General features: G+C 44.5%; 3 long non-coding RNA genes and 2 pseudogenes across 12 annotated transcripts, besides 3 other annotated features; 1 reads left to right on the top strand and 4 right to left on the bottom strand.

The window, feature by feature from the left end:
• Positions 6,616 to 6,785: an enhancer, noted in NCBI's record as "experimental_24844 CRE fragment used in MPRA reporter constructs". NCBI's record gives its function as "activates a minimal promoter by MPRAs in K562 erythroleukemia cells, with activity observed for the introgressed 12:114585772 variant allele {active_cell/tissue: K562}" and the evidence as "EXISTENCE:reporter gene assay evidence [ECO:0000049][PMID:34662402]".
• On the bottom strand, positions 41,177 to 77,549 carry LOC105369995 (uncharacterized). Of its 4 annotated transcripts, NR_188422.1 has the most exons (5): positions 77,310 to 77,549; positions 74,217 to 75,098; positions 47,268 to 47,357; positions 44,143 to 44,246; positions 41,177 to 41,326 (listed from the first exon to the last, which is right to left on the bottom strand). It is a non-coding gene; the product is annotated as an uncharacterized LOC105369995 (long non-coding RNA). The 4 variants fall into 4 exon arrangements; NR_188424.1 differs by lacking the exon at positions 44,143 to 44,246; NR_188423.1 differs by lacking the exon at positions 47,268 to 47,357.
• GLULP5 (glutamate-ammonia ligase pseudogene 5) lies at positions 48,745 to 49,733 on the bottom strand (annotated as a pseudogene).
• HAUS8P1 (HAUS augmin like complex subunit 8 pseudogene 1) lies at positions 56,444 to 57,015 on the bottom strand (annotated as a pseudogene).
• Positions 77,550 to 77,640: 91 nt separating the features above from the next.
• LOC105369994 (uncharacterized) lies at positions 77,641 to 81,466 on the top strand. 2 transcript variants are annotated; one of them, XR_945359.2, is made up of 3 exons: positions 77,641 to 79,270; positions 80,326 to 80,424; positions 80,992 to 81,466. It is a non-coding gene; the product is annotated as an uncharacterized LOC105369994 (long non-coding RNA). The 2 variants fall into 2 exon arrangements; XR_945358.2 differs by having other exon boundaries at positions 80,858 to 81,466.
• Positions 89,965 to 90,553: an enhancer, noted in NCBI's record as "H3K27ac-H3K4me1 hESC enhancer chr12:114501919-114502507 (GRCh37/hg19 assembly coordinates)". NCBI's record gives its function as "activates a minimal SCP1, AML or CMV promoter by ChIP-STARR-seq in primed H9 embryonic stem cells {active_cell/tissue: H9 hESC(primed)}" and the evidence as "EXISTENCE:reporter gene assay evidence [ECO:0000049][PMID:30033119]".
• On the bottom strand, positions 123,615 to 143,602 carry LOC105369993 (uncharacterized). Of its 6 annotated transcripts, none has more exons than XR_945352.2 (6): positions 142,322 to 143,599; positions 134,552 to 134,748; positions 134,086 to 134,310; positions 129,867 to 129,958; positions 127,225 to 127,692; positions 123,615 to 125,443 (listed from the first exon to the last, which is right to left on the bottom strand). It is a non-coding gene; the product is annotated as an uncharacterized LOC105369993 (long non-coding RNA). The 6 variants fall into 6 exon arrangements; XR_945353.2 differs by having other exon boundaries at positions 134,595 to 134,748; XR_945351.2 differs by having other exon boundaries at positions 134,086 to 134,748; positions 142,322 to 143,602.
• Positions 128,392 to 128,760: an enhancer, noted in NCBI's record as "CRE2". NCBI's record gives its function as "enhancer in the ventricles, atria" and the evidence as "EXISTENCE:transgenic organism evidence [ECO:0001131][PMID:22543974]".
• Positions 143,603 to 144,179: the final 577 nt, after the last annotated feature.

Raw genomic sequence — 144,179 nt, 5'->3', positions numbered from 1 at the left:
AATCCAGATTCTTAGACTCCTTTTTATCATTGGCATCCTTATTCAGGTCTCTGAAAGTCCTTATGCAGGCCAACCCAGACACTACTCCTGCAGGCTGGGTGTGTGCCACGGGTGCACAACCTGATTGTTTGGCTCCTAGTGCTGGCCGGAGGATGAGACTGAGCCCTGTCCAGCCTGTGCTGTGAGAAACACACACATCCTTGTACACACACCATACTTCACCCTGACATAAGACCTCTAAGAAATACTAAACGCTTAAAGTAGGCATGAAACACTAGGCATGAAACACCAGGTTTCAACGTTCTGTTTATACTCCGGCCAGAATCTGTAACTTCTGTCTCCAGTGGTGGCAAGTTTCTCAGTGTGCTACTTCCCTTGTATTTAAGAAAAATTGCCCAGCAAGGCTAGAGCTGACAGCTGGGACTCTCCTGAGAGCCCACTTCTAGGAGCTACTCTAAGGACCTTCAAAGGTAACCTATCTACCTGGGACTGTAGCCTTGTAACCAATATGAGCAGAAGGCAATGGATTTGGTAGGTGGATTTCCTGGCCTATACCTCCTGCTGTACAAAGACGTATCTAAAGTTATGGAACAGAATTTATGTAGGCTCACTTTGGAGCAACACCAGGTTCTCCCTGGCTCTTGCTCCCTAAGAAAGTGTAAGGAGTGGCTGTACCCAGATTAGATTATAATCCTGTTATCAAAGGATGGGTAAGGATGTCGTGCCCTTAGTTCTCTCTACTTAACTTGCTTTTTTGCTCTGAGAAGATGCCCTGTGTACCGACTGACAGTTTTCACAAGAGACGTTTGGTACAAAGCTGGACCTATGGGTGAAACTGTCCACTTCACCAGGAATTGGACAGTAGGCTGTCCCTTCATGAGCACTGACGGCTGTAAGAAACAAAAGCTTATATCAACTCTCGGGATACTTATCCCACTGAGCTTTTGGGCCTTCAGTAGGAATCTGACAAACATGGTTTTAAATTTATTTGGAGAGCAATCGTTCCCTTATGTAACATCCCCCATTCTCTGCTCTGCGGTCACCTTTGCCTGACACTAACACAGCTACTCCAGCTCTCTCCTGATCAGTGTCAGGAGTCCTCCCATTCCTGGACTTATCTGTGACTTTAAAGTGGGTTCCTTGTAGACGACATACCTGGGTGGATTTTCTAATGTCTGGGTGGGCAGGGGTGCAAATCTTAAGTGGATGAACTTAAGCTCAGTCACTCCAATGGTGTGTCATGGTCTAAAGTAACATGCCCATTCCCTGACCTAAACTTTCTTGGGGGTTTTAGTCCCTAACCATTGAATAAACCTCACTACACAAATCCTTGAACGGATATCTATATGGGGTAGACTTTCAGGAGTGGGGTGCTGATTTTAAGAGTGCCAGGTATAGTTCTTACTAGCTGTTAAATTGCTTTCCAAAAAACATACCTTCACACCAATGGTTCCCCTCTCATTAACTCTAAGAGGCAGAATGTTACCAGGGAGAATCGCCCAGGGAATTGGAATCTTGACAAGATATGAAGCACTCAAACCTCAATGTTGTCTTGTTGGCAGGCATTTTAAACTTAATTGTCCTTACACAATCCCTTCTGCCTACCGATGCGTCATGAACTATTAAATTCCTAAATCAAACACAAATGTCAAGTCTACTTCCAACCATTGTTCCTTGCAGAATGTCTAGATAAGCACTGTTTTCTAATAGAAGGCAGAAAAACCTAAATGTAACATTTATACGGTCCTACCTTTATATTTCTCTAGCCATCATCTGAACTATGAATTGAACTGAACTCATAGTTCAAATGATGGCTGAATTCTTATTCTTTGATCTTCCAGCTCCAGGGGTTTAACATCCTAAGATCATGCCCAGAAAATGGTTAAGCCTTGTTCCCTAGCCCTTCTGTCTTCCCTTCAATAGACATGTATTTAGAAACTGCAACCTTCTAACAGGGAGGTTATTTGAATAGGATATAACTGGGGTGTTAAACAAAATTGCTTGTGGCTTTGGAATGTGGGGTAGGCTTCTACACAACGGCTTTATCTCTATCCCCACTTGCCACTAATAGGTCATTAACTTATCTGGGCTATGAATATGTTCCTGTTGCATGTGTACCAAAACCATAAACCCACAGCCACCCTGGCAGATCACACATGCGATGCTATAGAGGTCTGTCTTGGAGCCAAGTGCTTTATATAATGCCACAGTGGTGGCCCCAACCTGCTTGCTTTTCAACAGCTCCATGTGACACCTTTGCCTGTCTCTCAGTGACAAGCCAGGACCTTCTTCAGGCATTTTCCCAGCCAGCTAATCAAATGGCATCAGTGGGAATGTTTACAGCTTGCTGCCACTTAAGGAGTGTTATCAGAGCCCTTCCAATATCAGCCCCCAACCCGAGGCTGATAACAGAACAGGAGGGGGATGGAGGATGGACAGCCTTGGGAGAACTGGTGAAGACCAGAAAACAAGATGTCAATCTAATCTGAGAGACCTCCCATAGGGCCCCTACCATGGGGTAGCAGCTTGGTCTGAAATTCCTTTGAGGATGACACATCTGTGTGCCTCTAGTGTCACACAGATGCTTGGTATCCAGTGCTATTGGTCCATTCAACACTAAAGCACCTACCATGTACGGGACTGTCATTTCTATGGTGATGAGATGCTGTTTTCCACCTGGTCAAAAATGTGGACAAAGACTGAAACCCAGTTGATCTCTGCCTTTGTGTGACCTTGACTTCTTAGGCCATTGTATTAGTCTGTTTTCATACTGATAATTACCCAGTTTCAGGTGTGTCTTTTATAAAGAGGTTTAATGGACTCAGTTCCACATGGCTGGGAAGGCAGCACAATCATGGTGGAAGGCAAAAGGCACTTCTTATATGGTGGCAGCAAGAGAATTGAGAGGCAAGCAAAAGGGGCTTCCCCTTTTAAAACCATTGGATCTCAAGTCTTATTCACTACCACCAAAACAATATGGGGGAAAACTGCCCCTGTGATTCAATTATCTCCCACCAGGTCCCTCCCACAATATGTAGGAATTATGGGAGCCTACAATTCAAGATGAGATTGGGATGGGGACACAACCAAACCATATCAGCCATTTTTTTTTTTTTACCAAATTTTCTTTCATTTTTAGAAGTAGACAGTGAAGATTCAAACTTCTATTTCTTCTTTCAAGTAAATTTAGATTTCCAGGTATCCTGACTGTATATAGCTGTATTTTCTTTAAGTTCTGGGGTATACGTGCAGAATATGCAGGTTTGTTACATAAGTATACATGTACCATAGTTTGCACCCATCAACCCTTCATCTACGTTAGGTATTTCTCCTAATGCTACCCTCCCCCAACCCCCCATCCCCCAATAGGCCCCGGTATGTGATGTTCCCCTCTGTGTCCATGTGTTCTCATTGTTTAACCCCCACTTATGAGTGAGAACATACAGATATGAAAAATGCCCATCACTGGTCATCAGAGAAATGCAAATCAAAACCACAATGAGATGCCATCTCACGCCAGTTAGAATGGTGACCATTAAAAAGTCAGGAAACAAGAGATGCTGGAGAGGATGTGGAGAAATAAGAATGCTTTTACTCTGTTGGTGGGAGTGTAAATTAGTTCAACCATTGTGGAAGACAGTGTGGTGATTCCTCAAGGATCTAGAACTAGAAATACCATTTGATCCAGCAATCCCATTATTGGGTATATACCCAAAGAATTATAAGTCATTCTATGAAGACACATACACACATTTGTTATGGCACTGTTCACAATAGCAAAGACTTGGAACCAACCCAAATGCCCATCAATGATAGACTGGATAAAGAAAATGTGGCACATATACACCATGGAATACTATGCAGCCATGAAAAAGGATGAGCTCATGTTCTTTGCAGGGACATGGATGAAGCTGGAAACCATTCTCAGCAAACTAACACAAGAATAGAAAACCATATCAGCCATTCTTATACTCTAAAGTGGGGATGTCTTCTGAGCATCAGTTGTACTTAGAATGCAATGAGGTATGAAAAGTTGAAGATCAGCTTTGAACCTATCACAATTCTGATATGAACTTGGCATCTGAGCTCTACCAGATGCCTTTGGGGAGAATGGGATAAAGGTATTAAGGCAAGAAACCTAAAGGCAGAGGTACCTTGAAAGGGCTCCAGTGAGTCTCCTACTCCTACTTCCTGGACGTTCAAACTGCTTTTGCTGGAAAACATACCATCTATATCATAATTACTCGGTAACCCTATCAGCCTAATACTGATACTCAATATTAAGGGACCCTTGTGCTAAAGCAGGCAACATGCGACTGTCTGACTGGGTTAATCACAACTTAATACCAGGCAGAGTTGCTGGCCTTGTATTTGGACTTTCAATGCAACCGTGGGCACCCCAGTAACCAAAGGTAGACTTGGCACCTAAGCAAACTTGAATATGGTTGCATTCGGCACCTTAGAGTTGTACAATATGTCTATATTCAGACATCTAGGGTCTATGCATGACCCCTGTCCACAGTCAGTGACCACAGGTCGGAACACAGAATGGTGAAACACAGCACCTTAGACAGCTGTAAGTCAGCAGTCCTCACCCCAGGCACTTAGGTACTCTTTTTGAAGTGAGGTCTCACCCTCTACGGCTGGAGGACTTTCAAATAACTATGCCATCAACTAATCTGCCTTAACTGAGGTAGAATTCTTCTTCTACAAGCAGTTTATAAGGTCATCTAGTGGGGAAGAGATTCAAACTTTTTCTAAAACTGCTCCTCCTACGTGCAACCTACCTCCAACTCCCACAAGCAGCATCTATGCAGTCAAAACACAGTGAGCTGTTGGTAACTGCACGGATTGTAGAAAGTTTGTTCAGACTACAGCATGAATTTGGCTGGTGGGCTCTTGTAGCAGGGAGATGGTGAGAGTTCCCGTGGTTTTGCACACTCAGTTTAATGTTGATCTACCTCCCACTGTCTTGAACTCCAGCATCTGGCCAAACATCTAGAGAACAGACTTCAGTGGAGTAGGGGTCTGAGCGTGGGGAGGGGAAGCAAGATTTCAAGGGCTGAGGGTGAAACTGCTGTCACGTGCTCAGCCATCCTGCCTCACACACCTTCCCAGGAACCGAGGCTGCAGGTTCCATTGGGTGGGTTCGTCTACTTTTGTGTCCTTCCTGCAGAAATAGTTCTGGCTTTCTGAGCTCCTTTCAGGCATGCATGCCACCTCATCTGGAAATTCCTGATTCTGTTAACTTCGGTTTGTCCTTACAAATTAATAACTCTTAATTTCTTTGAGCAAAACTTGGAGAAATGTGATCTGTCATGTTTACCTAGAATTTCCAATAGCATTACATTTAGGATTTAAGTTTTGGAAACCCTCTACCATGTGCCCACAAACAATAGTACTCAATATAAATACAACTAAAGGATATAAACCTGAAGTAATGCTCTAACTCAAAGATAACATCCTTAAACCATCCAGTAAAGTGTCCTTCCACAACTTTGGTCCTCCTTGTCTGCTTACCCCTATCACTTCATCAACAGACTTAGGTGGATGAGTTTGAGGCTGTGGAGGTATAACAGCCCCCCAGATCATAAAGTTAAACAGGGTGAATCAGTTATCACCCTATTCCTGGCTTATCTTGAATTCTAACTGAAGTCACTCAAGACAAACACCAGAGTGGGTTTTGCCAGCTTACATCTCATGGCTCAAAGGCATTTGTCAGTTTCAACTGAGTTTACCCAAGTGTACCACAGCAAGCTTTCTACCAAGGAACTGCTGTAAACATTATGCTTCTGAAATGCCAGTGCCACCTGCTTGGAATTTCTACGTGGTCACAGAGGAAACAGACTTATGTCCAGTGGAGATTTGCTTACGAGCTGGAGAGTTACTCATCTGTACATGCCTCACTGGCACTCATTGAGGATAAGTCAGTGAATGCATTCTAGGTGACATGTTTTGAAAATAGCTTGACTTCCTAGTCCATGGCAAGTGTTAGAGTTAAGAGTGAATCTAAAACATGCAGTGAGATTCATAGTTACATGTTGTAATAAATCTTAAGTATGCTACTTCAGATGTAACTTAGTAAGGCTGGCTTGTCACTTAAATTTTACTAAGTGCTTATACTTTAAAGAAGCTTCTTGCTACTGACCTTAAGCGCTGATTGTGAAACGCTATTTCAGTGAAACCTAAGTATGTAGGTAGGTGTCTGTAGACTCACCTTAGCAAGCCTAAGCTAGTGTAAATAACACTCCTAACATCCCAGAGAATTGGTCAACCTATTTGGTGACTTCTGATGTGCTCAGTATCTCCCATGGCAGTTCCCCTCACAAAATCTGCCTGTGACTTGTGTTGGACGGTCCTCGTTTTGACTGAAAACTATCTTCTAGAAAACCCAACCAGCACTGGAAGCAAACAGATGCTGAGATGGAGTTAGGAGTGCAAAAGGCTTGTTGGAATTATACCTGTGCTAGGTAGGCATCACAGCCCAGTGATTCTCCCCATTCAATTCTACTTCCTCACTTTTCCCTTCAAGTCTGACAGCTCTGTGGGGGCTCTGGAATAGAGACTGCACAGAGCATTGCATAGTGCTGGCTCTCCTACTCCCATGTATCTATCTGCTGCACCTCCCTTTTTGCCTGGACAAATTACTACGTTCCAGTCCATAAAGTGTCTGCTCCAATCCCACTGTCTCTCAAAATACCCACGACTGAACATCCACTCCTCAGATGTGGCCTCCAACTGGGGTTGCTAGACTTAGCAAATTAGATGTTTTCTACTAGAATATCCCAAATACCTCATGGGATGTTATGTTGTATCTGACAACACAGTTAGTATGAAGTGAATGCTACTTCAGTTCTAACCATTATGGCAATGTTTATTATGAGATAGCCCTTGTGAATTAGATTTTTTTTCTGGCAATAACACTAGAATTCTGAAAGGTTAGGCTGTAAGTCTCTTCACCTAAATGATTTGAGACAAGCCTCATTTTCTTGGCAGATCTAAGTTTTGACTTAGCCTTGTTTCTAAGACTTATGGATAAGACTGGAAGAAGCCCCTGACTGCCCTTGGGAATAATCCTAGCTCTAAGGATGTTGTTATTGACCAGACCTGCCACTACTCAAATCACTGGCCAAATATTGAACAGAGTGAGTCAGTTCTATTGTGCTCCAATAAGAACATGACTCCATTAACCTATGTTGTCCAACTATACAACCCTCCAATCAACAAATACTCCCTGTATAACGTTTCCAGGAGCTAACAGGGTTGCCTAAGGTGTTCTGCATCAGGGTTTATTCTAGAATCTTCAGGACACTATAAAGCATCTTGATAACTTGCCTTGAGACGTCTTTCCCTTTCACACCACCTGATGTGAAGAGCCCTTTTTAGTGTATCCTTTCTGTAATACCTCTCCCCAAAATGTGTAACCTCAATCATGAGGACACCTGCCAAGCCTGAAGGAACACTTAGCAAAACTGACCAGAACCCTTTAAAAGGGTCAGTCAGGCTGAGCTGTGATGACTAAATGCAACATAGTATTCTAGACTGGATTCTGGAACCAAAACATTAGTGAAAACTAAAGTCTGAAATTCCATAGCTTAGTTGACATTTTATCAAGGCTAACTTCTTAATTCTGATAGCTGTATATGGATATATTAGATGCCAAGGGGAAGTTGGGTAAAGGAATATAAAGGAAATATTCTTTTGACTTAGTGTTAGCTATCTAGAAGTTTAATATGTGTCAAGGACTCAAGCTTCCTTAAGTTGGTTTTGTGCTCAGGTGAGTGCCCTTCCTGGAAGGCGATCCTGCTATAATCTCCAACACAACAGGATTTTTACAGCAAGATGCCTATCCTGGTCAGTCCATTCTGGTTCAGGTTAAAGCCAGCAAATGCTCATAAGGGAAAAGCACCTTAGTAGCCTGGACATCTCGGTGACAATGCAGACCTCCCTGGATCTAAGGAACAGGTGAGTGTGGAGGGTTGAATATAACTGACCATTCCCTTCCTTCACTACACCTGCCCATGAAGGGCTGCTAGCCATGTGCAGAACCCAGTGAGTGAATCTCAGTTGGAGACCTGTGGAAGACTTCAAGGCCGTGTTATAACTAAGATCACAGAAGTGACACCTAGGAGGCACCTAGAGAGACACTGGTCAGCCAGGTCCTGGTTCTTCCAAAGGCTGAGACACTGAGGACTACTGCCACTGGTTTGAGCCTTGTGTATGTTCTTAGGGGTAGATGAGTCTCAACTGCAGCAGCAAGTGACTTCTGCACTGTTTGGGGGTGTGTGGGGCAAGTCTTTCTGCCTTAAGGACAGAAGCTAAACTGATTCCAAAGACAGACTCGGAAGCCAAAGCAGGAAGAGGGATCCAGAGGGTGCGTGAACCCAGAACAGGATGACTTGGAGGGAATGACGCAGACCACATGTGGGCTGGGGGGTGATGGTCAAGTCACAACCATGCTAATGTGATGCCCGTGTATGTTCTCATTATCCTAGTTGGCTATGTACAACACAAATGTTCTTAACGGTAGCTACAAGGCTCAACAGTTAAGTGTAGTGTTCTTTTAGGTGTTAAGAACTTGAGAGGAAAATGGGTTCTTGTCTCAAGTATAAGGACCATGAAAGATGACTGACAGAACTGAAATGAGCTCAGGGGTGGGACAGGGCACTGTGAGGGAGCCATCTCAGACATGAAGCATCATGATTGTAGACCATGAGTCAGCTTGTTGAGAACAAGTGAGATATACTCATGCTTAGAACATCCATGCTTTCCTGGATTAGGAAAAGCTTTGAGGATATGTATAACCTTTTTTATGCAGCCTAAACTAGGATGCCTCAAAGCAACTTCACATCCTGAATCCTACAGCTGGGGGGAAAAAAAAAAGATCCAGGGACTGGACCAGTTCAGATAAACCCCTTCCTGAAGTCTTCCTTCCAAGGACATAACTCCTTTTCTTCTTGCTCTACCGTCCCTTGGTCTTCATCCTACTGTTCTTAAAGCTCTAAAGCTCTACCTTCTTTCAAAATGTCGTTCTTGAGAGCAGGCTTGTTCTCAACTCACAGGTTCCTCTGCAGATGTTCACCTACTTCTAGGATCTTGGGCCTCCTTGGTAGATGGAGCTTTGTGGAATATCAATCTCCCTGAAATGATCTTGGGTTCAGTCTTTCCCAGTGCAAGAAGTCCACATTAGCACGTTTGTTTTCAAAATGGGGACAAGGTCCCTGGAGCTAAGATCAGTAGCTGCCATGGTCTGAAGCTAGTTTCAGAAAAATGTCAGTTGGTGCTTAGCTCGTTGGATTTGGTATACTAAAGCCTTTGACTAATGGACCACCTTGTATTTTGCTAAAACAGCACCTGTTTTGGGTACCTAGCTTTCTTAGGACCCATCTGGGAGAAGGTAAGGCAGATGACAGTACTTATCTCAGTCCCTGATCTGATGTGATGAATGGCATACTGACTTCACTTTAAACTCAGGGGTAGGAAAGAAAGGGAGGTCTACATGCCTGGAACCCCTCACAGTTGTGTAACTGTTAAGGGCCTCAACTGTCACCCTGCAGGGATTTTCCTAGTATACTTGTTAATGTGTTGGTTTGAGAGCTTTTGTCTCCTTGTGATGGTCATGCATTTGATTAACTCACATTCCTATACTCCATGGGTCATAGATACCTGTTCTCTTGACCCATTTGTATTAGAAACACATCTGTCTCAGCCAAATCCCAAACCATAACTAAGTCCTATGAAGGATAAAAATGTAGTACCAAGGGCTTGATGAGCAGATTTGATCTTGAAAATCCAGAGATCTCTGGGGATGCCCACCCTTCTAGAGACAGAAGGATAATGGGTAAAGCTTCCCCAGCTAGGTGTAAAGAGCATTCTAGACTAAGGACTGGGACAGAGACTCACATGGCTAAAGTGTGGAAGCTGGGTGGTCCAACAGGACAAGGCCAGGAAGAGATGAGGGGTGGTGGTGGTAGATCACAGGCAGCTGACAACACCTGGGGGTGAGTTACCAGAACTGGTTCAAAGATCTCAAACTAGCAGTTCAAGTAGGAGGCTTAATGGGAAACTTGAGAAGCCAGAATTTTAAGGCTGGGAACCTAGACACTGACCACTCCACCCCAAGCTCCAACTCAATCTGTCTCTAAGAGTTTGCTCCAGCTCTAATTCCCCTTGGGAATGGCTAGGAACTCCAATGACAGGTGAAGAAAGTCTCTTCATGGGATCTCAGCTCTTGGTCAATCAGACTAGTGGTCTGAACACAAATCCTAGGTTCTACTGTGAGCTTTAGAGCAGAACAGGAGTTGGAAAAAGCTGACTGGGTTACTTGACTCCCATTTTCCAGAGTCCAGTGAAAAACCTTCAGTGTCCCTTGGGCTGCTTGTTCTAAAACAATTCCAATGGTGTAGCTTCTCTCCCATAGGACTACTGCTTAGTCTAACACCTGTCAGATGTCTCCAGCTTAAGCTTTCTCATGGTAAGCTGTTCAGTTGAGTAGACCTGTTGTTTCCCAACCTTTCTCCACTTGTGCTGTCAGCTGGGAACTTGGACAAAATTGGGGGTCTTCTTGTTCTGCTCTTGGTACGACTACACTGTTCTGGCTTCTAAAGTGATCTCCTGAGATTCATGATAACCTTAGGCTGGGGTCAAGTATATGCTACTGATCTTACAGATGGGAAGCTGCTCAGAAGTGAAACAATTCATCCAGAGCTGTGTCAGAATTGGACCTCAGATCTCTGAATTTCCAGTTGGGTTTGTCATCTGCATATGTCCCTAAACTTGGCAGTGTCAATTTCAGCCTGCAGAGTTTTCTAATGACAAACTGCTCTAGAACACTCTCTAAGCCTTGAGGCTTCCAAACACATATTATGTCTTAAAGCCAGCCTCAGACACGTTCTTTTTGCCTTAGAGCTCTGGGAGAAGACATCGAGCTGATACTCTTGGCCAAACCTTCGGGAGTCTAGAAATGGAGAAGTATAGGTAACTACACTACCTTGCGTTGACCTCAAGTGCTTGCCACTCTCAGAATGGGGAATCTAAAATGTTTGGAGTAGAACTAAAAGCCAGGGTAAGCATATTGCACACAAACCCATAGAGTCATTCAGTAAGGGATACAAACTTGGCTCTAAGCTTCCTTTTGGCCTGAAACATGGTTCATGGTGACTAATTCGTCTAAATTCAAGCCTGCTCAGATGCAACAAGATCATCTTGATGCCAAGAGCTGAAATCCATAGGATATACTAATGTTAACTAGTATTATGTGCCAGGCCTCAAGACAGTGTTTTGGTGTCTTAATCCATGAGGCATAAGATTCTGTCCTTTCAGGGTAAAGAGAACCAGCTCAAGCTTTTCTTCCTGTGAGCTTTGCAGCAAGGAAGTGGTAGAATTTACGCTCAATTCTAGGTCTAGACTCTAACCCAGGCTCTTATTCAGTGCTGCCTCTTGGGTGTTGAGTTGGTCTTATAAAGTGATGGTAAACAGTTCTGCGAGTACAAGCCAGGGCCAAGAATTTCTGGGACGATTGTCCTCCCAGGAACAAACAATCTAAGTACATATCTCACAAGTCTAAATTAGCGAAGTTCAACTTCTAAGAAAGTAGGTGAAACCTTACCCTTCAGGCAGTCCTTAGTCACCTGTGCACAGGCCCTTGATAAGGCAGAACCTGAGGCTGTGATCTCAGGTCTGAGCCGTGAGTTTTGTGGCCAGTACCTTTAAAGAGCAGCGTTAGGCATGTGTTTCCTCTTTCAAAATAATCCTTCCTATTTAACCTGTAAACTCCATACAATTCAGCAATCATAACATGGAAGGTTAGTCTGTCATTCAGTTGACCATTGTTAATCTGAGGTTGTGTAATGGTTGTCTATTCAGTGTGCCTATTGCCATACAGTGAAATAGGATTCTATTAAATAACTTACACCCAGATCATTTAACTCCTGATGCACTTAAGACTCAGAATATTCACTAGTTGTAATGTAGCCTCACCTTGATTCACCAACTGTCTACATCTTGCCCCATCTTTCTGAGCAATGCCCTGCCCACTTAGAGATTAATACACCCCTCCCAGAGCTGTCAGGAGTAAAGTATGGAAGAAGCCAGAATTGCTGCCTGTACAAGTAGTACCTATCCTGGCCAAAGTACATGAACCCTCTCCCTAGGACCTCTGGGACTCAGTAAGCTTGTCTGTTGATAAGCAACAGGTCTCCATCTTCAGGAGCTTAATTGGCTGAGGGCTAGAGCTGGACCAATCCCAGGCAGCCTTACTGATGGAGAACAGAAGCAGCTGGCTCCAGGCTTGGGAGGGAGGGGAGTGCTTGTGCAGCAAGGAAGCACGGGTGGGGGCAGGGTGCTTACAGCTGTGTACCATTACCTACAGAGGTTCTGAGTAAGAAAAATTCTAACACTGGCCACTTGTCCATTTAGTTTTATTGCTTTAATCCCTCCATTCTGGCCGAGGCCAGGCCGTGATAATATATTTAAGTAATAAGGCATGACAGCCAGGGCCTGCCACAGTGATTAGAACACACCTAGCAGGATGTGATCAGGTCCAAAGGTGAGGATTGTAATCCCTTGGAAATGCCTGCAGCGGTGAAACTGCAAATGAACACAATGCTCAGACCCAGCATGGAGCTGATAGCCAGTTGGAAGCCCCCATTTGGCTTACATGTGCTTCCAAGAAGCATGAGAATGAAGGACTCTCCTGGGGCCAGGGAGACAACTGGGTGACAGTAAACTCTGGGCAGTATTAGACACTCAGCAATTATGTACTAGGATTTAGGCAGTTCAGCCTGTGAATATTTCCTAGCATCTGCTAGAAAAGCTAATTCCTTAAACTTGCTATAAGACAACATACACAAGTGATAAAGCATCAGGCTACACAACTTTTCTCAGCTTAGACTAGGATCATTAGAAGCATATTTCACACATAGGATCATATCATAAATTCCTGCCACATCTTAGTTTATCTGCTTAAGTATTCTGTGGCAATCATTCCACACTGGTTCCTGTAGATCTAGCTTGATTTCTTAGCTGAATCTTGTTTGGACACCCCCCACCCTGCTCCACCTTAAATGGGTTAAATGGTCACCCAGGCTGTGACTTTTAATAGACAAAATATATTCTTTGCATATCTTCCTGGAACACTGGAAGGGGCTGGGAGGCTAAGTTTGAACTAGAAAGACTTGGTATAGATGGTCCAAGTTTCAGGGTTAAACTAGTTAACAGATCCAAAGTTACATCTATGGCCTTGAAAAAGCTAGGTAGAGGTAGGAGGCTGAGGTAGACACTTTCTTCTTGCACTAATAACAGTGAAGGTAGATGTATACTGAAGGCCACTAAAGAGTCCTAAGACTTAAAGTACATGCCTCACAGGCAGGTCCACTTATCCACACACCTGGGAATCCAGAAGTGGAGAAGCACCTCCTGTAGGAGACTCCTTCAGATCATCACTCTGCAAAACAAGTTGACTCTCTAGCTTCTCAATGCCCAGAAGACTGAGCACTCCCATCAGTTACAGAAAGTTCAACCTGGACTCGTGATTTGGAGCCAAGTCAGAATTGCTTTGCTTAGAGCAATTGAAATTAGGTTCCAGACTCTGAATTTGGGTTTGACTATTGCTATGTGGCATTAGGCAAAGGCTTAACCTCTGAGCCTTAGTCTTCAAACTGGATGCTGTACTCCTGCATTAATCTAGGTCCTGAGAAGCTAAAGCAGGATTAGACATGCAAGAGAATTGTAAAGGAAAATAGATAAGGGAGCTGGAGGACACAGAGATTTAGATCTTGATGCAAGCTTGGCCTCTGTGAAGAGGCTAAATAGAAGCATACTAAATGAGGCAGTCCAAGAAAGTTTGGCAAGGCCAATGGACTCATCAGCTGGGAGTCACTCATGGAGAGAATGGCCTTTGCAGATTTTCTGCAGACCTCAGCAGCTGGGGCCACCTGTCAGCTATTTTCCCAGACTTGATGTAGTTCCACAGTTGCCACAACAGTCAACTGAGATGTGAGGACTTGATAAATAGTATAAGATGCTTAGCTCAGATCAGCACAGATAAGTGCTTTTCTGAGAACACTGTCTGAAATTGTTTGTCACTTATACTGTCTGTGTACACTTAGGCATGTCACTTTCTTGCCCCATACCTGTCTATCTGGAAAGTGAGACTATTCATTTAAGATGAACTTGGAATGCATGTAAAATGCTCAGCCAAGCAAAAGCTCATATCTTGAACTATTGTTAGCTTAGTGTCTTTACCATCAGTGAATCTGAAATCTCCCTGCTATAGAAGCACATAGCTGGACACCTCCCTTATCCTCATTCTCAAACTCTCTGGACCAAGGTGAATGGACTACTGGTCTCCATATTTTGTTCTCATACCTGGGGAAAATGGCAGACTTTGTCCCCTCTTAGGGAATCCCAACTGCATGTCCAGTGGATAGTCTTGCCAAAAAGCCACAACACTGGTAGAGCACTTAACCATCCCTTACCTGTAGCCCTGTGTGATTGGCCTTGGCCTGGATGAATGAAAAAACATTGCTTACGTGGATGCAGGGCCAGATTCATGGGTGTACAATCTACAACCACAAAGGGCTTTGTGCTTAGTGGGGCCCTGTGCTTGTTAATACCTTGATGCCACAGCCTTAGCCTTATAAACAAGGTATCCACATTCTCGCTTTGTACCAGGTCCAGTTAACTATATATCTAGTGCTGAGCCAGGGCCCTGGTGAGGAGCAGCTGGTGCCTTCAAAGGGATTTAGCTGACGATGAGGAATAGGCTTCATAGGGATGTGAGCAGAGCTAAGGGAGTGAACAATGGGAAAGCACTCACAAGTTAGCAACAGGGGGAGCTGCCACACCTGGGTGTCAACTCCAGTAAAAGCCATAGGACAAGGGGCTGCCTGACAGAGGTTGGGACCTCAGAACACCCAACAAGACTCTAGACAGGTGGGTAGACAACACTATTGAAATGGATGCATGAATGGACATTAATTCAGCCCTAAGTATGTTCCTGGAGGTAAGGACATAGGCCATAGTTTAAGGCTTGTCAATGTTCTCACATTCTCTTATTAGGATGACTTAGGACCTTGGGATGGTACTTCCACTGCAAAAAACTGCCATAATAGATGGAAATAAGCCTTGACATTGGCTGTCCTATAGGAAATTCTTATAACATTTCTAACATCACTGAAGAAGCTGCCTTGGGACAGTCTTCTAGGTGTTAGGTTCTTTGCAAATACAGGATTTCACAGAGCTGAGTTCACTCTAAACACTAGTGTCTGACTCTTAATGATCAATGTTTGACCTTGGACTACATCTATTTCCTTTCTGCCTCTTATTATTGACATGCTCTGGGTGAATATTACCTTCTGAGCTAGTTTTATCTGTAAAATGGGAATAACTTCTCAAAACTGCATGTGTCAGGTAAGGGCCTTAACACTCTTCCTGGTGCACCAGTACTCGTGTAAGTGACTAAATACCACTATGTCCTTGCCCCCACAGTCTAGCCTACTGGGAGACAGGTCAGTGTATTACAGCCTGATAAATGGCCTTGGGTCAAGAGAATGCTATAGAACTCTCAGAAGTGCTCGCTGGTCCCTGAAGCTTGATGGAAAACCAGCAAAAGCTGCTTGGAATAACTGGTATCTAAGCAAGACCTTCAAAAGGTAAGATTTGGAAAATGCTCTCTAAGCTCACTGGAAGCTGACTGGGTCACTTTGCTCCAAGTGACTCCATTGTTGCATAAACCACTGGACATATCATTATTCAAAAAATATGAATTCAGGACAAACTCTCTCCCTTCCATACCCTACCCATACAGAAGGAGTTGTACAGCAAACAGAAGCAGTCTTAAGCACAGGAAGCCATAGCTGGAAAGTGTACCACTATCCTAGCTCTCTGCACACCCTCAGAGTAGAAGGAATGCCACGAGTCAGGCATTCCTCTTCCCTTCCCCAGTGCAAGCACGTGGGGTCATAGCACTTCCTGCCATGGCTTATGAGGGGCTCCAGCAGGGGTCAATCAGACTTCCCTGTTCATCAGAAACCCTAGATGAACAGATGGCAGACAATGCCTAGCACGTCAGCCCTGGGACTGTGTTCCCCCATGCTTGCCGGCACCCAGTAGAAGACCTGGTGCCTGAATGCAAGAAGGTGAACATGCACATGTGTCCTCCCTGACAGCCATCCACAGGAAATACATTCATTTTCAACCTGCTGGCAAGGCACTGACAGTGCAGAGAGTCACAGCTGTGAGTGTAGAAAGATTGCAGGGGAGAAACAATTTCCCAGCCCCAAACTGCTGCGGAAGGAGAAATTGAACACTTGCTTGTAATTTCCCCCTGAGATCTGCTGGGGACTAATCTAAGTAGGCACTTGGGCTGAAGGGCAAGCACAGTGGGAGCCGGGACCCTTTCCAATCACCACAATCAATCCCATCCCCTGAGCCAGCACTACTTTAGTTCTATTTTCAAGGACACCAAAGCCTTACTAATGCCCTCTTAAAGCTGATTTCTTTTGTAGAGGTGCCGTCTTAAAAACGGACTTAAACCTGGGTTTAAAGCTGTGACTATGAACATGGTATTACTATAAACTCCAGTCTCCTCTAAAATGAGTATTGCAAAGACTAAGACAACGTACATGCAGGTTGTGAACCAGGCCCAATGTATGTCACCTGATCTGTAACTGTCTATGCCTCAGTTACTTAGGGCTCATACTGTCCCTTTCTGGGAACCCCTAGGGATAGTAGGGAAGATAGTCCATGAGAGCTGGTTGCTCAGAAGACTGACACAGACCAAGGTGTGTTCTAGTTTAGGGGGAGCGAGTCTGGGTGTTAACAGCTAAGGAGTAAGAAGTTAGACAAGTGCTGGTGGATGGCTTGAGGGTCTCACAGTGACTCTAGAGTATCGCTGATCTCTCGACACAAGCCCTCAGTGTGGTGTTTGATACACCCATGACCTGAGCTATCATAAACTCTGGTCTGCCCTAGGGTTCTGACCAGAGACTTGAAACCAAAAACTTCAGTAGCTCAACTCCTAACTTGACCCTGTTCCCTGGAAAGCACTACTCTACCCTGAGTCTTCCTAAGTCTAGTCTTGAAGCCAAGAAAACTGACATTCTCTTTCCCCAAACTTTGCTTTTTTTGGAAGAGGCCCTCAAAATCTCCAGGCTTGTCACTCTGTGCAAGGCATTCATTCCCAAGGTTGCATTATATTCCAAGATTTCTGTTAGAGCTTCAGCTACTGTCTGGATTCTAACCAATGGGAAGATTTTAAAAAAGGGATAAATGAGGTACCACTGCTCTAAGGATAGTGCCTGGGACCTGAATTCACAAGTTCTACTTATGTTCCATTTGCTGTCTCTTTAGTGAGACGACCACACATAGCTACCAGAAAAACTGCCTATTCTGGGCAATCTGGTTTACCTAACTAAAAAGAGAAGTTCTGTTACTGGGAAGAGGTAAGGACTGATATTTAGGGCTAACTTGTAATCTTTGTTGAATGGCTTTAGTGTTCAAAAACTGGTACTGTGTCTTGCTGCATGTCTTGGTGCATTAGCTACTTTCATATCTGTAAAATGGGCATACTGTCAACCTCATAGGCTTGAGGGTTGGATTAGACTATGGAGGTGTCTTGCCTGTTCCTAGCACCTAACTACTATATGAATCCTGCCTTCTGGGGTTGTGCATGCTAGATTGTGCATTCTGCATATACCTTAGTAAAAACCGACTTCTCTAGAAAGAGGAATCTTCAGAGAAATGCGAGTTGTATGTAAACATCTGGGCCTGATTTAGAAAGTCTTTGAGAGATGGATGCTTTGCAAAGAACAATGCCTTTGTCAGAGGCCGCCTGCATTGCAGGGACACTTAACTGCTAAGTACAAACAGCTGTCCCACATCTGCAGGATCCATTCTCAACTGTACACAGTAGATACTGCTGATTATGAGCTGTGCTTTGCCAGACCTAAGTTCATTTGGTATACAGACTGAAGGGTGCTGCTAGGGTTCCAAGGTGCAAATGATGATTCCAGAAAACAAGGAAGTCCTGGGAGGCTGTTTTGCCTTCAGACATGGTTTTTGAGTAAAGTGAGATAGGCCGTTTTCTGTAGAACTTGGTATATAAAACTGGGCAGAACTGCATTATTGCTGCCCAATGAATTTGAAAGCAGTCTCCCTCCCTTACCCCAAAGAACCAATATGAAGATCAGTATCTTGAAAGACTAGGACAAGGAGAATCCATAAAAACCAGCCGACCCACTTCCTTGTCTGGGTAGGAAGATATACTTCAGGATATATCAATTTCATGGAACAGCCCATTTTACTTGAGTATCTGTCCTATTTGTGACTCCAGTAATAGAAAGTGTTGCTTAAGTCTGTGACTACAGGCACTCAGGGTGAGATACTGGGTTGCCTCAAGGTTGAACTTGGGATTACTGTGACAATGCCCTATGGCTTTTGCAGTATGATCTAGTAATGACTGTGGACTGGCACCCAACAGCCCGAGTGAGACTCCTGCCTGGCCACTGACTCAGTTGTGAGACTTCTGTGGCACAGGCATGTCAACTCATCTAGCTTCCTCAGCTGAGACACACAACTGACTTAATTCTCAACACTATTAAACGGGCTTAAAATTGCCTGGCATGTAGTAAGCTGAGTACTGAATTTCTGCTTTTAAGACACAGGTGCTCTGAACTAGGTACCCTACTTGGCCTCCTAGGGTGTTGCAATGAGGAGTGCTCTGAAAGCTACCTGTGCAGATAACAGTGACTACACAAGCACAGTCCATCATGCTCTTACATGCACTGGAACAACTTGCAACCCAGCGTTTAACTGCGTTGTAAGAAACATGTTTAGAAAAATGTTCAAATGCTTCATTCGCTAGGTCAATCTGAAACACTCAACGTGTTGAGTGAACTTATGTAACATTCCTGGATTTATCCCTTGAACTTGGGTCTACGGACAGGAACAGGAGTCTTCCCTGCAGTCCTCCTTGCAGCTTTTCAGCTGACCTGGCCTCCAGGGCTCTAGAGTGATTGTGACAACTGTACTGGCCACGGGGATTCTGGGAACCCCTTGAGCTTGGCTGTCGCTGGAGGATCCTTTGCCATCTTAACCAGAGCTGACTTTAAGTGTTATCTTAGACTCCCCTATGGCTAAATCTACAGAAGTAGGTAAATCTTTGTAGAGATGTACAGACCTCCATTTTAGGGGCCATGTGATCCTACTGGAATGTCTCATGGAACTTGTGTGCCTCTCCTCCCCCACTATGTCTTTCATAACCTGGAGACAAATGAGAGGCACTGGTGCTGCTTAGATAATAAATGCTAAGACTTACTGATTTGACTTAACTATAGCTGCACAGCTTTATGGGCGTGGTGGTAAATCTGGTTCCTGAATCTCCTTTCTGGAGTCTTCTACCCTTAGGAAAGGGTGTCTGTCTTGGCTGCTGTGCCACACTGGGCCACTGGTGCTAGGAACACGAGATGTCTGCAATGTGTATAGCTGGAAACTACGCCTTCAAGCTCCAGCTTATTCTCTAACCTTCTTCAATGCTTCTGGTTTAGAATGGGCTATTTATAACCCAAACTATGAAGCTAACCAGACACTCAAACTTTTCCAAGCTTGCTGTAACAAGACTGACCAGGCTGACTTCCTCCTAATGGAATAAGCCCTCAATGAGTCTTAGGAGAGAGCTTTGTGGCAAATGCTGAGACTTGTTTCCTATTCTCTTTTCCTATGGTGTCTGTGTATTCACCAAGATGGAGCCTCTGTGCCCTGGATCAATTAGTTCCCAGGCCATAAAAGACCAGAACAAAGCTAGTCACGACTGCTCAGTGCAAGGGGACAAGTAACATCCGTCCTTAATATCATTAAGGATCTGGCCTTAATGAGCCTGAATACTTGGTCCAGGGTGCCTGCCCCCACCTCAACTCTGTGTAGAGGTGATTATCCAGAGCCTGACATCTTAAAAATGAAGCAAAGACACTCAGACCCTCTAATGAGTCCTGACAGTGGCTCCAGCCTTTGGCTTTGGGACTGAGAGGGGCAGGCAGGGGCTTGGGAGTGGGCCACCTCCAGAGTGTCTCCTCCCTGACCCCAGAGAACAAAAGTCTGTTTCCCTGCTGCTAGGGGTGGGAGCACCAATGGGATCCCTATCCCTAAAAAAGAAAGGGAGCATGGTGTTTGTTTTGCATTCACTTAAAAAGGAAGGATTAAACTCAAATGCCAAAGCACTCGGACACAGGAGGTACAAAGATCAGGGTAGCGACTCCCCCCCAAGGCTGATCTGAAAGGACAAGTTGTCTTTGATTCCAAACCTGACTGGATACCTGAGGAATGGATGCTGATAGGAGTCAGATACAGAAGGCTCTCCCAGCCCCTTGGTTTTTAACATTCTTCCTCAGCGTGGGTACCCAGGGCTATTGGAATGCCTGGCCTGAGGATCAGCACCTAGTCTTCCAGGCATTTCTTCCATTTCTTCCTTCCTGCATTCTCCCAACATCTGCTTTTGGATATGGGTAGAGACTTGAGCTATTTCTCAACCCTGAGAGAAACAGTCTATTTCTCATTTCCGGGAAGTCGTCATCTTGCATCTGGCTGCTTACCTTGTGACTTACCTCTAGATGCCTATTTCAGGAGGCGAAACCAAGCTTCATCTATAGACCGACTTTTCTCCCAGACTTATATTTAAATCTAAAGCTCTTTATCTCCATCTTATTTCTTCACATGCAGTTCCATGCATCTGTTCAGGAATATGTAATCAGCTCTTCTGTACCTCTGTCCTAATAATCTTGCTGACCAACAGATGCCTAGAACTGCAGGTTAACGTCTTAACTTCATTCAGTAAACCCATCCCTTCCATCTTAAGGCTCCTGTATGCTAGACCCATGGGGTCCTCTGTTCTTTCCTCAGCTGGAAGTGTAAGAAGATGGAAATGGCCAGGTGCGGTGGTTCACACCTGTAATCTCAGCCCTTTAGGAGGCTGAGGCAGGTGAACACTTGAGGTCAGGGGTTCAAGACCAGCCTGGCCAACATGGTAAAACCCCATCTCTGCTAAATACAAAAATTAGCTGGGCTTGGTGGCACATGCCTGTAGTTCCAGCTACTTAGGAGGTTGAGGCAGGAGAACTGCTTGAACCTGGGAGGTAAAGGCTGCAGTGAGCTGAGATAGCACCACTGCACTCCAGCTGGGAAACATAGCAAGACTCCATCTCCAAAAAGATGGGGAAACAGCCTGCTTTCTCACCTCACTCCAGGGCCAGGTCTTTGAGGCCAAAGATCTTGAATCTGTGTGGTCAAAGAATTCATGTGTTGGGAAGGTGCTGATATTTTCCACTTGTGCCTCCTGCCAGACTCATTCTTCATTCTTTACCCTGTTCTCTGAGTTACCAGGAGTATATTCCCTTGCTCAGTAGTTTATAGGCTGCTTTGTCTACCAGTGGGATTTTTTTTCCCAGCCTGCCACCTTGTATGGAGGCCTATAGTTCATGTCAGATGGCCCCCTCCTATGGCCAGAGCATTAGCCAGGTGCTAACAGCTATGGTCTATCTTCCTGGGGTAAGCTTAACTCCAGAGTCACCCTGAGGTTTGAGTGCACTTGAGCCTTGCTGGTATAAACCTGGGTAGATTAAAAGGTATTATCTATGCCAGCAAGTATTTGTGCAATATATATATATATATATATATATATATATATATATATATATATATATATATATATATATATATATATAGTACTTGTGCTGATCTTGGCTGAAGCCAGTAGTAATCTTTCCTCTCTGTATCCTATTCCCAAAAACCTATGCCACAAATGAAATGTGAAGTCAGTTTCATATACCAGGAAGCCAAAGTCTTCACTGGTCTTGACTGCAAACTAGAACAGAAGAGCCCCTGAGTTTGGGCAGGTTGAAAGCAATGAAGAGAATACTCTATGTTCTGAACAATTTCACTGAAATAATAGAACAAAAATAAAGTGACTTCATTTGAGCAGGGTTTCTTAAAAGGGGCAACTTGGAAGCAGAAAGCACCACTTGGCAAAAGAGCCTCCAAAATGACTGGATCTCACCTGCTGTTGCTCACAGAACCTATTTCTTTCTCTGAAGTAACCCTTCTGAATGGACTACATAACTTGGGTGAAAAAGAGACCATGGTGAAGGGAGGTCATGGTGCACTAGAATGTATGGAAATACAACTAGACGTCATCTTTAGATTCAAAGCTTTGAAAAAGATTGGAGATGGAATACAGTAGCAATGGAGGGTCCTTGACCAACTATGGTACTGAGGGGTGTGGGAATGAATGGGACCCTCACTGTCACTGAGGTCAGAAGGAAGAAACAGGACATGTACACTAGGTACTTACCCCATAGACCCCAAAGCAGGGTGCACTGTGCAAACAGCACGTGATCAGTGGATAGTCCAGAGGCCTTCCCAGTGCATTTTCTGGTTTGAAAGGGCCACTGCTTCTGCTTTTCCGTTCTGCTCTTCAGAGACTTGTTGACCTCACAAGCTTCTCTTGAGCTCTACTTGTAGCTAAGCTCCATACCTGGTCGAACTTGACTTTTTTCTGGGGTATGTGCTCCTGGGAGGGAGCTCCCTTCTAAGAAAAGCTCAAGTTTGATACATGCCAAAGCTCAGACCACTTGCCTCTTCCCCCAATGGCCTCTAGATGGCTGAGCTCTTCCAACTTATTCTCAGGGCATGGGATCCTATGAGAGGGATTCCCTCACAGGGAGTCAACTCCCTTTCTGAAAACTACTCATGAAGACTTCAGGAGTTTGAAGCATTGTCAGCCACCTCTCCTCATGGGTGGTTATTCTAAGGAATAGGATCTACTTGTATCTTAAACATCTGCATAGCTAGGACTCTCTTCAGATGAAACTCTTTCTCATGCCTTCAGGGTCAACCTCCAGGGTCTTTTGCTCAGTAACCAGCTAGAAAGTAGGATTGGTTTTTCCTCTAGATTGGCAGCTAGGGCTGGCAGCTCATAAACACCAGTCAGGAACGGATGGTACTTCCAACACTGCTTTGGTTCACATAAGTGATTGGGTGTTACCTTACAATTAATCCTTTGTGGTATAATATGGTAACAGACACAGCTGTCTAATGACTTCTGAATGAATGATAACTCACATTGAAGGGCTGCTGTGACTTCAAGTTCTTCCAGCATGTCCTCAGGCAAACCAAACCCGATGGTGCTATGTTCATGGATGCCTTTTTTTGTTGTCAGTCGGGCTGATACCACGTAGGGCTATACATTTGGGAAGGAAGCTCACAGGGAAGTAACCCTTCTGAATGGACTACATAACTTGGGTGAAAAAGAGACCATGGTGAGGGAGGTCGTGGTGAACTAGAATGTATGGAAATACAACTAGATGTCATCTTTAGATTCAAAGCTTTGAAAAAGATGGGAGATGGCCAGGCTGGTCTTGAACTCCTGACCTCAAGTGTTCCACCTGCCTTGGCCTCCTAGAGTGCTGAGATTACAGGTGTGAGCCACCCCTCCTGGCCATTTCCATTTTCTTAACAGTTCCAGCTGAGGAAAGAACAGAGGACCCTAAGGGTCTAGATGCTATTGCTATTTGTTTTCCTCAAAGCTATTATACCCTCATAAGGAAGAGTGGAGACGGATGTATTCAACTGCACATCTACCTGCTGTAATACCAGCAATGCAACTTGGCGTTCTGATGGATACATTCTACTTGAAATTAACCTGTATCCACCTACATGTCCAATGGGGTATTTCACATGATCCCAGCTTTTGTCAGCTCCACTGGTGTTAAGAGCATGTTTGCCCAATGTGGAAATGACCTCAGAAGACCAAGGAGGCTGGGGTGAGAGCCAGGAGGACAGTGAGACAGGCATCCCTCAACTTGTAGGCTCAGACTTAGAAGCTCTATCTGAGATACCAGTATACAAGTATCGATGGCCCCAGAAGCCTTTGGCAAAGTTACTGAGAATTTCTTCCCAGTTCCTTTGGGGAAGTGGCTTAAATGCTCTGGACAGGTAGGTGGTGGCAACGTCAGCACACTTGTGGAATATTGGCTTCTCCGGTATCTCAGCAGGCTGCTGAGCAGTTTAAGTAGCTGTCTTTGAGATAGCAGGATGCAAGCTTCTGGAAGTAGACTAGCCAACTGAAGAAGGAAAATGGCAGGTAGATCCATGGGGCTGTTTCAAACTTAGAAGCTGTTTGGGTTGTCCCTCTGCTACAGCTGTGTGTACATCCTGATCTGGTCTGAATGATCCAGACACACCCCCAGATGCACTGCAGTTGACTTTCTAAGATATCCCGAGGTAGTTGATGGGTGCTTCCAGGGATTGAAGTCTCTCCCAGAGTGGTAAAAATACCCTTGGTTCTGGTACTCCAGATACAAGATTCCACTTGGTCTCTTACTTTCTCAAACCCTCTCAAAGGGAGGCCCTGATGCTGTCTACCCTCTTGTCTGCTACTGTCTTGCTGTCCAGAAGGTTCTGGGGCTTGATACCTCTGGAAACAGAGAGAAGGAAGCAGGGTTGGGCAGATGGGTGAGCTGTTCATATAGACTTGATGAAAGCCTTGGCCAACCCAACAAGGTGTCCTGAAGATAGAATGACCTAAGCTGTCCTGAGTAGAGGTAAGAACACTGGACCTCTGTCCTGTTGATTAGTCTCTGGCTGGAACAGTGTCAGGAAATGGGGTAACCTAGGAGGCAGCTCTTTTCAGGGGCTGACCAATGAGGGCTGTCTGCTAGTAAGTGAAGACATCAGAATGAAGGGGATAGGAGGGGTCTGAGTGAGTCACTGCATCTATTGCAGTTGACAAGCATAGAGTTTCCCTGAGTTTGGGATGTCTTCCTCATTCAAGTTGCTTGAATCCCAGATTCCTGTGTTACGATTTGATTGGATCAAATCCTCTTCTACTTCCCATCTCCTTTAGCAAGCAGAAGTGAAGCTTACTGCAAGTTACAGTATTGTTGGTTTATCTTTACACTGAATCTTAGTGATGCACATTTGAGGTAGACACCAGTCTTGACCTAAATGTTCTTAAAGTATAAACCAATTCTGTCACTTCCAGGAAGTACTTCTGCTTCATACCTTATTTCTGGTCAAAATGGCACCTACCATATGTCATAAACACCCTACCAAGATGAGCACTACCACTCATGGCTCATATAATACCCTTTTCCCATGAGTTATACTTGAGTACCTCTGTATAGTCCTAAACCAAGAAAAGTGATCCAACTGGTATTCCTTATAATTTAGTAATCAGACCAGGCTGGCTTTCTGAAAAGTAACCCAGCCTCATCTAGAATCCCTATTTAGCTCTATTTACACCTCTACTTTCCTGAAATTAGGTGAGGCTGTTGAACAAAGCCATATAAGATTAGGTTGTATATGAATCGTGAAGGTATGCACACTATCCCTTCCCAGTTCCAGGGATGGTTAGTCATTCTAGCTTGAGTCTGGAACCAAAGTGGTCTTCATCCTCCCACACTCCAAACTTGAGGCTCCTCTGAGCAGAGGCATGTAAGTAAAGCCAGAATATGACTATCAAATTGTAGCAACCACAATACTGCTTCCTAATACGGCTGAGGGGGACATTTCCAGTTAAATGGCTTGTTACTCTTTTAATAAATGCTGCATGAGTTGAGGTTAGAGCTTGGGAGGTGGGAGATCATGGTGAAGGAAGGACAGGAGAACAGAAAGGCCAGCAATTGGGCCATTGGGTGGGTGGAAGCAGCTATGGGCCACATGGTCTAAATTTTAAACAGTAATTGCTCTGGTCATGCTAGTTCTGCAGTGGGGGCTGGATAAGCTCTGGAAAGGGAAACTACCCTGGGCCCTCATGTAGGAGGGAGGGAGGGCCATGATAGGTACGTGAGTGGCTGTGGTCATAGTGCTAGAATGGCCATGCCTGAATGTCCATCTCTACCTGTGCCCCTGAAGCAGTCCCCAGTATATGTGGAGCTCTGCATCTATACTTGCTATACTCCAAAAGGGTGGTGTCTGCTCAACCTGGTGCCCAGGTTGTCTGAGAGAATTGACTACGTCTACCTTTTTTCTCCTACTTCAATTAACAACTTGGCACTGAACTTCCACTTCTTTAGTGTAGATTAGTCTGTCTCAAAGACTAACATCCCCATGACAGTCTGGTATCCCAAAGCCTTTATCCAGATGCCTTCAGAGAACCAGGACAGAGATGACGTACCTTTCCCATCTCTTCCGCATATTTGCTGTTCCCTTCCTTGGGATGCTGTCTGGCCTGAGCTGGCCACATTTTCAGGGTTTTACTGACTCTTTTAACCCATATGTTCAAGTACTATGTTGGGTAGAATACCCCCATTCGGGGTGGCCACTTTGGATCCCTATTACGTCAATCTAGTGCATGTAGCCAAGAAACAAGTGAAAATGTTTGAGTTCATCTAGAAACGAAGCTCCTCCACCATGGGGTCCTCAGCGCTATGGTGGCTCCTCCATCTTTAGAACCATCTTCAGAACCCTCATTGTACTTCTGTCTTAGACAAGATACTTGCTCCATGCTGTTCCCTTCTGTGGCCCTTCATCACAACTGTTCACAGGAATGCTCTGGGGAACTATGCTATGTGCTATCACAGGCCTTGGCACTAGAAGCCCCATTGGCTGTGGCTACCGTGGTTGTCACTGCCTCTGTTTCTGTCCTTGCAATTGCCAAACTGGCTAGCCGTGGAGGGGTACTCTAGGGGGGACATTCCAAGATGCCTTGGTTTTTCTCATTTTAATCTGTCCCAGACAGGGATCACTGCCTTTTACATTCATGAGAAAGATAGAGCAAGATGTCCTGGAAGAAGAAGAAAAAAAAAAACCCTCTAAGATCAGTCATAGAAAACTTCAGAAATTGTGCTGGGAGCTAAAATGGCCTTTAATATGGTACATGGAGATCTCGTAACCATGCGTGTTAGTGACAAAGTCAAAGTCTTTGCTTTGAGAAAAGAACATGACTTCCAGCAGCCTGTATCCTACTTCATGCATCCCTTCTTGCCTTAAGGGAGTGTTCTTAACCCAGGTTATAGTTGGGCTTATTTCTGTGCACAGAGCAGTTGGAGTACAGTGTGACCTGATCGTCTCCACCTGGCAGAAAGAAACTCACTTTCCCTCTCCCCAGCTCATCTGAGGGGTATCTGGATAATAAATATACCCCTACCTGCCCTGACAGAAGCCCTGCATCCAACATTGTTCTAGTGCCTTCATTTGTTAAAGGGTCTATGCATCACCTGTGAAATTGTGCCCTTTCATACCACCTCCCATGTGGATCTGATGCTCAATGTGTGGAAAAAGGCAATGTCTGACTCCTAATGGAGGGGTGATCAAGACGAAGACCACGAGGTATACCTCAGGCACAGACTAGGAAGGGCCTTAAAGGGCCACCCCATCCCTGTGCTTTCTCTAAGTTTTCGTGAGTCTAACTCCAGAATACAGAATCTTCTGCAAGAAAACCAAACTAGACAGATAATCTTTGATTCCTCCTAATCCCATGTAGCTGATGAGGACCTTCTATGATATAATACTTAGAGGCACATGCTGGAAGTGGGGCTCTCTGTTGCTGTGGCAGAAGTTGATCTCCTAGCTGAGGTGAACACCCGTCCACTGGGAAGTTTACCTCTGACTAATCCTGTGGGATGAATATTTGAAAACCTCAGATGGGTTACCTATTGCTTTACCCAAGGCCCTTAACTCCTCCTGAATTGAATGGCAACACTTCTATCATTAAATGTACACTTACTAAATGACAATCTAGAGTTTCTTCTCTCCTTCTAAACATCACTGTAGGTAGGGATTATTTTAATGATTTGATAGTCTTGTTCAGAGAATTGTCCCACGGGAGCTCCTTCAAGCTGGCTGTGTCCTAGACTACCCAACACCGTTTGTGTACTGCCTAGTCTTATGGCACAACATTGTCCATGCTCACCTGGGACTCTTGCTGTTCCAGATCTGTTATTGGCCTCTTATCTAAATGGTTTTGGCTTACAGAAGGAAATGACTTGGAAATCACATGGGTACTAGGTGAGTTTAGTGCCCCAGGACCTATGCTTTAATGGAACTATTAGTGATGAGTTAACACTAACCTGGTTTAAATCAAATAATTCTTAATGAGCAGGAACTCAACCCAGAAACATTTTGCCCTTCCTAGGGAAGCTTAGTTATTGGTCAGTGAAGAATGTCACTTATCAATGCCATAGTAACCTGGTCAACAGATGGCATCTATTAGTCCTACGCAGACCAAGATAGGAGACGTCTAAGCATCAGTTATTCTCCTAGCCACCTCGTTGCATAAGCCAGGGATGTGATCAATTAGATCTCCCAAACTTGAGCCACTTAGTCAAGATCTCTGGCATTGTTTGATCACTAATCCTAGATTCTAGTGTCTAACTTGTATGATTAGGTGAGCTGACAACCAAGCTGAAAAGTTGCAATATGTCTATACTAAAAGTACATGCTAAGCAATTGTCAAATCTTGGGTGAACTATCTTCACTATAGCTAGAGCTGTCATGTAAAATAGCTTTTTAATCTGAGATCATGGTGTCATTCTGAGATCAGGTGCTTATGTGGGTATGACCAAGTTTCAAACAGGCAAAAACCACTTCTGCAGTGATGCTTCCTCCTTAATTGGGTACTTAAACTTCCTCCTTAAACCCTTAAGACTATCATGGCTTTCCTTGGTGACAGAAGCCAGATAGTATGGCCTTGCCACTTGCAGCAACCAAATGTAAATCTGAATCTCCCTTGACAAACTTAGGGCTATGTAGACAATTAACTACTCGAGTCAGGCTTCCCTCATTCTGCATGTTCTGATCTTAAAGCTTTGGTCTACATAAGCTCATAAACCCGAGGGCTAGCTCACAAACGTTTCATAAACCTTTCCTCAAATATGACCCTAGATTTGGAGAAGATGTAACAAATACCTATTAGGTATGAAACTGTCATCTGGGTCTCCTAGGCACCTGGACCATTGTTGGGCTCTTCTCCTGAACGTTGGGAGAAATGTCTCAAGGGAAGACTTGGGATAGGGCTAAGAATACCACCAGGGCTTTGTCTTCACTGGGTTTGAACTGTCCTCCATCATCCCTGGAAACCTTGGCAGCTTGTGAGCTTAAGCCTTGTGTGCACCTAAAAAATCGGACATGTGGAAAAAGCTCTTGAACAGGAAGTCCATGAAACAGTTAATTCTATGATGGACAACTCTAAGGTTAAAAAAAAAAACATCTCCTCAAATACTGAGTATCTGGAGCGGAAACTTCTCCATTTTTCTTAATATTGTGGCATCTCCAATGTTGCAAGCAGCCTTGTGGCCTTTCCTAGGTTTGGATTTTAACTTCATGAGCAAGTAATCACACTTGAGAGATACATGAGTTTCAATTCCTTCCAAGATAAACTCAGCTACCACCCTTGAGTATTCAGGTGGCATCTTTTACCTGGTGAGGGGGCTTAGACAATATACTAAGGACTCTCAATGTAAGAGTTCACTTCAGGTGGAAGGAACTGCATCTTTATCAGTTATTACTTGAAAAAGCTGTTTAAGCTACTGTCCGTTTGGTCTAGCCTCTTTCTCTGGACATCCTAGCTCCATGGAGAAGCCTGGGAGATCATGGGAAAGGCCAATATGATCTGCTTCAGGCTGGTTCATGCTGAACCATGTTAGAGGGGATCATGATTTGAGTATTTCAAGAATAAGAAACTTCTTGGTCTTACCTAATTCCCTTCATTGCTTTCGCACAACTCATGACCATCTTGTTAGAGAAATGTAGCTGTTCTTAATGGGGAGCCTGATTGCAGTTGGCATCTGAGCACAGGGAGGCTGAGGCTCAGAAGGGCAGATGGTAGCATCTGCCTGAGACTTTAGTATGGGAAACTGAACTTCAACTCCTATGGTACAGAGGGAAGGAAACTGGTTCAGGCCCACCGGACCAGTCACTTCCTAATCTGAAATCCTGAACTGGGCCCTCGGGGAAGCATTACTTGATAACTAAGGGCATGAATGTGGAAGTCTGTCTTGGAAGGAGAACAGGATGTCCATCTGTACTTCCTTAGGCATCGCTCTGGGTTCCACTGTTCTTGGTTCTTTCTTATTTGCTGTAGGATTGCCCCGGTATGCAGACTTGGGAGCCTCCTGTCTGCAGGGCAGGCTTCCTGATGGTGTCAGCACTGTTCTAGGTTGCAGATTCTACCTCCTTGTGGCTAGGGGAACATCCTATCATGACAACTGGGTCTCATCAGATGAACCTGATGTTCATGAAGTGACTCCTTGGTTAGCTGTTTGTTTAGGGCAAACATGTCATAAGTAACTTCCAGGTGGCTCTTAGAAGACTTTAGTGTTTCCTAATACAGAAGTATCCAGAGGCCTATCCAAGGTCCATGCAGGATGTCAGCATGAAATTCTTGCAATACCCAAGAGACTTTCCTCTAAGTGACATAAGACTACTCTGGACAGTAAGAAAAAATATATCTCTAGAGGCTTGTGCAAAACTGCAGCCCACAACATGTACTGGTCTCCTGGGTGACTTGGGAAAGGTAGTTGGTTTTAACCTTTTTAAAGCCTGTTACAGAAAACACTTACCCAGATAGAACAGTGGCCTTTGTCCTTGAAAGTATAACGCATATCCACCTGTGACCCATGGCAAGTCGTCTTGTTTGCCTCTACCTACTCCTATTCCTGCAGCATTTTGTAGCAAATATCCAACCCCACATTTCTTAGAAACATTGTAGTATGTATGATCAGAAAATTTAGAGATACAATACCTTAACCGTACTTACTTAAACTGGCTCCTTTATCACTAAATAACCATAAGTAGTCAAACTTCAAATTCAGGTGTCACAATCTTGCAAACTATCTAAACTAGGATCAAAATTCTACCCATACTTGTTGCTGGTTGATGTGACAAGTGTCCCCTAAATTGTAAGGTTTTTCACCCTGGCTACTTCTGTCTATGAAGGATGGCCCATATCCTGCAGATGTCCAAAGCTCAGGCTTCCTGTTGCTCTGTTCACATGCCTCAAATACTGATACTTCTCCCAGTTCCTAGAGAATAATGATCTCAGTCACTAATGCCTCTGCAGTTAGTCTGCCAGGTAAAAGCAAGAAATGTAGCTGACATGTTAAGGATAAACACTTAGCCGGGTGTGGTGGCGTGCACCTGTAGTCCCAGCTACTCGGGAGGCTAAAGAAGGAAGATCACTTGAGCCTGGGCTTGAGGCCGTCCTAAGCTATGATCATGCCATTGCACTCCAGCCTGGACAACAGCAAGACCCTGTCTGAAACTTGGAGTAACACAGGGACTCCATCTAGAACGCAGACAATGCTTTCCTATGTATCTGTGGCACTGAGTACTGAGATTAACATAGGATGAGTCACCAGTCATCACCTTTGCAAAACAATGAGTTAGTTGCAGGCTCTTCAGTTGTAGCTGTGAACTTGGCTGTAACCTCAGTGCCCTTCTGACTATCTCTCTTCCTTCCCTAGATCCTCAATACAGGAGGCTTACCATTAAATCTGACTCTTAATATTGAACACTTACTGGCTTTAGGTTAAGGGTGAGGAAAGTGCATGTGGAAACAGGAAAGCTCAGTCTCCCTTGACACTGACCTGATCAGGTACCTGATACCTCTCAGGTGAGCCCCTCTTCCAGCTGTGACCCCTGGGAGACACTTGTAGTATCACATACTATCTTGATCCAAATATTTCTGGAATCAAAAGACAAATAACAGCTGAGGATGCTCATGTAGGGTTTCTAATTTGTTTTCCTTCTTGAAGGTAATGTCTGAGTGGCCCTCAGAATGAAGTCCCTTCCACCTGGGGTCAGGTAGGCAGCCATTAGATTAGACTTCTTAGCCATCATAAGCTTTTCCAGAGGCATTGCTGAATTGCTCACCACTAGGGCTCTCCCTGAATGACCATCTCTGGATAATGGGGTGTTGCTTTAAAATATGAGTACTTAAATGCAATTACAACCAAATCTTTCCAGCATGGGTGGTAGTCACAAGTCTGAGCACCTCCATAAAGATCTCCATGTAGCTCATCAGAACCAGTTAGCAAAGGGTATTTTGCAATTAATTCAACCTTGCATCAAGTATACCATCTTATTTCTGTATCTACCATGGCTCTTCTTCATTTGCAACTTCTCAGAAATAATGAAAGGAACTCTTCTGTTCACAGCAGTCAAGATTCAAATACTAAACCTATATTCCAACTGCAGATCCCTGAAGACCTTTGGAGAGGTGGGAATCTGTAGAAGAGACAAGTAATTGAATGCTGGAATGTCCACCCCTCCCAATCATGCAGGACGAAGATCTCAAAGAATGGATGCTACATCAGACACTGCCTCTCCTCCTTGGTGGGGGGAGTACATTAGCTCAGGTACTAAAGTCCTTGTTAGCTTGTCAAGGCAAGGCAAACATAGGTGACACATCAGATGACTTTGACCTCAACGTGAGGCTGAGGATCTTTCAGTGAAATGAGAAGCACTTACAGGTTTTATTGCTTGCTTCTCTAACAATCACATAAAGAAGCCTCAAAGGCCAAACCGTGATAGAAGGCCTTGTCTCATTGCAGCCTCAGTTCAAAGGGAGAACCTTTCTCATTAAAGGCAAGGTCCACCTGGGCTTGTTTGAGCCCAGAGCAGGCTGTGAGGTGAGGCCTTTGCCCAAGGTGCCAACCCTGGCACTGCCAGAGTCTGATCTTGGCTCATCGTGATTATGTGCTCTGAGAATCAGATGATGGGGCCTTGAAATGCCACAGCTGCCCCACAGAGCCCCATGTATTCAAAATGCTTGGTCAATAAAAGGTCTGTCTTTTATTGTATTATCCATATGAAGGTGGTATAAACAAGGCACAGTGACTTCAATCGGGTGGGGTCTTCACCTCTAACTTGCAAGCACTTATGCCACCTACTAGAAAAGTAGGATCTTAGAAGGTCCATACCAGTTATTCCCACCTTGTGTCTCTTCCTGACCAGCTAATTATAAATACAGAATAACCTGTAAGACACAACCTGGAAGACACCCAGGATCCTTCTAAGAGGTGGATAGAACCCTTCTTGGCAGGAATCCCATGGAGGTCACGGGTAGCTCCTGGCATCCTGCCTAGAGGTGCATGCCAGGGTGTCCCACAGCTGAGGATGCTAAAATAGCCATATCATGAAGCTGAACAATGTCCCTTTGTCATGGTTGCTTCCCCTGCTTTATGGCTACTACATAAGTGAGATCCTTGATTCTTTTTCCTATTTTGCTAGATTCTGATATTGATGGGGCTTACAACCTAGAAATTTAATTCCAGAATCCAGTTCATACTTACAAAAGGCTGTCTAAAGATTTCCTTCCTGTACTCTTGATAAGCATCGTGGGCTCGGTGGCTCAGGTTCTGATGGCTAAAGAAGAATCTATGACTTGGCACTGGAGAGAATTCCTGGCCAAAGAACAGCAGCTATTAAATGTGTTCAAGATCAGAGCTAGATAAAGGCATCTAGTGAAATGCTACTCTCATAGCTCATATGGATGAGCTGGGTGTTTGGCCAGCTTCGATTTCCAAAACTGAGCCAGCCTTAATCGGGCTTCGGCATTGTCTGATCTTCTGTCTAGGCTCTCCCTTTGCCCTGTGGCATCAGGTATGGTGGCAACCACATCACAGTTGTACTAAGTGTCCATCCTGAGACTGGTTACGGAGAAACTGACTCTAAAAACCTAGTCAAACTCCTGTTGACCCTACAGGCCTAGATCTGAAAGGGCCATGGCTTTCTCTCCCCAGTCTGTACCTGGGCTTTGATTCTATGATCTGGCGTTCATATGCAGGAAAACTTGCTTTGCACTAGCAAGAACAAGTCTCGGTGACCTCAGCACTATTCCTCAGTAACATCAGGGAATTTCTCCATAGGAATAAGCTTCCCTCACATATGAAGCCATATAGGGTGAGGCTTCATATGGGTGTCCCTTTTCTGACTCAGCCTCAACCAATCGGTGACATCAGACACTATGTCATTCCTCAACTGCTATTCTTCAAAACCTTTATCTGGGTGAACTATGATGTATGAGCCAGAAATAATACCATCTTCTGTCTCTAGGGATCATATTACAGACAAGTACCTGTTTGCTATAGACAGCCTGGCATGTGTCCAGGTCCACTGGTTTCTTGGGTCACTTGGGCTCTTTTCTTGAACACCAGAACAACCTGCTCCTTAAGGAGAGAATTGGGATAGTGTGAAGACACCTGGGTTTCCACGTGGCTGGTACAGATGTGAACTCACAAGTCTTGACTACCCCCTTCAGTCCTCCTTGTTCATCCTTGGTGTCAGCTCCTGAAGCTGTATGTATTAGGTTGGTACAAAAGTAATTGCGAGTTTTGTGTCATTACTTTCAATGGCAAAACCCACAATTGCTTTTGTACCAACTTAATACCTAAACAACCAAGAGACTCAGTCCAGACATGTAATGGGATAGGAAGAGGTCCATGGGACACAGATCATCTTTCCACATTGAATTCCCAATACAGGAAGCCTGGGAACCTCTGTCTAAGTGTAGAGTTTCCTCTTCACATTGAAAGAGACTATGCCTTCTGTGTCTCTATAGTCAGACCTCCAAGGACACAAGCAGTCCTGTGGCTTTACCCACGTTTGGAGGTGGAACTGCTGAACTAATAGGTAATGACACAGCAGACACAGGTCTTCCATTCCCTGCAGGCCAGTGAATTCTCATCTGCTACCTTGGCCACTGAGACAGCCAAGAGTTCTCTAAAGAACGGGAACTGGGAGACAAAGTTGAGGGACTTGGAAAAAGAACTTGCCTCAGGGGAACAGAACTGCCTGTACTATGACCTAGGTTTTGACTTAACTGTAAAACTATTTTACATCCCAGGCTTCTCTCTTCCTTGATTCTTCCTGGCTCCTGGAGGAAGCCTTGGAAGCCTGATGGGAGGCTAAGAAGGAACTTCTAGGCCAATCAAAACTGGATCGTGAGTGGGAGTTTATGGCTCATGACAGTCGGCCTAAAGTGTAGGGAATGAAGCATCTTACATTCCTCTCCCTGCTTGTCAACTCCTGACCATCTTGTCAAAAACACAGCTGTGTGCTCAGTAAAGAGGCCAATGAGGAACTGCACTTGGCATCTGAGTGCAAGCAGAGGTAGTGTCTGCCTGAGACCCCAGCAGGGGAAACTCAGCCTCAGGCCCTGGAGTCCAAAAAAATGCTGCAGACTCATCCGACTGGTTCAGGAGGATCTCTTTGCAGCTCCCTCAGAGAAAATCTGAACTCCTTCCATAGGTAAGAGTTAGCAACTAGGGGAGTGAATGTAGAAATCTGTCACAGGAGTGCAGGGCTCCAGTGTACACTTCCTAGGGTGTCCTTGTGGGTGCTGTTGCTTCTTGGTTCTTCACCTGGACTCTGGAGTCTCACTGGGTGGTAAGTAGCCTTCAAGGAAACTTTCCAGTTTTATCAGGCAAGCAGCTTCTTTGTGTCAGCACTGTCCTGGATTAGATTCCCTACCCCTGTTGGATGGGTGAATACCTCTTCACAGCCACTGTTGCTTGTGTCAATGGACCTGGTGCTGAATGTCAGTGAAGCACTCATCCTAGGTTTGACACTGCTGCTCCCAATGTAAATGCAGACTTTTTGTAATGAGTGGGAACCTCTAGCTGGCCCTTTGGGTACTGATTAGCAAAACCTTCAGAATAATGGAATATATTCATGTAGAAAATATTCTACGTGAAATTCTTTTTACATCCAAGATTTTCCTTCCCTTGAACCAAGTGACATGATGGACTAGTCAGCACCATAAGACAGTAAGACATCCCTGGGGACTTGATAAAACTGCGTGGGCTACAGGGCACACTGGTCTTTTGAGTGGCTTGGAAGGGGTCTCTAGTTAGCTCTTAACCTGTTACAGAAAAAGCCAGAACAATAGCTTTAGCCTTCAAGCATGACCCATGTTCTACAACTGACTCAGGCAAGTCTTACATGCATCCACCCACTCCCATTCCGGCGGCATTTTTGCAAACTCCTGACCTCAAATTTCTTAGGAACACATCATATGCATGTGTGATGTTTCGAGTTACTGAAAGACAGCACATTGATGAAAATAACTGAGAACCCCATTATCACTAAACCTATGGGTCCTCAAACTTCCAATTCTCAAGCATCAGAACTCTTGACTACACAAATGAGGATCCAAGTGTCATAACATTTGTGGCTAGTCAGTATCACAAGTGTCCTTTAAATCATAGGGGTTTTCGTTTATCCCAGTCCTATTCCTTCTATGAAGGGTGGTTAACAGCGTGCAGATATGCACAGCTCAGAGGCTTCCTGCTCCTCTGTTGACATGTCCTTCTAAAAGTTCTGTCTCCCAGCCATGAATAATGGAGGATGAATACTGCCTCATACTATTTCCTCCAACCTCCTGAGAAGTATGTGATCTTAATTACCACTTAATGCTTCTGTGGCTATTCTACCAAGGCAAAGTGAGAGAAGTAGCTGACATGTAAAATATGAACTAAAGATTGGAAGCCTTGCAATGAAACAAAGTTCTCAATAGGCTTTTCTAGTCTGTCCTTAGCTTTTCTAAGAATTCTAGAAGGTAAAGCCAGGTGAGAGCAAAAAGTCTGCTGTCCTGATGTGGGTTCAGCTCAGAGGAGGGCCTCACTCTTCAAGGGCCATCTAGGCTGGCTTCTGAGCCCAGAGCAGGCAGGCAGAGGAGGCCTATGGCAGTGCTAGGGTTTGTGTATTGGCCAGAGGCGTCTGGTTTCTGTCACTTTGTGGTCTGAGTCAGTGGATAATGGAGCCTTGGGACACATATCCCAATTGCCCCATGGGCCCCCTGTTTGACTTTATTGGTCAGTAAAGTGTCTCTGTTCCCATTGTTCTGTACACATAAGATGTTGTAAATGGGGGACACTGATTTCAGGTAGAGTCTTGATCTTCATGACCCCTAAGCATTTCTGCCACCTACCAGGAAGGTAGGATCTTAGAGGTGGTCTGTACTAGCTCTCCCAACCATGTCTTTACATTTTTATGACCAGTTAACCCAGAATGGTGGATAACCTTCAGGACTCTGACCCTGGACTCCTCAGTGGTTCCTTGAGTGCAGGCCCTGGTAGAATGCTTTTTGGCAAGAAGTCAGTGAAGATGAGGAGCTCTCGGGTGTCCTCTCTGGAGGTGCATATGGGGGTGTCGGCACTGCTGGGGATGCTGCCTGGTGATCACCTTTCCTCTATCATGGTTCTTCTCCCTGTTTTGTGTCTACTGAGGGGGATAAATGTATGAGATCCTTGGTTTCCTATCTACTTCACTGACGTATGGAATCTAAAATCATCCACCTACAAACCCCATCCATAGATGTTAGAAAAACTTAATCTCCACTTACAAAGAAAATTTTTAGGTTTCTTCTATTCCTGGAAAGCACTATAGACTTGTAAATCGTTTTCAGTGTGTTGTGATTTTTGACTTCTAAATTAGCCTATATTTGGCAGATGTTCCCTTAACTGGAACTTGGTGACCTTGATCTGAAACCCTATACATTTCATTGCTTTAGGGTGAAACATCCATGCTTATCTAGCATTTTTCCTTCCCTGGAGGATAAATTAGCCCCTTGCCTAAAAGACATTTTATTACACTTAATGGAGCATTCAAAGAATACATAAATGCTAGCTGAGTTCACTGTTCCAGACAGTAAGTTTGCCCTTTTATTGTAATATTTTATATTTTTACTAAAACTTTGTTTCCCTAAGAAGTAAATATTCTTATCCAAGAGTGAAAGTTCTGAGCAACACTTGTCATGTTCCTGCAGAACCAATGGTTCTGTCACTTCCCAGGAAGCTTGAGGACTGAAGCCCAAGAGGGAAGACTCTTACTGTCCTGACCTCAGATTGTGGTATTGGCAGTTGTTATACTTAAGGGCAGATGCTGAATGTGTTCATGACAAAATGAGGGCATCTAGTGAAACAATCATTCCTACCATTTCCATGGATGAGCCTGGGAATTGCCCAGCCAGGGTTTCCTAAACTGTATCAGCCTTAGGTAAGGCTCTAGCACCAATGCTTGACCCCTTAGTTCAGGTTCTAGTGTTAACCTGTAACCTCAGGTGAGGTGACCGTACCAGAGCATCCATCCTGAGTGTGGTCTCTTGGACGGACATTCACATTCCAGCCAAAATCTCTAGTAATGGACTCTGTAGGTATAGATCTGAAAGGGACATGGCCTTCTCAGACTGAGATGATTCTAAAACCTGGTACTGATATCTTCCCAGCTGGAATCTGCTCCTGTAGGCATGTCAGTGACCTTAACTCTAACTCTAGGTAAAACTTATGGAATTTCTCCCTGAAAGTGTTACAGTTCTCAAGTACAAGCCCATATGTAGGGGGGAAATCTTGAGGGTTCCTTACCTGAGTTGAGCTCATGATTTCTTCAACTGTTCATAATATTCCACCACTTATGTCTCTTCCTCACCTTCTCATCTTAACCTCATTTGGGTGAGCTCACAGCAACTTCAGAGCTGGAAACAAGATGCTTAACATGCCCCTGGCAACTGATCCAGGTATAGACCTGTGCTTGTGTATTGCTCAAGTGAGTATGACATCTTCTATGTCTGGTATCTGGGGCTGCCATCTCCTGAATGTTGGGAGAACCTGCTTGTGGAGACCACGGGATGGAATAGAGGATACCCGAGGCTTTGATTCTCCAGCTGCTCACATGTGTGCTTGCTGGGCTTGACTGGCCCTACACTATCCTTGATGCACATCCTTGGGGACTCAGATTCTGGTGTAGTTCAAGCTCTGTGTGCACCCAAGGAATCAGTTGTTCCAGAAAAGGAATGGAACAGGAGGTCTAAGACCACTGGAACTATCCTTCCACATGGAATCCCTGTTTGGGAAGAGAACCTAGGAACATGGATGCCCACAGGTTGAGGGTTCCTATCCCACTGACCGAACTCTGCCTACCTTTCTTGAGTCATCTTGTGACCTCTCCAAGGTATAAGCCATCTCATAGCCTTTCCTAGACTTGGAGTGAAAGCTCCTGACTGACGTCTGAGGTACATGCAGGTTCCGACTTATTGCCAGACAGATCAAGCTAAGCTACCACTCTTGGACACTGACATGTTATTTCCTTTCTCATGTAACTGGGAAGGAGGCTCTGGGAGACACAATACTGGGGCTTAGAAGGACTTGGACAACAAGGGTTCATCTTGGGTAGAAGGAAGTATACACCTATTATGTTCTAGGCTTTGACTCAGAACAGCTGTTAAAGCTACTTTTACACACTTCTCCAGGTTCTTGCTCATTATTGGTCCTCTTAGCTCTGTCAGAAGCCTGGGAAAGGCCAAAAAAAGCTTGCTTAGGAGGAACCATGCTGCTCCAGGTTGGAGGAAGTCATGACTTATGGTTCTTGGTATACTACTAGAAGGGTAAGCAGTGAACACTTACTGCATTTACACAAATTCCCGCATCTAGTTTCTCCCTGCAGACTAAAATCCTGAACATGTCTTCAGAGAAATGCAGATCTATCAATGCCGAACCTGGCAAAGAAACTGCCCTTGGCATCTGGGGACAAGAAGGCTGAGGCTCATGGCAGGGAGTAGCATCTGAGACTCCAACATGGTAAACTGAACCTCAGGACCCCAACGGTGTGGAGGGAAAGATGCAGCCACAGGCTCATTTAACTTGTCCCCCGCCCCTTACAGTTTTGTGAGAATCTCAACATGTTTCTCAGATGAAGTACTTTGACAACTGGGGGTATGATGGAAATCTGTTTTGGCAGGATACGTTTTCCTTTATAGGTTAACAGCAGATTTAATCAGCAGAAATCTCACAAGCCAGAAGGAATTGGGGCCCCATCTTTAACCTCCTGAAACAAAATAATTGTCAGCCAAGAATTTTGTATCCAGCAAAACTAAGCTTCATAAAAGAATGAGTCGTCTTCAGACAAATGCTGAGAGAATTCACCACTATCAAGCCAGCACTACCAAAAGAAAAAAAAATCCTACCCTATACCTAGGAAAGGCCACAAAGCTGCTTCTGATCTTGGAGATGCCACAAGAAGATTCCAGAGAAAAGCGAGGCAGAGTTCTGCCAATAGAGTAGTATCACTCAACCTTGGAACTAAGGGGATCCCTAGAGGACTAGACACTCCCAGGCTCTTACCAAATGAGAATGATGCTTGTGGCAAGTATAGGTTTTTTGTTCCCTCTAAGGCCAGAGAAGTCTCAGCCATTACCTTGGCTATCAGGCAGGTAAGGGTTTTCTGTTCCTGAAGATGGGGAGCTGGGAGACAATATTTAAGTTGACAGGGACTTGTAGCAAGAGTTTACTTAGCTGGAACAAGCATGTATTATCTAGGTTTTGACTTAATCTGGTAAAGCTGCTATTATATGCTTTTTCTGGCTTATCCCTTTCTTGGTCTTCCTGGCTCCATGGTGGGAGGCTGGGAGCCTCAGAGAAGAAACCAGTAAGCTTTCTCAGGTAAGACAGAAGCTATACAGGTTAGAGGGGGTCATGATTTCTCAGTCTAGTTATTAGAAGTGTAAGTGATAGAACTTTACATCCTCAAATCCCTGCTTACTAAATCCTGACTGTAGTTTGAGCAAATTGCAGCTATGCTCCAAATGAAGAGGCTAGGGAGGAACTATGCTTGGCATCTTTGCATAGGGAGGCTGAGGCTTAGAAGGGCAGAGGGAAGTAAGCATCTCCCTGAGATCCCAACCGGGGAAACTGAACCCTAGATCCCACGGTACAGAGAAGAGCAGTTGCAGGGTCACCTGACCAGTCGCCTGGGGTTCCTCTTCCAGTTCCTCAGAAATTCTGAACTCTCTTCTTGGGTAAAGATCTGACAACTGGGAGCATAAACATGGAAATCTGTCTTGGAATGCAGAGCTCTTGGAATGGGTGCCATTGTTCCTTGGTGAGTTCTCCCTGACCTTAACTCTCACATCTACCTGCAGGTACAGACTTGGTAGGAGCCTCCTGCCATGTGGGACAGGCCTATTTCTGGTGTCTGCACTGGTGCTGAGTTGTAAGTTCCCCCCTGGTTAGGGGAACACTGTCATTGTCACTGGGTTACATCAATTAGAAAATGACCCAATGGTGAATGTTACTGAAGTCACCATTCTTGGTTTATGTCAACTACCCTATGCATATACAGACCCCCTCATGATTAGCAGGGACCTTGTGTTGATATAATGGAAACTTTCTATTAAAAAACACATAAGACATTTAGAATTCTGATCAATATAATCTTTTCATATAGAAAGGAAACTTAGTTGTGACAACAAATAATTATGGCTGGACCACATGGCATGTGCCTCTAGAGATGTACTAGTCCGTTTTCACATTGCTGATACACATACCCGAGACTGAGTAATCTGCAAAGAAAAAGAGATTTAATTGACTCACAGTTCCACATGGCTGGGGAGGCCTCACAATCATGGTGGGAGGCAAGGAGGAATAAAGGCATGTCTTACACGAAAGCAGGCAAGAGGAGAATGAGAGCCAAATGAAGCAGGGGAAACCCCTTATAAAACCAGCAGATCTTATGAGAACTCACTGTCATGAGAACGGTATAGGGGAAACTGACCCCATGATTCAAATATCTCTACCTGGTTCCACTCGACACGTGGGGTTATTACAATTCAAGGTGAGGTTTGTGTGGGGACACAGACAAACCATATCAAATGCCTTTACAAAAGTACCCAACGCTATCTGGAAGTATGAAGACAGACCCAGGCAAGTGTTCCACATTGTACTGTATAAGCCCCCTGACCTAAGTATCCTCGCAAAGTCTCAATCTTTCATTGGTTTATTCAAGGAAATTCCCCATCATGCATTACTCTGAAGTAAACAATTTGTATGCATGCTCATGAACAGAGTCATGCTGAGTTCTACTTTCCCAAGGCAATGAAAATCTTGATAGTGAACCTTATCCCATGAAACTGTCAAAAATTGCTTAAATCCACTTGGTCTCTGAAATGGCCCTAAGGTCATACAGTAAGAATTAATCTAAAACTTAAGAACTTGGTTCAAATACCACAAACTCAAGATCTACACCTGCTTTTCAGCTCAGCTCAGTGTGAGAAAATACACTCCAACATGAGACAGCCAAGAGCAAGGGACTCCCCTGCACCCACCCAGCTCCCATTTGGAGGGCTACTTTTCATGGAGGGGCAGAACATAAGGATTTCTTGTCCTGCCTCTAGCCTACCTGTTGCTGAGGCTAATCCCATGTGTGCTTGGCTGGAAGGTAGGGCTCTTGTCTTCTATCCAGCTCCCATTTATGGGATAGAGGCTCTATCTTGGGCTAGGTGTTAAGAATACTAGGGCTCACAATGCAGGGGTTTCACACAGAGGCAAGCTGAGGAAACCTGGAGTTGCTCTTCACCTTTCATCAAGGTCTCCTAAAAAGGGGTGTCTAGGCTTCCCATTGTTATCCCTAGCACTAGTCACAGCTTGCATTTTTCCTTAGTGTGGAGAGAAATAGAACAGAGCTCCAAATCCCTCCTCAAAAGAACTGACTTCATATGCAGTGGTGTGGAGAAGTTCAGGCCAAAGGGCACTCGCAAGCACTACAGAGGCTATGGGAAAAGGGGCATTAAACACTAATAGCTTCATTGAAGATAGAGGCTAACCTGGAGGGCTATCTCTGAGAAAACCAGAAGACAGCTGATAGAAGCCCTCTTGGGGTGGGAACTTGTTTCAAACACTGCATGTAGATAACTAGAAGACAGATCAATCATGCTTTGAAGCAAGGTGGGTTTAGGTACTTGATCAAGTTTTGAATAAACCCAACCAGTTGCATCTCCAAGGAGATGTCTACTACCAACTGACCATCTTGATTCACATTAAGTCAAGAACTCAGAAGAGGTAGAAAAACTGAGGTTGCTGCTATAGGATTTCTGGTCTTGTCCCCTTGCTTACACCTATGCTTATCAAGCCTTTGGAGTAAAGGTTTTGGCTCAACCCCTAGAAGCCAATAGGTAGAGGCCATAAGTTCTTGTTACTGTTGTAAGCTTTCCAGAGGCATTGTTAATCTGTTTACCATTCCAGCTTTCCTGAATGTCTCTTGCCCATCTCTTACAAGGGTTACAAAGGGAAGACTTTGGAAAAACATTTGTCTTCATAGTCTTCACCAAATCTATTTCTATTGGCTCTCAAATAAGCTGACATAAACTTCTTAAATGCCTGTGCTTCATGATGGGGAAGCAGACTGGTTGGCCATGGAAGCTTTGGGATTAGAGAAACTTGACACTAAGGAAGAACAACTTTGTTTTCTGATGGTCTTGGTGCCTCCTGGAAAAGGAGATCAAGGACTCTTTATCCGGTTTACATTTCTTAGCCCTATTATCCTGATGTACCAGCTTATGGATTCTTGGAGATCAGTAAGTGGATTACTCTGGAATGAAAGAAGCAGGGAAATGCTGGAATGTCCCCTTCTCTGAAGATGAAGAAACTTCTCTTGTGGGACCTCTAAGAACAGCTAGCATGAGCCCCGATTCTTCTAGTCCTTCCAAATTTATGGTAGTGCAGTTGCTATCTAATGCTTTTGTGATTACCAGGCCAAAGAATAATGTGAACTAGAGCTGACTTCACATGAAATGGACTAGCTTCATGATCTGAGTTTAGGAGCATTACAGCAAAACTAGAAGCACTCAATAGGCTTCTTTAGTTATCTCTCCAGAAATAAATGAAGTAGCAGCTTGGAAGGTAAGATGTTAATAGAAAGCAGCTTTCTTAATGGACCACTATTTCAACTGGGTACCCTTCACGTTTATTAAACTAAGTGTACCTGGACTTGTTTCTGAGCCCAGAAGAAAGTCTGAAGCTTGTGGCCAGTGCCAGATTTTCAGCAATTGATGGGAAGTGTCCAGTTTCTCACTTCATGGTCATCACTAACTCCATCTGCATGACAGCTTGGGCTGCCTTGTAAATCTCTCCCATCAAAACGTCCCCATCACTAAAGGTGCTGAATACCACCTGTGAACTTGCCTTTCTCCATATGTTCTGACAATCAGTCCCACAGGGAGAGTGTAGTATAGATAGCATTTTCTTTTGAGTGGTGTCATGTCCAAGCACTTCTACAGGTCTAGAAGGTAGGACCTTAATATTTACACTAGCCCCTTCCATGCTTCTGTCACATTCTTATGACCGACTAATCCAGAATGTGCATTAACTAAAGATGACTAACCTGGACTTTTCAAAGTTACTGGTGGTTCTTGACTTCTTGGTAACATCCCTCACGGGGAGTGGGTGTTTCTTAAGGCATCATCTAGAGACACAGCAGAAGCCCCACTATTGATGAAACAGAGGTTGATAACATAGTTGAACTCCTATCCTTTGGAAAGCTGGCTTTTTCCTTTGGTTATGTCTGGGATGAATCTTGATCCTATGGTTTACCTAGTATTTTACCTATTTTCTATAATATCGAAGCTACTTTTAAGTAAAATTTACTTAACCAGACTTAGATATTGTCATCTTCAAGAAGGCTGGAAGTCCTTAATCCTAGCCAAACATGGCTTCAGGAAAGACTAATGCCAAAGTATATGCTTGGCATGAATATGGATATCTGTCTTAAGGAGGGCAGGGCTCCAATCTACATTTCCTTGGGCATCCTTTGCATGCTATTCCTCAGCAAGTCATCCCTCACATTGACTCCAGAATCTATCTGCATGTGCAGACTTGGTATAAGCTTCCATCCAGGCTTCATTGGGCAGGCCCCTTGATGGTATCAGCACTGTCCTGGGTTGCAGCTTTCCCCTCCCATTGAGTTAGGGGAATGCTCTGTCACTGCCATGGGGTCACTTGTACTAGAATTCTAATAGTGAATGTCAAAGTGAACAAATTTGGTGTCAACTTCCCTGATATTGACTCAGTGTCAAGCACAAGGGCCTCCAATTGGCCTATGGATATCCTTTTAGCCAAAATGAAAACAAAAGCATTCAGATCTTCTCAAGGTGAGATTTCAGTAGAATAAGTTCTGCAACTCCCTAGAAATTCTTCTCCTTGAACCAAGGAATGAAACAGCTGTCTGCAGTCCCCTAGAATGTTTACCTTTCCTGTAGTCCCTGAATCTATGTAAACCAAAACTGTCCTGGCCTTTCAGGTGGCCTGGAAGCTTTGTTTAAACTTAAGTCCTCAGACATGTCAAACTAGACAGTAGCTCTAACTTTCAAATGCCCACAGCCAGCAATTACCATTCGTGGCTAGTCTTGTTTCATATGTGCCCCCATCTACTTTCCCTGAGTCATTTGAAGCCAATGTTAGCCCTCAACCTACTCAGATATCTCTAAAGGGTTTTTAGCCATCATGTAATACTTCAATACCTAAAAAGAAGCTTAACCAGTTTATCACTAGATATAACCCATCAGTTTCCAAACTTCAGATTCCAAGTGTCATACATGTCTTGACTTTTTATTTGAATCCTGATTCAAATCAAGTCAAATCCTGATTCAAATAACCTTAAAACATAGTTGGTTGTTACCTGTTTTTCCTCATGCTACCTTATCTAGTAAGTTGCTATGTCTTAAACTGCAGGTTTCTTTTTCTTCCCATCACATACTTCTCAAAAAGGTGGCTGGCTGTTCCACAGATTTGTCCCACTTTGTATATCTTATTGCATGCCCATGCTATCATTTACGTTTATTCTACTTAACCTTTCATTTACACTTGCAGAATAAACAGGTATATCTTTTCTCTAACTTTCCTTCTGAGAGTGCCTTTATCCTGGGTCCTGGAGCAGGAGCCACTATGGGGGGTATCAAGTCAGAACCCAGAGAAGGTAAAGTTGCTTATTCTCCCATGTCTGTGTGGCACTGAGCATCAGGCTTAGGATAAGGACCCATCAGTCACTGGGGCCAACTCTGAACAGATTTGACCTTGTTGAAGATGCTGCAGTGGCAACTGAATCTGGTTGTAGCCTCACCTGAGTGCCCTCGTGGCTACTTCTATGAGGTTCCTTCTCTATGGACTCTTATCACTAAATCGGATTTCTGGACGTTGACAGCATAAATGTTGTCCTTAGTTTGGGGAGTGAGGGACTGCATGTGGGTAACTTCTACAGAAATCTCTTTCCCTTGTTGCTGGGTTGGTCTGGTTACCTGAAAGGTTTTAGGTGAACCAATAACTATCTCCGTGGAGACCTATATCATGTAACGCAGGCCATCTTGAGCCACATACTGACTTAACCTCTCGGGCCACTACTGTAGGACTTCAGAACTTTTGCCTTTTCTTGAAGGCAATGTCTTGCAGACCTTTGGACTGAAGGGTTCACAAGAAACTTGGTGAAGGATTAAACCAAGAATTCTTGCTGTGTCTTAAGCCTTTCTAGAGGCATTGCTGAACTACTCTTAAGTTTCTTCCTGAATGACTTTCTTACCCATCTCTAACATGGCGAGGGATTACTTTGAGGACATACATTGGCAATCTCTACATCTGCCTGTCTGTTGGTCTCAACGAACATAGCTGACGCCATCTCTCCAAACACCTTGTTGACTCATGGGGAGGCAGACTAGTTGGCTATGGGGATTATAGAACTAGAAACCTAACACTTCAAGCAGTCTTGTCTTATGGTCCTAGAGCTACATGAAGGGAGACAGAATTATTCTTTTAGCTTAAGTATCATAAAGGCCCAGTTTTCCTAAAGTGCTCAGTGTAATTTCCTAAACACGAATTAGGGTTGGTCTTATAGAAGGATCCAAGGAAACTTTGGAAGGTCCACTTGGCCCAGTGATGGAGGAAGGCAAAAGTCTAAAACAACTGCATGAGCCACATTTTGATTTCTTCTGTCCTTTGAAATACTTTGAACTCCAGTCTTCTTACAGGATGCGTCTGGGGATACACTTTCTATCATAATGAGAATGTAGCTCACATATTGGATAAAGTAGTATTCCCTGATGTGGTTAGAAATCTTGCAATGAAATTAAAAGCATGTTTTCCTAAATTAAGAAACTCAAGTAGCATCCTAGAAAGCAATATGCCAATAGAAGGGTTGCTATCACTTACTTTTTTCAGGTCTGCTTTAATAACCAGTGCCATCAGAAAATAACCAGTCTTTACTCCCTTGTCAGTAACATGTTCAAGTCGAACATTTCTAAACTTTTTTTGTATACAAGTACAGGTGTCTTTTACACTACAGCCATGGGGCTCAGGTGGCTGCTATAGATATGACCAGTGTCTACCTCTCCAGAATAAGCAGGGCACAGGAAACCCTTAAGTGGTAATGAGGGAATAGCAGACCCAAATAGCCAACTTTTAAGGACCACCTTCCGGATCCTCACTCAAAAGGAGATCCTTATGTCTAACCAGATTACTCACCTCAATCCTGGCTCTCGGTGAGTAGGATGGTTTTCTCTAGAAAAGCACATTGCTATGTGTGGATGACCTGTTTTTATACTTAATAAAAACCTAAACGAAAAACCAACCAATAAGATTTTTTTAGGATAGAGATCAACCAGCTTATACTCTGAACTTTGCCTTCAGGCAAGGACATTGATAGGACTTTTTAGACCTCAGAAGCATTTTAGACCTTAGAAGCAGGCCTCAAAACAATCTCATTCTCCTACTGCCTTTTCATTGCCTTTCTCTCCCCACGGCAGGAATCTTCCCCTGCCTTCCTGTCTTGGAGCTAGCGATAAAAGGAATTATCAGACCTTATTGTCTGATTTCTAGGCCACAAGACCCCATCTGAGAAAAGGGGTCCTGCCCCACACTTTGGAGGGAAGGAATGCTACAGAGATGTTGGGAAGAATTGGAAGAGTTAGGCCTTGCTGAGTTTCCCTGTTCAGATAATCTTTATCCAATCACATTTCTACATGGTTGTCAGTCACAGCCATCTCATGTCTCCATGAAAGGTCCAAGAGGACCAGATCTGGGGAGCTTTTAGACAGCTGAACATGTGGAGTTCCCTGGAAGGTGGCCCAGGGAAGGCATGGCAGCTTCATACCTCTTCTGCCATATTTAGCCTATGTGTGTCTGTTTCCTTTGTAATCTTTATAAAACAAACATAAGTTTTGCTGAGTTCCCCAAGCTGCTCTACCAAATTCACTGAATCCAATTCATGGTAGATCCCAATTGAATGCTAATCAGGAGTTCTGAAGGCCCAGACTTCTGCCTGGTGGGGAGAGGGGGGCAGTCCTGTGGGATTGAGCTTTCAATCTGGATGGGATGCTAACTCCAGGTGGATAGTGTCAATTTAAATTGGATCCTCAGCTGATATCCACTGCAGGACTGACTACTTGTTGGAGAAACCCCTACACTCTTGGTTACAGAAGTCTTCTGGGATAAGTATTGAATAGAAGTGTTTTCCCCAACAGAGGCACTTAGACTCAAGCATGGGAAACAGTAAGAGACCAAGGACATTTTCTTCAATCTCTAGTTCTCCTTTTCCTTTAACCAACTTTCTACTTTAACCAACTTTCCAAGATAAATCCTAACCTAACCATCAGACCTTCCCCTTTCATCAATCTTAAAGAAAAATCCTCCAGATATACTTCTCTGGATAGCTACATCTGTTGGGCAAACATACCTGATTCCATGGAATCAGGGGTCACTTTTTTTCACCCCCATCACTAAAAATCACTAGAAAGCTTCAGTGATTAGAGGAAAAAGTGAACATTACATTAAAACATGTTCTCTCCATCCTGGCCAGCTAAAGCAGGAGTTAATAACTGGGTATGAAAAACAGACCTTGACGTTCTACCTTTTACCTAACAGCTACTAGGACAATGGGAGAGTTGAGAGTAGGATGAAGTGGGAAGACTTTGAAAGGTAAGGTGTGGTCCACTCAGCTTCCGTATTGGAAGAGTTCAATGCTGGCATCATTGATGTGTAAATGAGGGCTTCTGTCACTGAAGAGCTCACAGATGTGACCACAGATGGTCTTCAGTTAACATTCTCCTGGTCAATGGCCCAGGGAAGGGGGACGCAGGCCCCATGGGTGACCATGCCAGCAGGGAAGTTAATGGCTGCGGGTTTTGTGAATCTGGCTAGGCATTTGGTATTGTCCAGGACCACCTTGGGATCATAAACCTGAATCTGGCCACTGATATCAGTGGCTTAGTCTTTCAATGGCTGCCTCAATGTACTTCAACCTTCTCTTGCATGGCCTTGGTGCTGAAGTTGGGATGACCTCCTGCACTATTCTAGTTACCAAGAATAACCACCTTTGATCCTAATCTATTGCTCCAAAGTCTTCACACAATGCAAGATGAAATGGACTACCCTGAGAGGATCTCACTATGTAATTGTTCCACATTTCTCTATCAAATTCCCACTGGGCTTTCATGACCTTGGCATGCATCCTCATGCCCATATATAAATAGACTTGGTAGTGAGCCTCCTTGATATTCTTGTGGTAGTACGTCTACTTTTGCACTGCAGCAATATGAACCTTGGGACCCAGGGAATTCATTGGAAGGCAAACTGAAGGGATGCCCATCTGCTATAAGAAATATATTCCTGTTGCATTCCAAATCAGGGATGCTGGTTGTTCACCATGTCTTTACCTATTTACAGGCGTGTCTTAAACTGACCTTTCATAGGTTTTGGGGTATACTTAGACTTCACAGAACACCAGCTGGCTAGGGTCCTTGTAGGAAGAGTCCCAAAATGGCAGCAGGGATGAGATGTCACTGTTACAGGCTTCAGATTGAAAAGCACTAGAGCCATCAACTCCACTCACTGTACACACTTGGGCCTGCTGTCCTGGGGGTGGACCTCATAGCATGATCCTCTTCTGATGCCATCAATCCAAACATACATGGCTTGGACTTTCCCACTGTCTTAGTCCATTTTGGCTGCTATAACAGGATGTTTCAGACCGGGTGACTTAGGACAACTTCTCATACAGTTCTGAAGGCTAGGAAATCCGATGCTAAGGAATCAGATTCAATTGTATAAGGGCTGCTCTGATTCCAAGATGGTGCCTTGTTGCTGTGTCCTCACTCAGTGGACAGAGCAAAAGAGCCAAATCTTCTATGAAGCCCCACTCATGAGGGCCTGAGCCCCCACTGCCAAATTGCCTGTTAAAGTCTTCACCCTTAATACTATCACACACTGTCTTTAAGTTTCAATACCCAAATCTTAAAGGGGACACAAACCACAGCACCCACCCTGAATCAGGAACTTGTTTCTTGTTTGACCCCTCTGTTCAAGTGGGAACTTGAGGTGGCCATGGTGGAAGGTGTTCTAGATGGCAAAAGTGAGAAGCAGCCTGGTATGCTCCTCAGTACTCTACTTCCCTCCCATCTTTAGCTCTAGAAGGGCCACTATCTAATGAAGCTGCCTTCTACCATGTCTCATCTAAGTGCCTTTCTCAAAAGCAAGGTTCATTTGGGAGTATTCCTGTGTCTAGAGCAGACAGGTAAAGTCTAGGGCAGTACCTACTTTTCACTGATTGGCAGGAAGGGTCTGGTCTTGTTACTACTTGATCACCAGCTCTGAGACAGCTGTTCTTTAGGGCACCTATATTGAGGAGTGTCATGCTCATTAGGAGACACAATAGACTCATGGGGAAAGGTAACCTTCAGGTTGTATGAGGTTTATGAGGGGGTGTTAGGTCAACTGTGGCATCTGCTTGCAGGTGGGGGTCTCCACCTTGGTCCCTTCTAAGGCTTGAGGCTACATGTATGGATTGGAAAGCAGGATCTTAAAGGAGACTGATAAAATACTCCCCCTACACGGTTTTTTCTAAGACTTAAGTTTTTGAAGAATCCAAAGGCATATCAACTTGACTTACTGAAATTGTCTCCTTGTTTTGTTTGAGTTTATCCAACACCTATATAGTACTCCTATCAGAGGGCCTTTCTAGAAGCAATGCATCAGGTTATCTTGTCATAAGTTATACCAAATTTTGTTAGGGAGGAACACTTTCAAGCCGGCTGTGCTCTCAATGTTTCTCTTCAAGCACTTTTCTCATAATTTTATTCACCTTAGACTACCATTTTTTGAAGCTGTCCTGGTTCCTTTATATAAGAGAATAACTTTTGGAAATGAGGACCTTAATGCTAAATATAATAGAAAGCTCTATAATTCTGTTCAAAATGCACATTGTCAATAGCAGAAAACCAGAAATACATGAAAAAGGTAGTTCTTAGCTATGGTGAAGGAAACCTGCATCAAGTCTTTCCAATCTTTGTAATCTTCAGTTCCAAGTATCACATCAAATATTGTTGGCTGATGGAAAGGGATCTGGCTGTCATTAGGCTGACAGAAGTCTTAGGACCTGGAGAAGATGCCAGCTCCAAGATACGTTTGTGGTAATCATGACAAGGTGACAAATTCCAGGAATATGATCAGGTATTCCTTCTGCAGCCTCCTGGAATGGTCCAGGAATTTTCCCAGCATTCATTTAAGCTGAGTAATCCTGAGCAGAGAACTCCATCCTGCAGTGTTTTGGCTTCCAATTCCAGCCTCAAATGTCACCTAAAGTGATAAGGCAAAAGACCAAGCCATACTAGCTCTGGCTATTACAAATCTGGAAGTTATGAACACAGAACAATTGTTCATTCCCAGCTAAACCCTCTTATGTCATGGTCTCTGTAGCCCAGGTCTGGAACTAGGTCTTTGCTACCCAAACTTCATGGTTTATCCTGAGAAGAACCATTCCTGTCAAAAGGATCAGGCTGAGAATGAGTAAGAATGCTTTGTAATTCTGCAATGCCTCAAATCCACTGCCCAGTATGGTGAGAAGTACTTCCCTATGTTTCTTTTCCCCTAGAGGGATAGGCTAAATGAAGCACATGACATTATCAGTCCTCTCTTCCAAAATACAGCTGTAGGTTCCTTGACTTAGGATCCAGTGTCTTCTTTGGGAGGGTCAATCCATCTAAAGTCTTAAACTTGCCCAATTATTTCTCTACTTTCTACTCTTGTTCACTTTGACCACCTGTGGTTTTGCTTAAACTTAGGTCTAGAAACTATCTTGATTTTGGGTCAGAGTTACGGAATCAAATACTAGTTCATTCAAAATGTGTGTGGCTCATTGCATCTGTTGCTTCAGTATTGGCCACTGGGCATCTGATACCCCAATTGGACCTCAGGGAAAATCTGTGAACTGGGCTGAGGGAGCAGTCCTTGACTGTCAAGTCTACCAAAATCTAAGACTGACTTAAACCCAAAGCAGTGGTCAGTCTCTTGGTGAGCCTGTAAAGTTCTTCGAAGGTCTATAGACAACAGGGATATGTGAGGAAGGTGCCTATGAGAACAGATTGTCTCCAACATTGCCAGTGGGAAACACATGCCCTTTACCTGCCTAGGCACTTGTCCTTTTCACTGGGGACAGATTGTAAAACCTGGGAACTTCAATTCTGGAAACTTCTCAGAGGTCTTCAGTGTGACCTCTTGAGACAGTTACCAATAACTTTTTATTAAAGTCGGTGTTGGCTCCATTCTGGAACAATTCAACTTATTATGTCATTGTCCTTAGAATTTTGCTGTCTGCTTTTGACTAGATTATCATAAAAGCAAAGAATGACAGTCTTACCTGCAAAACAAACAAAAAAACTAGTCTCACAGTTTCCAATTGGTGGAAGACAGTACCTATAAGGAGGGTTATTGGCCATGTGGACAGGGAGTCTGATCATATGGAGCTTTGAGCAAGTCAGGATGTTATCTGAGAACCCTTTGGAAGCCACTGGAAACCAGGAACTTGTTTGGTGTTGAAAGTCTGACTTGTGGAAACTCACGTTGTTTTTTTTTTTCTTTATTATACTTTAAGTTCTGGGATACATGTGCAGAAAGCGCAGGTTTGTTACATAGGTATACACATGCCATGGTGGTTTGCTGCACCCAAAAACCCATTACCTACATTAGGTATTTCTCCTAATGCTATCCCTTCCCTAGTCCCCCACCCTCCCCAACAGGCCCTGGTGTGTGATGTTCCCCTCCCTGTGTCCATGTATTTTCATTGTTCAATTCCCACTTATGCGTGAGAACATGTGGTGCTTGGCTTTCTGTTCCTGTGTTAGTTTGCTGAGAATGATGGCTTCCAGATTCATCCATGTCCCTGCAAAGGACATGAACTCGTCATTTTTATGGCTATATAGTATTCCATGGTGTACATGTGCCACATTTTCTTTATCCAGTCTATCATTGATGGGCATTTGGGTTGGTTCCAAGTCTTTGCTATTGTGAACAGTGCTGCAATAAACATACATGTGCATGTGTTTTTATAGAATAATTTATAATCCTTTGGGTATATACCAAGTAATGGGGTTGCTGGGTCAAATGGTATTTCTGGTTCTAGATCCTTGAGGAATCGCCACACTGTCTTCCACAATGGTTGAACTAACTTACAGTCCCACCAACAGTGTAAAAGCATTCCTATTTCTCCACATCCTCTCCAGCATCTGTTTCCTGACTTTTAAATGATTGCCATTCTAACTGGTGTGAGATGGAATATCCTTGTGGTTTTGATTGGCATTTCTCTAATGACCAATGATGAGCTTTTTTTCATGTTTGACCACATAAATGTCATCTTTAGAGAAGTATCTGTTCATATCCTTTGCCCTGTTTTTGATGGGGTTGTTTTTCCTGTAAATTTGAGTTCCTTGTAGGTTCTGGATATTAGCCCTTTGTCAGATTAAAGACTTAAACATAAGACCTAAAAACCATAAAAACTCTAGAAGAAAACCTAGGCAATACTATTCAGGACATAGGCATGGGCAAAGACTTCATGACTAAAATGCCAAAAGCAATGGCAACGAAAGCCAAAATTGACAAATGGGATCTAATTAAACAGCTTCTGCACAGCAAAATAAACTATCATCAGAGTGAACAGGCAACCTACAGAATGGGAGAACATTTTTGCAATCTATCCATCTGACAAAGGAACTCATGTTTAACAGCTCAGCTCTAAGAACACTCAGGCTTATATAAAAACCATATGCTAGAGGTTTTTGCCCTTAATAGTCACTAGTAGCTGAGACCCAGCAAGAGATTAGGGCTCTCAGGCTGGTTTCAGAAGAGGGTTTTTTTCAGAGAGCTGGACTTTGAATACAGACTTTGTTGATAGCAGGTAAATTTTCAGGGCATCCTCCATTTACCTAATAAATGACTTTCTGGCACTTAAAGCCAGGAAATTCACAGAAGGGTATTAACGGGCAAAGCCAGCTGGCACCTATATGTTGTTCCCAACTGGGGTAAGGACTTGAAAAGGCCACATCTTAGCCCAAATTAATCCGGGCTCCATGCTGGGACTGCTGCTTCCCAAGAAGGGGAAAAAGATCAAGTTTTCAGGAGATGTCAACCTAGACTATCTGCCTGGTCTTCACAATATTAAAGGTATTCTGAAAGACTAGAAAGGACTGCTAATACTATAACTGGATCCAAATCAAGACTTATTCATATTCTCACTGCAAATAATCTGATAGAATCATGGAAGAACTTTCTATTACTCAAAAAATAAATGCTTACTATAGATCTGTTCTAGATGCTTCCCGTGCTCTTAAGCTATAAACTGGCTGGTATGAAAATCCCCCTTCCTGCTTCTAGAAACTTAAGCTTAGGGCTTAGAATCTAGTAAGTGTCACATGACACATGTGAAAGAACCAGGATTTGCATGCACCTGAGTTCAGCTTCCAAGGCCTGTTCACTACTCTTGACTGAGATTTCCCTGACTAATAGGAATCTTGAAACCAGAAAGAAGTTTTTATACTGAAATCATGTTCTAGTGGCTATAGGCTTATGCCTACTTATTTCAGCAGCTGCAGAAAACAATTTTCATGATTCTGGGATTTTGTTTGTGGTATCTCCAAACACAAACTCTCTTGGAGAGACCCTCCTAATGATAGGGATGGGGGCAGAGAAATTCTGGGCAGAAAAGGGGTAGGTCCACAACAAAACTCCACCTGCAAGCTGAAAGGCCTGAAACTATGGCCCAAAGTGAGAAATTTTATCTTTGTTTTCCAGCTTGAATGTTGCCTTTTCCTAAACTACCCATGACCTGCCCTGCCCTCATCCTGTGCCTATAAAGATCCCAGACTCAGCTGGCAGAGAGAAGTAGCTGGACATCAGGGACTATGGCCAGACATCAGAAGTGGCTTGGCTTCAGAGGAATAGCTTGATGGCATAGCTTCAGAGAAGAATCCAGCCAGAGACAGCCAGACTCCAGGGGAAGATTACCAACCCACCCTACCCTTTTTCAGCTCCCCTTAGGGCTGAGAGCCACTTTCATTGGCAATAAAATCCCCTGCATTTACCATCCATCAATTCACTCATGCAACCTCATTTTTTCTGGAAGTCAGATGAGCTCAGGAGCCACCAGTGTGGATACAAAAAGCTGTCAGCTGGCCCTTTGCCCTCTCTGGCAGAGGGCAGCTGCCTTATGTGAAAGAGTGGAGGGCCCATTGAGCTGTTAAGACCATCCATAGACAGCAGAGCTAAAAGAGCACTGTGACACACCTCCTGGGGCTTCAGAAGTCACAGGCACCCTGCCTAGATGCTGCCGGGGGCTTGAGCAAAGTTCGCTCCTGCCAGCGCTCAAAAGTGCTCGCTCTGGCTCCTGCACTCACTCACCTGCCCTCCCCCTCCCATGAGGGGTGGAATGCAGCAGTGAGTCTGAGTGAGTGGAGTGTGATCCTGCCCGCAACAAGGCTGCCAATCAATTCCAGTGCTCATGCACTCCAGTCCCCACCTTGTTCACTTGCATGCTCCTTCCTTCGAGGAGTTGAGAGTGGCAGGCTGAGTAAACAAGGCATCCCTGTCATGAGTCCCACGAAGGGGTCAGGGAAGTATCCTACTTCAATAACTGTGATCTAGGGAGGAATGTCCTCATAGTCACTCTAAGCAATGGTAGACCCAGCCTTGAGTTCGAATTACTGATGAGAACTTAACACTCATGGAGCCAATTTGATAGGCAAGGCTCTATCAAATCCTAACACAAGTGTCTCACCTATGTGTTAGGAGTTGAAAAGAAATTGGTGGTTGAGTCAAAAACCTGAGTCTCATTCAAAGCTTTCCATTATCACTTATCCTTTTACCTTTAGTTTCAACAGTCACTTCAATACAAAACAGACAAAAGAAGCATACAAATGTGGCAAAACAACCAAAAGCTATCACAACAGCTGGAAATCTGGCTATATTTTGGCACCCAAGCTGCTTAAGTGTCCTGTGTCTCCGTAAGCCTGCTGCAGTTCTTGGTATCATTCTTAGATCCACCGAACCTTGTCCAAGTCATCTTCTGACAAACACCCTGACCTTGCCTACTCGACTGTGCTGTCACTCCTGTTTGGTAACTGTATATATAAAATCTTCATTGGAAAACTTCAAAAATCACTTAAGCTGTCAATCCAGCAACATCATTTGGGATCTGGGAGGACTGTGTTGCGTTCTGCTTCAGATTAATTCAATGGAGAGCTCTGCAGGGGAAGTCTTACCTGTGGATTTCGGGGAGTGATGTTCTATTGCAACAGTCTCAAGCAAAATTTAGATGACCTGTGAGAACTCTTAGAAACAACCAAACTCAAGGGCAGCTGAACTTGCTTTGGGAAGATACCTAAGAATCGCTGCCCATCTTCCTCCAGGTGGCTCAGTCTCACAGGCAGCTCATGCCTGGTGTCCAGGGCCATGGCAAACATGTTGTATTATTCCTTAAAGCATTCAGCTACTTCCTCAAAGGGGCTGAGCATCTCAATTTGGTGGCTGAGCTTTCTGCCAGCTCCCACTGCCTCTAGCTGAGGCCTGTGCTTCAGCTTTTTTCTGTAGCTGCTTTCTACATACTGCTCTGCCTTTGAACTAAGCAAGATTGTTCTCCTTTACAGTCAGCAGAGTCAATAGTAATATTTGGGACTCTACTTCTATCACTTTGGACAAACTTGGGCTCTCTGAGGGGCAGAAATGATGTGGACTTGGTTTTGACATTGTCTTTTCTAACTAGAGTCTTTCTGACCACACTTACCATGAATGGCCGAGCCAGGTAGAGGGAGTGGGGACTGGGCTGTGCCCTAGACTGCAGGTCAGCCTTTCTGAACCCACTGCCATCAGCTCTGCTTTCCTGGAGCAGGTTGGATTTCCTTTCACCTTCAGATACCTTCCCACTCTGTGGTGCTTTTATGTAGTGTTTCTTTTATAGGCAGAGTCTGTTGCCCAGGCTGGAATGCAATGGCATGTTTACTGTGCCTCAACCTCCCAAGCTCAAGTCACACTCACCTAAGCCTCTTGAGTAGCTGAGACTACAGGCATACACACACCTATGCCTGGCTAACTTTAGATGGTCTTTGACATATCAGGTGCAGGAGGCTTTTTGTTCTTATACTGCGAGTATCAAGACTCAACTACTCTTCCACTCTGTACTCCTTTCTTTTTTTATTATTATTATACTTTGTTTTAGGGTAATGTGCACAATGTGCACTCTGTACTCTTTTCACTTTCATTTTGGCACCACTCGGATCATTGGGACAAGCTGCAAAAGGCTTTCTACCAGCTTCCTGAGAAATACAACTTCCTGCCTGCTACTCCAAGGCTGGACCTGCTCCCTCACTTGCAGGGTTGGGCCATGTTGCAGAGCTGCAGGAGGAACAGCCACGGGCTAAATGGGTGCGTCCCCCCTACCCTAAGATGTCTTATAGAGAATGCAGTGCTGAACTTCATTCAGCTCATCTGTCTTGAATTTCAGAGACATCAGTCTTGGTCAGTGAATTCTTGTTCATCAACTCTTAAGAACTTATCTAGAATACGAATCGGAGTTGGCCTGTAGATGAGAAGCTTGGAAAGAATCTTTTGACCCAAGATGACACCAGCCCTTCCTGAATGGGGTATTCTCTTCTACTGAGTGTCCATGTAGAAGACACGGACAAGACCTAACTGCTCTTGTGCATGTGAGACTTTATCAGCAGTGTTCAGGCAAAGACAGTCATGAGTTTTCATAAAGAACTCGGAACTAGATGCTGTAACCTTTTCAACCATGAATAGGAAATCTTAACAGTTGAGTCCTCAAACAGAGGTTCTTGTTTTGTGCTATCCTACAAAATCTCAGAAGAGGTCAATGTCTCTGGGACTTATGTGGAAGCCACATGGCAAGATATGCTCTGGTTGCTTAAAATAGATTTGGATTCACACTCTGACTAATGGCTTCATGAATGCCAAAGTAGTGAGACTGTGGTCAAGATATTAAAATGACTTCCCTCACCTAAAAAAAAAAAAAAAACCATACCTTGAAATTGCCCAATATGCCTTAGTTTTTCTTAGAAACAAATAGGCTGGATATTGTGGCTCATGCCTGTGATCAGTGCTTTAAGAGGTTGAGGTGAGAGGATCACTTAAGACCAGGAATTTGAGACCAGCCTGGGCAGTGTAGTGAGACCCCATCTCTAAAAAACACACATGTTCAAAAATACCAGTGTAGGCTGTGGCTCATGCCTGTAACCCCACCACTTTGGGGGAGGCCCCACCACTTTGGGGGAGGCTGAGCCAAATGGATCACTTTGAGATTGGGAGTTCAAGACCAGCCTGGCCAACATGGCAAAACCCTATCTCTACTAAAAATACAAAAATTAGCTGGGCATGGCAGCGCATGCCTGTGATCTCAGTTGCTCACGAGGCTGAGGCAGGAGAATTGCTTGAACCCAGGAGGCAGTTTGCAGTGATCCGAGATTGTGCCACTGCACTCCAGCCTGGGCAACAGAGGTGAGACTGTCTCAAAAAAAAAAAAAAAAATCAGTGTAGATGGTAAAAAGCGCTAGTATATTCTTCTTGTGGCTAAGTACCCCTGTCATTAAAACCCAAGGCCCAGCTGAGACTTTTCCAGAGCAGGCAGGTGAGCAGGATTGGTGGCAGTACCCAGGCGTCACCAGCTGGCAGGAAGGGGAAGGGGGGCCAAGTTCCCCTTCCTAGAGTGAGAGGCTTTGAAGGAGTAGAATTCTGGCTGGAACTTCAGTTACTCAGTGGAGTCTGTATGTGCAAAATAGTTCCAGCCTTCACAGGAACCCCAAAGCCTACAGGGAAAAGCAAACCCAAATTCCAGGTACTATATAAAGTGAGTCCAGGAATACTTCCTGTCTTCAGGAGGGAGCTCAGCACCTGGATCCTCTCCATGTCCTTGGACCACTTGTTCCTGTCCAAGTCTGTAATGAAGTCAAGATTTGTGATGGGTGGTGGATCAAAATTTATTAGGAATCAACACCTGTGAAAAGGGGAAAGGAGGCTGCATTGTACAGAAGATGCCAAGCCATGATGCAGGCATGATGAAGCCTTGGCCTCCCTGTAGGAGCTCTAGAGCAAGAATTTTTCCAGTCCTGTTCCAGGGCAAGATGGTGGAGCCTCTGTGCTCTCACAGCTTCTAGTCACTGAATGCACGTGCAGCTTGGTATGTCTTTTGTGTTGTAGACATAGATATGCCACTCAATCTCCCACCTTCCTCTGAGAAACCTGTTGGGCTTCACAGGCTTTATTGGATACATCACAACCTCTGTATCCTCCATGTTCTGAACTATCCAAGACTTCTGAAGGGACCAAAGAAATCTGGGAAAGACAGCTGAAGGTGCACTTCCCGGGTCCATATAGAAGTAGTGCAATTAAGGAACAGTTCTTTCAGAAGAGACTTCTACTTGAGTTATCTCCAAATGCCTTTAGATCATTTTGGCCTTGGGAGGTAGCATTGTCTTGAAAGGAACTGGGTCAGTGACAAAAAGCTTAAATATCTTTCTATGCAGTATTACCCCAGTAATACGGTTTCTTATCACTCACATCCAGGAAGTGTATCTATAGCCACACCTCTAAAGTTCTATACTGGGAATCTCCCTTACCCTCCACAAGATGTACCTGGTAGAGTGACCCAGACCCTCATCTTTGAGCAACTCCAACCATGCCTGACAAAGACAAGGAAATCAAGGGCAAAGATTCAACGTTCTCCCTGGGTGTGAAAGTACCAAGTGGTGCCCCCAATGACTCCTGCAAGATCCAGACACCCTTTTCCATGCCCTCAGGATATAACAACTCATGCCTCATAACCAGATTTGGCTGCCCCTGCAGGTATAACTTCCTTCTCCTGCCAGTCTACTGGCAGAAACCAGGTCACTGCTATGGGTTGAATATCCTTATTCAAAATGCTTGGGAACAGAAGTATCTTCAGGTTTTTTTGGATTTGAGTATTTGCATTCACATGAGAGATCTTGGGTGGGACAAATCTAAGAACAATTTCATGTACACCATCAACTGAAGGTTACTTTATATGATATTTGTGCTCAAAACAAAGTTTATACCAAACCATCAAAAAGTAAAGGTGTCACTATCTCAGCCATCCATATGGACAACCTATAGTTTAGCATCACCGTCATTCTTGACTTTGAGTTTATATGCCACTGATAAGCGATCACTTTATTCATATGGTGTTTTAACAGTGAAAAGACATACAACTAATGCAATGAAAAGTGCTTAGGGTAACTAGGCCTAGTAGCATCACCAGAATACCTGCATCAGCTGTTAAACAGAAATCGGTCTACCTATGATGCTGTTTTTGATTAAAAGATTACACTATATTTTCTTTACATGAGAAAACATCAAGCAGTTGAAGGACCAGGAAATGGGCCCTTTAGAGATGAGATATTCGGTGAATGGGTTTTTAATGCTTCCTCCAGCATCATCTGCCTCATTTAAACTATCATTTTTATTGGTAAAATGAGACTGATACAATTTAAGAACATACTCTGCTCTAGTCCTTAAACCTATCACACACTTCTACCATGTCATCTGAAGATACTACTTCTATACTATACTTTTGCTGTTGCCACAATCACCTTAGTCAGAGCCATTTCAGCTATTTCCCTGGCAATGAACAACTTTTGAAAAGTCAACATCCGTTTCTTCCAGCCTACTAATGGACTCTGAAGCTATATCTTTTGCATATGCAAAGGTCATTTTCCCCACGAAAATCCTTCAAAGTCATTGCCTTGTTCACCACTGAACATAATTGCAGGCCAGAGATTGTATGTTCAGGCACACACTCATCACTGTTCCAAGCATTGACAACAGCATGTAAGCATTTGCTATGCTGGTTTCCTTTTGAAAACCTACACCCATGCCTCTATTAACAGCTGCTAGCATGCTGTTCAAAGTGTTCATTTACTGGTCTAAGGCTATCCTAGTCGTGTGGCTGAATTAACGCAATTGTGTTGTGAAAGTACATGGCATAAACACTTTTTAATAACTTCAGCTGGAAGATGAACAGAACAATGATCAAGGAATAGCAGTCTTGCTGTTGTCATCCAATCTAACTTCCCTGCAGTGAGTATGAGTTACTGACACAAAATGATAAACTGGGAAAGATGTCCCTAAATTATCTACACCCTTTTGTTAGCACAATAATGGACTTGTAGGAAACTCCTTAAACAGTGAGGACACAAGCTTTTGCCATTCATAACAAGTTTACACTGTCTTCATTAGCACATCCCAGCATAGTTACTGTCCTTGGCATCCTCAGTTTCTATAGGCTGTCCCATCAGCTGTAGTCTTTCTGGGGCAATAATGCTAAAACAGTATTTTGTCAGCATCATAGACTTGTCCTGGCATCAGACTTTCACCAGAAGTGACCTTGGTGGAATGACTAAGGAATTTCTTCACTGCTTCGTGATCAGATGTCTTTATTGCCACAGATGTTTGAAAGCTTACTGCCATGTCTTTTAAACTTCTGTTATCAGTCTGTTGAATATTCAGTTCCCCCTAATTTTCAATCCATGGTGATCTCTGCTTGTTTCATAATTAGCACAGCACTGAGTGACGTGTGTTCACTGCCATGCTGACAGACCTACTGTCAAACATGATTACCTTCACTTACAGCTTTATTTAATATTTTTCTACTATCCACTACTTTCAGCACGAACTTCACTAGCTTATTTTTGTTTTGTCAGGTCACATGGTGGTCATTCCATATGGTGGTCAATACTATACTCTTCTGTAAGATGCTTCACACTCTAACTGCTGTTCAGTTTCTCCAACAGCTTGGCTTTCTGTGCTATAGATAAACATAAATGCTGCCTTTTTATCACTGTTACCCACAGGGCTGTCGGTAGGACTTGACCCTTCCAACAGTATCTCTCTACCAGAGCTTAGTGCCGAGACCAGCTTGGTCGGGGAGACCCTAACCCAGCGGCACTGGAGGAATTAAAGACACACACACACACACAGAAATATAGAGGTGTGAAGTGGGAAATCAGGGGTCTCACAGCCTTCAGAGCTGACAGCCCCGAACAGAGATTTACCCAAGTATTTATTAACAGCAAACCAGTCATTAGCGTTTTTTCTATAGATACTAAATTAACTAAAAGTATCCCTTATGGGAAACGAAGGGATGGGCCAAATTAAAGGAGTAGGTTGGGTTAGTTAACTGCAGCAGGAGCATGTCCTTAAGGCACAGATCGCTCATGCTATTGTTTGTGGCTTAAGAATGCCTTTAAGTGGTTTTCTGCCTTGGGTGGGCCAGGTGTTCCTTGCCCTCATTCCCATAAACCCACAACCTTCTAGCATGGGCATTATGGCCATCATGAACATGTCACAGTGCTGCAAAGATTTTGTTTTTATGGCCAGTTTTGGGGCCAGTTTATGGCCAGATTTCAGGGGGGGCCTGCTCCCAACACTTAGAATAATCTTTGCATAGCTCTTGTCCCCAAGTAGGGCATTGTGGGAAATCTGCCATTGGTGTGCCCAGCCTGCACGCCATCTTATTTTCCTTTGTGGGCATGTTTGTATGGGGGAATCTGCATGTGCAGAAAAGATGTATCATGGCTAAAGGAGGCTTGGAGGGTGTTTTTCCCCCCTTGGAACACAAATGGTGTGCCTCTGTTTTGACTGACCTGACACATGTGGTCAGATGTAAAATTTTCAACTTGCATCATGTCAGCACTCAGTTGTGGATTGTGCAGCATTTTAGGTTGCCCAGCCTGTACGTGCTTGGTCACTTTGAATCTGACATTGAATGCTCTCAGTGTACATTAGAAATCTCTCCTACCTTACTGTAGAACCAGGACCTCTTACTTAGGAGAACCTAAGCATGTGTGGATGGGGAGCACAAATTCTGCTAGTAGCTTCCTGGAAGAGAACATAATGAGCCAGCCCAACTCACACCTGTAGTTCCTAGACCCCTAGATAACATCACATAGGAATAGAGGAATAGAGCTATAGACTCTAGTTGGAAACTTGATAGAATAGAAACATAGCTTTATATTAAACAACAAGTTGCTCTGAGCATAATGTACTATTGCAGAAAAAGTGATGGCTTCCTTGAATCATATTTTCTGTAGTTATTAGTGCTTAAGTCTCTTAATACTGAGAGCCCGTGATGTGACCAGCCTGATTTCCTGATGTTGAGGGCCAGCCTCATGAGAAGTCTGCATCTGGTTTTTGTCTTTTCCAGGCTCAAGAAGTATCTGAAAATGACCTGGCCTGCTGCCTCACCTAATCAAAGAACTGTGACAAATGTAAAAGAGAGATAGGCAGGGGGAGGTGATCATCTGATGGTTCTGGTCTGCTCTGAGGTGTTTATCTGTAACGACACCAAAACCCGGGCTGCTCAAGTATATAGGATGACCGTAGGACTGAACATGGGTTAAAAACACCTTCAAATGACCTCTATTTTATTTCCCAATTTGGTCGAAGTGGCATCCCTCCAACAAAATGTTTTATGATTCTTCGTGAGGAGCCAAGTGGTGTCAAATCTGGTTACTCTGGGATAGGTGTTAGGGATGAGCTCAATGGATGGGACCTAGGGTCAAATTCCTATGCACTCAAACTTCATGTTGGCTATGTCGTTTTATTGTGGGGGCTTTGGGCATCTGTTCTCAATGTGTCTGTGAGCCTGCTATTTAGTTGGATACAGAGCTCCAGAACTTTAATCCTGGTCTGGCTGTATTGACTAGCTTGCCCAACAACCTGTCTCACTTGAGTCCATGGCCTCTAGAATTTTCTAAAATTCCAATTAGTTAAGGTAGATATAAAAAGAAGGAACGATCAGTCTTTACAGTAAGACTGTTTGCTCCTCATTCCCTTGTTAATCAAGGTACTGGTATCTCTGAAGGCCATGTTGTAACCTACTGAATAGAACATGACCACCAAAAAGCAAAACTTAAGTATATTTAAAGCTAGAACCATCTATATATTCAAACGAATACATGAAAAAATACTATGACCATCTGAAAAATGACCCTCTGAGTTCGGAAGACAAGTCATGAGCTTGGTCATTCTGATTTTCTAAAGTTAGAGTGACTCCAGGAAGACAGTTTAAATTTTTTTTCCTGCTTTTTCACGTCAAGGGAGTGCTTTGCTCATACTTCAAGGCCCAGCTGGGCTTATTCTTATGCCAAAAATAGATTGCGAAGCAGGGCTTTATTAGCAGAACCTTACTTTCACCAGCTGCAAGAAGGGGCCCCGGTTTTCCCTTGGTGTATCATCCTCTGAAAGGCATTAGCACTGAATGGTATGCCCAGAGTCGGAGACAAGAGCTGCATCCCTATAGCCTACTGCACCCCAAACTGCCCCACAAGTTGGCAAATAGGCATCAGAGAGTCTGTAGCTAACTGTGCATGGTGGCCATTTTAGCCAAGAGGCACCCAGGCGCTCTGCAGCCTCCAAAGCTGTGGGACACACTGGCTACCTAGGTGGGCAGAAAAGCCCCCACGCTGGGTGAGATGCTATCTTGGTGCCCAGGCCCACACCTGAGGCATACAGCCGTGAGGCTGTGCCTGTACCTCCAGTCTCCCACAGTGCTGTGACTCTTGCAGTGTTCACCTAAGTACTGTGCAGTCTGAGGGACCTATGCTAGTCTCACGTGGTGCTTACACCAGCATGGATGCTGCCTAGCTGCCCCAGTCTCTGGCCTGTGCTTGGGTCAGTCATCTTAGTCCCATGAGAGAAATGTGTACCTTGAGAAACCCAAATTCCAATCTTAATGGGCTAAACTTCTCCATGGTATCTTTTTGAGCTCAATTCCCCTGAGAAAGTTTAATTTCCCCACAAACACCTTGTGGCTGACATCTAACAAGATATTTTTTGGGGGATTTCCTTTCAAATGCAGCTACAGGTCCTTCAACTTGTTCAGGCTCAACTTTCAGATGCATATTCAACCAACTCATGTATGGACTCAGCCAAATGTGGTCTTGTTAGCCTCAGGTCTAGAAAGATAATTTTGGGATTAAAGATGACTTCACAGAAAATTATATCTTCCTTTGAATTGCTGTTGATGAGAGTCATGTTGGCTCACAATAGATGCTGTCTGTAGCCACTGGGATTTATCCTAATACAGTTATAAGACTTCCAGTTACCATACAGCTTTAACCTTTTAACTGCTTAAATTGTGGCTTCCCAGTAGCCTTTGACTTACCAATCACCCTACTTAAGGTAGAGAAGCAGTGTTGGCAAAGGGGCAGAAACAAGTCTGAAACAACTAGGAAGCTATAGGTATTGTCTGAGTGTCTATGAAAAGGATATTGGCATGTGTTGTAGCACTGTCTATGCAATACTGATGCCATCTTCTGACAAGGAACATCTCATGCTAACCTTACCAAAATAAGTCTGTATATTTTCTCCCTTTTATCAAAGTTAAAATATCATTCAAAGAGACAGAAGACACATTACCTTATGTCTCCTGCTCATTCTGAACCAACTGACCAGCATGTGGGTCAATAGGTGGCCTTTGTGAGCAGCCTGGAGACTTTTCAAGGCTCTGCCAGCCATGTAAGCATGTTAGCATTCAGCCCCAGGTTCAATGTTGACTAAAATGTTTGGCTTTATCTAGAGCCTTACATGCTTGTGACAAGCGCAATTCATAATGATACGGTCTTCATGTGGCTTAAGGGGAATTGGAAAATCTTGTGCTTCCAGTCTCTGTAGCCCACTTCTGGCACTGAAGAGGGCTTTGACTTCCCAGCAGGAAGTGTATGGAATCCCTGAGACTGGGCATTTATGTGAACAGGACCAGACTACAGATGGTGGTACTCCAACTCTACTTCTGCACAGAATGGCCTTTTCCCAAGAATTCTTTGCTAAACAATTTTATAACGTGGCCATGTGAAGCTGGCATTGTCTCTTCCTAGTGCCCAGTGTAGCTTCAGATCCTTTGAATACAAGCTCTTGGGCTTTGTATGGCTGGGATCAACCACCCCAATAGAACTGCCTGAACTCACAGGGAGTGTCCACTCTCTATTAGAAATGGAGATTGTCATTTTTTTGGCACTGCCATTAATAAGACATGAATGTCTTATTTGTTGAATGAGTTCTTAACAGAAATGACAGCAGTTTTAGTGACAAGCCCAGATGAAGAGTGGTTTTGTTATCTGCAGGTGAACCACTAGAACCTCCAACCTTGGATTCAGACCACTGTTGCCTCAGATGACTTCAGAGGCTTCCCTAGACTAAGTTCTGATTGTAGTGGCTCTCTATAGTTCCAGTTTGCCATTTGTTTTCATTCCCTTCCTTTCCATGGCTTCTGTTAGTTTCTGAAATTCTAGGTTGATCTAAAGTATCCTGAAAGCAGAAATTTCTGTCATTGTTGCTGGTAGGATTCCATCTTTCAGTCTCTTGTATGATACTGTTTACATAGAGCAGCTTCCCTGGAAGAAATAGCTGTTTTCCTTGAACAGATATTGCTTTTATCAGAGCTTGTGATCAGTCAGAAAAACCTTTAGATGCTTGCTTCTATCGAAATGGCTTTAGGCATTATCTCTAAAGATCAGATTAACCTCTTATAACCAGGAACTTTACCCAGAACAATGTTAGTTACTAAAATATGTTCTTAGACCCTGTTTGCATATTCTAGGCCATTGACCTTATTTCAGAATTATAAGCCTAAAGGAAAAACCCTTCATAATTTAAGGAGAAAATGACAACTGTCCTTCTGCTAACCACTCTGCTTTTAAATCACTTGGTTTCACTTTCGTATGGATTTTTGAATCACAGATAAGAATTTCTCAGGCAGTAAACCATTCTAAGCCAGGGGATTTGGGAGTCTTGGGTTTTGAGGTGGGCATCACTAGGACCTTATTGGTCTGGGTTCATTCCCTAAGAACCTGGAGAGACAGGTATATAGCAATTTGGAGGGACACTGGTAACGAGAGTCTGCTAGGTTGTACAGGTCTCAGATTTGTGGGCCTATCACTGCCTGGTAGTCTGTTGCTTGCATGAAAAGACCAAAGACCATCAGATTGATCCAAAGACTGAGCCTATAGACCTGAAATGTATCCAACAGCTGAGAATCTAATCAAGGAGTTAAGTTTATCCTTTACACCTGAGTCTGAGCCATTTGATAAATACCTACCAAAAACCTGCCCATCTTTATCCCACCATTCTTTCAGCAAGTACATAACAGTAATACTGCAGTGATAGTGACCACTGGTCAGACTAGAAATTCTTAATGACCAACAGCTACCCCCATGAAGGATTTTTCAAAACACTTGAGACAAGTATAGGCTTCTCCTGACCAAAATGGAATTACAGGGTTAGATTTATCTTCCTGCCTGAAACAACTAAAAACTGATAAAACATATCAAGAGTCTGAAAACTGTCTTCTATCAAGAGCACAAGACTGATGCCTAAGAGGGGAAATAGACAAGGTGACCCTGTAACTTGCCCAGTTTAGTGGCTGGAGAGTATCTAGAATGCAGCCCAGGCACAGGCAACACAGCCTAGCAATCTCCATGAGTTGAATTCTGGCCGGCCCAGGTAGCTAGAATTAGCAGGGCAGAATGCTGGAGGAGACAGCCACACACAGAACACCCCAGAGACCCATGGAGGGTCCTCCTTGAATCTTCAGCTGAATGCTGAGCTCCAGATGCATGTGAAGAAACTACCTTAGGCCAGGGAAGAACCACCCAAAGGGGACTTAAAGGAAATGATCCTTGGAACTCACATAGCACTTGAAATAATTTTATTCTTAGCAACCAGAATAGAAACCTAACTCATGGGATATAGGACAAAGTACTCAAAGGTGTTGCCTCAGTAATGGAATAAGTCCTGCCCTAGAGGCTATCCTAATCCTGATGAAGCCTAAAAAAGCAAGGCTCAAAAGGATCTAGCTGACCAAGTAACTATCTTAGAATAAGGTATAAGAATAATTCTAGAAATACAAAAATATCCAAAGTCACAATTTTGGGCATCCAATCAAATGTCCAGGCATATGGAGAATCAAGAAAATACAACTCATGACTGGGTGTGTTGGCTCATGCCTGTAATCCCAACACTTTGGGAGGCTGAGGCAGATGGATTGCTTGAGGCTGGGAGTTTGAGACCAGCCTGAGCCAACATATTGAGACCTCACATCTCCAAATCTTTAAAACTTAGCTGGGCCTGGTGGTATGTGCCTATAGCCCAGCTACTCAGTTTGAGGGAGGAGGGTTGCTTGAGCCCAAGAATTTAGGGCCACAGAGAGCTATGATTGTACCACTGCACCCCAGCCTGGATGACAGAATGAGACCTCATCTCTAAATTATAAAAGTACAACTCATAAGATCAATAAAAACAGGTCTAGAAATCATAATTAGAACAGGGACACTAAAACAGATACCTACAACCCATATGTTTGAGAAAGAAGACTGAACATGTTAAATGGAGGCATGAAAGATTTGAAAGACAAGACTATTCTGTTCCATTGATCTATATCTCTGTTTTGGTACCAGTACAATGCTGTTTTGGTTACTGTAGCCTTGTAGTATAGTTTGAAGTCAGGTAGCGTGATGCCTCCAGCTTTGTTCTTTTGGCTTAGGATTGACTTGGCGATGCAGGCTCTTTTTTGGTTCCATATGAACTTTAAAGTAGTTTTTTCCAATTCTGTGAAGAAAGTCATTGGTAGCTTGATGGGGTGGCATTGAATCTATAAATTACCTTGGGCAGTATGGCCATTTTCATGATATTGATTCTTCCTATCCATGAGCATGGAATATTCTTCCATTTGTTTGTATCTTCTTTAATTTCATTGAGCAGTGGTTTGTAGTTCTCCTTAAAGAGGTCCTTCACGTTCCTTGTAAGGTGGATTCCTAGGTATTTTATTCTCTTTGAAGCAATTGTGAATGGGAGTTCACTCATGATTTGGCTCTCTGTTTGTCTGTTATTGGTGTATAAGAATGCTTGTGATTTTTGTACATTGATTTTGTATCCTGAGACTTTGCTGAAGTTACTTATCAGCTTAAGGAGATTTTGGGCTGAGACAATGGGGTTTTCTAGATACACAATCATGTCATCTGCAAACAGGGACAATTTGACTTCCTCTTTTCCTAATTGAATACCCTTTATTTCCTTCTTCTGCCTAATTGCCCTGGCCAGAACTTCCAACACTATGTTGAATAGGAGTGGTGAGAGAGGGCATCCCTGTCTTGTGCCAGTTTTCAAAGAGAATGCTTCCAGTTTTTTGTCCATTCAATATGATATTGGCTGTGGGTTTGTCATAGATAGCTCTTATTATTTTGAGATACGTCCCATCAATACCTAATTTATTGAGAGTTTTTAGCATGAAGTGTTGTTGAATTTTGTCAAAGGCCTTTTCTGCATCTATTGAGATAATCATGTGGTTTTTGTGTTTGGTTCTGTTTATGTGCTGGATTACATTTATTGATTTGCATATATTGAACCAGCCTTGCATCCCAGGGATGAAGCCCACTTGATCAAAGCCCTCAGAAATAACGCTGCATATCTACAACTATCTCATCTTTGACAAACCTGAGAAAAACAAGCAATGGGGAAAGGATTACCTATTTAATAAATGGTGCTGGGAAACCTGGCTAGCCATATGGAGAAAGCTGAAACTGGATCCCTTCCTTACACCTTATACAAAAATCAATTCAAGATGGATTAAAGACTTAAATGTTAGACCTAAAACCATAAAAACCCTAGAAGAAAACCTAGGCATTACCATTCAGGACATAGGCGCATGGGCAAGGACTTCACGTCTAAAACACCAAAAGCAATGGCAACAAATGCCAAAATTGACAAATGGGATCTAATTAAACTAAAGAGCTTCTGCACAGCAAAAGAAACTACCATCAGAGTGAACAGGCAACCCACAAAATGGGAGAAAATTTTCGCAACCTACTCATCTGACAAAGGGCTAATATCCAGAATCTACAATGAAAATTTACAAGAAAAAAGCAAACAACCCCATCAAAAATTGGGCGAAGGACATGAACAGACACTTCTCAAAAGAAGACATTTATGCAGCCAAAAAACACAGAAAAAATGCTTACCATCACTGGCCATCAGAGAAATGCAAATCAAAACCACAATGAGATATCATCTCACACCAGTTAGAATGGCAATCATTAAAAAGTCAGGAAACAACAGGTGCTGGAGAGGATGTGGAGAAATAGGAACACTTCTACACTGTTGGTGGGACTGTAAACTAGTTCAACCATTGTGGAAGTCAGTGTGGCGATTCCTCAGGGATCTAGAACTAGAAATACCATTTGACCCAGCCATCCCATTACTGGGTATATACCCAAAGGACTATAAATCATGCTGCTATAAAGACACATGCACACGTATGTTTATTGTGGCACTATTCACAATAGCAAAGACTTGGAACCAACCCAAATGTCCAACAATGATAGACTGGATTAAGAAAATGTGGCACATATACACCATGGAATACTATGCAGCCATAAAAAATGATGAGTTCATGTCCTTTGTAGGGACACGAATGAAATTGGAAATCATCATTCTCAGTAAACTATCGCAAGAACAAAAAACCAAACACCGCATATTCTCACTCATAGGTGGGAATTGAACAATGAGAACACATGGACACAGGAAGGGGAACATCACACTCTGGGGACTGTTGTGGGGTGGGGGGAGGGATAGCATTGGGAGATATACCTAATGCTAGATGACGAGTTAGTGGGTGCAGCGCACCAGCATGTCACATGTATACATATGTAACTAACCTGCACGTTGTGCACATGTACCCTAAAACTTAAAGTATAATAATAAAAAAAAATAAAAAGTTGAAATTATGAATAAATAAATAAGTACAAAAAAAAAGACAAGACTAGTGACTTATGTGAAGCTAGATGGTATAGCTTACTCATACCCAGGCTATATGATATGGCCTGCTCCTAGGCTACAAACCTGTGTAGCATATTACTGAATACCATAGGCAGCTGTAACACAACATTATTTTCATCTTAAAGTATAGTAAAAATAGGGTGTAAAGGATGACCTGTACTTGTATAGGGCACTTACCATGAATGGTGCCTGCAGGACTGGAAGCTGCTGTGAGTCAGTGAATGTAAAGACCTGGGATGATACTGTACTCTACTGTAGCCTTCGTAAACATAATATACTTAAGCTATACTAACTTAATAAAACTTTAGTACCAAATTATCTTTAACTTAAACTCCTTAACTGTAATTGAAATTTTGATAATACTTAGCTTAAAACACTGTACATACATACAAGAATGTTTTTATCCTTATTCTATAAGCTTGTTTCTATTTACCCTTTAGACCTTCGTTAAGCTAAGATGTCAGCACACAAAGTAGCCTCGGCCTACACGGGGTCAGGATCACCAATAGCACTGTTCCCTACCTCTACACCTTGTCCCACTAGAAGATCTTCAGAGGCAGTAATATGGATGGGGCTGTCATCTCCTATGATAACAATGCATCCTTCTGGAATGCCTCCCGAAGGACCTGCCTGTGTCTGTCTTAGTTAACTTGATATGTAGAGGGAAATACTCAAATAGTAGATAAACCAGTAAGCAATCACTGAAGTATGATGTATTGCACATAACTGTATGCTATACTTTCAGATGACTGGCAGTCTATTAGGTTTGTTTACATCAGCATTGCTGCAAACATGAGTAACGCATTGCACTACAACATTATGACAGCTACGGCATCACTAGGCAACAGGAATTTTCAGCTCCACTAATCTTATGGGAACACCATCTTATACACTGTCCATGGAGTGAAACACAGGTACGTGGCTGTAATTGGAGTCCCTGAAGGGCAGGGGAGGGACAAAAACATGGCCAAAATGTTCCAAACTTCATGAAAACCATAAACCCACAGATGCCAGGAGCCCAGTGAACTTCAAAAAACATGATGAATTGTTGCTTGTTTTTAAGCAATCTTATTTAAAATGTTGCCCACTGTCTTCTGGCTTGAATTGCTTCTAAAGAAATGTTTCTCATTCTGCTATACATTATACTTTTAAAATTCCCTTAACTAAGGTATATCATAAAGTACTGAGAAAATCTGACAACATACTTATTCCTAGTGAATCTTACACAAAAGCAAAACAATTTCAGCTTCTGTCTTTCCATCTTTTATCATTGGCAGACTTCTATTGTGGTATAAGAAATGCTAAAGAAATTCAGGTAGGAGGAAGAAATGCCAAGTAAATCTCCAGAAATAGTAAATATGTAGGTCAAGACTTAATTTACTTTAAAGATAACTCAGTTTAAACAACGTATCACAGGGTTTATAACATGTAGAAGTGAAATGACTATAGCACAAAGTCTGGGAGAAGGAAGTATAGCTTCTTGTATGTGAAGTGGCATATTCAAGGTGGACTGGAAGTTTAAGCATATACTGTAAGCCCTAAAGCAACCAAAACAGTTATAGCTAAAAGTAGACAAAGGAGATAGGATAATAAAAGCAGGCAGAAAAAATGAAAACAAATTACACAAAAATAGATGGCATACTTAAATCTAAACATGAGATAAATATGACCCAAATAGCACTACTAAAGTGTATGGATCATCAAAGTTCATAAAAATAAGTTTCTTGTAGGCAGCCTATGGTTGAGTCTTTATCCAAAGACACAAATGGTTAATGATGGGAAGATGCACCATGCTAACGCAGGTCAGAAGAAAGCTGGAGTGGCTGTGTCAGTATCAAAACACCTTGGAGCAAGGAGTATTACCAGGCATGAAGCCGCTCCATAATGATAGTAATAATTAGACTAGATATCTATGTAAATGTACAACTCTTAGTAACAATGACTTAGAATTCTAACACTCAAATTTGGAGTTGATATACTCAATTCTCTTTCATTACTGCTTACAAGCTGTAGCTGTAGAACTTTTTCCTGTATGCCAGAGCTGAGGTTAGAGCAGCTAACAGAACTAGGTGGTGTAAAAAAATGCTATATTAAATAGAATAAGCTAGTCTTTGGTTAAGCACCTTGCCTTTTAAACATAAAAGAGCAAACTGAACACTTGGCCTATTAGTGGCATTAAGGGAAAAAGAAAAATGTACAAATATGAGAAATTTTTGAGACAACACAAATGGACAGCAAACATAAGGAAATGCATGTTCTCATATAAAACATTGGATACATTTGTCACACTGGTTTAAAAAAAAATGCAGGCAGCTGGGCACGGTGGCTCACACCTTTAATCCCAGCACTTTGGAAGGCCGAGGCAGGCGGATCACCTGAGGTGAGGAGTTTGAGACCAGCCTGACCAACATGGAGAAACCCCATCTCTACTAAAAATACAAAAAATCATGCGGGCGTGGTGGTACGTGCCTATAATCCCAGCTACTAGGGAGGCTGGGGCAGGAGAATTGCTTGAACCCAGGAGGCGGCGGTTGCAGTGAGCTGAGATTGCACCATTGCACTCCAGCCTGGGCAACAGGAGCAAAACTCCACCTTGAGGGAAAAAAAAAAAAAAATCCAGGCTGGCAAGAATGGGGAGAGGCATCTCATACCAAGGAATATGAAGAAATGTTTACCCTTAAACAGGGATAGCAAATCTTTAGGAATAGATACCAGGGTCTTTAGTCCTTCCTGGTTACACATTATACATACTTCCCAAAACGTATGTAGCCCTTTAGAAATTGAGATTATGCTGTTTCCAGGCAAAAATTAGGTACCCACTGTGTTGGGATCTCCACTGTACCCAGTGTCAATGATTCACAAGTAGGACTCTCAGTACAGCCATGGCTGTACTGATGGCTATTACTTACACAATGAAAGATCCAAAGCACAATCAGCTAAGAGAAAAGGCACTGGGGCAAGGTCTGGAAGAAAACACAAGCTTGAGTGCCTTCTCCCAGTGCGGTCACCAAGGCTTAACTCCCCAGCTATGAGTAAAACTCATGATGTGTCTTCTGCCAGGGAAGCCTGTTAGAAACTCAGCACCTAAGGTTTTAATTGAGGTCTAGCCAAAATAGGCATCCTCTGCTTTAGTACATATTCAAATTCCAAACTCCAAGAAAAGGTGTTCATATACCACATTGTTTGCACAAGTGACTTGGGCACAATGAGTCATTCTCACCAGAGAGTGGTGGGAACTCACACACAACCCAAGTTCAAGTGAGCGTCCTGCTATAGTAACACTCTTCTACGTACCTCCTTCCCAGATTGGGTGACTTCCCTTCCTCTGCATCCTTAGAGTCCTTTTGCTGAGAATCTGTTCATTGAAACTTGTCTTTTGGATATGTTGATGTTCCGTTGTGAATTCTGGGTTCTGCAAATAGAACTCTCACAGGAGCCCGTTATAGCAGTCTCCAGGGTCAGGGTTATGATTCACTTTGCAGTGTAAGTTGTCAAGGAGGCATCTCCTTGGGATAGTGTTCAACTTAGCTATCAAGTCATGCTGGAAGAATGGCAACATGGCTCTGCCACACAACCTCTCAGTAGCATGAAATTTCCTAGAAGAAATCTACTTCTAGCAAAGCTGTATGCTTGTAGCAGAGCCTGAATGAATTGTAAGAATTGGCGGAGCTAGTCAATGAGTGTGATCCTAGGCGGGAATCAGTTATTGAGGAATTTGACATGTTGGTTCCATGCATGATAAATGGTCAAGAGGTGCTTTGTAGATCCTATTGGGAAAAGACTGAATAACAAATCTCAGAATTGAGAGGGCTGTCAGCTTGTGAAGACGTGACTATGGTAGGAGAGATCCACATTTGAGCTTTCATGTGAATATTGCCTCTGTTTCTGTTCGTAAGCAGGTACTATAAGCATGCAGAGTAACTCTTGGTGCTGTCCTGTGGACCTAGCTGTCCTAGAGAAGATCTTGTTCAGACAAATAACACGGGCAAACACCTTTGGCTACTGAGGTCTTTCCACAAAGAAATAAGGGAATCACACTGACCTTTTTCCCTGAGATGTGCCCTTCGAGCCAGTGGCCCAGAGAGAAGCTCTAAGGGATGACGGGCACAGTCCTCAGTGTCTAAAACATAGCTGGAGACTGACTTGTTCAAATCCAGTCCTTGGCTATGAAGATCCCTGTAAGGACAGATGGGCCACCATACTTGTCACATTCTTACCCTTCATTCATAGGAACTCATACCTCTAGGCATGTTCAGTACTGAAGCCAGTTCTAAGTTCGTTTCCAAAGAACAAGTTTATCGTCTCTAAACCTGGCTCTGTCAATGTTGCAATCTGCCTGCTTTGCTGTTACCTGTGTCCCCTTGATGTGGACCTATGCATCTTAGGATTTCCAGGCTGGGCCTGGACTCTTTCGTCACCTACGTTATGCATGAAACAGGAGCCAATAAAACCCACTGAGTCCCCAGAGGAAAATCATGGTGCAGGACTGCAGTCAATGACCATTTCACCAAGTTTTTATTTACCAGAGACTTACTAAAGATGCCAAGGGAACCGCATTCTCATTCCCAACTTGGTATCCTTTTTGTGGGGAGCTAGCTCTGACACTAATCAGCAATGTCCTCCACCCTCAGGCAGCAGCATGAAATCCTAAAGAGCCTTTGCCAAGCTTCTGCTGGCCAGCCTTTGAAAAGTCTGACTCTTCTCATTGCTGAACACCCAAAGAGCAACCAACAAAATGATGTTCACTCCCCATAAAGACCACAGCTCCCCAGTAGTCCTGTTAGTGTACCCTTTAGACTACAGAGGTTTCTTGGGCTGGAATAATCTTCTTCTGACCTATACTTAAGATCAAAATGAAGATGAGATCATGTGTTCCATCATGGCTTCTGCAAATGTCAAATGTGTTTAAATTTACATGCATCTCTTCTAATTTATCCTTGAAAGTGGGATATGGACTCCTGCTATCCAAAGTTTTAGATGGGGAAAATAATGCAATCCCAACCAACCTAAAACCCCCAATCAGTTTCCCCCATGTATCACTAAAGCCCTCTTAAAACCCATGACAATCAAAGGAACTCAAACAAAACAAGCATTGTTTTCCTAAATAACATTTAATGTACTAATTAGGTATCTGTGTACAGTACACAATGGTGCTATAGACAGTACAGCAGGAATTATGACTTCTTTCTATACCACAGTAAAGTACTACCAATAGTGATGGTGTAAATGCAAATGCTAGCATACTTCAAAGTAAAACTGGGCTTCATCTGTGGAATGTTTAGTCACTGCCCTTCAAGTTGAAGGGGAATGAGAGTTCACTAGAGAACAAATGGGAAAATTGACCAGGATTCAACCACATCTGAAGTCAAGGAATGGTCCCAAAGTAGATAATTGTGTCCTACCCTCTGAAGCCATAGAACAAGAGTCGAAGGGTATGTTGTCTTCCCTCTGTTGGCAATTAGGTGGCTTGAGACTTTGTATGCTCTTGCAAGTGAGCATAAGAGAAGCATTGTATTCAAACCTGCAGTCATGACTGCAGTTCAAGGATTTTAAAGGCTTGGCATTATCTAGCCTCTTCTGCTAGTGAGAAGAATCAAACTGAATATGTTCTTCAGTGGCAATTTCTTGGCCCTTGCTAATGAGAGTGGGTTTAGTTGACAAGAAATGTTAAACAGTCACTATTTAAAATTCTGCAGTCTCAGAAGTTTTTGTGAGGGTAGTATAATTCTCTAGAAATAGGGAACTAGACCCTGCTTAAATAATTCTTGGTTCCTGGGTCCTCATAGAGACAGAAGGAACAGAAATAAAAACCTTAGGTATAGGGACTTCAAGTTCTGGTCATCCCTATGTGATGCAGTGGAATTCTACCGAGATACTCCTGAGACTATACAACCAAGTTCCTAGTAGTGGGATCCTTCACCTGAGTGAGCTCAGTCCCCTCTATGAAAACCTGGGCTGTCTTCTGTCCTGTCCTGTGGGGCTCTGGAATGGCCCTCAGTTGGTCTGAAAGTAGATTTCTAAGCAAAACGCTCTCTATCTCTGCCCAAAGGCCTTTCCAGGATAGATTACTGGGATAAGTGTGGTCAACTTGGTTTTGCCAAAGGGGCATGAATGTGAGCCCTCACTGGGGAGGGTCTGCCCTTCCCTGATAACTTCTAACAATGTCATTTCTCATAAGGACATCTCCACTTCACTCTGATACATGAAGTTGTCTTTCTTTCTTTGGATCTGATTCCTGAACCTGTCCTTGTGGACCAAAGCTCTTATATCCTGGTCAAGTGGGAAGAAGGAAGCTTTGAGTCCCAGTTACTTCATGCAATGGTGTTCTGTCCTTCATCAGGAAGTCTACTGACCTGTGAGCTGACCTTCTCATAATAGTCAACTCACCTTGTGTCTATCTTCTCTCTATACACCATCTGCATGGAATCCCCCATACAAATACCTTGATGAGGATCCTAACTGGAGACTGAATCCATCTCTGATTACCCATAGGTATGGGCAGGGTTGAGGGAACCAACAAGAGAAGTTGGTGTGTCCCTCTGCTCTCTCAGGACTTCATGACCACCCCACCCTTCCCAGAGCTGAGAGGACGGGGGAAGTAACCAGTGCTTCTGGTAACAGGCTTCTGGAATCCTCCTGACTGAGCTGTTGTCATGGAAGCTGAAGTCATAAAGAAAAGTGGTCCCTGGCTGGGGAGAAGGCGACGGACTACCCAACCTCCTCCACTTTCTATCACCTGCTGGTGCCTCTCATTGACTACATCTACTTGCTCTCTTGTCCTGTCTTCCAGGTGAAGACAAGCAGGTGATCTTCTCTGAACACAGGACAGAGTGAAGAAGTTCTCAGGGAAGGGCTGACCCTCCAAAGATGTCATTTCTTACAAGGACATCTCCACTTTGATACATGAAGCTATCTTTCTCTCCTTGGATCTGATTCCTGAACGCTGTCACCATGTACCAATGCTCTCATATCCTGATTGAGTTGGAAGAAGGAAGCTTGAGTCCCAGTTACTTCATGCAATGGTGTGTGCTGTGCATCAGGAAGTCTACTGGCCTGTGAGCTGACCTTCTCATAGTCAACTCACCTTCTGTCCACACACCATTTGCATGGAATCCCCCACACAAATACCACTATCAGGATCCTAACTGGAGATAGAATCCATCTCTGATTACCCATAGGCATGGGCAGGGTTGAGGGAACTAACAAGAAGTTGGCATGTCCCTCTACAGTCTCAGGGCTTCATGACCACCCCAACTCTCCCAGAGCTGAGAGGACAGAGAAGTAACCAGTGCTCCTGGGCCTGACTGAGCTGTTATCATGGAAGCCGAAGTCATAAAGGGAAGTGGCCCCTGGCTGGGGAGAAGGCAACTGACTACCCTCCCTCCACTTGTCTTTCCGTCACCTGCTGGTGCCTCTCATTGACTACATCTACTCACTCTCTTGCCCTGTCTTCTAGGTGAAGACAAACAGATGATCCTCTCTGAGCACAGGACAGAGTGAAAAATGATAGGCTAGATCTCTGGAGGCAAACCAAATAATCAGCACACCCACTCAGAGATCCTGCTGTCAGCCTATTTTTGGCCTGTGTTCGACTATAGAGAGGAAGATTGACCCTTTCTGGTATCAGAAATGTATATGATCCTCCCTACCATTGGAATCCCCTGCACTAGGGTGGCCCCTGCATACTTAGAGCCTCTATTTTTACTGTGGTCTCCCTGCCTTAGTCATAAGGAGATTCCCTCCACATTGTGCCTGATACAGTTGTCCTATCCGATCTCACCACCATTGCTGCCATCATTGATACTCTCCTGCTGGGGCCTCTTCCTGCTTAAGTTCTTTTCTGTTCTGCTGCTGTGACTGACATCGACTCTATACCTCCTGTCCCCACTACTACATTAAAGCCCCTTGTGGACAAGAGATCAAAAATTAAGTGTGATATTCTCAATGCAGTGAGAATATTCCTGGTTTTTCTCAGTTCTCACTGGAACGTAGTTCTCCGACTGGTTCTCTGTACAATTAAAGAAAGCTGCATGCGAGCAGGCGAAACTATGGCTTAAAAGGCTGAAGGTGCAGGGATCTGAACTCAATTCTGGGACAGCTGCTTCATTAACAGAAATTAGCATCTTGGAAGTATCTCCTATCCTAGGGCTTGTTCTTTGTGGATACAGAAGATGCCCGGGGATTCTTTCTACATCCCTTGGGTTCTTTGCCATTTTCACAGCCACTGGCTCCCGACACTTTGCCTCTTAACAGCCAGTGCTCTATCGTTGAAGGATGGGCCTCAGGCTGCCTTGACTGCACACATGGAGAATCAGGTGCTTTTTAACTAACAACTGAAGGATGCAGGGGTAGGTATGAATACTCCAGCTCCCTCACACCCACAAGGCCAACTGAAGAGATGTATGTTGTCTCCAGGGCTCTGCTGTGGAATTGAGCCAGTTACCCTCTGTGGGACTTTATGTGATATTTATACCCTTATATACTTCCTTCCCTCACTAGTTCCACTTCCTTGAGTGGAAAGATCCCCACTAGTGGATCCCGAGAGCATCTGGTAACTTCCATCTAGGTCCCAGAGCAGACCCTATGATGGGAATGCACAGGGTACCCATGTGGTCTCTTTGCTTTCTATCCAGCACTGCGACCAAGCATACCTCAAAGACTTGTAGAGAATAGATGTAGCTGTTAAGCTCAGTTTAACTTTAAAATGGGCCTAGCACTTGTTTTAAAATAGAGGTAGAGATGGGATTTGAACCTGGATTTATTTAGATCCATAGTTGAGAGCAAACTGTCTGGCATCAATAGCACATGTGATGGAAATGAAACATGGAAGTGAGGACAGGATTACCCTTCAATCTAGTTAGCAATCATCATCTACTAATCCAAAAGACCCTGGGTTGCAGCCAGCTCTGGCTCCATGTGCTGGGATCATCCCCTGTCAGGTAGTTTAAAACCTCATAAAAGAATAGATGTACCAGGTGAGATTTATCTGCATGTAGGAGGAAAGCTTATGGGACAAGCTTCTGGAAAGCAGATCTTAAACGAATCAACATAGGGTGACTTGTGTAATTATGGCTGTACTTGAGGGTTCACTTTGAAATTCATCATGTTCTATACTAATCTATACTTTCCTCTATATATATGATTTACTGTAAAGCTAAAGATCCTATCATTTTTCCTAGTGGGAACTCTGCTCAATCTTCTCATGATATTGCTAAAATAAAAAGCAGAGCTTGTCAGCTGAGTAGCACAGGGGACAAGACCTCATACTACCTCCATTTCATGCTACTAACAATTTGGAATTGATTTTTCCTCTTCCCAAGTCGGCTAACTTGGGAAAAGGGCAATGCAAGAAGTAATGTGTCTACCCTAAACAGCTTGACTCTGTTCTCTTCCTTCCACCCAGAAAATCCCTCAGCTTAAGGCTCTTCCCTGAGGATGACCATGGCACTTCCAGCTGCAGGTCTGGGGTGGCTGCTCATCTCTTGAACCACTGTCCTCCCAGGTAGGTACCAGGTATCTAGCTCAGGTCTCAAGACACTGCCTCTGTTGGTAAGGCCATAAGTCAGAGGGGTCCCATGATGAGGTCAGGCCTTGTCAGCCTGTTGATGGAATTAGAGTAATACCTGGGGGGATGGGGTGTTTGTATTAGTTTTGGCTCTGGAGCTGAAGGAAGAATGCTAGCATTTAGCATCTTGATATATTCTTCGGCACCAGCACATCCTGGGACAGCAATTACACTTCAAAGATTCCTCAGGAGGGGCTGGGGTTGAGCCCCCTGGGAAGTTGTGGCTACCTGAGCAGGCTTGTCCTGCCTGATGTGGGAGGTGGTGGGGGGGGGCATGGGGCGTGAAATCAATAGGATGGAGGGAGGCTTGGCATAAGGCTACAACTGGTGTTGCATCTGAAACCTTTTATACACGCTTGTGCATACACAGATCCCTTGTGTACTGCACCCTACCACCCCAATTTCTCCCTGGGAAGTACATTGATTTGTGCTAGCAACTGCTTACTGGAGGACCCAGCTGTTACAGTGGACACTTTCTCTGGATGTTGGGTGAAACCTATGTAGGATTAAAGGAGAGAAAGCAGACAAGGAGAGCCTCAGGTCATGATGCAGATATAAGGTCTGAAGCCCCAGTGATGTGCTCCAAAGACTGCTCAAAGCTATGCTGCATTGGGCAGAAATGGCCAGGCACTACTACCCCTACTGTGCTCAGTCATCAGCTGGATTTGCTTGGGGAGACCACAGTGACAAGTGCTGCGATGGATCCCAAAGGCACTGCAGCTACCTGCCATCCTACAGCTGAATGGCAAGGCTTGCCTTGAAAAGCAATTCAAGCAGCCCATCTCCAGGGCTGTCACATGGAGCTCTCTTTAACCCATCCTTCCCCCTCTGAATGCTGGGAGAAGCTAAATGCTGGCAGTCTTCCTCCAGCTTCAAATCCAATTAAGTTCACTGGAGAATCTGGGCAATGCCTCCAGATAACATTCCTACTTCCAGCCTGGACAGTGTCACACAGTAGTAGCCCTCCTACAAATCTGTGGTGCTAATAGCAGTCATAATGTTATAAATAAAGTTTTGGTGCCGCAAAAGAAATAGCACTCGAATATTAAATTTTCTTTTTAATCTTCCGCAAGGCAATTTACTTCTAGGGAAGGGTGTACCCTCACAGATGGAGCAGTAGTGAGTGCACACTTGGACAAGGGAGAGGAAGGGGTTCTTATTCCTGACACACATAGCCCCTTCTGCTGTGTCGTACCCCTATTGGCTAGGGTTAGACTGCACAGGCTAAACTAATTCTGATTGGCTAATTTAAAGAGTGGTGGGGTGAGTGGTTTGGCGGGAAAAATGGTTATGGCAGAGAAGGAAATCGGAATGAGTCAGGATGGAGAATAAGCAGGTAACAGGAATGAGGGTGGAGAATGAGCAGGTAACCTGGAATGAGCCAGGGTAGAGACGGGGGCTGGTAACCCAGAGTGAGCCAGGGTGGAGATGGGCAGTGATTGAAAAAGGTTGCTTCACAAGGAAGTTAAGTTTAAAAGTAGAACGCAAAGAATTGAACATACTGACATTCTTTTGAAGAGAAATTTAGAACTCATATCTAACAGCCCCTCCTCTTGCATTTCCTTACAGCTCTTTCTCTCCAAACTTGTTTAACATGTCTTGGCTTAGTCGTTCTGCTTGATTTTCCAAAAGAAGCTTCTCTGGATAAGGTGGAGGATAGTTAAGGGAGGTTTTAGTTAGTGCTGTTTCTATGAGCCTCTGCAGCAACCCATGGATGCATGGTATGACACAGCACCCGACAAAAATAAGTATACCTATTATGGCTGCGAGGGAGGTAAGAATTGAGACTATTATTCCTTTCCATTTACTGAACCACTTTTCTAGCAATCCTGTAAATGGGTCATTTACCCCTGAGTTGCTGGCTAACTCATTGGATAGAGCAGTCAGACCTTGCAATGCCTTTGTTATACTTCCATTAGGGGTGGTGGTGTCTGGGATGAAGGTGCAACATTGAGTTTTAATCATGATGCAAACTCTTCCTCTTTCTGCTAATGTCATGTCTAAGGCTATCCTATTTTCCTGAGCCATCTGGCTAGTAGCCCCTAATTGTTCAGCTATTCTTTTAACAGCAACTCTAGTGTAGTTAATTGCTGTTGGTTGTAATAGATGTAGTTTATCCGATCTAAATTTTTGTTACCACCAAAATATTGACTCAAATCCTGCAGCTATTTGATTTCGGGCTTTAAATTGATCTGGTATCCCCTGTGGGACTCCAGTTGTGTCTAAATTGATGTGAGAGTCAAAAGACCCATAAGGGGCTTCTCTAGCTTTACGATGTCTTATTTTTCCTTCCTCTGGTTGATGAAATGCCAGGGTGAAAGGGATAGCCCATTGGACTAAAGTACAAGTTGCCACTCCAGTTATTCAGCAGAGTGTCCAGTAAAGGTCCACCACAATACCACCACACATCCGCTTGGGGGTGAACAAGGGCTGATTGATAAGCTCTTGAAAATTCTTAAGCTCACTGCATCCCCTCAGGTCCCCAAGGAACGCTAAGTTTCTTCCCTGTCGTGAGAGACACAAAGTGAACTTGGTGTTGGGATACAGAAGCTGGATGGTCCTCAGGGGCTGACCCGCAGGGTGTCAGACTTCAGGATATAGCAGAGAGACAGCTTGGCACCACTTTTTACCCTAGGCTGTAGAATCCTGGAAAAGAGCTACCAGGCAGCCCACCCCCAGTCGACTGGAGGACCACCCTAGTGGAAAGGGGACAATCTGGGCCTCTGGCCTGTGATGTGCACAAGCATAACAATTGCTTTTGTTTAATGTGCGGATGGAATATTTGATCCATTCCAACCAGGCATTTGCATCTTGGTATCCTGTCTCAATTGCCAAAGTTTTAAGTCTTTAACTTCTACCATCACTATCTTGGCCTTGTTAGATGGAGGAGGAACAATGGTTCAGTTGTAAGAGGTTTTGGAAGGAGGCTTAGAGGAAGGTGCAGGTGGCAGGGGATCAAAGAAACACATTTCAAAGAATCCAATAGGGTCTGTCCCTGAAACCTCAGCCCCCATACAATAAAACTGGCTTAAAGAAGGGAACCAGCTTAGAAAAGGGGAAGAACTTTGGGGGCTTGAGATAATAACCTGTATAGGATTGTACTGGTTTAGCTGACAGTGGGGGCTGTCCCTTTGGTAAAATGAATGTATGATTTTAAGAAATTACAAACTGGGGCAGTCCATCCTTGCTGTTTGGTGATCCACAGAACATCAGACCAACTACGGCATAAAAGCTCTACATCAGGGAGGCAAGACTCCTAGTTGGCACTGGGGTCTTTATCAAAATCTCCCCAGATTAAATGGTCTCAATTCACTAATGCCCAGTCTGAGGAGAGCAAGGAGGGACAGAGGTACTTTTCTGAAGTAGAGAGCTGTCTTTGACTTGACAAGTCCCCACAGAGTATAACGAGGCAAGCATCAAATGCAATAGTTTGAGGCGAAATTGTCTTAGTTATGTTAATAACTACAGATGGTCAGCGATAGAGTGAAGAAAGAAGAAAGAGTAATAGAATAGATGAAAGAGTTAAATTCTTCTTAGCTTTAGTTTGGTAGGGTTTTCCCCTGGGACTATGGCCCATGACTCTGGAGGGGGTGGCACCTTCTTGACTCCAATATGCTGAGTCCACCCTCTCTGCTGTGTGGACTGTGGTTTCAGTAGTTAGGAGCACTAAGTAAGGACCTTCCCAGGCTGGCTCAAGCTTCTCCTCTTTCTAGCTCTTGATGAGGATGTGATCCCCAGGCTGTTTGATGCACTGGGAATTCCAAGAGTGGTGCCTGTGCTAATAGACCTTTAGTTTTAAGAGGAGAGAAAGTAGAAGATAGACCAAATACATAAGTTTTAAGGAACTGATCTTTTGTTTCAAAGGTAGGAATATCAGCGGTGGAGTGTAAATAAGGCAATCTGTAGAGCATCTTATAAGGAGAAAGACCAGTATGTTTCCATGGTGCAGTTCGGGTTCTTAGCAGGGCAATAGGTAGACACTTGGTCCATGGCAATCAAGTCTCTAAGACTAATTTGGTTAAGTGGTTCTTTAGAGTCTGATTCATTCTTTCTACTATCCTTGATGAGGGTGGGTGCCAGGGAGTATGGTGTTCCCATCTAATGTCTAATGTTTGGGATAGCTTTTTAATAATATGTGCAGTGAAATGAGTTCCATTGTCTGGGTCAATATTTTCTATTAGTCCAAAACTGGGTACTATATTTTCAATTAGGGCCTTAACTACATTATTGGTTGTTGCATTTGAAAAGGGGATAGCTTCAACCCAGTGAGTGAGGTGGTCTACTATCACTAGTAAATATTTTAGAGGACCTATTGGAGGCATTTCTGTGTAATCAACTTGGATACTTTGGAATGGCCTTAAGCCTGGATTCCTTCCCCTGAGAGGTAACTTTTTTTATAGTTTATTAGTTTTCTTACATACTAAGCAACTATCTGTATAACCTGTTTGGCCAGGGTATAAATTCCCAAACAACCATAAACTCTGAGAACGGCATCACATATGGCCTGGGGCCACCACTGAGTCCACTGATGTAGTTGGGAGAAGACTTCCCTCATAAGAGGTGGTTTAGACAACATTTCTCTCTGGTCTGGCAATATCTATTTTCCTTCTGAATTCTCTTTAGCGCCTATTTTTATTAGTTTTTCTTTTTCAGTGGAAGAGAAAATGGGGATTACGGTAGGAGGAGGGAGGTAGGGAGTTAAGTGAAAAATATGCATTTCAAAAGACGCAGCAGCCTGCTTGGCTACCTGATCTGCTAGGTTATTTCCTTGACTTTCAAAAGAAAGGCTTTCCTGGTATCCAGGAACATGGACAATAGCTATTTCTTCCTGCAACTGTGAAGATATTCAATACTTGGGTGATTCGCTCCTTGTGAACAAGGACATGACCTTTACTGTTGAGACCTCGTTCAGTCCAAATTTTCCCAAATGTATGGGCCACTCCAAAGGCATACCTGGAATTGGTATAGATGGTTCCTTCCTGGTTCTGTAAGTACTTTAAGGCTTGGCTGAGTGCAAACAGCTCACATGTTTGAGCAGACCAATTGTTGGGCAATTTTCCTGACTCTATTTCCACGAGAGTTTCTCCATCAATCACTGAATGCCCATTGTGTCTTTTTCCCTCAATCACCCGGGAGGAACAGTCTATGAATAAGTGCCATCCAGTCCAGAAGGGGGTTTCTCCTATGCCTGGTCAAACCTTTGTTTGGTAATCAATTAAATCTAAACACGTGTGTTCTCTCCTTAGATTTGGATTCTCTGTTAGGAAACCTGCTGAGTTGAGTGAATTATCGTGGTCAATGTTAAATCTTCCTTTTCTAACAAAATGGCCTCATACTTTAAAAGTCTCTAATCAGTAAGCCATCTCCCTGCTCCCTGATTTAGGATAGTTCTAATTTGGTGAGGTGGGCTTACTGTCAATTTTCTTCCAAAGGTTAACTTTCTGCTTTCCTTGACTAGTATTGCTATAGCTGTGATGGACTGGGTGCACTGGGGCCATCCACGAGTGACTGGATCTGAGACCTTTGATAGGAAGGCTACAGGCTGCCGGTGGCCTGTTCTTGAGTCAGCACTCTTAAAGCTACCCCACTGTCCACATTGACAAAAAGGTGGAATGGCTTTTCTAGGGAGGGTAAGGCTAAAACAGGGGCAGTTATGAGCCTTTCCTTCAATTTCTCAACTTGATCAGCTTCCTCAGAAATCCACAGGAGATGGTTAGGCTTCTTCTGGGCAAGTTTTTGATACAACAGTTTACTGTGCAGTGCAGATGAGTCAATCCATAAGCAGCAGTATCCAATTAACCCTAAAAATTTCCTGAGTTCTTGTTTAGTTTGAGGCAAGGGTAGGGAAACGATTCCCTCAATTCATTCAGGCCCTATTCTTCGCTTGCCTGCACTTATTTAGTGGCCTAAATATTTAACTTTGGGCTCTACATACTGACGCTTTCTTTTTGAACTCGTAGCCCCTCAAACTGCAGATGGTTAAGAATGTGTGTAGAGAAGTCAATGACCTTCTCTATATCTTCACCAGCTATAAGAATGTCGTCCACATACTGGAGAAGGCATATTTGTTCTGGGATGACAACTTTTTCTAATACTTCTAAAATCTGGCCAAAAAGATTAGGGGAGTCTGTGAACTCTTGGGGCAAGACTGTCCATCAATATTATTGTTTTCACCCTGAGTGGGGATCTTCCCACTCAAAAGCAAACGTATCTCAGCTATCTTCAGCCAGGAGACATGCCCAAAAACATCCTTCAAATCTATTACAGTAAACCATTGATTATATGGAATCTTGCTGAGAAATGGTGTAAGGATTCAGGACAATGGGGTGGGTAGTCTGGACTATTTGGTTAATAGCTCTAAGGTCCTGTACTAGCCAGTATGACCTGTCTGATTTCTTGACTGGCAGTATTGGGGTGTTATAAGGGGACATACAGGGCTTGAGAAGCCCATCCTTAATAAAGCCTTCAATTATAGGTTTCAACCCTATCCTACCTTCTAGGGGAATTAGGGTACTGCTTCCTTCTTACTACTTCTCCATGGGTTTTTAGCTTGATGTGGATCAGAGGGACTTGGAGTTTCCCTCAGTTTCCTTCTTTGGACCAGACATTAGGATTAATATATTTTTCATCTGCAGTGGTGAGTAGGTTTAATGAGGTAAGGAATCCTCTTGGGCTGACTTGTAAACCTATCCCTAACTTTAAGATTAAATCCCTCCCCAGTAAATTAGTTCCTGCTTCAGGGATTAACAAGAACAGAATATGAGCTGACAGATCCTGGTATCTAACTTCTGTGCTTTCTAAAATTTTTGCTCTAAATCCTTCCTCTTTTACCCCATGAGACTAAAAGTTCCTCTGAGGAGGAGACAACATTAGACTGGGGGGGTGGGGAACAGAGGAGCAAGTGGCCCCTGAATCAACTTGAAAAGGTGATAAGCTCATGTTTAGGTCCCACCTCCAAATTTATCAAAGGCTTCTGATGGGACTCAAGATAAAAGAGCCCCTGACCCCCCTATTTTTCCTCAAAAGTCATGAGTCGAAGGGCTTCTTTCTCCTTTCTTAGTTCAGGACATCCTCTCTTGAAGTGGCCTGTTCTGCCACATCTATAGCACCTATCTTGTCCTTCCTCCCTCTTAGTTCAGGGATTCTTTAACTCTGTTCCCCCATACTCTTTAGGGGTCCTGGTAGATGAGAACCTTGGTCCTCCAGATGGAGGCTGGGGTCCTTTAAAAGAGGGTTCGGACCCTTTATAGTTTCTGGCTCCCTGGAAACTGTCTTAGAAGTACCTGGGTTTGGAGCCATTGTTTGGAAGGTAGAAAACATAAGTTTTGTCTTCTGTTTGTTTTTCTTCGTCCCTTTTCACATATACACTTGGGAAGACTGTCCCCTAATTGTCTCTTTTGTAACTTTTTTGAAATGTCTGGCCAACTTTTTGTGACAAATTGGAGTTTCAACATTCCTTGCCCAAGGGGATCATCCAAACTGAGGCCTGCATATTGCCTCATTTGCTCCCTCAGTCTGTCTAGGAATCTCATAGGCCCTTCATCATTTTCCTGTTATATATCAAATGTTTTAGAAAGATTTTGGGTTTGGGGTACTGATTCCCAAATTCCTTTTATTAACTCCCTTATGTTCTGCATATTTTCCCAGTGATCTGCAGCATTGTCCCACCCGGGGTGTCAGGTGGGGAATTTCTGGTCTGAGGTAGGAACGTTTTCACCAGGAGGGTGCTCACGTTCCCAAACTACCATAGCAGCCCTACGAATGATACTCCTTTCTTCCCCTGAAAAGAGCATGCCCAAGATGGACATTAACTTGATCCAAGTGTATAAATGATGTCCTAAGAATTGGTCACTTTGGTCTGCCACTCCATAAGGGTCATCTAATAGTGGTTTAAGCTCCTTTTTAAAATTCCAGACTTCTGAACTGGTTAAGGGAGCATTTACAAAGCCAACGCCCTCCCCCCACCCCCCTTGTGGTATCTCTTTCAAAGGGAAGAGGGTTGGGGCTGACCCCTTAGGTACAGAGGGAAATGGGAAATTCTGAATATCTTTTTTACATTGTGCTACCTCATGGTGGAGTCCTCTTAGAGAGGGGTATTTAGGTTGGGACAGAACTGGCTGGTGGGATGGTAATTCCCAAGAGTCAAGGTTATAAGGAGAAGGGATAACATGAGTAGAGGGGAGATTTGGGATGGGATCTGAGGCAGCAGTGGCTGCCTAAAGGGAAAGATTGGGGACACTGAGTGGGGGAAGATGGTCTAGGGGATACCATGTACTGGAGTCTTTAGGCATGAGAGCTGGCTCCTCTGACTTCTCATTTTGAGGTGCCAGATTGGGTTCTTCCCTATTTGTTTTTAAGGGGAAAAGGAAGGCAGGTCTTTGCCTCCAACAAAGGGCTTAGCCTAGTTCTTCTTGAGACACTGGATTTTTATCATTAGCATATCGGATTAGAAGCTGACACATTACATCCTCATTCGACCCAAACTTTGACCAGAAGATTGAGGGTTTAGGATTGGTCCCTGAGTTCAAACAAAAGAGCAATATTTTATCATTTGTTGCTTTTTCCTATGTTTAGTCCTTTCATTATCCTTCCAGTATTTTAACATGAGACCTAGGGACTATCTGGGGAAATATCTTTGTTACCATCTTTATCCCTCTTGCTCCCTGTCTTGCTTGGGGTATTTCCCATCTTGATGGTTTTGGAGTAAGCTTCAATTTCCCTTACTGGAAATTTCTCACCTTTTGGGGTGAGGCTCAATTTCCCCTACTGGAAATTTCTTGCCTTTTGGGGTGAGGCTCAATTGCCCCCACTGGAAATTTCTTGCCTTTTCTACTACTGGAGGTTTGTGTAAGGTTCGATCCCCCCAGTGGGGATATCTCACCTCGTTTTCACCTCTAAGCCACCCCAACCAGGGAATACTTCACTGCCCCGCTGTGGCTTTCTTATCTTGGTCCCGACCACTAAGGAAATACTTTGCTGGCTCCCGTGGTTATGGTGTATTTTCCTCAGTCTGTGCACAGACTTGCGTGGCCGTTATGGAGGATCCTTTACCCTAGGTTGCCAGCCGATTTCTTTCCACATTGCAGAGAGCTCAGGTTATTCCTCACACTGGGTGGGTCCCGATTTCTTGCCCCTGAGGCCGCCACAAAGGGGTGGGGCATGCCTCATGAGAGAGAACCAGAGACCACCCCTGGAGGGGAACGTAATCCTGGATGGGCCCCCAAATTGTTATAACTGAAGTTTTGGTGCTTCAAAAGAAATAGCACTGGAATATAAAATTTTCTTTTTAATCCTCAGCAAGGCTATTTGCTTCTAGAGAAGGGTACAGCCTCATAGATGGAACAATGGTGAGCACACACTTGAACAAGGAAGGGGAAGGGGTTCTTACCCCTGACACATGTAGCCCCTGCTGCTGTGTTGTTCCCCTATTGGCTAGGGTTAGACCACATAGGCTAAACTAATTCTGATTGGCTAATTTAAAAAGTTGGAGTGAGTGGTTTGGTGGGAAAAAATGGTTATGACAGAGAAGGAAATCAGAATGAGTCAGGGTGGAGAAAGGAGCCGGTAACCCGGAGGGATTCAGGGTGGAGAAAGGAGCTGGTAAACCAGAGGGAGTCAGGGTGGAGAAAGGAGCCGTTAACCCAGAGGGAGTCAGGGTGGAGAAAGGAGCCGGTAACCCAGAGGGAGTCAGGGTGGAGAAAGGAGCCGTTAACCCAGAGGGAGTCAGGGTGGAGAAAGGAGCTGGTAACCCAGAGGGAGTCAGGGTGGAGAAAGGAGCCGGTAACCCAGAGGGAGTCAGGGTGGAGATAGGAGCCGGTAACCTGGAGGGAGTCAGGGTGGAGATAGGAGCCAGTAACCCAGAGGGAGTCAGGGTGGAGAAAGGAGCCGGTAACCTGGAGGGAGTCAGGGTGGAGATAGGAGCCGGTAACCTGGAGGGAGTCAGGGTGGAGATAGGAGCCGGTAACCTGGAGGGAGTCAGGGTGGAGATAGGAGCTGGTAACCTGGAGGGAGTCAGGGTGGAGATAGGAGCTGGTAACCTGGGAGGGAGTCAGGGTGGAGATAGGAGCTGGTAACCTGGAGGGAGTCAGGGTGGAGAAAGGAGCCGGTAACCCGGGTGGAGTCAGGGTGGAGATAGGAGCCGGTAACCCAGAGGGAGTCAGGGTGGAGAAAGGAGCCGGTAACCCGGGGGGAGTCAGGGTGGAGAAAGGAGCCGGTAACCCGGGGGGAGTCAGGGTGGAGAAAGGAGCCGGTAACCCGGGGGGAGTCAGGGTGGAGAAAGGAGCCGGTAACCCAGAGGGAGTCAGGGTGGAGATAGGAGCCAGTAACCCAGAGGGAGTCAGGGTGGAGATAGGAGCTGGTAACCTGGAGGGAGTCAGGGTGGAGATAGGAGCCGGTAACTGAAAAAGGTTGCTTTATGAGAAAACCACTGACATGCTGTGAGGAAGCCCAAGCTTCCCCTTGAAGAGACATCTGAAAAGAAATAACCTGTATCGACTCACCAACCATGTGACCAGGGCTAAAGAATCCACTTCCAGGAATGCTCAGGTTGCCCCTGCTGACAGGTCCAGCTGTCTGTCCCATCCCCCCAAGCCTGCTCATATGCAGATCCATGGGCAAAAGCAGTGACTACTGTTGACTTCAGGCACTGATTAGGCAATAGACACATAATACGAAGAAGATTCCAGCTCTGAAATCCCAACAATGAGGTATGGGAAGAGAACTCATCTTTCATATAAAGATTAGAGAGGTAAAGTCATGTTCTCAAGATCACAAAACTAGTAAGAGCTGATTGTCATGCGCATCCACGTGAAGAGACCACCAAACAGGCTTTGTGTGAGCAATAAAGCTTTTTAATCACATGGCTGAAGGTGGGCTGAGTCCAAAAAGAAAGTCAGCAAAGGGTGGTGGGATTATCATTAGTTCTTACAGGTTTGGGGATAGGTGGTGGAGTTAGAAGCAATGTTTTGTGGGCAGGGGGTGGATCTCACAAATACATTCTCAAGGGTGGGAAGAATTACAAAGAAACTTCTTAAGGGTGGGGGAGATTACAAGTACACTGATCAGTTAGGGTGGGGCAGAAACAAATCACAATGTTGGAATGTCATCAGTTAAGGCTATTTTCACTTCTTTTGTGGATCTTCAGTTGCTTCAGGCCATCTGGATGTATACGTGCAGGTCACAGGGGATATGATGGCTTAGCTTGGGCTCAGAGGCCTGACATTCCTGTCTTCTTATATTAATAAGAAAAACAAAATAGTGGTGAAGTGTTGGAGTGGTGAAAAATTTGGGGGAGTTATGGGGAGATAATGGGCGATGTCTCTCAGGGCAGCTTTGAACGGGATTGGCGTGGCGTCAGAACCTACAGTGGGAAAGATTCAACTGAAGAAAGATTTTTGGGGTAAGGGGTGATATTGTAGGGTTAGAAGGAGCATTTGTCGTATAGAATTATTGGTGATGGCCTGGATGTGGTTTTATATGAATTGAGAAACTAAACAAAAGACACAAGGTCCGAATAAAAGAAGAAAAATAGGTATTAAAGGACTAAGAATTGGGAGTACCCAGGACGTCCAATTAGAGCGTGTCCAAGGGGGTTCAACATTATTGTTTGCTTGGTTGGTGAGTTTTTGGGCTCTATCCTTGAGTTTTTTTATGTTGTCATATACCAGGCCAGATTGATTTAGGTAAAAACAACACTCTTCATTTAAAAATATACAGAGTTCTCCTTTTTCAGTAGTGAGTAAATTGAGGTCTCAGCGGTTGGAGGACAACTGCAGCTAAAGAGTCAACCTGGGCTTGGAGAACAGATAGTTTGTGACATGTCTGTAATGCTAGCAGAGAAGTCATTAGAGAGGCTGTGGAATGTTGACAGAGGTTGAGATGCCTGCTATTCCAGTTCCGAGTGCAGTAGTGGAGGCAGAAAGTCCTAGACCCACAAGTAAAGGGATTAGTGGGATGACTCTTTTTCTGTCATGTTGGTGTCATGAGGGGGACAGGTCATTGTCCGTTCCCATCTACAAACTGGATTTTGGGGGTAAGGAAGACTAGAGTACATGTGCCTGTCCAGTTGGCAGGTAGGCACATGTAGGTGGAAGAGCCACATAAAAAGAAGAGACCTTGTGTACATTTACTGGAAATGTAAAGTGAAAAGGTGAGAGGGTGTACTGAAAGAGGAATCCAGCACCCAAAATCCTAGAGATCCAGCAAGGGCAGCAGCCATTAGAGGTTGTAATGGGAATTGATGGTGCAACTCATAAAGGGAGAGGTTTGGTTTTCATGGTGTATGAGAAACCACATAGTGTCTACAAGTAACCTTTCACTGCTATTCATGGGGCTGGGTATAAGAAAGCAAGAGGAGGAGCTAGGAGGAGATTCAGACGAGCAGGGGGAGGGTAGCCAAGGATGGAGTGAGATGCAGGGTAGGTGTCTTCCTAAACAATAGTGACTGCCAATGTTTTTTAGTTTGTCAGTAATGATAGAGGGCTTATCAGTAATGCAAAGTTGGAATGCTCCCACCTGTTTGGTAATGTGTGTGGCTGGGTTCTGGAGATAGTAAAGGAACATTTGGACAGTGGGAGGTTGCCTAAAGGGATTCCAGTAGGCTGTTGTCGGGAGATGCATAAAGGAGTGGCAACAGGGATAGTTGTTTGTGTGGTTAGGGGTCCAAATATGGGGAGCGTGGAATTAACATAAGGAGAAAGGTGCTATAAGTAGATGTGGAGAAGTGTGGTAGCTTGTTGGTGTGAAACATCTGGGGAGTTCTCACCAAATCTGTCTAGAAAGTACAGGGACTGTACCCTGTAGCATCTTGAGGACAGGCTCTAATTTTGAGACGGGCAAGAAGTAAAAGTACTGTCCAGTCCTTTTTAAGTTGGAGGCTGAGCTTGGTGAGATGTGTCTTTAAAAGACCATTAGTCCGTTCTACCTTTCCTGAAGATGAGGACAGTAAGGGGTATGAAGGTTCCACTGAATACCAAGAGCCTGAGAAACTGCTTGGGTGATTTGACTAAAGGCTGGTCCATTATAGGATTGTATAGAGGTGGGAAGGCCAAACTGAGGAATTATGTCTGACAGAGGGGAATAAATGACCACGATGGCCTTCTCAGACCCTGTGGGAAAGGCCTCTACCCATCCAGTCTACCCAGACCAAGAGGTATTTTAGTTTCCTGACTCGAGGCATGTGAGTGAAGTCAATTTGCCAGTCCTAGGTGGGGGCAAATCCCCAAGTTTGATGTGTAGGGAAGGGGAGGGGGCCTGAACAATCCCTGAGGAGTAGTAGAATAGCAGATGGAACACTGAGAAGTGATTTCCTTAAGGATATATTTCCACGATGGAAAGGAAATGAGAGCCTCTAAGAGGTGGGCTAGCAGCTTGTAACCTACATGGAAGAGGTTATAAAATGACGATAGAATAGAATGGGCCCATGAGGCTGGAAGCAGATATTTTCCTTGGTCCAAGAACCATTTGCCTTGTGTGGGAAGAGATTGATAGGTGGAAGTTTCAGTGGGAGAGTAGGTGGGAGTGACAAGATGAGGAGAAAAACTGGCCATGAGGGACAGAAGTTGGACCGCTAGCTGCTTCTTTAGCTATCTTATCAGCATAAGTGTTGCCCTGAGCGATGGGATCTGATGCCTTTTGGTGGCCCTTGCAGTGTATGACTCCAGCTTCCTTTGGAAGTAAAGTGGCCTTGAGAAGAGTTTTTATTAAAGAGGCATTAATGTTGGACCACCCTTGCTTAGTGAGGAAACCTCTTTCAGCCCATATAACAGCATGGTGGTGCAGGATATGGAAGGCATATTTAGAGTCAGTATAAATATTGACACATAATTCCTTTGCAAGAGTGAGGGTTCGAGTTAAGGCAATGAGTTTGGCTTGCCGAGAGGTAGCGGAGGGCGGCAGAGCAGCAGCCTCAATGATAGATGTGGAAGGTACTATAGCATAGCCTGCCTTTGCTGGTGTGTGGCGATTAGGCGTGGTGGAACTGCCATCAATAAACCAGGTGTGATCAGGGTGAGGAATAGCAAAGAAGGAAATATGGGAAATGGAGTGAATGCCAGGTGTATCAGAGAGATAACAGTCATGGGGGTCAGGTGTGGTATCAGGAATAATGTGGGAGGCCAGATTGAAGTCCGGGCCAGGAACAATGGTAACTGGGAAATTCAACAAAGAGTGAGTACAGCTTAAGGAGCTGGGGAGCAGAAAGTATGTGTGTCAGGTGTGGGGAAGAAAATAGATTTTGGAAGTTACGAGAACTGTAGAGAGTGAGTTGAGCATAGTTTGTGATTTTGAGGGCCTCTAAAAGTATTAGGGCAGTGGCGGCCACCACATGGAGACATGATGGAGAGCCTAAAACGTAAGGTCAAGTTGTTTGGACAAAAAGGCTACAGGGCGCGGTCCCAGTCCTTGTGTAGGAATTCCGACTGCACAGCCCTGCACTTCGTGTGTGTAATGAAAAGGGTTGGGATGAGTCAGAGCTAGTGTGGGAGCAGTCTCTAAAGCTGTCCTCAAGGAATGGAAAGAGGAATGGGGAAAGGATTTAGGATCTATGGGGTCAGCTAGGTTTCCTTTTGTGCGTTTATATAATGGTTTTGTTAGTATGGCAAAACCAGGTATCCAAAGGCGAAAGTATCCAACCATGCCCAGGAAGGAAAGGAGTTGTTGTTTTGCAGAAGGGGTTGGGGTTTGAGAGATCAGTCAGATGCATTTGACAGGGAGAGCATGTATGTTTTTATGAAGAATTATGCCAAGGTAGATAACAGATGGAGAAGAAATTTGAGCTTTGGAAGGGGGATACCTGATATCCCTTGGAGAATAAATGTTGAAGGAGCAGGAGGGTGTCTTGTTGAGAAGAATCAAAGGAGGGGCTAAAAAGAAGGTCATCAATATATTGAATAACGTGAGAAGTGGAGGGGTGGAAAGAAAGTAAATCATGAGAAAGAGCTTGGCTGAAGTAATGAGGGCTGTCCCTGAAGCCTTGTGGCAGTACAGCCCAGGTAAGCTGCTGGGACTGATGGGTGTCAGGGTCAGTCCAGGTAAAAGCAAAGAGAGGCTGGGATGAGGGGTGTAGGGGAGAATAGTGAAAAAAGCATCTTTAAGATCAAGAACAGAATAGTGAGTTGCGGAGGAAGGTATTGAGGACAAAGGAGTGTACGGGTTGGGCACCACAGGGTGGATAGGAAAAACAATTTGGTTGATAAGGTGCAGATCCTGAACTAACCTGTAAGACTTGTCTGGTTTTTGAACAGGTGAAATGGGAGAATTGTAAGGAGAGTTTATAGGTTTTAGAAGCACATGCTGTAGCAGGCGAGTGATAACAGGCTTTAATCCCCTTAAAGCCTGTTGTGGGATGGGATACTGGCATTGAGCAGGGTAAGAGTGATTCGGTTTTAATGGGATAGTAATGGGCATGTGATCAGTTGCCAGGGAGGGAGTGGAGGTGTCCCATCCTTGTGGGTTAAGGTCAGGGGATAGGAGAGGAAGATGTGAAGGAGGCTTTGGGTTGGGAAGAAGGGTGGCAATGATATATGGCTGTAGTCAAGGAATAATCAGGGAAGCAGATAATTTGGTTAAAATGTCTTGGCCTAATAAGGGAACTGGGCAGGTGGGGATAACAAAAAAACAGTGCCTAAAAGAATGTTGTCCAAGTCGGCACCAGAGTGGGGGAGTTTTAAGGGGCTTTGAAACTTGGCTGTCAATACCCACAACAGTTACGAGGGCAAGGGAAACAGACCTTGAAAAGAAGGTAATGTGGAGTGGGTAGCCCCCGTATTGATTAAACAGGGGACGGACTTACCTTCCACTGTAAGAGTTACTCAAAGCTCAGCATCCGGGATGGTCTAGGGGGCTTCCGAGGCGATTGGGCAGTGTCAGTCTTCAGCTGCTAAGCCGAGGAGATCTGGGAAGGAGTCGGCCAAGGAACATTGGGTTTGGGCTCCAGGGGCTTTAGGAGCAGCGGTGATGTGAGTCAGACAGTCTGACCTCCACTGGGGGACCACACAGACAGGGCACGGCTTAGGAGGAATCCCGGGCTCTGGGCATTCTGAGGCCCAGTGGCCGGGCTTTTGGCATTTGAAGCAAGGTCCATGAGGATGTTTTGAAGGAGCCCCTGGGAACTGTGGCTTGAATGTTCTGAAGTTCTTGTATGCTGGAGACATACGTGGTTGTGGGTTGTCTTACAGTGGAGGTAAGTAGCTGTAACTCAAAAATATGTTGCTGTCTGGCTACCTCCTCTCTATTGTACACCTTGAAGGCGAGGTTAATTCCTGTTGTGGGGTTTGAGGGCCGGATTCCAATTTTTGAAGCTTTTTTCTAATGTCAGGAGCTGACTGGGTGATGCAATGCCTATTAAGAATAAGGCGGCCTTCTGGCCCCTCTGGGTCTAGGGCGGTAAAGTGTGTAAGGGTTGCCGCTAAGCGGGCCATGAACTGGGCTGGGTTTTCGTCTTTACCTTGGGTAGTTTTTTTAAGCTTGTCATAATTAACAGCTTTGTAAGCTGCCTTTTTAAGCCCTTCAACTAGGCGGGAAACCATATAATCTCGCCTAGCTATACCTGGGGAATCTGCCTGATAGCTCCATTGGGGATCCTCTTGGGAAACTGCTTTAATGCCTTTCTGGAGGTCTGGCTCATGAAGCTGGAGGTTATCAGCATGAGATTGGGCTAGAGAAAAAACTCTTTCCCATTCATCTGGGAAGAGGGTAGAAGTTAGGATGACATTTAAGTCACTAGATGTTAAATTGTAGGAGAGAGTTAGATATCAGAATTCCTGTATATATTTAGTGGGGTCTGATGAGAAAGAGCCTAAATGCTGGCTGATTTGGGAAAGGTCTGATAGAGAAAAAGGCACACGTACCCTGACTATGCTTTCAGCTCCAGCCACCTCTCTAAGAGGAAATTGTTGGGCAGGTGGGGGAGAGCTAGTGGCAGAACGAAACTGTAAACCAGACCAGGTGTGGGGAGGGGAGGTAATAGAAGGGTTATAGGGTCGGGGAGCAGAGGCTGAAGAAGAGTTGGAGCCTGATTCAGCCTGGCGGGGAGCGACCTGAGGAGGAGCAGTCTGGTGAGAAGGTGAGAGGTCACATAGGTCAGTAGAAAAGGAAGATTCACAAGAGTCAGTGACGCTTGGCGTTGGGGCTGAAGGGACAGGTGGGAGGGAAAGGAGGATTTAGGATGAGTTGCATTGGGAGCAGAGACTAGGGAGGGAATGAAATGTGAAAAATGCCTGGACGTAAGACACCTCGGACCATTTGCCCATTTTTTGACAAAAGTTTATCTAGGTCTCGTAGGATGGAGAAATCAAAAGTGCTGTTTTCTGGCCATTTAGAACCATTGTCGAGTTTGTATTGGGGACAAGTGGTGTTGCAGAAGAAAATAAGATGCTTAGATTTTAGGTCAGGCAAGAGTTGAAGAGGTTTTAAGTTCTTAAGAACACAAGCTAAGGGAGGAGGAGGAATGGAGGGTGGAAGGTTGCCCATAGTGAAGGAGGCAAGTTTAAAGAGAAGGGTAGAGACACAGAGAAGGGGGGTGGGGAGCAGCCCTGGGCTGCAATGTGGGTGAGCAGCCAATGCAGGCATCCCCGCAATTGACTTGCCACCAAGGGAATGTGGGTGAATGACCAAGGCAGCCGTCCCTGCGGTGATCAGACACCAGTGGAATGTGGGTGAATAATCAGGCAGGCGTCCCTGCAGTGATTAAACACCAAGGGAAGACTATCTTCCCGAGTCCGTGACCGGTGCCAGAGTTTTGGGTCCATGGATAAAAGATGTCTCCTTTGTCTCTACTAGAGAGGAAAAAGAACTGGAATTGGAAGGACAGGGAGATTGAAGGGTAGCGAGAGAGGCTAGAGAAGAGAGTGAAAAGACTGCTTACCCGATTTGAAATTGGTGAGATGTTCCTTGGGCTGGTTGGTCTGAGGACCTGAGGTCGTAGGTGGATCTCTTCATGGAGTGAGAGTGAGGACAGGGGACTGGTCTCCTGAAGGAGTCCCTCTGACCCGGGTCTTAGGCACAAAATGTCACGTGCATCTGAGTGAAGAGACCACCAAACAGGCTTTGTGTGAGCAATAAAGTTTTTAATCACCTGGGTGAAGGTGGGCTGAGTCCAAAAAGAAAGTCAGCAAAGGGTGGTGGAATTATCATTAGTTCTTATAGGTTTTGGGATAGGCGGCGGAGTTAGGAGCAATGTTTTGCAGGCAGGGGGTGGATCTCACAAAGTACATTCTCAAGGGTGGGGAGAATTACAAAAAACATTCTTAAGGGTTGGGGAGATTACAAAGTACATTCATCAGTTAGGGTGGGGCAGAAGCAAATCACAATGGTGGAATGTCATCCGTTAAGGTATTTTCACTTCTTTTGTGGATCTTCAGTTGCTTCAGGCCATCTGGATGTATATGTGCAGGTCACAGTGGATATAATGGCTTAGCTTGGGCTCAGAAGCCTGACACTGATCTTCAAACACAGATCTGACCCTAAGCCTTTTTCCACGCTGCTAACGTGATGACTGTCTTCAGGATGACCCTCCCCAAAACGCAGGTCAGTCAACTCTATGCTCAGCACAAAAAATACTTAGGAATCCTTGCTGGAGACACATAGAATCTATGAGAGACGAAAGATCCTCCCTACCTGCAGATCCCACCTTGCTGTAAGGGAGGCATCACCTTTCACAGTTGCTCAGCCCCAAAGAGTTACAGATGCAGGGTTGCTGAGAAAAGGATGTAAAGTTCATAAAAGCTGTAAATCAGAGGCACTTATCCCTAATGAAGGCTAGGAGATGGAAGGGGTTGCTTGGCTTCTGGGGCTTAGTTTTCCCAGCTGGAAAATGGGGAGAAGCTGGCACAAGTCTGTATCCTGAAATTCCTCTGGATTCGAATCCTGATCCCTAATCCATTACTCTTCCCACTACGAAGTGGCAGGGGTCTGCTGATGACATACAGCTTACCTCTGTCCTGGGTCCCAAACTTTTTCAGCTACAGCGCTTGCGAGCAAAGCATGAGGACCTTTTGCTGACTCAGACCCTAGAGTAGTTCCCCCTTTTCTCGTATCATGAGGTGCCTGTAAGCACACACACCTTACTATCTTCGAGATATAAATCAGCCCATTCCAATGCTGTGTGGTTGTGAACAAGTCAGCCCGCCCTCCCCCAGCTCTAAGATCTTGTGGTCTCCTGTTAAAAAAGTGTGTGCTGGCTAATTAAAGGGCAGGCCTTTCAGTTGGAACAGTAGGTGATGGTCTGTAGTCTCTACACTAGGAAGCACAGAAAGGAATCATGCCCCCAGATGGGGGAGTTTAAAAGAAATGAGATGTCATCAAGAGGACTCAGCAATAGCTGTCAAGGGACTGAATGTCCATTCTAGGCACTCAGGTGCCTTTTGAGATGCCAATGTGATTGGGGCTGTGTAAATGGAGGCAAGATCAATGACTCAACTTGAGATTGACAGTGAAGTGGAGATAGACAAGCTGGGAAGTCAGAGGCTGCCATAGACTAATGCCTAAGGGCATACGTTTGGTGTCAGGTCCTAGCTGTGACTCTTACCTGCTACGAAACCTTGGCCGAGCTGTTTGGGAAAAGGGCTCTGAGATGACAATCTATCTGTGAAACAGGAATGTTATTCAATGGTGTGATCACGTTGGTTCTCATGAGATCCAACAAGTCCTCAGTATCTAGCATGTCAGATGCTCTGGATAGATTGTCTCAAGGAGATTGTAACTGCCTTCTCATTTGTAGTCGCTACTATTTTAATATACTCTAAATGCTACTGGGGAAAATCACAGGTTGAGTCTTTTTGGGAGACCCTGAAAAGATGTGTTTTAGGGGTGCCCTTGGGCTCAACCCCTGTGGAAAGGAGGGGAAAAAGGGAGGTGAGCTGCAGTGTGGGCCCAACAGCAGCCTTAGCCAACCACATGGAGAGCTTGGGAGCTGGGATGGCCCCTCAGAGGCATTTTGAGAGGTGGTCTGGCCAAGGCTTCATACCTCTGTGTGGGTGTTATTGGCTGTGAGCTACATAGATGTGCATGATCTTAGACTCAGCTGTTCTCTGCATCTCAATGAGGGGCTGACAGCGTGAGCCAGCAGCTGAAGGGGATCTGGGTATGTAGCACAAGGAAACATGGTATGCAGGGATGGGGCATGGGAGGGCTTCCTGGAGGAGGTGGTGTCTGTGCTGAGTTCCAAAGGTCATGTGAGTAGGACTTGGCTACATGAAAGATAGTAGGAAGAAGGAATGTGCAGACAAAGGAAACATCACAGGTAAGGGGAAAGAAGAAAATAGCAGACACTGGACCCACTGCTGTCCTTTGACCTAAGCATGTTCCTTTCTTGAGCACTTACCCTTGGAACACACTTTATGTACCACATGACTCACTTTCTCTCATGCAGGTCTTATGAAATTTCCTGGGAAGGTAACACTGAGCTGATGCTACTTTCTAATACCGCAGTCCCTATTACTCTCCCTCTCTCACCCTGCTTTGCCTCCCAGCTCTCCTCAGGTCATAGAAAGATGAGAAGGTAGGTAGTACTCTCCCATGAAAAAGAAGCTTCATGAGGGCAGAGATTTGGAGCACACCTACTTTGTTATTCAACATCCCAACCCTCCCACCGCCTGCTGCCCCGCAGGACAGACCTCTGGATGCATTCAGAGACTTGGTCCTGCAAGTCAAGATTGTCAAGAAGGGCCAGATGGTAAAAATGTAAGATGACATTGTGTGCTAGGATGGCCAAAGAGTGGTGGAATGAAGGAGCTTGCTTGGATGATGTTGGGTTCCTAGGTCCCGGGGGTGGAGACTTTGACCCTGTAGGTATGTGGTGGCAAAAGGGCAGCTGAATTTCTAGGGAGTACCAGAGCCATTGACAACTAGAGTTGGTGTCTCAGGGAGGATGGTGACCTCACTCCCAATACCCTGGAAGATGGATCTGTGTTGCAGCTAAGGAGGTATGTCCACTTATGTCTGGGACAGATGGCACCTTAATCTTTCCCAGGTGTGGACCCTGCCTGACTCCTCGGAGGAGGCCCTTTCCAGGTCTCATGGGTTGGCCTTGAAGTCACACCTTCCTGAGGAGGATGTCTCTTTATTGCAGGCTTCCCAATTGATTGTTCTGAGGACAAGCCCTTTGATGGTTTTATCGTCCCTAAATTCACACCAGGCCCCAATAACTTCAGAGTAGGTAGAGAATGCAGAACGGGAGGGTCTGGGAAAGCGGATCAAGGCAGGAGATTACAACCTCTAAATCTTCGAGACCAGACTTTCCCCTGAAGGCTTCCACGTGTGGAGCAGGTCCTGCCATCTCCATCCTGGAATGCCCAGGCTAAGTGGATCAAGGTGGGCCCTCTACCTTTGAAAGCCCCGAAAACACCTGCTGCTGTGCAGTAAACAGCAGGTCTGTGCAGCTGATGGCTTCTGTCCAGCGACAAATTCCTGGGACTAAATAACTCTTAAGCCTGACATGGAGGCTTTATATTGGGTATCACACACCCCTGCTCATCCTGGGACCAGCTCAGCTGACTTTGGCTGAGTATCTGCTTTTGAAAGATCTCAAACTGAGATGAGAATTTAGGTACCACTTAAGCTTCCCGCCTGATCTTCTTCCCTTCGCTCATTTTCCTACCTTATTGTGTATTTTCCTGGGCTGACCTCCCAGTTGAAAGGGGCTGTTAAGGAGGCAGCAATTGGTCTTTATCCCATCGGGGACTGCTGTGGTCTATGCTGTGGTTTAAATACTTGGATCCCCCCCATCCCACTCCAAATTTTTATGTTAAAACTTTAGCTGAATTAAATATAAAGGAGTTTAATTGAGGAAGGAGTGATTTGCGATTCGGACAGCCCCCAGAATTACAGTAGATTCAGAGAGACTCCAACGCAGCTATGTGGTAGAATTATAGATAAAAAAGGGAAATGACTTACAGAAATCAGAAGTGAGTCTCAGAAACAGCTGCGAGTCTCAGAAACAGCTGCATTGGTTAAAGGTTGGCATTTGCCTTATTTGAACACAGTTTGAACAGTGGGCTACATTTGGCCAAAACTTGGTAATTGGCACAGGTGTGGCTACGGTCACTTTGCAACTCCCACTTGTTATAGTTCACAATATACAGAACAACCTTTAGGCTGAACTTGAGGCAGCTTTAGGCTAAACTGATTAACAGTTGAAAACCTAGCCCCGCCAGCAATGTGATGGTAGTGTAGGTGGGACCTTCGGAAGGCGATTGGATCATGAGGGCTCTGCCCTTATGAATGGGATTAGAGCCTTTATAAAAGAGGCCTCGGAGCTACCTTGCCTCTTCTACCCTACAAAGATGCAGCAAGAAGTGTCCATCTGTGTACCAGGAAACATGACCTCACCAGACACTGAATCTGTCACTCCCTTGATCTTGGACTTCCAAGTACCATGAGAAATCTTAGAATCCACCCAATCTATGGCATTTTGTTATAGCAGCCACAGTGGACCAAGATGGGGGGACCACTTGAGAGCCTGCTCAGAACAAATCTCAGGATTGTTCTCCAAGGAGTGCAGAAGCTGTGGGGGTAATATTTAACCACTGACCCCATCTTTCATGGGGGTGGACTCGTCCCTCTGGGTATTAACCTGTAAGCACTTCTGGATTGCTGTGTGTGCTTCTAGATGTTCCTATGGCCAGAGAACACCCTCAGACTCAGGTGCTTTCAAGGTGGGAGGCCAACAGCCTAAAGGTCATGTGCCAAGAACTGTCCACTGAAGTTGCAGGTGAACCTCCAGGTGGGCCAGGTGGATGTGGGAGACAGATTGCTGGCTTGCATCTGGTTCCAGCTCATGCTTGGGTCAGTTCAGGAGCCTTCGCCAATGCAGCCAACAAATACCATGTGCCAGCACTGCAACTACTGAGGATACAGAAGTGAACAGAGATAACATCTCGTACTTTCATGAAGTGCCATAAATCTCCTGATCCAACAGCAGTATGCCCTGTGGTGCTGAACCCCCTATTGACTCCAATGGGGAGGATACCAGGTTCAAGAGATCAAAGAGACCCAGAGCCAGCAGGCTAGAATTGGGGTTTTGTTGGGAGCTTACATACAAGTTGTAGTCCAGTGGCAGTGGCCTGAACAGAACTGCCTTATATATAGTCTAATGGCAGCAAGCTGGACTGCCTTATATATAGCCTAATGGCAGCAAGCTGGGCAGAAGAACCATGACCGCTTGCAAAAAGCATGCAGCTTATACAGCACTTTCACTTGGCAACAACATCCTACCTGGCAATCTTCATTCAACCCAAAACTTGGGGCCTCTACTCCCCTGTATAGTCTATGTGTCATAGGATGGGCTGGGGACTTGGATGTTCCTCATGGACAAGGAAGGAATCTCCCAGTTGGCTGCTCCTGGATTCCCTAGCTTGGAACACACATTCAGATGCATCTGCCCTACAGGGCCTTTCTCAGGGCATGCTTAAGTTACTGCTATCAGGTACATTTAGCATTCACTTTCCATTGCAATGCCCTATTGATACCCGTAAACACTCTGGCCTCGCAGCTGACTGGACTAAGCTCTGAACACCAAGCCAGCTATGCCAACAGTAGATGTGAAAAACATCCAGGTTGAGGGAACAATAAAAGCAAAGTGGTTAGATGCAACTGAGCTTGGTGTCAAACTGTAAGAAGGCTGATATGGCTGGGGGAAAGTGGTAGGAGACACCTTTGGAAAGGACAAAGCAGGCTGGCTGATGTAAGTCTCTTTAGAAGCTTAGCTTTTATTCTTAGGCCAATGGGAAGCTAGAAGTGTTAAGATTTTAAAGTATCATGAAGTAAACTGGCCTCCTTGCTTTCATTCTCTCTAGAACAATGGAAAGGATGTGGGCAGATCTAGGATCTGAGATGGAGCTTACGTGACATGCTGAGGGGATGAGATGTGGGAAGAGGGAGAGCTCAAATTAGGATGATCAGATCTGTTGAGTCTTCCAGAAAACATGCAAAGTGTTAAAAGGGAAAGCGGCCTATCAAGGGCAATTCCTCTAAGCTGGAGCTGGTATCACTTCTCTACTGTGTTCAGTGATGTCACATGGGGAGCTCAACTGGTCACGATGGGAGTATTTACACCTCAGAAATTGGTAAACGCGATAAATCAGAACTGGTTGTTAAATACTTACCAGCATACCTCGAATGTCTGAAAGATGGAAGTAGAACTGGACAGGGAGAGCCTCAGCCTGCAGAGTAGACCTGACACAGCATCAGTTAACAAGGAGCTGACAAAGACTGCTTATGAGAAGAGTCCTGCACTGGGGAGAAATGGCCAGGCCTTAGTACCCCTCTGTGCTGAGTCTCCTGGCCAGCAGCTTGGTTGTGTTCCAAGATAGAACACAACCTCATCCATGAAACCTGGGATTTCATTGTGTTCGCTGCTATATCCCCAACAACAGAATGGGTTACCCAGTGCAATGCGTCTTTGACAGGTCTCAAAGTGGGTTCTCTGAAAGGCACCCTGGATTTGTGCAGTGTATACCTATATGGCCCATCATGGTGGCTGATGAGGAAGACCCCAGCCATGGGGGAAAATGCCAGGAAATTCAAAGGGAATCTAACATGGAGAGCCAGTTTCAAAGCCCTTAAGCCATCCCTAGAGCAAACAGTATGTGAGATCACCCAGAGATTAGCAACAGCTGGAAGCCACTACTACATTAATGTTGGAGAAATGGAAGAGGCAGCACCACCAGAGCCCGGAAGTTGGTGCCATTGTGCTAAAGCTGGAAATACTTCAGGCTTTCCCAGCAGTAGTTGATGACCGGGGAGAAGTGGCTGGCAAGACGAGCTAAAACCAGATGAGACCACATCCGAGGAGAAATATTCCGGTTTCTCCTTTTCTTGGGTTTCTATTTGTTGAACTCACAAACAAATACCACTGGCAAGGGAGCCTAGGAAACATAGCCTACAGGGCTCTTTATATGCAGAGCAAGGAAGGATGAGGAATTGATGTAAATGCAAGCAGAGAAATGACTAGAAGAGCAGTCCTGACTTTGCACACAGTAAGTATCCAAATACTTGAAGACTAGCGTCTTCTGTCATTCAAACAGAATTAAGCAGAGCTACAGAGATGTAGAAAAGAGATCATGTGGGAACAGAGAGATGGAAAGTAGCCTCTGTCACTGACAGCCTTCTGGCTCCTAGCAGGCCCAGACCTCTTTTTTCCTATCCATAGACTTTGAGATCTACACCCCTAAAACCACTGCTTAAGGTAACTCTAATGAGCTGACTTGAGAAGATCAGTTTCTAGTAGCCAAAAGTCTTAGACCAGTCTGATTCCAGCAAAGTCATGGAACCTACATAAGTGTTAATCACCAGTTGATTGGATAAGGAAAACGTGGTACATGTACACCATGTGATATTATTCGGCCATGAAAATGAAATCACGTGCTTTATAGCAACATGGGTGGAGCTGGAGGCCATTATCCTCAGTGAAACAACTCAAATGGGCTAAAATACCGAACTGTCACTTATAAATGGGAGCTAAGCCATGGGTAAACATGAACTTAAAGATGGAAATGATACACTGGGGACTCAAGCTAAGGAAGGTGGGAGGGGATGAGGGTTACTGGATATAATGTTCACTATTTGGGTGATGGATCTGCTAGAAGCCCAAACCTCACCATTACACAATATATCCATGTAACCTGCACACGTATTCCCAAATCTAAAACTAAAAGTCCAATTCCAGAAAGACAGTATTTGGGATACTTTTGCTCAATAACCTTCTATAGCTCACTATTGCCTTCAGAATCAAGTTTATTCTTAAAGGGCTCAAAAACAGGTTAGAGGTTCAACTAAAAACATCCTTTCATCCTTTCATTTCTGTGTGGCTCTACCCAGAAAAATTGCCTCAGACATTGTATCAGCTAGCTATTACTACGTAAAACTTACTCCAAAACTTGGTGGCTTAACTTCATTTAAGGCTGAATGTTCCATCTGTGTATATGCCTTACTTCCTTTATCCGTTTATTCATCATTGGACATTTAGGTTGTTTCTACATCTTGGCTATGGTGAATAATGCTCTAATGAACATGGGAATGCAGATAACTCAAGATCCTAACTTCCTGTATATACCCATAAGTGAGACTGCTAGAATATATGGTAGCTCTAGCTTTTTTTGAGGAAACTCCATAGCATTAGAAATACCCAATGTACATGATGGGTTGATGTGTGCAACAAACCACCATGGCACGTGTATACCTTTGTAACAAACCTGCATGTTCTGCACATGTACCCCAGAACTTAAAGTATAATAATAAACAGTGGCTTAAAAGGATGAGCATGTATTATTGGTACTGAGTCCGAGTCAGCATGGTGGCTCTTCTGGTCTCAGCTGGGCTCATTTAGTGCTCCTCTGGTCAGCTGGAGAGAGAGCTCTGCTGACCCTAGCTGGGCTTTGTCACATCCTTGGGAATCAGCTGGCTATAAACAGATCTGAGATGGTCTTGGCTAGGACAGCTGGGCTGTGTGGTCTATTATCTAGCAGGCCACCTTAGGTTCATTCACATGTGATAGCATGCTTTTTCCACTCTTTCCTGCAGCTAGATTCTAAAATTGGGGACACCACGGTGTGCTACCCAGGTCTCATCTTTCAAAACTGAGATGTAATTCCCCTGGGTGCTGTGAGTTTGGGCTGCTGGTGGCTCATGCATCAGATGCTCTTCAGGAATTACCCTCTGCTGAAGACAGCCTCTGCTAGCTAGCATGCTCCCTTCCTGGGGGCAACCTACATTCCATGACTATGAAGGGTATAAAGCCCATCTCTCTTCACTCCAACTTGAGATAGCTCTGAAAAGCAGTCTCTGTTTCAAAGCTCTCCATGGGGTCAGCTGAGTTACCTTGCAGCTGAACTACAGTTTCTCCCATAGGAAACAAAATCTCCCTTCCCCAGTACCCCACAGGTACTGCTCATGAGTGTTCTCCCCAGTAAGCCACCTGCATACAGGTCCCAGGGAACTCGACCTACATGATTTCCTCATGAGCTGAAGTTTGACACATTAACATTTACCCGTATACCACTAATTGCACAGAGACGAGCTCTTTGGGGGAAAGACTTTGTATTCTGATTTCTGTAACACAAATACACCTGACTATTTCAAACCACTAGTTAAGTCACAATGTAGAATCAGGAAGAGATGTGCAAAATAGACCTTCACAGTAGGGGTTGGCTTAAGGACACTACTGCCCCCAACCCAGTGTGGCCACATGTGTATATGTAACTGAAACAAAAGTATTTGGAGGCAACCTCACTTTACTAATCTGCCTTGTTAGGAAACTGATTTTTCTATTTGTTTTCACTACTCAAACCCTTTCTCAAGCCACTAAATTTTAAGGCCTCTAACAGGTGGTTGCAACCTGCAGCTTAAAAGGCATGTGTTGGGAGTAGGTCCTGCTTGGCAGAGCAAGCCGCAGCGAAATGAATGTGAAGGAAGGAGGGTTCAGAGGCAGGAGTTCTCCCGTTCCTCCAGGGTGATTCAGGGTTTCTTAATTGGGACGAGGGGAGGATAAGCAGAAAATACTGTCTTTAACATTGAAAAGCTTGCAAAGCCCCCCTCTTTAGATTTTGTTCCCAAAAGTACTTAAGTTGTCTTATGCCCTAAGAAGTGTTCTTGGAAATGGGAGTTAGGTTGTCCAGGAATTGGCTTTCTAGTGGGGCTAGGAAAGCAAAGTATTTCCCTAATCCAAACCCATACCCCAAAAAGGTAGTTATAACACTGTGGGTGGTCACACCAGGAGTTCGTAGGATAAACAAAGCCATGTTCCACCATCAATATAGTGGTGTTAATTGTCACCTTTCAGGATAGTCTAAGGCTTTCAATACCTCCAATAATTGGCAAACTGGCTGCAGCAGAGCCCACTTCAGTTGCAAGCATGCTATTTGATGTGTGCAATCGGGGACATATGACATAAAACCCAGCACTGGGGTTGCTTGTGACCAATGAGAAAGTCTGGCAACCATGAACTCACATTCTCACATGGCAATGATCTGATGGAGTTAAATGGAACGGTGACCTTATCATACGGAGTCCCAACAGGCAGCAAAGTTTGAGACTCCCCCAAAAAAGCAAGGGTGGACATTTTGGCATTAGGGTCTTCAGGTAGGCTTGGAAAACAGCACCTTTCCCCCTGTACCTAGTTTAAGCAGTACCTAAAGAGTAAGCTGATCTTAGCTAGGTAGGAAAATAACTCGTTCCTAACCTGGCATGTTCCACCCACAGCTGCAGCCCTTCACCTTGGCTGTTTGCAATCAACGGGAAATGGTGGTCTTCTGGTGAAGTTTCTCCTCCCAGGCAGCTGAGCCGCCTGTTTCTTTGAAGATTACAGGGCTTTAGCATGCCTTTAAAGTGAATTTTTCCCCCTGTGTTTTATTATAACTAATGACCAGAAAACTTTTCTTTTTTTTCCCCCTCCCTTTATCTCTTAAATATGTTTCTTTCCTCTTTAAAAATGCAATATTTCTTTTAAACCAGGATATGAATGAGTCTGTCCCTAGCAGGGCAAGCCCAGCTTCATCCGTCAATTTGATTATGCAAAGCCTCTGTTTTCAGCTGGCATCTGAGGTGGATTTCAAAGCCATGACGGGTGTGCTTCCAGGCTTACGACCCGGAGAGCAACTGTCTACAAGAGCCTGAGCTCTCAGCGTGGGTCTGGTTTTAAGAGAGGATCCCTCCAAGGCCCCAGTGGCTAAATGATTCACAGGATTGTGTGTACACATGCAGGCACTAACACAACCAGGAGAGTGCAGTTATGCAAACCCAAGCTGACAGTCTGTTATTGGTGCCTAGGAGTCATTTCACTTAGATACAGAAAACACATCTGCAATAGCGCAAGACTTCAGGTCATGGGGTAAATGCGCAAAGATGTAGCTACTGAGGCATTTTAGTAACCAGTATTAGGTTTCCCATTTTTCCCTAAATGCTCTATGGTACATGCATACAACAGAACAATACAGATGTCTAAGTACAATGCTAAGTACACAATACTAAGTACAAAACAACAAGATTCAGAACAGCTACTACAATACGCATGCAATTGTATAGATTTGCGCAATTGGAGACATTTGCACAAACTATATCTGTACATGCACAGACTATATGTAGAACAGGGTTTCTCAGCCTCACCACTAATGATATTTATGTCTGGATAATTCTTTGGGGACTGTCCTATGTATTACAGGATGTTTAGCAGGATCCCTGGTTTCTATCCACTCATACCAGTCGGACCATCCGGGTATGATAACCAAAAATGTCTCTAAGCGTTGTTAGCCATCCCTGGGACAAAAATCACTCCCAGTTAAGAACCACTAGTCTACAAAGATACAAATGTAAAACAGCAATAGTGAATTCTGGGTAGCAGAATTCAGGGAGTAAGGATGAATAGGAGACTTGACTATTTAAGTTGTATTGCTTTGGAGGTGGGCCCCTTTAATGTGAGATGAAGATTATTAGGTACCCTGACTTAATAACCAAATATAACTTTTATAAACCAGTAAAATTCAGAAAATGTACTTAAAGTTTCTCAATGGAGCTATTACTACGCAAAGGGTCTTTGCTGGGAACATGTGCATGGAGCCCTGGTGAAGTTTTTGTTCAGGGTACAAGTACATTCTGAACACAAGACAAAGTGGTTGCATACATTTCTCTACTTATACCACACACTTGAAAGAAGCTTAATTTGGTTGGGGAGCTCTGGCAAAGTATAATCTCTCAGATATTATATTTATTACAAACTATTGCTTAATCCTCACTATTTATCCAATAACTGGAATGCAGTTTTCCACCAATACAGTTAAGAGAAGTGGCTTGCATTGACTCCCTTATGGACTCACTCAGTGGGAGAAAAGTTGAGGGACTTGATTTGGATGGTACAAGAATGACAACGTGAGCAGAGGCCGGATTTTGCACATCACACCCAAGGTATCATAAGTGGTACCTTCTTCACAAACGACTCCTTGAAGTGATGGCTGTAAAACAATCTTGGAAAACATTCAGGATTGTAACTCTTTAATCTGGCTTTGATCCAATCACTCAATTATATATATATATATATACACACACACACACACACACACACACATATACATATATACACACTATATATACACACATATATACACACATATATATCATATGTGTGTATATATAGTGTGTATATATGTATATATATGTGTGTGTGTGTGTGTGTATATATATATATATAATGTATTATATATTTGAAGCCTGTGCCCTATCCCCAGGGACTGTGACTTTGGAAGTGGAGCCTAGGTCCCTAGATACTTAATGTTCCAGGGGAAGTGATGGAAGTGATGTTTCTTCAAGAGCCCATTGTTGGAGGCCCTCTGTAATAAACAAGGGGTAGAATTGAAGCCACAGCACAGTGCTCTCCCACTATGAAAAAACACTGAGGATGCTTGGGATAGAAGTCTTACAGATGGGCCCATGGCCTATGGCTGTCAGAAGATCTGTCTAGGTTGAGTCACAGTATGTTGCACTTGAAGGGGGGGCCCCCCAACACATGCTGTACAACCAACAGTAAATCTGCCTCAGCAGGGGTTGTAGACCCCACACTAAAGTCACATGGCTGAATCGTTGGCTGAATTGGGTCAGAAATACTCAAGATTTGGGGTATCCAAAGCGTCTGAGCCTGCGATTTGTCAGTGATTAAATACTAGGTTTCTCTGTGCCTGAAACTGCTGCCTCGGAGGGAGGGCTGAAACATTGGCACATAAGATGACGTCTGTGTTCAGAGCCAGTGGTGACTTCTATTCCAACCCACCCCCAAATTGTACCCATTCCTTAAGGCCCAGTTCAAATCTCACTCTACCAAGACTTGCCTGGTTTCTATAGCTCTGAGCACTTAATCACATTGCAAACGAGAACATAAATCTTCAAGTACAACCTGCCTGAGATCACTCAGCAAGGATGGTGCACGGTCTGATTTTAGACAGGCCTGGGTTGGAGAACACAGCACCCTCAGGACCTGCCCCATCCCCAACAAAAAGGAGGCAATAGCTGCAGAAATGAGTCTTCCTTCTGTCGTGGGCAGTGAGGAGAACAGGACATGGGTGGAAAAATTGAAATCCAAAGTCCAGCGTATAGTTTATAGTAATGCACAAAGTTAACTTCTTTTGACAAACATCCACATCTTACATTACCATGGGACACCAGGGGAGGCTGGGTGAAGGGTATGTGGAAATTCTCTGCACCATCTTGACATGCTGTCCCATGCACAAGAATGTGACTAGTGACATGTTAGAATCATGGGCTCTGTCAAGTTCATGCCCAGCTCTGCCACTTACATCTAGAATATTTTGAGGGAACAGAATGAAGAAAGTCCCTAACCTTTCACCAGTCTCCCCATCTGTAAAATGGTGATAATATAACTCAACCCAGTAGAGTTAAGGATTATGGTATTACCTAGGGCTTGTACAAAGCTGCCACATAACTGCTTTAGATCCAGCTACTGATATTTTTATTATGCAGTTAGTATTTGCCAATCAAACTGTACAGTTTGGCCCCTTGGACTGGTTAGATGCAACTTTCCAGTCCGATTATCATGTTGTTCTGTGGGTGCCCAAATGGCATCTCTAGACCACTTCTCTCCAAAGTGGCCCAAAACATGTCTGGATGGCTCCTGGCCTCCTGCCCATGTGGCAGCTTTGCTGATTTCTCTCCACTCTGGCCATCAGTCTGAACACAGTTCTTGTGACACAGAAAGAGCTTTTAGAGGCAATATTTTTATTCCTGACCTAAGCCCCTCTACCCTGAATCAAATCAATGTAGGGCTCCCAGAATGAACAAGGATGTTCCTTGTAGCCTTCATTAGGAAGAAACTGGAAATAACCTAAGTGCTCATCAAAAGTGCCTGACTTACATAATGAGAAACCCACACTCTGCAGCAGCTGAAATGAATGAGGAAGATCAGTATAAACCAGTGTGGGATGATCTCAAACACATTAGGTTAAATTCCCATTTTATGTGCAGCAGTCTGTACTGCATTAAAAAACCAAGTTTAAAAAAAGTATGTATTTAAGTATCCACTTGTAGGAAGACACATGAGAAAGTCTAGAACAGTGCAGCTTGTGTATGTATGGAAGTGTTCTATATCTGTCCTGCTCAGTGCCATAGCCACTAACAATGTGTACTATTGAGCACTTAGTATAGCCAGTATGACCAAAAAAACCGAATGTTAATTTTGATTTAATTTGAAATTGCCCCCATTGGGTAATGGGTACCATATTGGACAGAAGACTATAATCTGTAGTTGAGAAGACTAGAGATGGAACTTAATGGCACTGGGGCAGGAAGCCAGGAGTTAAAGAGGACCTTTTTTGTGTGTGTGACTTGGCTTTAGGAAGTATATTCCCTGTCTTATGTTAAAAATTAATACTCTTCTAAATGCACTGTGGTACCTTGGGTTGAATCCTGGAACAAAAAGTCAATAGTTAATCATTGCTGAAATCCAAATGAAGTCTGGAGTCAGTAGCAATATACCAATATTCACTTTAATTTTGACAAATGTATCATGGTAATGTAAAACGTTGACATTAGGGGAAGCTGGGTGAAGGATATACAGGACTCTCTCTACTTGGTAACTTTTCTGTACACTTACAATTATTCCAAAGTAAAAGTATATTCCAAGACTACAAGTTTAGTGCTGGGTTTTTCTTAACTCTTAAATCGGACACTTGAAACACTTCTGATTAAAGACAAGAACACCAACTTCAGTGCTTTCTGGCTCTGGGCTCAGCATGTTTGAGAACTTCAAAGTGGAGGCATCTGGGCAGCTGCTCAGAAGCAGCCACCACCGTTCCCACTGCGCTTCTGTCTGGTGTCTGGTATGACCCTAAAGCCTTGAAATACCTGCAGAGACCTGGCAGCCACCCAGAGACTGGCCCCAGTGCAAGGCCAAGAACCTGAGACACATCTGTTCCAGTGGTCCCACCTCCATTAGAGGGTGCCACAGAAGCTGTTGCTTCTCAAGGTCATTCTGAACGTACTTAGATTTATGAAAAACACGGACAAAAGAACCCACTTTCCAGCTGGTCATGGCGGTGTGTGCCTATAGTCCCAGCTACCAGGAAGACTGACGTGGGAGAGTCTCTTAAGCCCAGGAGTTTGAGGCTGCAGTGAGCTATGATTGTGCCACCGTACTCTGGCCTGGGCAACAGATCAAGACCCCATCTTTCATCCTCTACCATGTTTGTTACAGTGCCTCTTTGTGGCCAAAGAGTAGATGTTTCACTACTTCTGTCTTAACAATGAAGAAATTGGGAACTCCCTTCACCTCTGAGCCTCAAGATCACAGCCAGCACCCAGATGCTGTTCCACAGTGTGGAAGAGAGGCAAGGTCCCCACCTGAGTGGAGTTCTAGGCATGCAGAGCCACTCAGACCATGCATTCTAGACCCCAGCCAACCTGGATCCTGTGCCCTACTTCTAACACCTCCTAGCTGTATGAATCTGGGGAAAGCCTGCTGCATGAGGTGGTCTGAGCCTCTGTTTTCTCATCTGTAAAATGTGATTCTCTCTAGATTGGGTAAGATTTAAGTGACCTTTAAATTAAAGCCTCAAGACTATTTGCTGATGTTCATCACTGTTACACCAAGTAGGAAAAAAAATCCTTGAACCACACACTCTTAGAAGTTCTCTGGCTGAGACAGGAAAAGAGGAGAGAAAGTTGTAATTCTTACTGACTTAGCTTCTAAGTGGAACCTCAAGATAATGCAGCAATAGCAAACCTGAACCTGAGAAAAGTCTAGAATCTTTGCCTTTAGGTCCCAGTTTTTGTGATTGATAGAAGGCTCATCAGTGTTCTGAGTGATCCACCTGGTCTGAAGATCAATCAGTACCTTCCTGAGTAATAAGGTCCTATAATAAAAATGTATGTCTGTTTTCATTGGAACATCACACGAATTTAGCGAGGACTTCTGCTGTGTCAGAAGCATCGCACAAAGTCGATGTGATGACTACATCGTGGTTTTCTGGGTCTGCAGGGCTTCCAGGCTGGCCAAGGGTCACATAACAACTGCCTTCCTGAGCCCTTTTCCTGATGTGAGTAAATGACTCCTACATCAAAACCAGACTGCTCCCCTTACCCAATGAGCACCTCGCCAGCAAGAGCCTTCCCCCTCTGCCTGTGAGCTTGTGTCAGGGGTCTCGGGTCTTCATCTGCACTGTCTAAAAGCAGCTCCTCCAGAGAACTGCTCTTCAGTTTCCTTCTCAGCACAGCCCAGCCAGGACCTTTGAGGGCCAAAGAGCGGAAGGCAAACTGAAGACCACCGGTCTGGCCCCATTTCAAGAATGGGCTACTATCTAAACTCTAGCTATGCCACCTTCTGCAGGATTATTCCAAGGCTTGGATTAGATGAAGGGAGGGTGAGAGTGAGAAGTTTGAGAAGCATTTGCCACTGTGATTTCTAGAACAGCCTCGATGGCAGAGGAGAATAAAGATACACTTCAGTTTTTCTAAATTGGCTAAATGTGAATCCAGGTGGCTTAATTAATGCTGAATAACTGGCATGGTCCTGTTGTGCTGGTGTCTGACAGCAGGGCTCTGAGGAGCACTCAGGATGGAGTGAAGTAGGCTCCAGCTGTACTCAAACTATAAATTCCAGCAACCCTGCTGACTCCGGGAGACTCCTTACCCTAACCTCAGAGGGACCTGAAGCATCTCTGTGGTCTGCTGGATGACTTCTTCTCTTGCCTCAAACCAGAAGCTAGCATGGCCCTCCCTCTGTCCCCCAGGAGGAGCCTTCCCTCAGCTCTGCATGCCCAGGAAAACCCACTTGCTCCTGACTCCCAGTGGTGCCCAGGGTCCAACCACCAGGATCTGGCTGGCCCACAATCCCTCTTGCAGGACTGGTTCCTGACTCTGTAGGAGAAACAAGTGGGTGGGCTGGGCTACCACCTCTCACTGAGACTCAGGACATGTCTCTGCCTGAGAGCATGTTCCTATTTTTCTCCTATATCCCTTCCAGGAGAGTCATCTCTTACACCTGCTTATTTGCGTTCCAAAGTACCCTGTCCCGGAGATTACAGCACAGAGCAGCCCATGTTGCAATTATGAACTGTCAAGGCTTATGAACATGAGATAAAACTTTAAGCGGTCAACCTCTGATCTATTGTATACCCCTAGAAATGTTAGGCTGTTTAACCTTGTTTGCTTCTGTCAGCCTCAGTTTTTTCATCTGTAAAATGGAAATAATAGTATCTATTTTGTAGGACTGTTCTGAGACTCCAGCAAATGTTTTAGCAGGCACTCAGAACAGTGCTTGGCACATCGTGTTTATACAAGTGTTTAAATCCCATAGAACCCTTGCAAACACCTCACAAAGGAAGGAACTATCTGTCTTACTGAGAAGAAAATAAGAGCTAGACTCTGTGTTTCACAGGTCACACAGCAAGTGCCAGCCTCAACTGTCAGCTTCTGCCATCTGACTTGAGTCTTGCTCATATACCCAGTTTAATATTATGCCTAACTGATTTGATGGTGACTTGAGGAAAGTGGTGTTCCCCGTTGAACATGACAATCTTGCATTCTGTACCAACACTATTCATTAACCTTAATACTATCCATTTAAACTTAAGCACAAAACTTAGCTAGTTTTTTAGAACAGAGAATGCCTTAAGCTTTCAACCAGTTGAGTTAAAAATTAGAGGATGGAGTTGGGAGGCCGAGGTGGGCAGATCATGAGGTCAGGAGATCGAGACCATCCTGGCTAACATGGTGAAACCTCGCTCTACTAAAAAATACAAAAAAATTAGCTGGGCGTGGTGGCGGGTGCCTATAGTTCCAGCTACTCGGGAGGCTGAGGCAGGAGAATGGCGTGAACCCAGGAGGTGGAGTTTGCAGTGAGCCAAGATCATGCCACTGCACTCCAGCCTGGGCGACAGAGTGAGACTGTCTCAAAAAAAAAAAAAAAAAAACTTAGAGGATGGAGAGAGCTGATACTTGAAGATGAACCATGTTAATCTTCAGCAATTCGCCAAGTTTTGAACCACTGACATTTGGATTTGCCGTATTGAATACTCAGTTATTTGCATATGTTGACTTCTTTTGGCCTCAGTTTCCCCCATCTGGGAAAGACCAGTTGATTCGAGGATTCAGTAAGTTCACTTGCACATGAGTCATAGTAACTAGGGGCAGAACTATTGAGCCCTGGTGTTCTGGCTGCTGGATCCATGCCTCTAACCATCTTGTTCTGAGTCTTCTTGGGACCACCAGCTGAACATCCTCGCGGGCCCTTCATCTCCATCTCTTCTCTGAAAGCCAAGTACACCATGGGGCCAGACAAGATGGGAGCCTCTGGCAGAGGTGGCGGCATGTTTGTTATTCCTGCCCCACCTTCTGGAATGGGGGATGGCGGGTGTAGCCTGTAGAGGACGTTGAATAATAACTGGAGAAAGGCCTGCTCTGGTTCCCAAATAAACAGGCTCATGAGTGATGAGGGGGGACCCCCTTCTCTCCCACCTCCACCCAGGGCAGCTGCAGCCGCCAGCACTGTGCACACGTTTCTTACACGAAGGCGAATAAACACCACCAGGACCCACTTCAAAAGACTCCAGGAGCAGCCGCTGCTGATGGAACTGGCATGCCTATAGGGGGGCTGGGCCCGTGCAGAGGGGCTAGGGTGGCCTCTGGTAACAGACGGCCCCAAGACGTCCAAATACATCAGTGTGGAGGCCTCAAAGACCCAGTGACTGCGAGCAGGAAAAATAAATAATGCTGTTATCTCTGAAGTTTTCCCTTTGATCTCGTTTCCCCTCTCTCTCCTGCCGTTGCTTTTTCTCCCCACCCCTTTCCTGATTTTTCTCTCTCCGCTACCTTTTTTTTTAAAAAAAACCTTTTCTCCTGGCCATTTGATTTATGCCCCCAAACAGCTCTGAGAGGCTGTCGTCCCCTGATGAATTGGTGGGGTTGTTCTGCTCGGAGACCCCGAGCAGGCGGCTGGGAAGGGAGCGAGGGGAGGGCGGGATGGTTCCTTCCAAACAGGGAAGACCTGGCCCCAGTGAGGGGGATGCTGTATGGACGCGTGTGAGCACGTGTGTGGGTGTGTTCCTACTGGCACACACCAGTGTCACCTACAGCAGCAGTCCCCAACCTTTTTGGTACCAAGGACCAGTTTTGTAGAAGACACATTTTCCAGGCTCGGAGGAAGGGGGGGTGGTTTTGGGATGGTTCAAGTGCATTACACTATGGTACACTTCATTTCTATTAAATTGTAATATATAATGAAATAATTATACAACTCGCCATAATGTAGAATCAGTGGGAGCCCTGAGCTTGTTTTCCGTCAACTAGACAGTCCCATCTGTGGGTGATGGGAGACAGTGACAGATCATCAGGCATTAGATTCTCATAAGGATTATGCACTCTGGATCCCCCAGGTGGGCAGTTCACAATAGGGTTCGCACTCCTATGAGAATCTAATGCCACTGCTGATCTGAGAGGAGGTGGAGCTCAGGCAGTAACCCCAGCCAAGGGGAGCAGCTATAAATACAGATGAAGCTTTGCTCACCTACTCACAGCTCACCTCCTGCTGTGTGGCCCACTTCCTAACAGGCCACAGACTGGTACTGGGCTGTGGCCCGGGGGTGGGGGACCCTTGACTGAGAGCTTGGACCACCTCGGCTTCCACTTGGTTTTGTTTCTGAACCAACATAGGAATGCAGAGAAGTGGTTTTTGAGCCAATGTAGGAATAAGAAGAGGTGGTTTCTGAGCTAATGTAGGAATGGGGAGAGGTGGTTTTCTGTCATTGTTGGGAGATTATTCAGAAACCATTAAGTGTCTACTGCATGCAAGGCTCTAGGAATCTAGGGGTAAAGTCAGTTGTGACTTAGGGGCAAAAAACTTGTGACGTTCTGTATCCATCAGTGCAAGGTTGTGCCAAGACCTCAGGCTCTGGAACCAGACTACTCAAGGTCAAGTTATAGCTCTTTAGTTCCCTGGTGCTGTGCCCTTAACTTAATGAAAGCAGCTCAACCTGTCTGTGTCCAGTTTCCTCACCTATAAAATTAGGGTAATAAGGTTTGCCTCATAGTATCAAATGAGTTAACACTGAAAGCACTTAACAGCAGCTATGGGGTGACAACTAAAGTCTTCAGAGAAAGCTGTGTAGAGATAACAGTGGCCAGAACAACCTGTGCAAAGGTCCTGAGGCTGAAGCATTCAAGGAATTAAAAGCAACTCCCTTTAGAGGCTGGAAATTCAAGGGATAAGAATGAGTCTAGAGAAGCTGGCCCTGTAGTCTTTTAGGACAGGATTGGCAATTTGGTCTTTATCCAGATGGCAATGGGAAGCCCTCGAGGACCTAAGGCACAGGAGTGATGAACTGTGCATTTAAAAGACCCATGTGGCTGGCTGGTACCTGGGAACAAAGGCCAGGAAGGGAAGTAGATTACTGAAGTTGCCTAGATGGGGGGACGATGGTTGATCACTGTGGCTTTGGATGAGTACATTTGCTTCTCTCACTCTCCTTGACAGACAGCAATGAAGGATTATAGAAGGAACTTGACTGAATATAGTACATGGAAAAGTTAAGGTAGCCTCCCAAGTTTGAGCATTTGGTGGTACCATTGACTGCAGCAGGAAAGGCTGGCAGTGTTTTTATTATTATTATTATTTGCCAAGCGGCAAAGGAGACTGAACAGCTGAGTTCAGTCTCAGAGCAGCTGAGTCCATCTTTCACACCTATGCAGGAAATATTTGAAGCCAGAGCTACTAAAGGAATAGGAGTCTGCAGGCAGGTGGCTGAGTGCCCCAAATCAGGAAAACTCAAGGCACCTAAAACCTGCTTTGGGAAAATTATGATCAGTGTCTTCCAAACGTTGCTACACACTCGGATTTTTTAAAGTATTGATGCTTGGCTTCCAATCCCAGACACTGATTTTGTATGAGATGTGACCAGGGCATCAGGGTGGCTTTTTAAAGCTGCTCAGGTAATTCTAATGTGTAGCATAACTTGAGCCATTGTAGTAAAAACTCTTACCCTAGCTGCATGCCAGACATTGTGCCAAATAGATTATACCCTACCTTTAATCTCCATGACAGCTTCTCTGAAGGTTTCTCATCTATAAGGGGAGACAGAAGTAACTGCTTCACAAGGTTAAATAACTTGCCAAAATGACACAACTAACGTAGGTTCTATGTGAAACTTGAGCCACTTGACTCTAGATGAAGGGCTATAACCATCACACTATATTGCCTTCCCATTTGAGGATAAAGCAAGGAGAGATGAGAGGTGGTAAAAGCTCATCAAAGATGAAGACCGCCATCTTGGAAACTCCTTCAAGCTTCCCACGTGTCTCCAGGGAGCAGAACTAAGAGTGACCATGGGTGGGAGGTCTCTGCCATCAGAGCTGGTACAACGTCTAAGTTTCTCCTTATTCAATTTCTTTTTTTTATAGTTAACAATAATTTATTTTATATTTCCAAATAACTAGAAGAAGATAATTGTAATGTTCCCAGAACAAAAGATAAACGTTTCAGGTAGTGGATATACCAATAACCTTGATTTGATCATTACATGTTACATAGTATCAAAATATCACAAATGCTTCCAAATATGTACAACTATAATAATTTTAAAATCTTTTTTAAAAGACTAAGAAAATTTAAAAACAAAATTGGAGTCAGTCATCTCAAACCTTGCCACTGCTTTATCAACTAACTTTATGTAATAATCTAAATTCTTTGTTGTCATTTCAATAATGTTTATAGCATCTTCACCAGAAGCAGATTCTTTCAATAATGTTTATAGCATCTTCACCAGAAGCAGATTCCATCTTAAGAAAGCAATTTCTGTGCTTGTCCGTAACAAGCAATTTATCATTTGTGAAAGTTTTATCATGAGATGTAGCAATTCAGTCACATCTTCAGGCTCCACTTCTAATTCTAGTTCTCCTGCTATTTTTACCGCATCTGCAGTTTCTTCCTCCACTAAAATCTTGAACCTCTTGAAGTCATCCATTTGGGATGGAATCATCTTCTTCCAAACTCTGACAATGTTGATATTTTGACCTCCTCTCGTGAATCATGAATAGTCTTAATGGCATCTAGAATATGAATCCTTTCCAGAAGATTTTCAATTTACTTTGCCCAGATCCATTAAAATACAAGCATGTTTTGTTTTATTGTGTTCTCCAATTATTTCTTAAACACCTTTTTTTCCAGTTCCACAAATACTTCTTTTTATTATTTTTTCCTTATTCAATTTCATATGGGCTACCCAGGTTGGAGTAAAAAGCATTTGGTTGGTGGTATCCAGGGAGAGATGCTGGACTCAGCTACTGCTTATTGGGAACATTGTCAATGTCAAGCCCCTGGTATTGATTTTTCTATCAATGACCCCTCAATGCTTAACACCTTAATTCTATGTAAAAGGTCTAGTCTATTACCTCCCTAGTATGAAACCAGAGGCCAAGGACTCCCTATCCATCTTGGTCACCATGCTCTTGTTAGGCTAACCTTTAAAGTGTGTCTACATTATAGCCCTTCCCTACTCCAGAATCTACCACACTATATGGTTTGATTCTTCTAATTAGGTCTTTACAGTATTATATGAATAAGCCACAACTTGTCTCTTCTACTTTGGGAATTTGATTTCTGTTTGGGGGCTATCATGAGCAATGTTGCTATGGGTGTCCTTGGACTTGTCTCCTGGGGCTTGGGGCGGAACTACTGTGCCACACAGCACAGAGGTTTTTACATTGATTTTTCTCAAATGATATCAACCTGATTTCCAAAGCAGGCTAGACACTCCAGCAGTACATGAGAATGTCTGCTGACAAACACCTCTCATAACTGTTGTCTACCTAAAAGAAATTCCCACATTCAGTCACACACCTGTACCCCCCTTTTTCTGTTCATTTGATCCTCAAACTGTGTCTCTGAGGGGGAGGTTATAGGACCCCCCATTTAATGGATAAACAAGCTGAGGCTCACCCAAGTCACACTGGGAGGGGGCAGATTCAGATCTTACTTTCCACCTTGTTCTCAGTAAGTTGTTACCTTCAATGTTCAGTTCCTCAACTGAATCCCCTAGAGTGTATAGCACAAGGACATATCCCGTAGGTGAAGAATAACTCTTCCTATAGGAGTTGACTCAATTCTCAAAGTACGGTGGTATGGCTCTGTGGCTTCTGTAACTGTAGACCATTATAAGGCTGGCCTCATGCTTAGGGATCTAGGGAGGCAATGCAGGGGCTGGAAATAACAGCTTGTACTTTAAAATTAGACTGCATGAGTCAAGTGCCAACTCCATTAATAGCTAGTCTTTTAATCTTGGGTAAGTTGCTCAACCTTGCTGGGCCTCAGTTTCTTCCTTCTGAAAATGGGAATAATAGCACCTTACTGTTGGAGTCGTGGTGAAGATCAGATCATGGCACATGGTAAGCAGTCAAAAGTCAGATGCTTTTATGAGGACATTTGGAATATGTAGCATCCCACCACGTTGCCCCCCACACCACCACCACGTTGCCCACCCCCCACGACCACCACCATGTTGCCCCCCACACCACCACCACCACCACGTTGCCCCCACCACCACAACCCCCACCACGTTGCCCATCCCCCACCCCCACCACGTTGCCCATCCCCCACCACCACCACATTGCACGCCCCCCACCCACCACCACCAAGATATCTCCCCACCAAAAAGATGTTTGGAAAACCTAGTCCCAGGAGTTAAGGTATAAATGTTGAGGTAGTTTTATTCTAACTCGGATCCACAGCCACATTTTGAAAGGAGTGTATGTGTTGTGGGGGGTTGCTGAGGTTTGCTGGAAGGAATACATGATTAGAGTGAGGAATATCCTTGTGGCAGCCACCCTCACATCCACATTTCCTGCCTGCCAGTCCATCAAGCAGGAATAAAATTCCAAATGGACAATATTCCAAACAAATGATAAAATAAAGCCAATTAAAGGGATGGATAAAACTAGAAAAGGTTAAAATAACAGAATTAGTGTAAAACAACTCCCTCGACTAGGTTGAGACCCCTAGATATGTGTTCTTGGAAAACCCCGTACTCCCTTGCTAGAGCTGCTTACAGTGGTAATTGACATGTACTTTACAACCTTCCCAAGGCAAATGGGAAAGGCAAAACATATGAATGGTGTCTGCCTTCTGCAGGGTTGTATCCCCAGCACCTAGCATAGAGCCTAGCACATGGTATATGCTCACTAAGTGTTTTTCCTTTGCCCACCTTCAATTTTATTCAATGAGGCCTCTGAAACTAAAAATCACAAAAGAATAAGATAAAACTTATGTAAGGCACAACCTAAGATGGTAAATGGCATAATGGTAAGATGGTAAATGGTATGAAATGAAGAGAAAACAAATGGAACAATTATAAAGTCAAGCTGGAAAACTAAAATCAGCTAAGATGAAATATATCAATCTCAGTCTTACTTTTTTGTGTTTTTAAGTTCATACGACCCTCTAGGTCATATATAAGAAGTCTGGACATCTCTGAGCTAAGGTAACCAGACGCCAAAAGAGGAAACTTTTGCTCATCTGTCCTCCCAAGTTATGCCCTTTGGCGGCTTCTTGCTGAGAACTTCATTCTCCTATCTTCCCACTGAACAAGACCTTACACCATCCCTACCTCATGAGTGGGCCTAGGTGACAAGACCTCAGGCTTCTCTTGACACATTCTTCTCCATCAGAAAAGCAGATGAGTCTGTGCCCATCATTCCCAAGCACAAGTACCTTGTTGAAGCATCCCTTTGAGAAAAATATCTTCTCTTCCTGGCTTCGGTAGCAATAGCCTGCTACAATTACTCACTTATTCCAAAGAAGTTTTCCAATTGAAACCATTTGTACAAGCCTCAAACTATCCCTACGCTTTATTGGGGGATTTAGCAGGTATCTAGATTGGTCAGGGCAGAAGGGAAAAGGAAGGTAAACACCAAAATGTGGTTCCATAGCACCTGCAGTTGAGCATCCAGAATTGTTTAAGCCCCAGAAGACCCCACTAGAGAAAGACCTCTGTGTTGGTCCAGCCAACCATGGTCTGTATGCATAGGAAGGGAGGTAATGCAGCAGTCAAGAATGTAGGCTGTGGGGTCAGATGGCCATCACTTAAATCTGCTTCCACCACTCATCAGCACTTGATCTTGGACATACTTCACATCCCTGAGCCTTACCTTTTTTTCTCCTGTAAAATGGTGATAATAGTACCTATTTCACTGACCTGATGGGGTTTAGTAGATTCCCATATGTTAAAGGGTTTTTACTCCATGTTCCAGGTACTGTTTTTCTCACTTCAGCTTTCAAGTCACCCAGCCAACAAATGTTGAGCACAGAAGGAATAACAATTATAGCAGCTGAGACTACTCGGACTCTATCAGATGGGAGGATACATTTCTTTTCCAAGGTTATTGTGAGGATCAGGTGAGGTTTGCACATACTCTTGCTTCGTGGACAGACTGAGTCTACAGAGCTGTGTTTAAACTCTGGCCCCTCAACACACTGTATGGCTTTGGGCAATAACTAACCTTACCTACCTGTAAAACGGAGATAACAGAACCTCAAGGTGCTGCTGTGAAGGTTACATGAAGCGAGACATGTGACGTGCTTGGCATGTGGTAATGACTTTGTAAACACAAGCTGCAATTATGTGTGTAGAAAACCTTGGAGACAGAAGATGCAGTAATGAAGACTTTCATGAAAATGAGTCAGGTGTTAAAATAACTTAATGTATGTTTGGTTCTCTTGGTAATTCTACTCCACCCCCACCCCATTCTATCATTGTCTGTCTTTCTAGTTCTCTCAGTTGAAAAGACTCCACTTGAGAAGGCCCCAGCCCACCTGTTTCAAAATACAGGGAAAAATGCCAAATAGCCTCCCCAGCTGGGCCCTAACTGCCTCTGATAAAAAGGATGAAGAGAGGTGAATTCTGAAAATTAAACAAATCCTGGTGTCTTTGAAAGGTCACCCAGCTCTGACGTTGGCCGTCCCGTAGGTGACAGACCGCAGGGCCAGCCGGCAGGAAGAAGGGAGACTCAGGAGCAATTAAAACCAAAGTCTAGGGTGGCCAGAGAGGAAGGCCCCAGGATGCCACTCCCAGCAGGTAAGCAGCCTGCAACGAGATGATGGAGACTTGTTCTGCAGAGCTAGCTGTTCACAAGTGCCTTGTGAACACCTACTTTGTATAAGCAGCAAGAATCAAATTCTGTCCCTCCATGGAAGAACCCACTTTCTAGTGGAATGTTAGCACTTCCCTCCATCCCAGCAGCAGACAAGGATTCTATCTCCAGAGGTAGACTTCTGATCTCTCAGCAGCAACACAGATGAAGAGGATGGTTCCAGGGCTTTGACTTCACTGGGATGCTGCTTTTCATGGGAACCTGCAGGAGAAATACCATCATCACTTCTAGGTGTGTACATTTCCCACCTCCCCCAAGACTGGACAAAGCAGTTGGGGCTGGGGGTATGTTTTCCAGCAGCCTGGCTCCTGTGTATGGCTGAGTAGAGGGTCTAGACCCTGCTGTGCCAAGGAAACAAGAGGGAGGACAGGGCCACCCCAAGAGACCTGTGAGGAGGAAGCCAAACTCTTGGCTACAGTGCCTTTAAAACTTCCTGTGACTGTGACTGCAACCACCAAGCAGCAGACATGCCTTATTTCAGCCCTAGGTTAATATCAGTTACTTCTATTGTCCCCATTTGATGTATGGCAAAACAGGTGTTGGATCCTGGCTCTGCTACTTCTGAGCTATGTAACTTATAGCTCAGGAACTTGCCCCAAGTCCATTCTATGCAATGGTTAAGGTTCTCCATTTCCACAGCACATCCACAAGATCTGAGAGAAGAAAGCAAAATATTCTCCTTCAATGGGTTAGAGACTGGTAGAAACTTTACCAACAAGTGACAGCTTATCCTACCTTAATCAGAAGTGTCAGTGCCTCTTTTGTAGGAAGGATGCATGAGCCTTTCCTAGGCAGGATCCGGCCCAGAAGATAAATCCTCCTGAAAGCCCTTAGAAAATGGAAATGGAAATAGCCAAACTGGAGTTGACTTCCTTGCCTTTTCCCATACATTCAGAAATCTATACATGTATATGAGTTGCCTTAATCGAATGGGATACCCCCAAGTTCTATATCTTTTAGTGGCTCCTGGTTCAGTGATAGTAATCTGTACATGGCCAAGATGCAAGATATGACTTTACTATCAGGAAATATTCAGTCTAGCAGGAGACACAATATTATACAAGTGGGTTCATACTCCCTTGTGGCATCACCGCCTTATTTTTGTATTTAATAGAAAAGACAAATGATACTCTATCACCTGCCAGTTCTATTACAGTAGATTTGCAGGGACAAGGAGAATAGAACATCATTTGGTAGGAAAGGCTTGAGTCAGCCCTGGGTTCAAATCCCAGCTTGGCTATTGTGACCTTGCATGAGTTGCTCAGTAACCCAAAACTTCTGTAAAAGGAGCCTGATGGCCACCTCAAAGGGTTGTTGTTAAATTTTCAGATGACATACTTAGCAAGTTGACTATAAATAGCAGATGCTACATTATCCACCATGTGATGCAGTGGTGAAGAACATTGCTGTGAAAACCAAATGTAGAGGATACCAACCTGGTCTGGCACTTACTAGCTAGGGAGAAGAGAGGTTAAGGGACCCTCCCAAGGTCAGTTTGCTCAACTAGAAAGTGGGATAACAGTACCTAACTCATTGGACTGCTGTGAAGGTTAAATTAAACACTTGAAGTCCATAGAATAGTGCCTGGGACATAGTGTTGGGAGACTATTCTCTATAGGCGACTTACATTCCTGCATGTCTTCTGAGCAGAAGCACTGACATTTTGTTCTGGACTACCTCTTCAAGAATGTTTATATAATCAACTGCCTTGGTAAATACTGTCACCACCCCCCTCCACAGCCTCAGAGCAGAGGGAAGATTCATTTGTTGTCCTGTGTAATAAAGACAATGTTGCTTCTCAGGCAGGTCAGACAGGACTACTTGCAGTTCTTTGTCTGGTTCCCTAGGCTCAAGGTAGCTCAGCTGTGGTGTGAACCTGCCACATATGTAGCATTCACCTGGATTGCTCTGTGCCCAGGTGAATGGGAAAACTTGGACAGCAAGGGGGAACCCTCAAACTATCAATGTTTATTCTGCTTGCTGTGCTTTGAGTAAAAAACAAAAATCCTTTGTCTCTGACCCAGGAGTCTCATGTCATCTTGACAGTGTGTTCAAGGTATAGTGGCTATTTTTAAACTATAACTATCATTTGCTTGCTATTGCAAATAGGGCCAACATCAGATAATTTTCACCCATGGAAATGGACATGTGAGGCTTAACTCATCTGTCCCTTGTGGAGCTCTTCTCTAGGACCTAAAGGATGCTTTGAATCTAGATATTCACTCATTCTGTCATCTGATCAGAATAAAACTTTTGCCTATAAATCAGAAGTTCAGGGATCACATAAAGGTAGTGACAAGTCTGTCCCTTTAGCTACTTCAGTCAATTGGTGAAGAAAGGAATACCTCAATTGAGTCAGATTTTCATCTGGGATAATATTACAAGAGACTTGTGAAGTCATGTCCTGGTTCCAAACCCCAGCTCCACTACCAGCTTAGCTGTGTCATCTTAAGTCATTTGCCTCCCTCTCAATTTCCTCATGTGTAAAATGAGGATAATACTTTTATTATTTAATACTTGAATAATCATAATATGTCATTTCAAAATATCAATTTCTACCAAAACTTCAAAGCATACCTATACCTCAATTGAACAGCATTGCTCACTCACCTTCTAGACTTTCCCTTTACTAGGCTTAATATTCATTGCTGAGTGTATCACTATCTGCAATTATATGTTAATGGTTTCCAAAAATGGCCACCGGCACTTCCTCTCCTCCCTGTATACACTTGCCACTCTTCATAGCAAGAGGCGTTATTAATATTTTCTCCTACTCCTGAGTCTGGACTGGCCCTGGGATTTGCTTTAGCCAATAGATTGTAGTGGAGGTGATGTCTTGAGACTTCAGCCCTTAAGGTTTGCAGCTGCATCTTTCCCTTCTTGCAGCCCAGATGCCATGCTGTAAGGAAGTCCAAGCTGAACCGCTCAATGATGAGAGGCCACATACAGAGAGACCCTGGGGGGTGAGAGGCCATCGTAGTGTTCCATCTGAATCACCAGCTAAATGTAAGCATGCATTAACTCCAGGTGACATAGGGTAGAAGAACCACACAGCTGAGCCCTGCCCAAATACGCAACCTGCAATATGAGAAATGAGCAATCATTGTTGTCTCAAGTTACCAAGTTTTGGGGTACTTTGTTATGCAGTAATTTTATTTTTCCCCTCACTAGGATGTAAGTTCAAAAATGCAAGGACTGTCTTTTCACCGTATCCTTGAGCCCAGCATGGTGCCTGCCACTTGGTAGTTGTTTAAATATTAGATGGTTGAAGCCACTTATTCACTCAAGCAGGCGTGGTGTTTTGTTCACCATTGTACCTCCAGTTTCTAGGCAACAAAACTACTGCCCCTTTGTTGATTAGAGGCTACTTATGTATGTTTTTAATCTGGAATTGCCTATCTCTGTAATAAGTGGAGATGAACAATAATATAAAACAAGACCTGGGAACATCCTGACACTTAACCAGGCAGCCAACTACTTATGTGCTTGCTTTCAAAGGGGCATGCTTCTCAAATTTTGGTCCTAATTCTTCCAGTAGCTCGAATGAAGCCCCATTCTTCCCCTACCCTGTAACATAAAGTAATCATCTAGCAGATGAACTCTGCACTTTCATTCCCTTAACACTGGTCTCCACTAGAGAGAGAGGTGTCTCTCCCTTCTCCCACCCAGAACCTCACTGGTTTGGCTCTGGGTCTTAAGAATAGAAAGATCTGAAGAAGTGGTCTCTGTTCTCCCTGACCCAGCTCTCACCCACCTCCCAGCCAAAGAGTACTTTGGAGAAAGAAGTGAGCAACGGAAAGATGCCCAGCCTCCTGTAGCAGTGCTGCCTCTTATCAGTCCCCCAGCACCAGAGCCCTGCTGCAGCCCTCCCCTCCCCGAAGGCTGGGCCTGACAAGTTTGTACATTAGCACTTTTCAAAAGCAGTGTCCACTTTGGGAAGGGTGGCAGGGCCCAAGAGCAGCCACTTCCTTTGACAAATGCCAGTGCTGACAGCTGAACGCTGTCTTACAAACCCTGGCCCCTGCTGCTCCCCAGGAGGTACTGGGTAGAGCAGGAAGAAGCTCAGATGTAAGTCATTCACCAAGGACAGTGAGCCCCAAGATGACATCTGCTTGATAGAAATCTACAAACACAGGAGAGAGGCAGTGAGCTCCAGGGCTGTTACCCCTGGGATCATGTTCTGCAGGTTCCTAGCTGTGTCTCTCGGGCAACTTAGTCCATGTTTCCAAACCCTATTTTCCTCATCTGTGAAAGAGAGGCAATTACTATGCCATATAGTTGCCTATTGCTGCTTAATGGATTGCCACAAACTCAGTTGAAAACAGCACATTTATTTTCTCAGTTTCTGTAAGTCAGGTCAGCATATCACTAGACTGAATCCTCTTGAACCAGGGTCTCATGAGGCTGCAATCAAGGTGTCTGCCAGAAGTTCCCTGGAAGGACCCACTTCCAAGCCCCTGTGATCACTGGCAAGTGTTGGTTTTTTGCAGGTTGTAGGATTGAGGACCTCAGCTTCTTGCTGTTGGCTGAAGGCTGCCCTTAGTTCTTTGCCATGTGGGCCACCTCAACATGGCAACTTGCTTCATCAAAGACAGCAAGGAGAGGGGTTTGCTAGCAAGACAGTTGTTAGAACCATAGAAGTGACATCCTATCCCTTTTGCCACTCCCAGCTAGGAGCAAGTCACAGGTTCTACTCATACTCAAGGAGGAGAAAGAAGGTTGACAAGGGCCCCAAACACCAGGAAACAGGGACCACTGGGGAGAATCTTAGAGCCTGAGATGCATCAGCTCCTTCATCCCCACCTATGAGTCAGCTGTATGAAGTCTTTAATGCATGGCCTGGGTTTTCTGTTTAATTCCTAGCATTCAGCGTCCCAGCAGAAAGCAGATGGAATATTCAAATAAAATCCCTTCATTAAACTCATCTCAAAGGTGTGGAAAGGGAGTAAGCAGGGACACTAAAAGGAAGCAGAGAATTGTCCTGGGGCTGGCAAACTGCATCCCTACTTATGAAGGGGAAAGGGGTGGGGTGCAGTTCCCTGAACATAGAGGAAAGAGCCATATGGAAAGGGCTGCCTGACAGTGGAGGAGCAGCTACTGGCCAACCAGTGGCCCAGCCAGCAAGAGAAGGCTGGGCTGAGGCTAAATACCCTGACCTCTCTCTCCTACCTCTGACTTCCTGCTGGGCCTTCCAGTAGCAGGGCTCCCCTGGAAGTCATAAAAGGAGGGGAAGCCATTGCATCAGTCCCTACCTCAGTCCCAGCTTCTCCAAAGAAGTAAAAGGCAGCTCTGGGGACTAACAGCAGATCTTGCAGTCATTCATATCAAGCAGTTTTCAAGGCAACTAGTAAACAAAAGTAGAATATGTTTCATGATTCCAGAGATTGGAATCCCTACTTGATTTTAAACCCTGGGGATCTGTAGACCAATATAAAGCAGTTTATGATCTGGAGCAAGAGTCAGCAACTATAGCTCATGGGCCAGATCTGGCCTGCCACCTGTTTCTATAAAGCTGGGTTTTTGGGGTTTTGTTTTTTGTTGTTGTTGTTTTGACACAGGGTCTCACTTTATCACCCAGGCTGGAGTGCAAGGGCGTGATCTTGGCTCACTGCAGCCTTGACCTCCTGGGCTCAAGCGATCCTCCCACCTCAGCCCCTGAAAGTAGCTGGAAAAACAGGTACGTGCCACCATGACCAGCTAATTTTTTTGTGGAAGCGGGGTTTCACCATGTTGCCCAGTCTGGTCTGGAACTCCTGAGCTCAAGTGATCAGCCTGCCTCAGCCTCCCAAAGTGCTGGGATTACAGGCATGAGCCACTGCACCCGGCTTCTATAAAGTTTTATTAGAACCCAGCCATGCTTGTCTATTTGTATATTGTCTGTGGCTGCTTTCATAATAAAATAGCAGAAATGAGTCCTCATAATAAGGATTATATGGCTCCCAAAGCCTAAAATATTTAACATCTAACCCTTTACAGAAAAATTACCAATCTCTGGTCTGGTAGAAAAGCATTTTGATTAGAAAAATAAGCCTTTTAGAGGAAAGAAGTAGGAAGAAATTAAATATTCCCATCTTTAAAGACAAGCGTGTGATTGGCAATTAATGTACAGTGTCTTGATCAGAGCACAGGATAAAAGTCCCCAACTGACACTGCCTCTGAGGTACATTTCAGAGGTTCTATTTAAAAAGGTAAATATGAAACAGTCACAAGGCATAACAAGGTTAACCCAAACACCTATTTTGTAATGCACTTATACAATCCTGGGTGCTCAGGGCCAAGAATGCCTTCTAGACTTGCACTGAATATCTTTACTAAAACCACTGTATTAGTCTGTTCTCACACTGCTATAAAGAACTACCTGAGACTGGGTAATTTATGAAGAAAAGTGGTTTAATTGACTCACAGTTCTGCAGGTTTAATAGGCATGATTGGGAGGCCTCAGGAAACTTAGTCATGGCGGAAGGTGAAGCAAGCATGTCTTACTATGGTGTAAAGCAGGAGAAAGAATGTGTGAATTGAGAAGTGCCACACACTTTAAACCATCACATCTCATGAGAACTCACTATCATGAGAATAGCAAGAAGGAAATTCACCCCTATGATCCAGTCACCTCTCACCAGGCCCCTCCTCCAATTTGGGAGAGTTGGGTGGAGACACCAAACCATATCAGCCACCAAATTTCTATTATAAATCTTACTGTAACAGAATCCCCTTCTTGCCTTAGCAAACTCTTTCTTATCAATAGTTGAAATTAAGAAGAAAATAGTCCAGTTTATTCACTCAAATGACCAAGCATCTTTTTATTATAGGTCCCAAGGCAGGTGCTAGGGATATTTCAAAGTTTTAATCTTTCATTCCCCTGTCTGGATCTTAATCTCAGAGATGGTCCCCTCCACCACCTATGTGAGCCCTTAAATCCCATTCCTTTTGTTTCCAGCCCAAGCCCTCTTTTCAACACACCACCGAGGAAAAGGGGGTTGAGGGTAGGTGGAACAGAATGTTCCACAGCTGATATGGTTTGTATCTGTGACCCTCCCAAATCTCATGTTCAATTGTAATCCTGTGTTGGAGGTGGGGCCTGATGGGAGGTGATTGAATTACGGGGGTGGATTTCCCCTTGGTGCTGTTCTTGTGATGGTGAGTTCTTGATCTGGTTGTTTAAAAGTATGTAGCACCCTCCCTTGCTCCTGCTCCTGCCATGTAAGATGCCTGCTACCCCCTTTGCCTTCTGCCATGATTGGAAGCTTCCTGAGGCCTCTACAGAAGCCGAAGCTATTACGTTTCCTGTACAGCCTGTAGAACTGTGAGCCAATTAAACCCTTTCCTTATCGATTACCCAGTATCAGATATTTCTCTTTTTTTTTTTTTTTTTTTTTTTTTTTTGAGCAACAAAGCTGTTTATTTCACCTGGGTGCAGGTGGGCTGAGTCTGAAAAGAGAGTCAGCAAAGGGAGATAGAGGTGGGGCCGTTTTATAGGATTTGGGTAGGTAAAGGAAAATTATAGTCAAAGGGGTTTGTTCTCTGGCTGGCAGGAGTGGGGGTCACAAGGTGCTCAGTAGGGGAGCTTTTGAGCCAGGATGAGCCAGGAGAAGGAATTTCACAAGATAATGTCATCAGTTAAGGCAGGAACAGGCCATTTTCACTTCTTTTGTGGTGGAATGTCATCAGTTAAGGCAGGAACCAGCCATTTGGATGTGTACGTGCAGGTCACAGGGGATATGATGGCTTAGCTTGGGCTCAGAGGCCTGACATTCCTGTCTGAAGATCGGCATCCATGATGGTCTAGGGGACTTCCGAGGTGATCGGGCAGCATCAGTCTTCAGCCGCTAAGCCAAGAAGATCTGGTAAGGAGTCAGTCAGAGAGCCTTGGGCCAGAGTTCCAGGGGCTCTGGAAGTGGCTGCTGGGTGAGTTGAACAGTCCAATTTTCAGTGGGGTCCAGATTTGAAATTGGTGAGATGTTCCTTGGGCTGGTCGGTCTGAGGACCTGAGGTTGTAGGTGGATCTTTCTCATGGAGCAAAGAGCAGGAGGACAGGGGATTGATCTCCCAAGGGAGGTCCCCTGATCTGAGTCACGGCACCAAATTTCACTCACGTCCGTGTGAAGAGACCACCAAACAGGCTTTGTGTGAGCAACAAGGCTGTTTATTTCACCTGGGTGCAGGCGGGCTGAGTCTGAAAAGAGAGTCAGCCGTATCAGATATTTCTTTATAGCAATGCAAGAATGACCTAACACAGCAGCAGACCCAGGAAGGACTCTGGGCTTCCTGAATCTATTGAGTGTGCTATATACTCACTAGATGTGAGACCCAGGGCAAGTCACTTCCCCCATAACCCTCCCTCCCTCCCCTCATCTCCCTGAGGCAGTAACATTTCCTGCTTCATCCATGTCAGAAGGCAGTTATGAAGCTGGAAAGATCACGGAAGGCTGGAGACTGTATAATTCCACTCATGAGGCACCTAGAGTAGCCAAGTTCAGAGAAAGAATGGTGGTTTCCAGGGATGAGGGGGGAGGGAGAACGGGGAGTTAGTACTTAATGGGTACAGAATTTCAGTTTTGCAAGATGAAAATGGTTTTGGAGTTGGATGGTGATGGTTGTATAAACATGTGAATGTACTTGATGCCATAAAAGAATACCTTCTAAAGAGAATCGAGGCTGGGCACAGTGGCTTATGCCTATAATCCCAGCACTTTGGGAGGCCAAGGCAGGTGGATCATTTGAAGTCAAGAGTTTGAGACCAGCTTTGGCCAATATGGTGAAACCCTGTCTCTACTAAAAATACAAAAATTAGCCAGGTGTGGTGGCATGTGCCCATAATCCCAGCTACTAGGGAGCCTGAGGAAGGAGAATTACTTAGAACCTGGGAGGTGGAGGTTGCAGTGAGCTGAGATCATGCCACTGCACTCCAGCCTAGGCAACAGAGCAAGACTCGACTTTGTGAGCACTGCTGCAGAAAGAGGACTTTCTCTCTCATGGCTCTTGGGTTTTGCTGCCACCCATAGCAGACTCCCAAACCCAGAGCCTTTTTTTCTTTACAGCTGTTCCACAGCCTCTCCACCCCAGCCCATCAATCACTCTGGCCCTGCTCTCATCCAACTCCCCAGGGCCATCTCAGGTACCACAGTCATCCATCAGCTATGCCAGCACTCTCCCCTTCTTTGCCCACCTCACTCAACCCTCCAGCCCCAGGCTCGTCTCAGAGCCATCTGCTGTTCCTGCCTCTCCTCTGCCCTTCCTAATCATCTTCCACCTGGACAAATGCAGGAGGGGTGAACCAAGGCAGGTACGCTGGCAACAGAGATCACCCTGCTTGGAGAAGATCGCCTTCTTGTCTCTGTTCCCAGAGGCTCTAGGGTTCTAAGACAGCACTTGTCAAACTATAGACATGCACACAAGTCACAGTCATGTTAAAATGCAGAGTCTGACTCAGGAGGTCCAAGTGGGGCCTGAGTTGCTGCATTTGTAACCTACCAGGTGATGCTGATGCTGCCAATCTGGCCACAGCTTGAAAAGCCACATCTGAAACACCACCCAGTTCCCCCTCTGCCTGACCCTGGGGGAGGACTTCTGAGAAGGAACTTAGTCGATATTGGGATCTTGCTTGAATTTGCAGTGACTTCAGTTTAACTTGAATAAAACTCGACTTTGAGGCAAGTACCAATTGATGGAGCATGTCTTCATCCATCTTGGAGAAAGCTATTTAGCAGATGTTGAGAAATTATTTTTACCAAAGGAATTAAGGGGGGAAAGAGACAAATCTTCCTTACAGAAGAAACCCAAATAACATAAGTCAATACAACCCCATCCAGGAGGTGGAGCTTAATATTCCTTTTCTCTCCTCCCCACCTCCCTAAAAATAAGAAAAGGATGAAAATTATAGCTCTACAATGGAGCAATCTGGCAGCTGCCACCTTAGCTGAGTGATCAAGGTCAATACCATTTGGGAGGCAGGAGGCTGGGAGACGAGAAAGATGCTTCACCTCAGGTCTTCTTCTTGGGAAGCATCACCCCAGAATCCTCATGTGAAAAGCATCAGACCAACAGCAGGTGGACATCCTACAGAACACCTGACCAGTACTCCTCAGAAGTTAAGTTCATGAAACAGGGAGAGATGGAAGCTTTGACCTGAGAAGACTGGAAGAAACTAAGATATTAATACATGAGAACCAAACACAATGTAGAATCCCAAAGAAGATCTCACAACAGAGAAAGGCACTGCAGTAAAGTTGTGAAATCTGAATAAAGTCCAGGATTCACAGTAAAGTCCTGAGGTTGGTTTCTTAGTTTTGATGAATGTCCTGTGGTCTTGGAAGATGTTCGATTGAAAGTGTGAGGAGTATGGAAACTCTTGTCTTTGGGATGCTTTTGTAAATCTAAAATTTTCTGAAAACTTTTTGAATAATTAGCCTTACATAGGTTAGGGTATAACTGGGAAGCTGTACTGTACCAACGGGGATCTTATGAGAGTATCTAAAATGACCGGAAGGAATTATTGTATTACTGCATTGTTTTATATTTTACTATCTCCTGCCAACTCTTCTCCAAAATAATTCTGTGCTAATCCATGGCATCTGGTGGGAAGATGCAGTGGGACTGGGCTGCCATAGGTACAGTCAGTGAGTATGTGCTTTCTGTGAAGGATCTTAATAAAAACGAATTAAACATTGGTCTTTTTATTGCTATCTGCTGACAATTCTAAAGTCATAACTTTTAACCTGGAAACTCGTAGGCATTGACAATTGAAATTAACATCACTGTCTGTCCCTGATATATCTTGAAACAAGCAGCTCAAATGTTTTTTCCTTGGCTTAGGTATTTACCTGCCCCTAAAAGATGAAGCTAGATGACTAATCAAGACTAACAACTTGTTCATCAAGATTTCCCTCAACTCCCCTCCTTACTGGGCCAGAGCCATGTCAGAAGGCTTGCCCAATCCTAGTCAAGGCCCACCCTAAAAATTAGCCCAAGCCTTAGACCTCACAAATACCCTGCCCTATTCCCCATTGTGAGATACCTCAAACTATCAGGGGTTCTCCTTTACTGCAATGAGTCTGAACTTTAATGTAGGGTTTTTCTCCAGTAGTTTCTTTGGGAAGTTGACAGATGCATCACATAAAAACCTACACATGCACAAAACAAGCACAAAGATGTTTATGTGCAGGATGACTAATAGGGAGAGTTGGCAGCCACCTACGTGTCCATCAAGGAGTGATTAAATAAACACTGAATGGTATCCTACAAGAGGAGCATGCTAACTAAGCCAGATACACTGAAGCTGGAAATGTTCACCCTATTCTGAGATGCACTACATTAAAAATACCTGTAATTCTAAATATTTTGAAAATGATCCTCTTTCAAAAATCATGCCTCTGAGGCTGTCTAGGTGTATATATTTGAAATATAAAAATGCATTGAAAAAAACTGGAGAACTGGTGACAGTCTTTGGGGAAGAGTCAAGAGATACTTTGGCTTTATTTCTTTGCCCTTTATACATTTCAATTATGTAATTATTTGCATAATGAAAATGCTCTTACTGAATTTTTAAACAAATTGTCTATTTCTCTCCTGGTCCAGCATCTAGGGTACTTCTACTGTTATGATTCTGAGCGTGGGTGATGGCTCATCTGGGCACCTACTCTCTGCAAGGCTGTGAACCTGATCCTCTGAGTAATCTTCATGACAGTCCTGAGGGGGTGAAGTTGTCCCCACTTGGGGACAGTGAATGATGGAATGATCTGATCCCACATCTTCTGCCAAAGCACACACCATAGAAACAAGTACGAAGTGCATTCTTAATTCTTCATGACAGGTGCTGCTTATTCTATTTTTAAGGTGGGAAATTGCAGGTTATAGAGAATAAGGTTTTGCATGATTGTAGAGCTAGTAAATGGTGGGTGGGTGGTAACTATCTCTTCAGGCTGCTGCTTAGAACCTGTATGCTCCCCATTCTCATCCCCTTGCATCTAAGGTTCCTGTTCCCCAATGGAAAACCCCTTTGGGAAGCTGATTCCCCTGCAGCTGTAGAGGGGAGTTTGAGGTTCCCTTGACTCTTCTGTTGAATGACTGCTGAATGAAGGTGTCTCCCCTAAAGAGAGCATTCCTGACACTGTCATCATCCCTCCAGTTCTCCCAGAAGCAGACCTTGAGACAAGGAGTTGTGTGCCAGGGAATTATCAATGGATTGTCTCCAGGAGGAACTGGGAAGGGAGAGGGGAAGCAGGATAGGAAAGGGTAGAATTCCAGCAAGGGTATGATTTCAGGCAAATCCCAGCCTGAGCCTGATCCTGCAGGGTGCTGTGGGGCACAGTGTAGCCTCTTAATAGGTCTTGATTCCCAGCAAGGGACCTGAGCTTCTATTGTCCCCACCAGTCAGTCACTGCATGGGGGGCTGCCCTAGAACATAAAGTCCCAGACACTTCTGTCTCTGTGGGTGAGGCCAAAGCAACTCCAATGCCCCCTGGGAAGTTTCATTGCTTTCATCTCTTGTGACCATCAATCTATTGCAACGTGTGCTGTAGCCTACCCCACCCCCAGACGGCTGTCCCTCTGGTCATTATTGTCCTAGTCCCAGGACCAGGTGGAGGTCTCCTTATAAATCCTATCTCCCTTTTGTGAAATGAAGTGGTCGTTTGCAGTGTTTTAAAGGGAGAATGAAATATTCCAGTCAGAAGGACTTTCTTCTGACAGCACGTTACATGAAAACTGCCAACTCTTTATACTTAAGACTTCTGTCTACTCAATTCATTGATCCTCCCTCCTCCCCCTCCCACAACACTTAAGCTATGTAGAAGTGAGTTTCTCAAAGAACTATCAGGAAGTGTGAGTTGCTCATTCTTTTGGAAAGCAATCTAGTGAACTCTAAAATTCCAAAATTGCATGGCCTTTGACCCAGCAGAACTCTAGCCTAGCAATAGTAAGTACAATAGTAAGTACTCGACAGGCACACAGTGGTGTTGACTGTAGCCCATCTTATAACATCCAAAGAACTGGGCATGACCTGCACGTCCATCCGTAAGGAAGAGGCTGGGGGTGGTGATCCGTCTGGACTGTGGAACAAGCTTGTCCAACCTGTGGCCTGCAAGCACCCCAGGATGGCTTTTGTGGCCCAACACAAATTTGTAAACTTTCTTAAAATATATTTTCACAATGATTTTTTTTTAGCTCATCAGCTATCGATAGCGTATTTTATTTTATGTGTGGCCCAAGACCATTCTTCCAATATGGCCAAGGGAAGCCAAAAGATTGGACACCCTTGGTGTGGAATACCATGCGACTGTTAAAAAGAGACCCATGAATTCTATGTTGAAAATGTGTCCGGGATGTATTAGCAAAAAACACACACTGCAGAATAACAATACAGTGCAAATTCCCCCCTCTTTTTTTTGAGACAGGGTTTCTCTCACCCAGGCTGTAGTGCAGTGGTGTGATCATAGCTCACTGCAGCCTCAACCTCCCGGGCTCAAGTGATCCACCTCAGCCTCCCAAATTGCTGAGATTATAGATGTGAGCCACCGTGACTGGCCGGCAATCTCACTTTTGCCAAAGTGGGTAAATCCTACATGTATGCATGTTTACATAAGAATGGAGAAAAGTGGGGGAAGTAATACATCAAAAGATGATGACTGGTTAGTCCTGAGTGATTGGACAGTATAGCTCTCTGCATTACTTTTCCTTAAAGATACAGCTTTGTAATATTGAATAAGTTACAAAGGTAAACTTTAAAACTGAAATGTTGGGAGCTGCTGGTTGAAGCAGGAAGGTGGAGCAAGCCTCATTCCTAGCCTCCAGCTTCCCTCTTCCCTCCTGTTCTCCTGGGCAGGCATGTGGATTGCAGGGCCTCACCTCCTTGGTCCTCCTGGGACATCTCACATTGACACAGCCCACGCTGCTCAGCCCACCAGCTCTCAGCAGGCCTGCTGCCCCTGCCCTGACCCCGGTTCTCTGAGAGGTTGAAAGGCCATGGTGAGATAACCCAGCTCCGTGCCCCCACCTGGCAGAAGATCAGTTAAAAGGCATCCAAGCGGAGGACCCCCGTGGCTGCCTATTTAGAGTTCCTTCAGAGCCTCCCATGATAACAGCCACCATGGCTGAGCGCTTACATAGCAGAGCTTACAGCTAAGAGCATGGACTCTGAAATAAGTCACCTGTCATCTCCAGGCCTTAGTTTGCTCTTCTGTGAAATGGGCATAACGGTACCTCTCAGAGTGGTTATAACTAAAAGATCATATGCATGAAAAGACATACTGCATGTTGCATGTTGTCATGTGGGAACTAAAAGTTGATCTTGTAGAGTAGAATAGTGGTTACTGGAGGATGGGAAGGGTCAGGGGTGCAGGTGGAGATAGCCCAAGGTAGGTGAATGGATACGAAGTTACAGCTAGCTAGGAGGAATGAGCTCCAGTGTTTTATAGCATTGTAGGTGACTGTGATAGTAATTTGTTGTATATTTTCAAATAGCCAGAAGGGCAGATTTTGAATGTTCCCAACACAAAGAAATGATCAATGTTTAAGGTGATTTTTATGTCAATTACCCTGATTTGATCATTATACATTGCATAACTATTGTAATATCACTGTACCCTATAAATATGTGCAGTTATGTCAAATAAAAGCAAAAATGCTAAAAAAGATGTATATGGACTCATATTCTCTTATCTATGTTATATACTATTTTCTGTATATATTCTCACACATATGAACAGAGCCAATATTAAGCATGTACTCTTGTCAGTAATTTGTCCTTCGAATACTAGATAAGAGCTCTGGTGCTGAACTCAGACTGGACCTGGTTTTAAATCCTTGCTCTGCAGATAACTAAGTCTCCCAACACAGCCACCATGATTGACAGGGAGGCTGGAAAAGTGTCACTCTATTGCTACCCCTTGCAGAGCTGATGTCAGATGGGAAGTGTCTGTAAAATTTAGGGCCACTTGGATGAATTTCTTCAAGAAAAGACCATATGGGCTAGAACTGTTGAAAGGGATTTCTGTGCTGCAGGAGTTGGTACTTGGTCCTCTGAGAGAATGGATGAGGAGCTGGGCCATTTTGCCGCGTGCCTGTGAGGAGTGCCATTTCTATTGCGTTCTTAGGAGTCTATGTGAATAGCTGCTCTTGGAGTTGGGCATCTCTGGCAGTCCCATTCAGGACTTGCTTTGCTGATAACATTGGGAAGTGTGCTGAAGTCGGGGTTGGGGTGGAAGAGTCAACTTCCAGGCCCAAAGAGAAGTCACTGTCCCTTCTGACCTCCTGTCAAAGGTTTAGCCTAATTTATCTCTTACCGCTTTCTGTATAATAAAAATATTATGTAGTAATAATTTTTAAAGTTAACAGTTCCAGCCGGGGCAACATGGAGAAAACCCATCTTTACCAAGAAAAAAAAATTAGTGGAGCATGGTGGGACTACAGGTGTGTAACTTGTAGTCCCAGCTACTTGAGAGGCTGAGGAGAGAGGATCACTTGAGCTCAGGAGGTGGAGGCTGCAGTGGGCTGTGATCATGCCACTGCACTCCAGCCTGGGCAACAGTGAGACCAGGTCTCAAATCCAATCAACTAAAACTATTGGCTAGGTACGTTACATGTGTGATCTCATTTAATTCTCCCACCACCCCATGAGCTATTGTAAATTTCACTTTTCCAGGAAGGAGCTGGAGTAGAACTAATAAGATGAAAAACCTTTACTTCCTGAGCGCCCACCAGGCACTGTGCTGTGCACTTTTCTTGCAAGATTGTTATGAAAATGAGATAAGGTGGGTAAATGATGGTTCTCCCCAGGGAAAGCTGAGGTGCAGAGAGGCCCAATCACTTGTCCAAGGTCTCAGGGAGAGCAAGTGGCAACGCTGGGATGCAAACCAGAGTTTCTCTTGCTCCAAATCCCTTTCAACGTGGGCAAACAGTTTCTTCTGCTTAAAGAGTGTGGAGGACCCCTTGTGGCAAAATGTTGTCTCACCTGAAAACCATTCAGACAGAAAGCCAACTGATCCCCAGGGGGGAAGGGGAGGGAAGATTGGAAGGAAGCAACTGACTTATTTCATCTCAACATTGGTAAGATAAATTTAAAACAACACAAATGTCCAAAAACAAAAGATTGACTAAATTGATTTATATAATGAATATATATATGTATATATATATTACATATATATAAGAAGCCATTTAAACCAATGTCACAGAACATTGATTTGGAAAGGAAATGTTCAAAGGTTCATTAAAAAGCAGATGGGAAACAATCACGTAAGACATGATCTGTCTTTTTATTTAAAACATCTGCATTTGACCAGGCACAGTGACTCATGCCTATAATTCCAGCACTTTGGGAGGCTGAGGTGGGTGGGTCACTTGAGGTCAGGAGTTCAAGACCAGCCTGGCCAACATAGGGAAACCCCATCTCTACTAAAACACAAAAATTATCCGGGCGTGGTGGTGCGTGCCTGTAATCCCAGCTACTCCAGAGGCTGAGGCAGGAGAATTGCTTGAACCTGGGATGCAGAGGTTGCAGTGAGCCAATATTGCATCACTGCACTCCAGCCTAGTTGACAGAGCAAGACTCCATCTCAAAAAAAAAAAAAAAAAATCTGCATTTTACATCATTCCTGTCATACATTGAAGTAATGTGCTATGGTTTTACCTGAATGGCAAGATCAATAAAGGTAATTTTTGACCTTCTTTATTCTTATTTGTACTGTCCAAGTTTATAAACCTAAATGCCTTATTTTTCCTCTGGAGAAAAACATTGTTCTAGAAAATAATATTTTAAAATAGTTATCAAACTATTGTGGAAGAAAGCCCCTCTTTGGGGGCCTGTTTCCCCACCTGAATGATTCAATTGTGTTCCATCACTAGGTGCACCACTCAAGTTTGAAATGTCCCCCTCCCTCCCCATCCCCCTCCCCCACCTCCCTCCCTCCCCATCCCCCTCCCCTCTCTCCATCTCCCTCTCCCCCCTTCCCCCACTCCCTTTATCTCCCTCTTCCCCCCTCCCATCACTCCATCTCCCTCTTCCCCTCTCCCTCTTCCCCTCTCCCTCCTCCCTCCTCCCTCTCCCTCCTCCCTCTCCTCCCTCCTCCCTCTCTCCCTCCTCCGTCTCTCCCTCCTTTGTCTCTCCCTCTCTCCGTCTCTCTGTCTCTCCCACCTCCCTCTCCCTCTCCCTCCTCCTTCTCCCTCCTCCCTCTCCCTCTCCCTCCTCCCTCTCCCTCTCTCCCGCATCACTCTTTCTCTCCCCCATCACTCCTCTCCCCCATCACTCCTCTCTCCTCTCTCCTCTCTCTCCTCCTCCCTCCCCCTCTCCTCCTCCCTCCCCCTCTCCTCCTCCCTCCCCCTCTCCTCCTCCCTCCCCCTCTCCTCCTCCCTCCCCCTCTCCTCCTCCCTCCCCCTCTCCTTCCCCTCTCCTCCTCCCTCCCCCTATCCTCCTCCCTCCTCCTCTCCTCCTCCCTCCCCCTATCCACTGCCCCACCCCCTCTCTCTCTGTCTCCCTCTCACTCTCTCTCTCTCCCTCTCCCTCTCTCTCTCTCCTTCTCACTCTCCCTCTCTCCCTCTCACTCTCCCTCTCTCGGCGTCCCTCTCTCACTCCACACACAAACATGACACTTAGCTTCAGATTCTTCAGCTGTGAAATAGAGATGACACTCCCTGCTTCATAGGTGTGTTATGAAGATCCAGTAAGTGGACACCTGTAAAGCACCTAGAACGCAGGACTCTGACAAGCACCTACCTAACGTGCCTCCAATAATGCTGGTGAGTTAGGTCAGAGCCAGGGCGCAAACCCAGATCTTTTGTCCCCGAGTCCACCACTCTTCCCACTGAATTCCATTTCTTCTTTATGACATCGCTCCCGATGGAAGATTGTCAGGCACAGGGGCAGGCTTCGAGTGGGCAGAAAGGGCTTCCCAGAGGTCTCTGAAGCCCCCTCGAGTACGTGACCACAGTCCCCCACACCCCGGGCTTCAACACATGCAAGCTTCCGGGTCTTCATCTCCGCGGTCCTTTCGTGGCAGCTGCAGGTTTCTGCTTCCCTGATTCCAGGGCCATTTTTCTGCCTGAGCAGCTCCAATATCTAAATTTGCACTCCTGGCTGCAGGAGAGAAGAGCAGGCGTGGAAAGCTTTTACTTCTGAGAATAACTCGGGAGTCATGGTAAGGGCAAGAGGAAAAGGAGGAGGTGTCTAGCGGGAGATGGTGCCAGCTCCCCGCTGTGTTTGCCCAAGGCTGGGAAGAGTCTCATCCATGGGGAAGAGGGCAGGGAGCCCCAGACAGTTCTCCTCAGAGCCAGGCTGGAAGCTTAAGCCTGAATCTCTACCCACTACGAGTTTGCTACCTAAATATTGGGACGGCACCAAAGGCATCAGTGTGTAAGGCTGAATTTAAATGATGCAAGATTCACAAATCACGGAGATGCAGAATCAAACACACGACCTCTAGGAGGGACTTCAGACAGTTCTAAACCAGCGCAGTGGCTTAGTGTGGCTAGTCCTCCCATAGAGACGTGGAATCTAATTTTCCTTCCGCGAACCTGGACTGGCCTTAGTGACTACTCTGACCATTAGAATGTGGAAGAAGTGACGTACTGGGACAGCCGACGGTTGGTCGTCAGAGCCCTTGAATCTCCTCATTCGGAGCTCCTGAAAACTTTCTACAAGTCAGTGCCTTGTAAGAAATCCTACAACCCTGATGCCACCATGCTGTGAGAAAGCCCAGGCTACCTGAGGGAAGAGGGCCTGGAAAATAAGGCACCAAATGGAGCGTGAAGGACAAGGAGCACCGAGGTTCCAGATATGTGAGTGAAGACGCCATCTTGGAAGTGGATCCTGTTGCCCTAGTGGACCCCAAGTGAATCAAACAGAAATTACCCACTGAGCCCTTCCTGAATTCCTGTCCCACAAAACCATGCGCAAAATAAAATGGCTGTTTTAAGCCACCAAATGTTGAGACAGCTCGTTACCCATCAATAGATAAGAGAAATTGCCATTTTTGTACCACTTTCATAATTTTGCTATATGAATGTATTATTAAAAGTTTCTTCCTTTAAATTGACTTATATTTTTGCCATATTTTGAAACAAATTTTATCTACATATAAATACCATGTCTTATGAGCTAATTTGAGACCCCTCAAAATTCATATTTTGAAGTTCTAATCCCCAGTATTTCAGAATATGACTATATTTGGAGGAAGGGTCTTTAAAGAGGTTAATAAGTTAAATGGGATTATTGGGATGGTTCTTAATCCAATAGGACTGGTTTCCTTATAAGAAGAGGAGATTAGGACACAGACATTCATAAAGGGAGAATGTCATATGAACTTGAAGATGGCCATCTACAAGTCAAGGAGAAGGGACCTCAAAGAATCACCCTCGCCAATACCTTGATCTCATACTTCTAGCCTCCAGAATCATGAGAAAATTAATTTCTGTTATTTAAGCCACCCCATCTGCAATACTTTGTGACATCAGCCCTAGCAAATTCATACACCATGAAATTGAAAACCAGTATCAGACACAAACAAAAGATAACCTTTTTAATAAAATCCTTTTCCTTTGTTGTGTTTTTTTATGCTTCATGATGCCTCCAGTGC

Source organism: Homo sapiens, chromosome 12 (genome assembly GCF_000001405.40).
Source record: "Homo sapiens chromosome 12, GRCh38.p14 Primary Assembly".
NCBI classification, from domain to species: Eukaryota; Metazoa; Chordata; class Mammalia; order Primates; family Hominidae; genus Homo; species Homo sapiens.
The sequence above is the reverse complement of the archived record's forward strand: the minus strand, read 5'-3'. Positions and strand labels throughout refer to the sequence as shown.